The sequence below is a fragment of the Rhinopithecus roxellana genome, chromosome 10 (assembly GCF_007565055.1).
Source record: "Rhinopithecus roxellana isolate Shanxi Qingling chromosome 10, ASM756505v1, whole genome shotgun sequence".
NCBI classification, from domain to species: Eukaryota; Metazoa; Chordata; class Mammalia; order Primates; family Cercopithecidae; genus Rhinopithecus; species Rhinopithecus roxellana.
In genome coordinates, this window is record NC_044558.1 from 96,135,944 (window position 1) to 96,279,251 (window position 143,308).

At 50.5% G+C, this 143,308-nt stretch overlaps 1 protein-coding gene across 1 annotated transcript; it reads right to left on the reverse strand.

The window, feature by feature from the left end:
* Positions 1–13,328: 13,328 nt before the first annotated feature.
* FAM222A (family with sequence similarity 222 member A) lies at positions 13,329–69,196 on the reverse strand. The gene is made up of 3 exons (XM_010379447.2): positions 68,146–69,196; positions 38,897–39,024; positions 13,329–15,827 (listed from the first exon to the last, which is right to left on the reverse strand). The coding sequence occupies exons 2-3, from the start codon at positions 38,976–38,978 to the stop codon at positions 14,551–14,553; spliced, it is 1,359 nt and encodes a 452-aa protein (XP_010377749.1). The 5' UTR covers positions 38,979–39,024; positions 68,146–69,196; the 3' UTR covers positions 13,329–14,550.
* Between the last annotated feature and the right edge of the window lie 74,112 nt (positions 69,197–143,308).

Genomic DNA, 143,308 nt, shown 5'->3' on the forward strand with positions numbered 1-143,308 from the left:
GGGGGCTCTGCTGCTCATCAGGGAACAGTCATGCTGGGAGTGCTGCAGGGAGGGCTGTCCTGCAAGTGGGGAGGACGGTTGCCAGGCAGCACAGAGCAGGCGTAGCAGTGGGCGAGCCCGGAGTGTCAGCAGGGGTACTGGGTGTGCACGTGGGTTGCTGTGGTGAGGACCATGGTGGCAGGGGCATATTGGCAGTGCTTGTGGAGCTAGGGTGGGTGGGGGTCATGGTGTTGCTGGCTGAGTGGGATGGTGCCTCCTTGAGGACTGCCTGCCTGTGACTGTCCACGGGATTGCATGCCACCTGGAGCTGTGAGCCATGAGCCAGAGGTGAGGCTGACCCTCTTCCCTTCTGTATTAGTCTGTTCTCACGCTGCTGATAAAGACATACTCGAGACTGGGTAATTTAAAAGAAAAAGAGGTTTAATGGATTCATAGTTCCATGTGGCTGGGGAGGCCTCACAATCATGGCAGAAGGTGAAAGGCACGTCTTACATGGCAGCAGGCAAGAGAGAAGAGAGCTTGTGCAGGGAAACTCCCCTTATAAAACCACCAGATCCTGTGATACTATCACGAGAACAGCACGTGAAGGACCCGCCCTCATGATTCAGTTACCTCCCACCAGGTCACTCCCACGACACGTGGGAATTGTGGGAGCTATAGTTCAAGAGATTTGGGTGGGGACACAGCCAAACCATATCACCTTACCAGGGCAGCCATCCGCCTGGGGTCACACCCAACACCAATGAAGTTCTGAGGCAGCTCCAGACCTCCTGGCATGAGGAGGGACCCCCACAAACACCCGCCCTGCTGCCCCCACCCCAAAGCCAAGGAAGCCACAGCCAGCTAGAGTTTCCCATGGTCTCCCAGCTTCAGGTCCAGCCTGGGGCTGGGCTCTCACATCCTTCTGAAGCTTCAGTCGAGAAGAGCTTGGTTCTGGGAGGAGACCAAGGCCAAGGGCAGCTGCAGTGGAAAATAGCATGGGGCTTGGGTTGAGCAGTCCTGGATTTGCATCGGCAATGGGTTATTTGGTTCAGGGAATGTTGGTTGAGTCACTTTACCTCTCTGGGCCTCCACCTCTTCATCTGTCAGAAGGGGAGAGTCAGTGGCAGGAGGGACATGAGTCTACCAAGCTCCATGAGCAGGAGGGAGGACTCAGATTATCACCAAGTCTGGCCAGGGGGCTCCAACCCCTGACCTCCTTCTACATTGCTCTCCAGGAGCAGATTGTACCCCTCGTGGTCCAGGGTAGCCCAGTTCTTCCCAGGGCTCCATGATTTTTTATCTGTTCCCACACCCAGACGGGGTCCTCAGCCAGCGCTCTCAACAGGCATCCCCAAAGCCATTCTGGTTAGATGGGTTGTGTCGAAGGCTGCGCCTGAGCCAGTCCCCATATCTGGGTGACAGGGTGCTTCCTGGTGAACCTCCCCAGAACCACAGGGAACCCCAGCTAAGAGTGGCAGTTCAGCTCTTCGGAGGCTGCAGGCAAACATCTTTCCCTTAGGCCAGGCTCTGGGAAGGAGTAGCCAAGTGACTGAGCCCCTGGGGCTCAACTCCGAGAAGGGCAGAAGGTCTGGGGCAGAGAGAGAAACACTTTTCCTTTTCCTCTACTCTGACTGAAGTGAAAACACTCTTACTTAAGTTGTTGCTGTTGGGCTCTTCCCCTGGGTTGGTCAGAAGACAAGATGGCCACCTGGATCTTCCCTTAAAGCTGGTTGTTTGGGACAAGGAGGGGGCCTATTTTGCCTCGGGTGCTCTTAAAAGGAGCAGGGATAGTGAGGGGGGGACGTTGGCATGTCGGGGAATGTCCTACAAAGCTCTGGATTTGGGACAGGTGCAGTGGGTCATGGCTGTAATCCCAGCATTTTGGGAGGCTGAGGAGTGCAGATTACCTGAGGTCAGGAGTTTGAGACCAGCCTGGCCAATATGGCAAAACCCCGTCTCTACTAAAAATACAAAAATTAGCCAGGTGTGGTGGTTGCCTGCCTGTAATCCCAGTTACTTGGGAGGCTGAGGCAGGAGAATCACTTGAACCTGGGAGGCAGAGGTTGCATTGAGCCAAGATTTTACCATTGTACCCCAGCCTGGGTGACAAGAGCAAAACTCTTTCTCAAAAAAAAAAAAAAAAAAAAAAAAAAAAACTCTGGATTTGGATTCAAGAGAACTGATTTGAGTCTTGCCTCAGGAACTCTTCTGGGTATTTGTGGGTAGATTAGAAATGCTCCAAGCCTCAGTTTCCTTATCTGTAAAATGGGCACAGGCTTTGTGATGATTGAGTGATTCCTGGGACCCTTTAAAACTCCTAGGCAGGCTGGGCATGGTGGCTCATACCTGTAATCCCAGCACTTTGGGAGTCCGAAGTGGGCAGATCGCTTGAGGTCAGGAGTTCCAGACCAGCCTGGCCAACGTGGTGAAACCCTGTCTCCACTAAAAATATGAAAATTAGCTGGGTGTGATGGGGCACCCCTGTAATTCCAGCTACTCAGGAGGCTGAGGTGAGAGAATTGCTTGAGCCCCATTGGGGGTAGTTGAGGGGACGGTGGTGGAGGTTGCAGAGAGCTGAGATTGCACCACTGCACTCCAGCCTGGGTGATAAGTGAGACTCTGCCTCAAAAAAAAAAAAAAAAAAAAAATTCCCCCAGGCAGCAGTTGAATCATAATCAATACCCAAATCAGTAAGGAAGAAGAGAGAATTGTGGTTGTAGTGTTCATGTATTTATGTGATTTGGACAGCAAGTAACAGAAAACTTCCACTGGCAGAAAAAAAAAAAAGGATATTTACTGTGTCAGATAGCAGGATGTCCCAAGTTAGGGAGGATATTAAGGCTGGTCTCTGTGATTCATTAAGGACCCAGTTCTGTCCCTCATGTATTCCTTCAGCATTTAAATATGGATTCCAACCATGCGTCAGGCGCTGTGCAAGGCAACGCATGCCTGGTGTGCTGGCTTTTTTGTCACGCCAGCTTTCCTCAAGGACACAAGATGGCGCCCTTGATCCAGACATCACATCCAGATTCAGCCTCATTCAGTAGAAGCGAAGACAGCTCTTTCTTTCTCTTTTTCCCTGAAGGGTCCTAGCTGGCCTCTCCTCTTGTATTGTTGACCAGAATTGTGTCATGTGTCCCACGCTTCGGCCAATCAGCAGGCAGGAAACAGCAATTGGCCTAAAGAAGCAGATGGCAATATGGAGGAAGGAAGTGACTCCAGTCAGGTCTGGGTTCTATGAGAAAGAGGATGTGGGAATTGATATTGCCTAGGCAACCAGCAGCATCTACTACAGTCCTTTTTGAAAATGTCCACCCTTCACCCCAACATTGTCACCAAGAATGGCTGTGGCTCATTCTGGGTCTGTGATGAGGTCACTTCTCTAGGGGCAGATGGGGTGGGCCTGCCAACAAAATCAAAACACCCTCCCAACTCAAAGAGACTCAGTAACTTCTAAGGTGAGTGTTTAATTAATTTACTTTCATTATTTTATTGTATGAGACAGGGTCTTACTCTGTCGCCCAGACTGGAGTGCAGTGGCACGATCTTGGCTCACTGCAACGTCCACCTCCCAAGCTCAAGCAATTCTCTTGCCTCAGCCTCCTGAGTAGCTGGGATTACAGGCGCGTGCCACTATCTCCCAGCTAATTATTTGTACTTTTTTATAATGAAATAATTTTGGCTATGAATTTTCCTATGAGTACACTTTTAGCCATGTAGTAAGTTTTTCCAACTGTGATTTTTCTAAATATTTGATGATTTGGATATTAACTATGACTCAATAGCTGTTTGGGGAAACTTAAAAATCTACAAGTCATTGGGATTTTGTTTGTTCCAGTAAAATCTTAAAGATGACCTTTCCCAGTGTTCTTAAAGTGTGGGACATGCACTGGTGGTATGCCAGAATATTCTCAGGTGATACAATGGACATAGGATCACACTTAAAAAACCCATATTCTCTTTTCAGTTCTCTGTATTCCCTGACTGTATCAAGGTCTCAGTATGGTGCTTCTGTATTTAAATGCCTTCCCAACATTCACTAATCTTTGTTTTCAAATAGAGAGAAGCCTTAGGCTCAGAACCTCTGGAAGGACATGGTATCTAGGAAGAACTTAAAAACATTTTTAGTGGCTGGGCATGGTGGCTCATGCCTGTAATCCTAGCGCTTTGGGAGGCCAAGGCAGGTGGATCAACCTGAGGTCAGGAGTTCAAGACCATAAGGACTTAGGAACTACAAAATAAAATAAAATAAAATAATCAGCTGGGTACGGTGGTGTGCACCTGTAATCCCAGGTACTCAAGAGGCTGAGGCAGGAGAATCACTTGAACCTAGGAGGTGGAGGTTGCAGTGAGCCGAGATCGCGCCACTGCCCTCCAGCCTAGGTGACAGAGTGAGACTCTGTCTCAAAAAAATAATAAAATAAAAAACATTTTAACTTCATCTTATTTTTAGAATAATAAAGCCTTCTCTTTATGGCAAACGATACAGTTTTCTAGATAAAGTAGTGGTCTCAAGTGTAGTTTACAATAAAATCATTTAATAATAAAAATGTAGCTTATAAAAAAGAATACTTAGATGATTTAAGGAACTATATTAAATGAATAAATGTTCATGGAGAAAATGATGACTATGTTCTAGAAATGACTGGTATTTGGGAATTATTAATTTATCCCAAATTGGATAAATTATCACCCTATATCCAAGCTTGATCCCTTTTTACCACCAAGCCCACACCTATTTGCATACTTCCTGTGACAGGAGGTTCATCGTCTCTGAAGACTGTAAAAAAGCAGCATCCTTAGTTTAGTGTCTGATGCCCTTCTCCCTTCCCCTGCCCTGTGCGCCCTTCTCCAAGACTGAGCACTTTGGTTCCTCTAGCCACTCTTCAGGTTATCATTGCAGCTACCAGTTGTGGAGTGCCTACTGTGTCTGACACTGCCATTCAGTCTCTCTAAGACTGAGGAGGTGCGGACACTGCAAAAGGTCACACAGCTGATAAGTAGATGAAGTGGGATTTGAACCTGAGGCAGTAGTTCCGAAACCCCAGGCCCTTTGCCCACATGATCTCATTTCATCTTCTGTGTAATCCCGGAAGGTAAAGAATAAGAGGGTTTTTTCCCTTCTTGAACAAGACACAGAGATGAAGTGACTTGTTCAAGGTCACCCAGCTACCTGATGAGTGTGGATTTGAATTCAGATGTCATCCCTCTCCAAAGATGCCAAGCTAACCTTCCTTTGCCATGAACTCTTACCATCTTCCCCACCCCAATTGCTCCGTTCTGCAGGAGGTCTCTTCTGTCTTTTTGAAGGTAAATACTTCCAACAAATGATAAAAATTCACCTGCATTCACTGAACCCTTCGAGTGTCCCAGGCTTGATCTTACTTCTTCTATATATAGCACCTCATTGAAGTCTCATGGGGATTCTATACAGTTGGCACTCTTAATTATCCTCTTAATTATCTTAAATATCCTGGCCCCATATTAGTCATGGTTTGGGGGGCACAGACTTGTGACAGCAAGTCTGAGTACACATTGGCTCATATTACTGAAGAAGACTAGGCATGTTTGGCTTCAGGTATGGCTGGATTCAGGGGTTTGAATGAGGTAATCAGGACTCAGTCTCTCTCTTATGTGCCTGTCTCTCAGCTCTTGTCTTCCTTTATGACAGCTTTCTTCTTAGGCTCCCCCAAGGTGTTAACCCCTGGAAGCTGCAAACTGACATCGTGCCAACTTAACAATCTTAGAGAAAAGAGCTTCTTGTTCCAATCATCCCAGTGAAGTCCCAGATCCCTGACTCTCACTGGACCAACTTGGGTCATGTGTCCACTCCTGAACCAATTACTGTGGCTTGGGAAGCAGAGTGCTCTCTGATTGGTCAGACTTGAGTTCTTTGGCCATCTCCAGAGCTAGGGGTAGTTAGCTTCTCCCAGACCCAGGGGGCTGAAAGTGGGGAACGGCAGTGCCCTGAGCTAAGTTAGAATGTTGAAACCTGTGCTAGATGGCGTCAGCGGCCCCAAGTCCCCACTCCTCCCTTTATCTGTGCCCTTTACAGTCTAACTTTGTGATGTCCTCCCACCGCGGGCAAAGCATAATTTCCCACACCTGGGCTTGACCGCGTGACTTGTCTTGACCAATGGGATGTTAGCAGACATGCCAGGGCCAGCCCTCAGGAATAGGATAAGAGACGCCCAGGCAACCTAGCTGAGATCAGAGGAGCCCCGCGGCGGCATGAGAAATGCATGTTTTTGGATACCATGAGGTTTTTATTTTGTGTGTGTGTGTGTGTAAGTGCAGGCAGCAATAGCTAATGGATACAGACACTAGAAGAGAGAGTAAATAGAACACGGGCAGGCCAAAAAAACTAAATGTCTACTGTATTCCGTATTATAGATGAGGAAACAGGTTCAGAGAGGTGAAGGCTCTTGCCCAGGGCACCTGGCTGCTAAGCGGTGGAGTTGGGACCTGAACCCAGGCATTTTGTCCTCAGAACGCGTGCTGGAGAGAAAGCACTCTGGTCCCTGGGCAGTGAGAGGTAAGGAGGCCAGACCACTTCTGCAGTGAAGGCCCTGGCTGTTGCCTGTCACTGTCACGGAGCTCTCAAGCCTGTCAGCATTCACTGAGAGCCTCATACCCCTAACTTTTTTCCCCGCAAGGACTTCTTATTGTGCGCATGTCTGTGTATTTAATAATGATAAGGCATTTGTATGTCATATTTGACAGGAGGGCTTTTTTCTTCCCAAGTTTAAAGCACTACTAGGAAAGAATTAGTGCCACTGGAGGCAAAAACAAAGGGACCCCATCAGAAAAGACAGTCTTTGAAACTCTGGGATCTTAATTGAACAATTACCTCTTATGCCTATGAATGGTTCATTATTACATGCCCTGTTATTATTAGTTGTTATTATTGTTTTAGATGAATGCTGGGAATTTTGTTTTAATCAAAAGCCATATTCAGCCACACTGTTCATCTCCCCACAAAATGCACGCTTCTGACATTTCCGAATGTGATAATGTCGTAGTCGGCAGTCAGTCCCTGCACCTCGCCCAGATAACGGTGTACTTGGATCATTTCAGTTGTCTGGATGGAGCAGTTAAATACTCCAGGCCTCTGTTCATGCTGTTATTAATTTTTGGCTCCCTGGTGAAAGCATTTATATAATAATCTAGCACCTCCTTTTATTCTTTAGGAATCCAGTGTCACTGGGGACAATGAAGTGATCTTTGTTCATCCCAAGCTTTTGAGATAGAAATAAGAGGGAGGGCAGTGATGGGCTGGAGGTCAGGATGGGAGAGGCACTGAGTGGTGGAGACCCAAGCCCCACGATTGAGGGGTGGAAGGCTGGCTCAGGAGAGGCCAGGCTGGGAGTCTTGTCTTCTTAGAGGGAATCAGAGAAACGGGGAAGCAATATGGGTAAGGCACCTGCCATGTATTAGATGCCGTGCTCACTGTTTGGCATTCATAATCTCAGGAACTGTGTGTGCGAGCTCATGAACCAGTGTTTGTACCATCCTAGAAATCATGCCTCCTCTTCCTTACAACGCCTAAGCCAGTCACCATGACTCTCCTTCCCTTGCCAGGTATTGGTATGGGAATAGTCATGTGACCCAGTTTTGCCCCATGAGACAAGTGGGGAGGTCTGCTGGGGGAGGGGGAATTCTGGGAAAAGTTTCTGGAAAGTAAGAGAAATCTAGGGAAAGACTAGCCTCTCTGTTGCTGGTCACTATTGCATCTGGATGTGATGCCTGGAACTGCAGCAGCCACTTTGTGCCCCTGAGGGGCCTTGACAGAACAGAAAGATGAAAAGGACATTGGTCCCTGATGACACCATTGAGCTGCTGCATTAACCAACCGTGGGGCCACCCTGCCTTAAGGCTTCTTATGATTATTCCAGATAATAAATGTTCTTTCTCATTTGAACCAGTTGAGTCAGGGGGATTTTGTTATTTGGCCCAAATCATGCAGATACAAGTACAAATTTGTATCCCCATTTTACAGATGAAGAAAGTGAGGCCCAATCAAGTAAACGCCCATAGCTAAGGACGCACAGCCTGGAGGTGGCGGAGTCCAACCTTTCTAGGGGTGGCAGAATTTTTTTTTAAAAACTACTTAGCGTTTTTGGCCTTTCCAAAAAGCAGGCCCACATTCCATTTCTCCATAGCAGCAGCTGTAATGGCTTCTAACAGGTAAGAGCAGGAGAGGTTGGGGTTTGGAGCAGGGACTTAACCCCAGGTCCACAGTTCTCAGCTTAGGGTCTTCTTAGCACCTCAAGATTCTTAGTGACATTAGAGAGTCCCCGTTGCTGTTGGCACCCCTTAGTTTTGGGGGTACGCTCCCTGGATCCCACAGATCTGCCCTTGGCCTGCACAGGGTGGGGCTGCTGAGGTCCTGGAGATTGGTCACCAGGGGCCGCTGTCGTCACACTCAGGGGCCTCCTCAGGGGGTTCAGAAGGAAGCTTGGAACCTGGGGACGTGGTCAGGAAGACCTGTGAGCGCCCTATTGGGTGTGCCCTGAGGTTTTGAGACAGGAAATATCCCATCCCCACCCTCGTACCCTCACCCCAAGAAGGAGAGAAGGTGGTCTTGACTGTCTCTGGAGAGTTCAGGACCAAATTGCTGTGTGCCCTCAGGCAAGTTGCCTCCCCTCTCTGAACCTCAGTTTCCTCTCTTGCAAAATAAGAGTACTCATCCCTACTTCTCAAATGTGGCTTCCTTCTCTTCCCTGAGGGCCTCACCCTTCTTTTGTGCCTAACCCAATACGATGGACAGGACCAGTTAGGGTGTACTAGAAACGAGACCCAGCGACTCCAGGTCAGGGTTGGGTTCCAGTCCTTGCTCTGCCACATACTCATTATGAGTCCTTGTGGTGTAATTGGGGAAACTGAGGTCCAGAGAGGAGAAAGGACTTACTCATTTTCCCCAATTGCAGTAAGAGGCAGGGCTCAGTATTTCCTGAAGTCCTGTTTGTTCCATAGGGTGCAAATAGATGGAAACAAAAACTTAGGTGGTCAAAAAAGTTAGGGAAATGCTGGGTTAAAGCTAAAAGGGGGCCAAGTGTGGTGGCTGATGCCTGTAATCCCACCACTTTGGGAGGCCAAGGCAGGCAGATCACTTGAGGTCAGGCGTTTGAGACCAGCCTGGTCAACATGGCAAAACCCATCTCTACTAAAAATACAAAAATTAGCCAGGCGTAGTGGCACATGCCTGTAATCCCAGCTACTCGAGAGGCTGAGGCAGGAGAACTGCTTGAACCTGGGAGGCGGAGGTTACAGTGAGCCGAGATTGTGCCACTGCAAAAAAGTTAAAAGGGAATCTTGCCTGCAGGATTTATTAGTGTCTTTAATATGTTAATACGATTTGTGTATCTCCAAGAGCCGGGATAGGCATCTGTTTCTCAAACTCTTTTGACTGGAAAACCCACTTTCCAAGGTGACTGGGAAGTCAGCTGCACTAGGCGAGGACGGGAATACTCCATCTAACTTTGTTGTATGTCTTTTACCTAACAGCTCTGTGCTACCCAGGGGATTTGACCACCCATCTCCTAAGTTAAACCTCACATGGTACGTACATTACAATAGTAGCCTCATTTTTTTTTTATTTTATGAGACAAGGTCTTGTTCTGTTGCCCAGGCTATAGTGCAGTGGTGCGATCATGGCTCACTGCAGCCTCGACCTCCTGGGCTCAAGTGATCCTCCCACCTCAGCCTCCTGAGTAGCTGGGACTACAGGCTCACACCACTACACCCAGCTAATCTTCAAATTGTTTGTACAGATGGGGTCTCATGATATTGCCCAAGCTGGTCTTGAACTCCTGGGCTCAAGTGATCCTCCAGCCTTTGCTTCCCAAAGTTCTGGGATTACAGGTGTGAGCCACAGCTCCCGTCAGAGCCTCAGAGTTGGGAGCCTCCCCGTCAGAGTTGGGAAATAGGTGACTCAGGAGTGATCCCTTGCCTGAGGCCACACACACCTGCACACAGCCTCAGGATGGAACCAGTTCTGTCTGACCCTCAGACAACTACATCCCACAGCACTCAGAGGGGTCCTCTTACAGGACAAATCTGCCCTATCATGCTGACCACACATCACCTGATGCCACCTCACTCCACTCCTCCAGGTTTCGCCACTTCCTTCAACAGATCTGGAAATTGAGGCTCAGAGAGGCACACAAGTCACCCAGGGTCACACGTGGAGTCACTGGGATACTAAGTTCAGTTTTCCTGCCTCTTCCCCTTCCCCTGCCACTTGCTGGAGAGCTGGTGATGGTGGCAATTTAAACAGAAAACCTTTAGTCCCTTGCTCTCACCTACCGCACTGGCCGGACCCCACCTTCTCTGGCAACGTTGGGGGCGGGACGGGGTGTGGGCCCTTTAAGAGCACTGGGCAGGCGCAGTGGTGCTGGGCATACGTGGAGCTGGGCGTGGAGTCCAGGCTGCAGCCGAGGGAGCCGAGTAGGGCAAAGTTAGGAGTCGCTGTTGGATGGCAAGTTCAGAAGTTGGAACTTATCTCAGTTTCCCCGCTCCAGAAATGGGGTTGTGATCTAAAGACAGGGGTATGAGTGAAGAAAACACAGAGCCACTCTGGAAAGGTGAGTGTCCACTAACATAGCTTCCTCTATCCAAATCTGCACCTGAGCCCCTGTGGCCTCCTGGGGCAGCTCTGATCTCTGTAAGGTCACCTGTCTCTGACCTGGGGTGGTCTTCTAATGGTCGCTATGACAGGAAGTGATAGCCGAGGTTTTCTGCACACCTGGCTACCATATTAGACAGCTCTGTGGTAAACGGTGTGAGCCCAGGACAGCTAAATAGAGAGAGAAGGATTCTAGTGTCAGAACAGAGACCTAGAGAAGGACTGCAGCTCCCACCTGGGGCCTGGATGAAATGGTGGCTTCTCCTCTCTGTCTCCCTCAGCCACCGGGACGTCTGGGCAGGTGGGGCTCTGGGACCCAATGCTGGGCCTGGGTTCTGGAGCCACTTTGGCCACATTTGGCGGTTGACAGTTGTTTTCTGTTCTCTGCAAAGGGTTGCAGCTGGGAACTCAGACTCAAAATCAGACAGGCCTGTGTTCTATCCGAGCCACTTCATCATTCTTTATCCTCAGCTGTGTGACTTTGGGCAAAGTGATTGCTCTATGGGTCTCACTAACCTTGTCTGTGAGTGCATGCACCTGTTGTGCTGAGTGGTTGTGAGAACCAAGTAATGTTTAGCCCTGAACCTGGTATCTGGTCTGCCTGTAGTAAGTGTGGGATCTCAGTAATTGTAGCAGTGATAGCAATGCTTTGGTCACCTGTCCTCCCCCATCAATGTGGTAATCAAAGGTGATTGATTGTATAAAGAAACCATGCTAGAATGGCCACCAGAGGGCACTTTGAGACCAGCCAGCCCAGTTCCTAGATGGGGAAACTGAGGCCCAAGGAGGCACAGGGAGTCAGGGCTAGAGCCCCAGCTGCCTTCCTGGGCCCAGACCTTGACTGTGCCATGCGCCCCCACATGCCATGCGCACAGACCCCATCCTGCGGCGGATGAGGAGGTTTTTCCAGGATAGCAGGTGCATCCTTTGCCCTGATGTCCAAATGTGAGAGACCCGGCATGGAGAGTGGCTCCAGCCTCTCCCGGTTCCCCTCTCCTGATGCCCAGTGTGGGTACGCCTGGCGGTTGACCAAGGACATGGGGACCTGGGTGACCAAGTTGGTGCTTGGGTGGCCCCAGTGGTGATGACTGGGAACAGCTAAGCCATAGGCCATCTCCCAATACAACACCTGGCCCTAGACCTTGGTTTCCTGCCCTGCTCCCTCCCGAGTGCTGACACTGCTTTTGCCTGCTCGAATTCCATCTCTGGTTCTGGTGCCGCCCCCTTGGGAAATGGATTGGTTAGGGTCACTCACGGTGCCATTGTCAGGACTGAAACCCAAGTCTAGCCCACTGCAGAGGCTAGGCCTGCTGGGCTTGCCCTGTCTGGGCTCCCCTGGGTTCTGGATGCCCCCAGGTGGGCTTTGATTATGAATGGGGGTGAGGGTGGGGCTTGCAGCCAGAACACCTCGCTCCCTCTCAACATCCTTGTGGCCGTTGGTCAGGTTGTGTCCTCATGTAAAATGGGCATGATTTTATCACCTACCTGATAGACTCGCGAGATCAGAAAGGCACTCTGTCGATTGCTATTTATACTGGTTGTGTCCTATTTGTGAAGATTCCCGGCAGCCTTTCACGCAGCTCGGCCTTTCCCAGCTCCTTACCCAGCTGGGCTCGGCTCCTGCTCCCCAGGGGCTGGGGTGATGTGCTTGGCTCATTGACCCAGTGCAGAAAGGCCCGGGTCCCCCCCTGGACATAGTCCCTTCCTCTCGGAGCCTCTGTTTCCTCTTCTGTGGACTGGGTAGTATGTGCTGCCCAACTTGGATGCCTGGTCTCAGGGAGGTGGACCACCCACCGCAGAGTCAAATCCAAGGCGTCCCCTCTGCCCCATCTCTGCCCTGGACTTCACCATTGCCAGCCACCCTAGCAGGGCTCTGTGAATGGGAGGGGAGGCCTGCCTTAGTTGGAGCTCTCCAGTTCTCCGGCCCTAATATTGGGTTAGGAGGCTGGGGGAGAAGAGATGGGAGGAGGCGAAGGCAGGAACGGGACACAGGGAAGAGTCCATGTTGTGAGGTTTGAACCCCAGCTTCCCACAGATTTGCTGTGTGACCTCGCACAGATTGCTTCAAGTCTTAGTTTTCTCCTCTAGAACGCCTCCCACCCTGCAAGGGTGTTGTGCGGCTCTGGCAAGATACAGTATGTAGGAAGATGCCTGGTCCACAGCCAGGGCCTAATAAATGCTGAGCTCCCTGGGGCAGGGGTGGTCTCCTGCAAATCCCCAGGCACCAGAGCAGGGGGTGGGTGGGCACTGGGGTGTCTGGCCTGGCTGAGATGCAGTTGGCCACGGAGATGGCTGCTGCCTAGCCACTGTGGTCTGTCCCCAGCCCCACTGCCACCATGGCCCCTTGGAGCATGCCAGGTACAGAGGAAGAGCTGGGAATAAATTGTGATGGAGGGGAGATGCCCCCTCGAGACCACCATAGAGGGAGTAAGGAAGAGGGCCCCCGTTTGGTTCTGTCTCTGCTGCTCTGGGGATCGACTGCTGGCCGTGACTAGTGGCCAGCAGCCAGTGTGCTAAATGACAATGTCCATCTTGAAAGAGCTGGAATAGGGGAAGCACTGGGTGCGGAATGCCCCACGCACAGGAGGTGCCCGGAGGTTCCTGGCCTGCTTCCCTCTTGGGCTGCAAGCCTGGTCAGCTGGGAGGAGACAGCCCCCTTCACTCCTAAGGGGAGGAAGAAAGAAAACGAAAACAGGAGCTACAAAAGCAACCCGACAGCTGAGACACCGTCTGTGTTTTCCTTTTTTTCTTTCTCTTCGTTTTTAAAACAATATAGTGCAGACTGCACTTCTCACAGTAGAATATAATGGTCAATTTTAGTATAAAAAAAAAACATTCTCAGAGATTTGTAAATGCACTTAGTGCTTGAACAGGCCTTGGAGAGAGATACAGTACCGCTTCCAGAGCGCCAGAGGGGCCAGGACTTGGGGACTTTATGAGGGGACTCCTGCCTATCTTTCCCCCACTTGATCGTGTGGGACAGGCTTTGGAGGGTGGTTTGCAGGAAAGGAGTTGGATTGGGCCTCCCAGTTAAAACCAGGACGGTCCCAAGAGACCCCTCAAAGGCAAGGAGGTTCTCTCTGAATGGGATCTAAGATTGCAGGCCCATCGTTAGCCCCTGTGGTGCCTTTGTGCGAACAGGAAAATGACGCCCCTTCCTCAAGATGCAGAAAATTGTAATAAATATACAAGTTTGGGTGAAAGTGGTGTCTCCTTGGACAAGGTGCCCTTGTGCAGTGCCCAGCTTGCACAACTGTACCCAGCAGCCCTATAAGATGTATTGGAGAGAAGGGGGAAGATGGTAGTCCAGGGTTTGGAGAATGGGGATGGGGTGCAGCTCTGTGTTAGCAAGGAATGGTGGGGGCAAGGGGAGGAGGAACAGGGGGACTGGTATAGTCGCTGGGGCCTTTGTCAGAGTAGCCTTCACCTGGCTGGTGGGGAGACATTCTGGGCCCAGTGACTTCCTATCGGCCTCCTGTGCCCTTTTCCAGAATACTGGGGAGTCAGTGTGGGGAGACATAGCTGCCTGACCCCTGGGGGCTGCTCTGCCCCCACCCTGACTCTGATGCGCCCGTTTCTTCCTGCACCCCACCTTACCCTGGGCCTCTGTCCCAGGAGGCCCAGAAAGAACCATTCTTGTTTTTGAGTGGTTTCTCTCTCCCTGCCTCTGCCAGCTTAAAGGCAGGCATGGGCATCAGTGGCTGCCCCCAGGCCCTCCCTGTGTCCTGGGGCAACTGACGGTGGGGAGGGGCCTTGGTATGTGAGGTTGCCCTGCCACCCTCCATCCGGCCACAGCAAGGCGGCAACCAGCCTGGCTTCCCTGTGGGCATCAGCAGGCACAGGGTGGGGCTGAACGCCCCCGTGAGCTGCCCACCCTGTTCTTCCACCTGCCTCCCTGCTCCACGCCCCGTCCGCGTGTCCGTGCATCCGCAGGGCAGGCCTTATCTGTAGACGGGTAGGCGGATGTGGGCATGCTGGTGGTCGAGTAGCCGGGGCACGGCCACCGTCTCATAGCCCTTGCCCAGCATCTGCTCCTTGATGCAGGGCGGCCGGATGTCATTGATGAGATACTCCAGCGACTGCAGGCTGCTGCTCAGCACCGATGTGTTGCACACACTCTTGCTGGGCAGGCCCGAGAGGGCATCTGCGGGAGGCCCAGCCAGCTCCCGGGCTGCCCCCGGCCCCAGCTCCGTGACCGCCACCGCCGCCGCCGGGTTGTAGCAGTCGCTGGTGGGGGTCACCAGCACACTGTTCCAGGGGGCTGCAAAGTACTGGCCCACGGTGAAGCTGGTGGGCAGCCCCACGCCACAGTTGAGGGGTGACCCGCTGGCCCGCTCATATGCCCGGCCCCCACAAGCCTCGGGGGACTTGCTGGCCACCGTGCTCCCACTGTAGGCACGTAGTGGCTGGGGCGGTGGTGGGGGTGGTTTCTGCGGCCACAGCAGGTAATCCAGGCCGCTGTCTGCGTACCCTGCAGGCTTGGTGGCCCCAGCCAACGTCAAGGCTTGGGTGGCTCCCTGGCCCAGCTCAGTGCCTTTCCGGCAGTCGGGCAGACCAGCTGCGGCCGAGTAGGCCATGCTGGGGAAGCTGGGCACTGGGCCGTGCTTGGCAGGGCTGGGATGGGGAACAGCCACGCCCTGGCAGGCAGGGGGTGCGGCGCCCGGGGCCTGGCACTGCTGGTTGAGCTGGTAGAGGAGGCTGTGGATGGAGGGCAGGTTGGAAGGTGGCAGGGGCAGGCCCCGGCCTGGCAGGGGGATGACGGAGGCGGCAGTGGCGGCTGCAGGCAGGCCGGGTGGTGGAGCAGGCGCCTCAGGTGGCTTGGGGTAGGCCAAGGGCCCCAGAGTGCTGGGCGCTGGGTAGGGCGCAATGCCCACCTGCACGGCGGCCGGTGACAGCTTGGTCCGCTTGCCCTCGGCACTCTTGAGCACACTTTTGGCGGGCCCAGCTGGTGCGGCCGTGCTGGAGGAGGAAACCGCGGCCTTGACGATGGCCAGAAGGCCCTGGTAGCCAGCGGTGTGCTGTGGGTAGGGGCTGTAGCGCTGGCCACTGGTGTCATAGCCATTGACTGTGCGGCTGAGGTGCTTGTGCTGGGGCACACGGATGTTGGTGGGGAAGATCTTGATGGACAGCGGGCTGTTGGCTACCTTCTCGGCATAGGCGTCCAGTTCTGCCGGGCTTGGGTAGCGGGAGGAATGCATGGCGCTGGCCACCGCCTCGCCTGCGGGAGGAAAGCGCGTGTGAGGGTCCATCAGGAGGCCACGCCCACCTTTCCCCACAGGGCTCACGAGTCCCTCCCCCTCCACTCATTTCCCATTCATTTCATTCCTTATTCCTTCTACATTTTTAAACTTTGAATTGAAGTGTAAAGTACAGGGAACTGCCTGCATCATAAGCCTGATGAACTTTCACAAAAGGAACACACTTGTTTTAGGACACCCAGGCCAAGAGACAGGACATTGCTAATCCCCTGCAGGGTCCCCGGGCCCCTCCCAGTCTCTAACCACACCACGCTAACCACTATCCTGACTTCTAACACGGACTGGTTGTGCCTGGTTTGTGTAAGTGGTAAGATGGAATTCTGCAGTATGTACTCATTTGCACCTGTCTTCTGTCACTTCATACTATGTGAGAGTCATCCAGGTGGCTGCGTGGGGAGTAGTTTGGCCTGTCTCATTGCTATATGGTATTTATTGTGTGACTATGCCTCAATCTGTTCATCCTTTCTGTTCTTTTAGAGACAGGGTCTTGCTCTGTCACCCAGGCTGGAGTGCAGTGGTGCAATCGTGGCTCACTACAGCCTTGACCTCCTAGGCTCAAGTGATCCTAGGTATGCACCACTATACCTGGCTAATTTTTGTATTTTTTGCAGAGACGGGGTTGCGCCACATTGGCCAGTCCAGTCTCAAACTCCTGAGCTCAAGTGATCCTCCTGCATCAGACTCCCAAAGTGCTGGGATTACAGGCACAAGCCACTGTGCCTGGCCCATCCTTTCTATTCTTGATGGCATTTGGGTTGTTTCTAGCTGATAGAAATAGTGCCACAGGCTGGGTAAGGTGGCTCACACCTGTAATCCCAGCACTTTGGGAAACTGTGGAAGGATCGCTTGAGCCCAGGAGTTCAACATCAGCCTGGGCAACACAGCAAGACCTCATCTCTATGGAAAAGGAGAGAGAGAGAGAAAAAAAAAAAGCCAAGCATCATGGTGCATGCCTGTAGTCCTAGCTACTCTGGAGGCTGAGGTGGGAGAATCACCTGAGCCCAGGAGTTGGAGGCTGCAGTGAGCTGTGACTGTGCCATTGCATTCCAGCCTGACTGACAGAGCAAGACCTTGTCTCAAAAAAATAAAAGTAAATAAATACAGTGCCATGGCCCCTAGCGCATGCAGAGTTCTGTTGGAAATATACCCAGGAATGGAATTTCTGGGTCACGGGGGAGATGCCCCTGCCCGGCTTCGGGAGAAAATGCCTGACCATTTACCTGTGAGACCATGCCCAGCTACACTCCCACCCGCAGAGCACAGGAGTTCCAGTGACCCCACAACCTGCCAGTGCTTGGTGTCATCTTTTATTCTGTCACCACTCTGGGGACATTCCTTCCTTCTAACCCTTTTATCCTCCCTGTGCCTCCCTTCCTCACCTGTGAAACGGGATGGTGACCCGCTGCCCACCTCATGGGCTGGTTAAGCGTGCTCCTATGCGAACAGGGCAGATGGGGCTTAGCGCCAGAGCGAGCTGCTGCCTCTTGCTTCCTGGCCCCTCCCTGAGTCTACTGGTCACCTGCAAGGCCAGCGTGGCTGCTGCTGCCTTTTTAGTGAGCCATCCACGTGGGGCTGAAGGGCATGCTGTGTGCTGCAGGCTGTACCCAGTAGTGCCACTGTAAGTGGACACAACTGGCCCTGCCATGGGGAAGGAGGGCCATGGCAGGCAGACTTCTGCCCCGATCCAAAGCCCCTCCCTGGTCCTGAGACATTCCCAAGGGCAGCCCACGGCTTTCCTGGGGCTGAGGGGTGGGGTGGAGAGTGGTGGTGGTGGAGTTCATGAGGCAGATGGAATGGTGCTGGGCATGTAGTTTGCCCAGCTGAGCCTCAGTTTTCCCCCTGTAGAAAGGGGATCATGATCATGCCAGGTCTGCAAGGTGGCCTCAAGGAATAGAGGCACCAGGGGGCTCAGTAGCGGGTGAGGTACATCACAGGTGCTTAGAGCTCATGACTCTCAGGGGGGCTTGGGAGAGGAGCTTCACCACTCAGCCTCTGCTTCCTCATCTGTGAAATGGGGTGATGCTGTTGCTAATACTACATCCCAAGGTGGCTGGGAGGGTTTGACAGGTCACGCACGGTAGATGGCATTAACAAAAGCTGGTGTTCCGTGAGCATCAGTATTAATACCCTCCCCGTCTGCCCAGAGAAAGGGCCCTCCCAGATAAGGAAGGGGCAGGGGGCTCATGCCACTCTTCCAACGGGCACAGGTGGGACTGGCATCGCAGCGGGGATAAATTGCGGACCATGCTACCTCCCCACTGATCAGAAGGCCACGGGCCACGTCCCATCCTTCTAAAGCATTGTCCCTGACACCCTCGGGGGCTCCTCCAAGTGAAACGGGATAGAGAGGAACAGGCAGTGGCGGGACACGGAGGTCCAGAGACAGCTTCCCAAAAGGAACTATATCCTGGTTAAGTCCTGGGCCACTGGTAGAAGGGGTGAAAAGGGAGGAGAGAAACAGATTTTAGGCAGAGTAAACAGCCCAGGCAATGGCCCTGGGAGCCTGGGGCAGGCTTGCAGAGAGAAGCCCAAGAGAGGTAGCTGGCCAGGAGGGCCTCGAGCCAGAGCAGGGAGAGCCTCTTCGCTGCAGGACAGCGGCTCTCGCTGCACGGGGCACTCTGGCTGTGTAGAGACATGTTTGGCTGTCACAGCTAGGGGTAGAGGTGCTACTGGCATTGGCTGGGTCATGGCCTGGGATGCCGCTAAACATCCTACAATGCACAGGACAGCTCTGCCACAGAGAAGGGTCCAATTCCAACTGTCAGCAGGACCAAGGGGGAGAAGCCCTGACCTGGGACACTGGGCAGCCATGGGAGGTTTTAAGCAGGGTAAGGCATGGGCAGGCCTAGGAGCCTAGGCAAATGAGCTTCAGTCGGCTTATTTGCCTCTGCCCTGGGGTGAACGGTGTGGTCTGACCTGGCCAGGGCAGCAGGGAGTGAAGAAGTAGGTGGCTCTCCATCCATCTGGCCTCACTGGGGCTGGGCAAGTAGACCCGGCCATGGCCCCCCATCCTGACTCTGCCCGGGGCAGCCTCCTCCTAAGTGGCCTAAAATAAACTCGGTGTGGAGAATGGAAATGTCACTTTGGCCAACGGGGGAATCTTTCTCCGAGATTGGATTTAAACTACATTATACAAGCAATTTCATGGGCACTTAGCGCCACTCGGAGAGTCCCGCAAAAAAGGGACCAGCTCTTCATTTACCAGCCATAAATCAGCAGTTGCTATAATGAGCACAAAAATGTCACTTTTATGCAATTTTACAGATGAACAAAACTGGTGAAATTAACTGTGGTAACCTACTGGAGTCAGCAAAAGCAGCTGCCGGGGAAAAAAATTGTATCTGTATGTATTTTTGTTCCTCTTAAACTCTCTTCCCAAGCAAGTTTCTGCCATTGTGGTGTGAAAACTCATTTGTCCTCACCATTATACTTTCATTTGGAGTTTATCTTGAGTATCCAATGAGCCACCAACTGTGAAAATGATTAAATCTACAAAATATATCTAATGGATGGAATAAATTAGGTGTTTAAAACCTTAAGAAGAAGAAGAAGAAAAATGCCTGTTCCTAGTCCCCATTCACTGAAAGAAGCGGCATTTTGCCCCCATGTGGTCAACAGGGCTCACTGAGGGTGACCTAGTCCCTCTGCCATTCCACAGAAAGTGCCATAATACAGAAGCTCATTTTGGTGACTGTCTAGTATGTGTTAGGCTCCATGGCCATGGCTTTTCTTCTTCTTCTTTTTTTTTTTTTTTAAGACAGGGTCTCATTCAGGGTAGAATGCAGTGGCACAGTCATAGCTCACTGCAGCCTCGACCTCCCAGGATCAAATGATCCTGCTGCCTCAGTCTCCCAAGTAGCTGGGACTACAAGGGTGTGCCACTACACCTGGCTGATTTTTATATTTTTTGTAGAGATGGGGTCTCACTATGTTGCCCAGGCTGGTCTCAAACTCCTGGGCTCAAGTGACCCTCCCACCTTGGTGTCTCAAAGTGCTGGGATTACAGGTCAGCACTTTGAGATGCCACGGCATCCAGCCTCCATGGCTTTTCTTGACGACTCTTGTTTGGAGGCCCCAACAACCTAGAGGTGGGAGATAGTCCCCGTTTTACTGATGAGGAAACAGACAAATTATGACATTTGGCAGCTGGCCTCCATGCCACTCACACCAATGATTTTTATACCTCCTGGTATTCATGCCCTGTCCAGTCCCTGAGACCCACACTAAACAGGACTGACCTGTATAACTAGTATGATACTCTGGAAGTGACAGAATATGACTTCCAGGGCTCAGTCATGAAAGTAGTTATGGCTTCCTCCTCACTCACTCTCTCAGACCACTTGTTCTGGGGGAAGCCACTGCTGTGTCTGGACACGGGAGCAGCCCATGGAGAAAGAGGCCCATGTGGCCATGAACTGCAGCCAAGAAGACCATGTGAGACTTCTTGGAAATAGATCCTCCAGCCCCAGTCAGACCTTCAGATGAGAGTGCAACCCTGGCCAATATCCTGACTGCAACCTCATGAGCGACCCTGAGCAGAAACACTCAGGCAAGCTGCTCCCGACTTCCTAAGCCACCAAAACCATGAGAGATATTAAGTGACTGTTGCTGCCTTAAGCCACTGAGTTTTGCTTGTCACACAGCAGCAGGCGACTCATGCAGGTCCCGCTGTACAGAGCAGGAAGTGGAAACTCAAGAGTTTCCCAAAAGCATGCAATCAGCAAAGGGTGGGGATTTCTTCCACGTTGGAAGGTTCTGAGCCAAGAAGACAGAGATCTGACTGGGGTCTTCCAAAGACCCCTCAGGCTGCTGGCTGGAGACAGGCCAAAGGAAGCCCTAGGAGCAGCCCAACTGCCGGCTCCAGGCAGAGTACCCACACCCAGGGGCCCTCAGAAGCCATGGGACTTGCTGGGCCCTAAACATGAGGTTCGAGAGGCCCTGGAGATGTGGGGGATATGGACGGGGCAGGCACATGGAAAGAGGCTGCTCCCACGTGCCTGTAGCTTACTACACCCTCACAGGCTGTCTCCTCTCTGGAAGGAGGTGGAACCAAGGCATGAAGAAACGAGCCCCAAATGCTGACAGCAGCTCACCCTGGGGGAAGAGGGCGCAGGTTATGGGATGGCAGGGAGATTTTATTTCTCTGTGCTTTTCTATAATTGCCAGTGGCCAGTGACTGAGTATTGATTTAGGATGTGGGGAGGGGTGCACAGCTCCCTGCCTTCCTCGGGTCCTGCCTGGAGCCTGGGGTAGTGCCCTTGGCAGCTGCATCAAAGCTCCTCTTACTCCTGTGGCCCCTTCTGGCTCCCCACCCACCTTGGTGAGGCAGTTCCTACTCCTGGGAAGACAGAGGCCTGGGGGGCAGGTGCCTTACAGCGCCTGGGGGTGGGGCTGCAGGTGGAACGTGGACTCTGAGCCATGGCTCTGGTTCAAATCCCAGCTCGGCCACACACTGGCTGTGTGGCCTTAGGCACACCACTGTCCCTCTCTGAGCTTTCATTATCCCTCATGTGAAATGGGTGAATACCGCTGCTGACCTGGGAGGTTCTGTGAGAGGTGTTAAGAGCTGGCCTAGCTCAGTGCCTACCCTCAGTGGGCACATGGTTGTAGGGTTGGTGATGACTTCGTCGGAGCCCCCTCCACTGCCTCCAAGCTCCCAGCTGCCTCATTCTGTAACGCCCTCCGCTGAGCTCCTGCTTGTGTGAGTCTGAGCTGCTCAGGGTGGCATTCAAGGCCCTGGCCACCTGGCCCAGGCCTCCTTCCCACAGGCCCCTGGAGCCACACACGGCGTCCCCAGCTTCCTCTCATATGCCACCCTCTGTTGACTATTCCCTCCAGGCCAGGCATTGTGCCAAACCCTCACGGCCTTGCCCTTGTGCAGTCCTCATGGCAGCCCTGTGCTTCAGAAGAGAAGGTCAGACGTTCAAGGAGTGTCAAGCGGGGGTCACAAACAAAGGCCTATAGAGGACAGATGGCAGGGACTGGGGTGGGCGGGGAGGGTGTGTCCTGTCCAGAGAAAATTCACATTTAAGCAGCGCTCAAATACCCAGCAGGGCCAACCACACACCAGGTGGGCGGGATGTGGCCCAGAGGCCACCAGTTTGAGACCTCTGGTGGCCGTGAGAGGATCTGTGAGCCAGGATTGGAGCCCAGGTCTTTCATCCCCCTGGCTCCTGCTCTCAGTCACTGGGCAGCGTCGGTACTGTGGCTTGGGCCCGTTCTCTCACACTGATGTGCCCTCTTCCCTCCATAACCGAAGCCTCACTGGTCCTTTAGGGTCTAACGGAAGCGCTGCCTCCCCGTGCTGACCACCTGAACGTGCTCTCCGGGTCTGCATCTGTTTCCCCTGCCTGATGCCCCTATGCGAAGGGCCTCATCTGTGGGGCACAGCACCTGATCCAAAGTGGTGAATGTGGGACTGTGGGGGGTGTTGTCTATGAGGCAGGGACCCAGCACTCCACCATGCACTGGTGCCCACTGGTGCGTGGTACTGGTGCGTTGTGTGCTAGGTAAATGCAGTAAGAGAAGTTGCCTACACACCCCTGGCCCACTGGCTCTCCTGACCCTCAGATCTCAGCCAAGGTGTCCCCCAGCCAGGCAGCCTCTGACGTGCCCTCGTAGGACCCCCATGCTGTAGCTGACGGTCGACTTTTCTCCTGGTCTAGATTTGGAGACCTTCTAGGGCAGATCCTGTTTTTTCTCACCACCCTGACATCTAAATAACTGTGGCTGCCACCACCGAGGGTGCTTGGGAAGCGTCCCATAGATGGCGGCTCCAAGGCCAAATAATCCCGTTCCCAGGCCTTTGAGAGGTTGCAGGGGCAGCCACCAGGCAGCATCTGGGCTCAAATGTGCAGAAACCAGGGTGCTCCCCACTGTGTACTGGGCCACTCCTTCCCCTGCTCTGCTTCTGCCTGCTGTGGCCCCCATTAAAGACTTGTCGGGAAATTTAAAAGGCTGGCTGGGCTGGAAGTGCTGGATGAGCTGCCGCTGCCATTAAGTTAATGGTATGGGCCTTTTACAGGTGTGTTAAATAGATGCGGTTATTAACGAGTATATTAAGCCAATTAAAACCAGCCCTTTGAGTGGGATTTAATGTTGCTATAGGGAGACAAGAGAGCAGGGCTCCAGAAGCTGAGGAGGGGGCAGGGCAGGTGGAGTGGGTTGGGGGTGTGCAGAGGGACCATGGAGCAGTGAGGAGCTTGCACTGCACCACAGGGCCTGTGATATGGGACCCCAAGCACCTACCGCAGAATGAGCCAGGCAGGGCCAGGCTGGGTCCAGGGAGAGGCGTGTCTGTTCTTCAGCCCTCATCACCCTGTGGGGTGCATTCTGGGGCTGCCTCCATTTGACAGATGAGCAGCTGAGGCTCAGAGAGGGCAAGTCACCTGTCCAAGGAGATGGGAGCGGCGGACAGGAGGCTTGGAGCTGAGTTCTGGCACCAGAGCTACCTCCTGGATCCCCCTGCGATCCTAGGTTCCTACTGCTTCACTGGGCATGCCTCTGGAGAAGGGGTTCCCTCGGTGGACTTCAGCTTTCTGCATGGTAGAATGGAGCAAATTCTCGCCTTCCCATAGGAGAGGGGAGAGTGAAAGGTGTGCAAGCACACAGTAGGTGTTCACCCACTGTCGTTTCTTTCTCAAGCTGTTGCATGCTTTGTCTACTGCCTCCTTTGTTAGGGCGCAGGGTATTATCTGTGTTGAAATGGGGCAGCAAGGGGCATCCAGGGCTTCTCTAGGATGGAAGGGATCCCTGGCACAGGGCCTGGCCCCAGCTCGTCAGGGGGAGCAGCTCCACATCTGCATTCCCCTTCGCTGCCACATTCTGCCCTTGGAGGTGGCAGCCTCCTGAATGCTCAATTAACGTGACACTAATTAGCTGGTGGCAGAGGCAGAATCCCTAATGAGGTCGCCCAGGAGGGGGGGCAGGGATGGCGGCTGGGCTAGGGCAGACACAGCTGTTCTCCAGCCTCTATGGGAGGGGCAGGAGTGGCTGCTCCATACCTTCCTGGCTGTCCCAGGGACCCTGCCCCAGCCCAGTGACTGGGGCGGTAGCCTGAGGGCTCCTGAGGTCAGCCACAGGTATGAATCCACGTGCCCTAGTGACCAGCCAGGGAACCTCAGGGAAGTGACTGCAGCTCTCCTGATGTCTGTTTCCCCTGAGGGCAGGGGAATGGAGATGAAATGACAGAATGCATGTCAGTCAGCCTGGTACAGGTGCTCAGAAAAGGCTGGCCACCTTCCTTCTAGCTCCTTCTGGGCCAGAAATGGCAGTGGAGGGTAGCAGGGAACAATGAGCCCTGTACAAAGGACCCTGCCTCTTGTTCTCTAACATGTGCACACATGCAAGCTACATACATGTGCTGAGGTGCTCACATGTGTGCCCAGACATTCAGGGACACCCTCAACATACAAAGACAGTCAGGTGCTCTAGGCACACGTTTATCCACACACAACTTCTATACCCCACAGCCCTGAAGCAGCCAAGGTAGCCCTGCAGGTGGGGCTGGGGACACTTTAATCCCTCTCTAGCCTGACTTTCTTGATACTCCCATGTTCCTCAGTTTCCCTTGCCCACTCCCTAGCAGGGCTCTGTCCTTGGGAGCCCACACCTTACTCTGCCTGCACCCAGGGCCCCAGATTTTTCTGTGTTTCCTGTCTTGTCCTGATGTTGCTGCCTGTCCTTTTGTCTTTAGCCTGGCCTCATCTCTACCTTCCTCCAGACATAGACCTACTCCTGTCTGTCTCCAACCATATACGTGTTGTTCTGACTCACCTACCTGTCCCGTTCCCTCCCCACCACTGGCTCTCTGCCTGTTCCCATCACTGTCTTTCTGCAGCCACATCCGTGGCTCTCTATTCTGGAAACTGGTTCATTATAAGTGTTGCAGACACCCACTCGCAATTTGTGGCTTGTCTTTTTTTTCTCTCATTTTGGAAATCCTTTTTATCCTAGGGATTATATTCTCCATCATTTTCATCGAAGAATGATATGGTTTCGCTTTCCAAAAGTTAGATTTCTAGTCTGCCTGGGATTCCTTTTTGGGTACGGTGTGAGGTAGGGCTCCTCTGTCACTTATTCCCTATGGATAACCACTTGTCCCAGCATGGCATTTGTCTCCCCAGTGATCTGCAATCCCTGCTTTGTCTCCTGGTCCTTCTGCTGATCCCACTGTCTCAACTTTAAGGACAAGCCCCTTCCCCAACCCTGATACTTCTTTCTCAAAAGTGCCTTGGCCATTTTTGATCCCTTTGTTTTTATCAATTAAGTCAGCTTTTGAGTTACACACACATAAATGCTCAAGATGTAGGGACTGGATTGAATTTCTTCCATTTGAATCTCTGTCTATATGCATGACATATTTCTAAGTTTATTTAGGTCTTTAAAAAATACCACTGAATAAACTTATCTTCTCCATAAAGGCCATTTGCCTCTTTTGTCAGAGTTTCATAATTTAAAGGAAATGGACAAATTCCTAGAAAGACATCAACTACCAAGACTAAGTTAAGAAATAGAAAATCTGAATAGACCTATAACAAGTAAAGAGATTGAATCAGCAATCAAAACACTACCCACAATGAAAAGCCCAGACCTAGAAGGCCTCATGGGTGAATTCTACCAAGCATTTAAATAAGAATTAATTATTCACAACCTCTTCCATTAAAAAAAGAGAGGACACTTCCAAATGAATTCTGTAAGACCAGTATTATCCTAATTCTAAAACCAAACAAAGATATTACACACAAAAAACTATAGACCTATAGCCATTATGAATATAGATGCAAAAACCAACAAAATACTAGCAAAACTAAATCCAGCCACTTAGAAAAAGGATTATAGGCCGGGCGCGGTGGCTCAAGCCTGTAATCCCAGCACTTTGGGAGGCCGAGACGGGCGGATCACAAGGTCAGGAGATCGAGACCATCCTGGCTAACACGGTGAAACCCCGTCTCTACTAAAAAATATATATAAAAAAAAAACTAGCCTGGCGAGGTGGTGGGCGCTTGTAGTCCCAGCTACTCGGGAGGCTGAGGCAGGAGAATGGCGTAAACCCGGGAGGCGGAGCTTGCAGTGAGCTGAGATCCGGCCACTGCACTCCAGCCTGGGCGATAGAGTGAGACTCCAAAAGAAAAAGGATTATATACTATGACCAAGTGGGACTTAACCCAGGAATGCAAGATTAGTTCAACATCCAAAAAATCAATTAATGTTAATACCATATTGACAGAAGGACAACTACCACATGTTCATCCCAATAGACACAGAGCATTTGCCAAATCAATATCCCTCATGATAAAATACTCAAAAAACTATGAAAACTACATAGTTAACATGACACTTCATGGTAAAAGACTGAATTCTTTCCCTCTACAATCAGGAATAAGACAAAGTATCTTTCCACTCCTATTCAACATTGTAATAAAAGTTTTTGTCAGAGCAATTAGACAAAAAAAGAGCATTCATATTAGAAAGAAGTAAAACCATCTCTAGTCACAGATGACATTATCTTGTATACAGGATAGCCGAAGAAATTCACTAAAAAACTATTAGAATAAAGAAGTTCGGCAAGGTTGCAGGATATAAGATCAATATACAAAAATCAACAGTTTCTATATACTCACAATGAACAATCCAAAAATAAAAAAAATTCCAATTACAACAGCATCAAAAAGAATACTGAGGAATAAATTTAATAAAAGAGCAAAACTCAAAATCTGAAAACTGTAAAACATTGTTGAAAGAAATAAATGGAAACACCCTATGTTCATGGATTGGAAGACAATAATAAGACAGAAATATTCTCTAAGTTGACCCATAAATCCAATGCAAATCTCTATCAAAACCTCAGCTGGCTTCTTTGCAGAACTTGACAAGCTGAGACTACACTTCATGGGACTCAGAATAGCCAAAACAATCTTGAAGGAGGAGGACAAAGTTGGAGAATTTACACTTTCTGATTTCAAAATTTAATACAAAGCTGCAGGAATCAAGACAGTGTGGTACTGGCATAAAGATGGACATATAGATCAATGGAATAGAAAATCCAAAAATAGGCCAGGCGTGGTGGCTCACGCCTATAATCCCAGCACTTTGGGAGGCCCAGGTGGGCAGATCTCCTGAGGTCAGGAGATCAAGACCATCCTGGCTAACATGGTGAAACTCCGTCTCTACTAAAAAAAATACAAAAAATTAGTCAGGCGTGATGGCAGTCGCCTGTAATCCCAGCTACCTGGGAGGCTGAGGCAGGAGAATGCATGAACCCGGGAGGTGGAGCTTTCAGTGAGCCGAGATGGTGCCACTGAACTCCAGCCTGGGTGACAGAGAGAGACTCCATCTCAAAAAAAAAAAAAAAAAAAAAAAGAAAATCCAGAAATAAACCCTTACATTTATGGTCAATTGATTTTCACAAGGGAGCCAAAACAACTCAGTAGGAGAAAGACTGGTCTCTTCAACAAATGGTGTTGGGACAGCTAGATATCGATATGCAAAAGAATGAAGTTGGATACTTTCCTCATGATGTACACAAAACTTAAAATGAATTACAGGCCGGGCACAGTGGCTCACACCTGTAATCCCAGCACTTTGGGAAGCCGAGGCGGGCAGATCACCTGAGGTCGGGAATTCGAGACCAGCCTGACCAACATGGAGAAACCCTCTCTAAAAATACAAAAGGCCGGGCGCGGTGGCTCAAGCCTGTAATCCCAGCACTTTGGGAGGCCGAGGCGGGCGGATCACAAGGTCAGGAGATCGAGACCATCCTGGCTAACACGGTGAAACCCCGTCTCTACTAAAAAATGCAAAAAACTAGCCGGGCGAGGTGGCGGGCGCCTGTAGTCCCAGCTACTCGGGAGGCTGAGGCAGCAGAATGGCGTGAACCCAGAAGGCGGAGCTTGCGGTGAGCTGAGATCTGGCCAGTGCACTCCAGCTTGGGTGACAGAGCGAGACTCCGTCTCAAAGAAAAAAAAAAAAAAAAAAAAACCACAAAATTAGCTGGGCATGGTGGCGCATGCCTGTAATCCCAGCTACTTGGGAGGCTGAGGTAGGAAGGTTGCGGTGAGCTGAGATTGCGCCATTCACTCCAGCCTGGGCAACAACACACACTGCATCTCAAAAAAACAAAACAAAAGAAAAGAATTACAGACATAAATGAAAGAGCTAAAATGACCCTGGGATATGCAAAGCCTTCTTACCAAAAATACAAGTGACCAAAGACATCCTGACATCATCAACATTCAAAACTTTTGTGCTTCAAAGGATACCATAAAGACAGTGCAGACAACTCCAGACTGGGAAAAAATATTTGCAGATCATGCGCCTGATATGGCACTTGTATCTAGAATATATGAAGAAGTTTTACAACTTCATAAAAAGACAAATTGCTGAATTATAAAATGGATAGGCTAAGCGCAGTGGTTCATACCTGTAATCCCAGTGCTTTGGGAGGCTGAGGCAGGAGGGTCACTTGAGGCAGGAGTTCAAGACCAGCCTGGGTAACATAGTGAGACCCCCCCCATCCCTACTAAACATTAAAAAATTATCTGAGCATGGTGGCATGAGCTTGTAGTCCCAGCTACTCAGGAAGCTGAGGTGGGAGAATCACTGGAGCCCAAGAGGTCGAGGCTGTAGCAAGCCATGACCACGCCACTGCCCACCAGTCAGGGTGACAGGGCAAGACCCTGTTTCAAAAAAAAAAAGAGTCCCAAACTACTGCCTTGTGGGCCAAATCTGGCCTGCTGCCTGCTTTTGTAAATAAAGTCTTATTGGAACACAGTTATACCCCTTCATTTATGTATGTCTGTGGCTGTATTCCTGCAAGAACTGGAGTGTTAATAAATTACAAAAGAAACTGTATGGCCCGCAAAGCTGAAAATATCTGCTCTTCACAGAAAATGTTTGCCAGCCTCTGCTGTCAAGGAGTACAGTTGTGTTAGTATGTTGATCTTATGTTGCTAAAGTCTTATTCTCTTGGGTTTTCTTTTTTTTTCTTTTTTTAGAGACAGGGTCTCAATATGTTGGCCACGCTGATCTCTTGAACTCCTCCTGAGTAGCTGGGACTACTGCAACTGGATTCTTGGGTTTTTCTATGCAGATAATTTTACTCCTTTCTAATCTTTATACTACCTTTTAATTTACTTGTCCTCGCTTATCTGTGCTGGCCACAGCCTCTGTGCAGTGTGTGGACAAGCAGTGATTTGGATCTTTGTCTCCCTCTGATTTTATCAAACCTCGAGTTTGTTTGTAGTGGATTGTGGTTGGACTCTGGTAAATGAAGGAGGGTGACTTCCTTCCTAGTTGGCTCAGAGCTTAGTTTTAGTTGTTAAATCCTAAACAGGGATGGGATCTATCTGGCCCGCTCCCGGCCCTTCATCTCCGAGCCTCTGTCCTCTCGCACGCTTGGTACCCGCGGCAGGGGGCGGCCCCAGACCTTCCTTCCATCCCTCAGGCTACACTCAGCAACAGCTACATAACTGAATCTGCTGTGCAGCCCTAGATTTATTTTTAATTTCATTGGAATTTTAAATTGCTTTGTTTCTTCCGTCTTTTATTAGCATGAGTGGAAGCAGTGGCACCTGCAGGAATGCTGGTGGACGGCGGTTCACTTGGGCAGTAGCTCCAGCCTGTCAGTGTCCTGAGGATCTGTAGGGTAGGGGTGGGGTGAGGGTGGGAATTGGGGAAGAGCTGCTCCCTGATCCTCTTGGATGACAAGCCCTTCAAAGCTCATCTATCATGAGCAATATGGGTGGCGGAGTTTCTTGCCCCCTTGTGGGCATGGATATTGTGGGAAAGAGGCTCCCGCCCCTGGGATGGAGGCAGGTGAGGTGTCTGGGTCAGCTGCTAGGCCCTGCAGGGTCCCTCCTTCCATTCCTGTCTCCGTATCACAGCAAAGGAAACTGAGGCACAGTCACTAACTTGTCCAAGACCACACATACACACCCCCATCAGGGCATAGCCCGTATTTGACCCCTAGACAGTCCCAAAGCTTGTGCCCTAGGGGTTCACGTGGATGGGGCAGCGTGGGCACGCTACCCTCAGCCACAGAAGAGCAGCCTGGGGCACAGAGAGGCCACATCACTTACCCAAGGTCCAGCTGAGGAGGGTGGGTACTCATGTCTGCCTCCTGGGACAGCTGCCTTGGCTCCACCTTCCTTGGGACCCTTGGACAGGGACGAGGCCCAATCCCTGAGTACCCCCATCTCGCCGCCAGCCCCCATGGTGCCTCTCTGGGGCTTCTGCACAGCCTGTATTTTTGGCAGCATGTGACTCAAAGTTTGCATATTAACTCCATAATGGGAAAGTCAAATATTTATTAATTAGTGGGGAAGAACCTGAGCAGTTGAGATCCACAGGCTGCTGGCCCAGGGGTAGGCAGGTTCCTTTGTTTTTCTGCAGGTCACTTTTTCCAGTCACCTAGGATAGGCCGCGACAGCCTGCTGCCCAAACTCCCGGACCCACAGCTCATTGCAACCCACCTCCTCTGGCCCATCTGACCTTGGATCCCAGATAAGTGAACTGTGGCTCTTTCTGGTTCCCTGGCCATTTCTCAGCATACAGCCAGACCTCATCACAAGCTACTCTGATCCCTGTTTTACAGGAAAAGGGAGACAGGGGTCTCAGACTGGACCACCTCATCCCCCTCAATCAAGCTTTTGACATTATCATTACAGACGGCCAGAGCTGGGTGGCTTCTTAGGTCCACCTCATCTGAGCCCTTGTTTTACAGAGGGAGAGGGCCGAACCCACTCATCCAAGATCATTTTGCCCATAGCCTGGTCGAGAACTTTCTCTCTTCGTTGAAAACACAGCATGGCCCCAGGTCTGGTCACAAAGCCCTTCCTGCCTTGGTTCTGCCCAGGGACAACAGGGACAAGAGGAGAGATCTGGGCCCTATCACCCAACAACCATGCCTAGGAGGAAAGGGCAGGAGCCTCCTTGGCTTAGCGTCCAGGCACTGATTGGCAGCAGCAGGGCACCCAATTCAATTAGCTGCTTATCTCTCTCCCTGCCTTCCTGTTTCCCGTGCTCTTCAATTACAGGCAGAGTCACTGTCTTTTCCAATAAGTGAAGAGATGTCAAAGGATCTGAATGGGCGGGGGAGGCCGGATGTCCTTGGTGATCATCCACACTCTCCTGTTCCGGTCTTGGAGCAGGAAGGAAGGGCCAGCACAGGTCATCAGGCCCAGCCCCTCCTCTAGCCATCTGGTAGCAGAGGGGAGTCTTGACAGCTGGACAGTAGCAATCAAAGGTTAAAAGGCACAGACCCTTTGAGACAGTCCAGCCTGGAATTTTTTTTTTGCACTGATGCACATGTACAAAGATGTTCATTACAGGAATGTTTAGAATAGTGAGAGACTAGAAACAACCTAAATGTTCATCAAGGAAGGGCTGGTTAAATGTTACCATTTTTTATTCCTGCAGTAGCTGCTAAACCTCTGAACAAAAAAGAACAGGCTGCCAATAGTAGCAGAGATCAAGTAGGGCTAAGAAGCAGAAAAAAGGGCCACACCTGCAGATTTCAAAGTCAGCAACGAACACTTTCCAAAAGTGAGGGGCATGCCCTGAGTACCAAATCTAAACTCCTTATTTGAAGCAGTGAAAGTAGGGGTTTGTCAGCTGGTGACAGGCTCTTCCCTTAGACCTACTTGGTTTAGAAGAGAAAAATAGGTGGGGTTACAAACCATATTTGCAGGAACCTGGGTCTGAGGAAAAAGAGGATAAATAAGCACACATACGGAAATTTTTAGTTAGCTCAAGACAGGGCCCTGGCTTTTCCCTAACCTGAAGTCCTGCAGATGGACTGGGAAAAATTCATTTCCGCCTATGTAATCTAAATAGAACCAGCATAGGGCCTAATAAAAATAATCTAAATTGAACCAGCATAGGACCTAATAAAAAATATACTAAAAAATGAAAGCAAGGAAAAGCATAAGTAAATTCATAGTTGGCCAAAAACACTTCTCATCAGAAGGATATAGTCACAGAAGAGATGAAGATCATAGATAAGTATTTTATCAAGAAGGAAAAAATTTAGTAAGCAGTTGTTTCTATAAAGCAGAAACACAAAGAAGATATACAAGAGCAGAAAAAAAAAAAAAAAAACAACTTACTGCCCAAGTAAAGGGGGAAGTAGAATGAGCACAGGAAAAAGAAAAAAAAAAAAAGGTGCAGAAAACATAGGGAAAAAAGTGAGCAACATAAAATGAGTCAGAAAGGTCTAATCAGAAAAAGCTACATAGGGAAGATAGGTGAAAGATAGCCAATATGTGCTTAACTGGAGTCCCCAAGGAAGGAAACTAAAATACAAGCCTCAGATCTGCATGCTGAAAGGGCACAATATGGTGTTCCAGGGAAAATAGACTCTCTATGGTCAACTCCAAGACACATCCTCGTCAAGTAACTGGACATGAAAGATATGGAAAGATCGAAATCAAATAGATGTGGGAAAATCAATCCTCAGCTTCTCCATGGCAACATGCAATATTAGAAGACAGTAGAACAAAACCTACAAAATCCTCAAGCAAACAAAGTGAACCAGGAACTTACTTTTTTTATAACCCACTCAAGTAGACCATTCTGAATGTGCAGAAACTCCAGGAGTATTGTTCACATGAGGCCTTCTTAAGGAATATACTTTCTTAAGGAATATACTAGAGGACCAACTTCAGACAATGGGTGAACCAAGGCAAAAGATTTGGTAGTGAGCACTATTCTTATTACAGAAACAAATGTGGGGATTGTGGTGACATACCAGATGCTCTACTATAAGCCCTGAGAATACAGTAATAGCATCGCTAATAACAAACGAGAAAGGAAGGAGGAAAGAAGGGGACAGGATTATAAGTAGACTGATATCCTAGTCTTTATGTAGAACTCCTGGCTTCAAGCGATCTGCCCACCTTGGCCTCCCAAAGTGCTGCGACTGCAGGTGTGAACCACTGTGCCCAGCCGGATATCCTCATCTTTAATAGCTGGAATCAAAAGATATCATTAAAACTGATGTTAGATAATAGAGGTTTGAAAATATGAAGTGAACTCTTTAAGAAAATGTTGTGGAGAGAAAAAGGAAATCTACCAATTTCATTATTTTATTCCACTTAGGGAAAATAATAGATACTATTCTAAAGAAATAGAGAATTAAAGAATAGTTATGCCACCAGAACAAAGCCACTAACCTTCCTTATGATTAGTAGGTACACAAAACAAAGCAGAGAACACAAATCACACAGTTAAAGAATTTTAGGACAATTTAAATAAAGCACAAATGACTGAACTAAGACCAGACATGTGTCATATCAATAAATGTAAATGGCCTAACTCTCCTATTAAAAGAAAAAAAGGGCATTCAGACTGGATCACAAAGCTTAATCCAACTCCATAGTATATGAGTCACATCTAAACAAAGTAATTCAGAAAGGTTGAAATAAAAGGATTGGCAAAGGTTTTAAGAAAAATGTGAATTTAAAAGGCAGAGATTACCATTTTAATAGATAAAACTGAATCCTGGACTTTTTGGCCTGGATTCAATTTTATCTCTTAGGATATAATTCACTATGAAGATTTAAGGTTATTAATATCTATGCATTAAATAACATTACATCGCCATTCAAAAAGCCAGAGATACAGGTGCTACAAGAAGACATAGACAGGAACATGTTAGCAGTAGGTGTCTAGTTCCTTTCTCTATCCATGACACTTCAGTAAGGCTATAGAAAACCTAATAGCCTAATTAATGGGAGATAAAATTGGTATACACCAAACTGAATCCTGAAAACAAAGTGACTTTTTAAGTCCCCATAAAAAAATCCACAAAGCTTACAACAATTACCATAGGTTATATCATGAAGAAAGTTTCAAAAAATTCCTAAAAAGTAGAAATAGTAGACAAGATTCTCTGATCATAAAAACACTACCACCACCCTAGAAGTAAAACACAAGGCTGGGCACGGTGGCTCACGCCCATAATCCCAGTACTTTGGGAGGCTGAGATGGGTGAATCACCTGAGGCCAGGAGTTCGAGACCAGAATGACCAACATGGAGAAACCCCATCTCTACTAAAAATACAAAATTAGCCGGGCATCGTGGCGGGCACCTGTAATCCCAGCTACTCGGGAGGCTGAGGCAGGAGAACCACTTGAACCCAGGAGGCGGAGGTTGCAGTGAGCCGAGATCATGCCATTGCACTCCAGCCTGGGCAACAAGAGCGAAACTCCATTTCAAACAAACAAAAAAACACACAAAACACCTACTATTTGAGTAGATGTGTGGGACTCAAATGAGTCTCACGTTAAAATTTAAAATATCTAGAAGATAATGAAAATACTACATACAGTTCAGTGCTCAGAGCCTTGTAGCCTGAATTTTTCCTTTTTTTAAAAAAATTAATGTAAAAATGTAACTCTCTAAGGGAAAAAAACTAAAAGCCGAAAGAAGGTTTTAATAAAGATAAAAGCATAAATTAATGAGTTAGAAACCAGAAAAGGATAATTACTAATAAATAAATCCTAAAGATGAATCTTTGGGGAAAGAGGATAGATAGTATCATTAGCTAACTAACCTAATGAAGAAAAACAGGAAAAAGAGCACAAAATATACAATATAAGAAATAAGAATGAACTCATCACTTAAGAGTTGTAAAAATTATTTAGTTCAAACTAACACAAGTCAATCTGAAGACCTGGATAAAATGGATACTTTTCTAGAGAAACATAATTTACTAAAGTCATTCAAAAAGCAGTAGAACAATCAAACTAATTATTAGTGAAGAAATAGCATTATCAAAGAGCTACCCACTCACCCCAAATAACTGCACTAGCCCAAACAGGTTCATGGAGGATCAACCAAACTTTTAAGAACAGATAATTCCATGTATATTTAAACTGTTCAAAGCAAAGAGAAGGAAAGCCTCTATTTTCTTCATGATGTGAGTGTAACATAGGAAAACCCAAACAAAATTGTTCCAAAAAAAAGAAAACCAAAGAACAATCTCTTTGACGAGACTGAGGCAAAAATCCTAAATAACAAATCCAATCCAGCAGTATATTATAAATATTTACCATGACCAACTGGGGTTTAATTTGGAATGCAAGGATAGTTCAATATTAAGAAATCTATTATTCATATTAATTCACAAATGGGAAAATATGTGATCATAAACACTGAAAAGTCTTTTGGCAAAGTTCACCTTCCATTCTTGATTTTTAAAATCCTCAACAAAACAGGAATAGATGGAGACTTATTTAACCTGATAAACTATCTGCCCCAAAGCCAGAATTTGCTTAATGGCGAAATCTAGAAGCTACAAAGCAAGAATGTCTATTATCACCACTATTATTGTTTCATTGTTCCAGAAATAGTAGCGAACTATTAAATAAAATAAAGAAATTAAGGTATAAAACAAAACAGGGGGTAAATTTATCATTTGTAAATCATATGATAGAATAACTGGAAAACCCAAGCACCTAAATTGAAAAACTGTTAGGAACAATAAAAGAATTCAGTAAGGTGGCAGAACTTAACAGCCTTCATATAAGCAACCTTCATTTGTGGAAGACAAGACTAGCTAAAAAAGCTAAACTATCCAGAAGTAAACTGAACCAAACAATGTGCAAGATTTCAACCAGGCAAATGTTAAAACATTCCTGAGAGACATGAAAGAGAAGTGTATCATGTTTTGGTGGGAAAGGCAGCATCATAAAAGTGTCATTTCTTCCTAAATTCATCTGTAAATGTAATGCAATCCCAGTGGAAACACAAATAAGATTTTTGTTTTGACCTAGATAAATTGATTCTATAGTTCAGACAGGAAAATAATAAAAGAGCCAAGGAAATTTGGGTAGAGGGTGAGAACAAGGAGCAACAACCTCTACCAAATACTAAAATGTACTACATGGCTGGGCATGGTGGCTCATGACTGTAATCCCACCACTTTGGGGGGCTAAGGTGGGCGGATCACCTGAAGTCAGGAGTTCAAGGCCAGCCTGGCCAACATGGTGAAACCCTGTCTCCACTAAAAAATACAAAAATTAGCCAAGTGTGGTGGTGCATGCCTGTAATCCCAGCTATTCAGGAGGCTGAGGCAGGAGAATCGCTTGAACCTGGGAGGCGGAGGCTGCAGTGAGCCAAGATTGTGCCACTGCACTCCAGTCTGGGAAACAGCGAGACTCTGTCTCAAAAAAAAAAAAAATTACAGGTTGAGCACCCCAAATCTAAAGTCCAAAGTGCTCCCAAATCTGCAACTTTTTGACTGCTGACATGGCATTCAAAGGAAATGCTCATTGGAGCATTTCGGATGCTCAACTGGTATAATGCAGATTTTCCAAAATTCAAAACACTTTGGTCTCAAGCATTTCCGATAAGGGCTACTCAACCTGGATATACACATGCTGCAACACAGATGAACTTATGTTATTCTAAGTGAAAGAAGCCAGTCACTAGTCCAGAATAGGGAAATTGTAGAGAAAGGGGAGGGGGTTGGTGGGGAGAGATGAAGTGACTACTGATGGGTGTCGGTTTTCTTCTCGAGGTGATGAAAATATTCTAAAATTGACTGTGGTGATGGCTGCATAACGCTGTGAATATACTAAAAATCATTGAATTGTACACTCCAAATTGGTGAATAGTATATGAATTATATTTCAATAAGGCTTTTTAAAACAACATAATAATTAAAAGAGTACTGCACTGATACATGAATGTATTTGGATTCATACCTCACACTTTGTACCCAATAAAATATAGGTCATACAGAGATCATACCTTTTTTTTTTTTTTTGAGACCGAGTCTCACTCTGTCACCGAGGTTGGAGTGCAGTGGCGCTATCTTGGCTTACTGCAACCTCTGCCTCCTGGGTTCAAGCAATTCTCCTGTCTCAGCCTCCTGAGTATCTGGGATTACAGGCGTGTGCCACCATGCCTGGCTAATTTTTGTATTTTTAGTAGAGATGGGGTTTCACTATGTTGGCCAGGCTGGTCTCAAACTCCTGACCTCAGGTGATCCGCCTGCCTTGGCCTCCCAAAGTTCTAGGATTACAGGTATAAGCCACCACGCCAGTCCTCATACATTTCTTAAAAACCATCAAAGATCTGTAAGAAACCTGGGGGAATTAAAAAATAATAATCTCAGCCTGAGGAAGGACTTTCTAAGTATGATCCAAATTTTGCTTTCTAAGTAAAATCCAAAGGCCATAAAAGGATAAATCTCACTTCCCCAACAAAATTTCTCCATGGCAGAATCAAAAACAACCAATTTGGGGAAAACATCTTCAACTCATAGCACAGACAGAGGTATGAGTCCATCACATGCAAATATACAAATAGCTCCTACAAATCAATAAGGACAAAACCCATTTCCACCCCCCCCCCCCAAAAAAAAGGAGCCAAGGAGATAAGTAGATGAGTCAAAGAAAAAACAAATGGCATAGACACAAAAAGATACTCAACCTCATTCATATAAAACTAAGTTAAAACTACACTGTAGCCAGGTGCAGTGGCTCACGCCTGTAATCCCAGCTGATCAGGAAGCAGAGGCTGGAGGATGGCGTGAGGCCAGGAGTTTGAGATTAGCCTGGGCAACACAGCTAGACTTTGTCTCCCTAAACAAAACAAAACAAAATAAAACCCACACTGTGATCCTATTTTCACTGCTCAGGTGAGCAAAACCTAAAAGTGTGATATGATGCTGTGATGGTGAGGGGTGAGGAACAGACCCTCACACCACAATGTGAGGTGTCCACAGATACACCATCTAAAGATGTCCATCAGACCACAGCTATCAAAATGCCTTTGACCTGGTATTTCCACTTCCAGAAATGTACCCTGCAGTTTTATCCACATCCTCGTGACACATCCAGGGTTTACCGCTGCACTGCTTTTAACAGCAACAGGTCAGTTACAGTCTAAATAGAGGACTGGCCAAATAAATTATGGGCCACCCCTGCTAGAGAAACCATGTGGCGAAAGAATGAGGAAGCTCTTTAGAAACTGACATACAGAATAGATGACAAAGGGAAACAGTGAGGTGCAGGATGGTGTGTAAAATATGCGTCTCCACACGTATTTGCTGGGACACCCATAAAACATCTAGAAGGACACCCAGGAAGCTGACGACATGAACTCCCTCTGCGAGGGAAGCGGGTGGCTGGCCCAGAGGGAGGCTTTTGTCTATATACCCCTTCCTTCCTCCAAGTGTTGGATAACATGAATGTGTTCCCTTGTCTAAAGATAAATATTTAAAAGAAAAAATATTTTCACATCATAAGCATCATGCTAAACGGCAACAGATCCTGGGCTATAGGACAGAAGCAATAGGGAGGGGTGGGGACTGCGGTGACCTGGAGACAGACATCCCTTTAAAAGAGGCAGTCATTCAGCGCTAGTCGTAGCTGCAGTACAGGCACACAGGCCTATGTTACCAGAGCCTCTGTTTTTGTTTTTTCAAGAGATACTAGAAATCCAGATTTTAATGCAAATCTCCATTTCTACATACTTCATTAAAAAAGAAATTATGATAGCTAAAAATAACCAAATCAGAATGTTTGGGATCCTGGTCCTAGATAGTGAGAACAGACCCCTGGTCACCAGGTCCAGCTCCCAGTGACAAAGCAATGCCAGAGAGGGAAGGAAACGCCCAAGACCACACAGCTGATGGGCCTCAAGCGGGAACCCCATTCTGTATTTTTTGTTTCCGTGTCATCCTACTTTAATGGTGGTAAGGGAGACAGACACGGCGAGATAATGGTGGTGAAGTTGCACAGGCCAGGTTGGGGCATGGTGATGGTGGTGGTCAGAAGAGGCTGCTGGGAAGGAGGTCAAGCCAGAGTTGAGAGTCTTGCTCCACAGGAGCTGGCCAAAGGAGTGGGTGTCATTTTGGAGAGCGAGACCAGGAAGGCAGCACAACCGGGGCCAAGGCCTGGGGGCCTAAGAGAGCATACCGACTTTCCGACAGGACCATGGTGGGTGAACGTCCTGGGGGGTAAATGGGTTCTCTGCCCGCGACCTGCCCTGCAAAGGCTGGGGAGGCATCCTACTCACACTTGCGCAGCTCCAGGCTCTTGCTCGGGCGGGCCAGGTGTTGGCCCGGGGGGTTCTGGGTCCTCTGCAGACAGGCCAGCATGGCTGAGCTGGGGGTCCCCAGTGGGGCACACTCTGCGGCAGGGTCCCTGCAGGAGGAAGATGGGGTGCTCTGTCACTTGGGGGCTGCTCCATGTTCGCCTCCCCCCATTCCCCACTGGGAGTCTCCCTGCAACCCTGAAGAACATCAGAGACTCTCAAAGCAGACACTCTTTTCCCTTATTTGACCAATGAGGGGACCAAGGCCTGAGGCATCAAGAGGCCCATCTGTGGCCTCACGGGAAGGGACAGAATCCAGGGCTCTTGAGTGGGGGGCTGGACTGATGGATCAGACATGCCCTGGCCCTGCTGGCATATGGGTCACCTGCTCTGGGGCCTGCCTTGATGCCCCCAACTGTGTCAGATCCTCACTCCCTCCATGCCCCGCAGTAGGCTCCCCTTCCGGCTGGTGGTGGCCCCCTGTAAGCAAGTCAGCCTGAAGACCCCACCTGGTCATCCTGGGCGTCTACACAGAGGGGTGCTCGGGAAATGCCAGTGGGTACGGGGGTGTCCCAGGTTACTGCAGTACTGGTCTGTCTCCCGCCCAGGGTATCCTCACAGCCCCCTGGAGGGGAGATGTCAGGATGGCATCACTGGGAGAACGAGGGCCTCTCGAACCTTGATCCACACTGCACCCTGAGCCCAGCCCCTATGGGCCACCAAGGCTGCTCTGACCCGAGATCCCTGTCGCTGCCTAAGTTCCTTACCCTGAATGGGAAGGGCAGAGGCCTGTGCCCCTCAGGGCAGCAGCTCAGATGTGGCTGCACACAGGCCCGTGTGGTACCTCCCCCCACAGCCAGAGCCTGACATTCACATGGACACTCGCCTTCAGCTTTCCCAAACCCACTCTCCTGCAGAGAACGTTTCAGGACGCCCAGGCACATTCCTGAGAGCCCGAAGCCCCTGAGTGGCAGGGTCAGAGTGGGTCTGCCTGTGAGGCCCCCATGGAAGCATGGTGGTGAGAGCTTACCTAGAGGTCCCTTCCTCCCTTCTTGCTAAGGAGAAGGCAGGTCTCAGGGTGAGCGCACCTTGGACACCCCAATGTCCATCCACTCAGGCACCCTGTCCCGGCCACCTGACCGCCCCCCCCCACCCCCAGTCCTGAGCAGCCAAGCTAGGTCACCTCAATCTTCATGTTGGTTTTAAAAAAGAAGAAAGCAGAGTGGGTGTGTGCTGAAGGGGAAGAAAGGGAAGTTATTTAATACTGAACAGGTGTCTGGAGTCCTAAATTCTGCCGCTTTCTTCTAATAATGAAGTATTCATGAGGAAAAGCCTTTTTTCACTACTTTCTTAAGATACTAATTTCACAACAAGCTCCTTGTTACGGTGCAATTATTCCAATCTTGTATTTCCCGGAGACGGCTGCAGCCTCCCGTCTGTCCTGGCCTCTCGGTAAATGAAAGACAATCGCGTAACCACCTTTCATTATGCCCTATTTTACTTTCAGCAAAGGTACCCTGAAAGAAATGATTTCCTCTGAAAGGGACTTTTATTCAGTTTCAAAACCAATTTTCTCCTATTACTGTCTCAAAAAAAAAAAAAAAAAAAAAAAAAAAAAAGCGAGAGACAGAGAGAAAGTGGGGGACAGAGGGGAGGGGAGGTGATTCTCACCGCCCCCTCCCCAATCGCCAGCCTTAACACAGAGATGCAATAAAAGCTGCAGTATCCACTTCCCGGCTTTGATTTCTGGTAATTTTAAAATAGGCCATTACAATCAGGCAGAAATTATACAGTTTAAAAAGGGAATGAAGTGGGGCTTATTGCAGGGATGAAAGTCCTTGACTGCAGGAAGGCAGTGCTGCTCCTCTCCTCGGGGATGTGGGATGTGAGCAGGTGGCGGGAGCAGGCCTGACTCAGGCCCGCCATCACCACAGCCTTGGACACCAGCCCTGGAGGACATGCTGTGCATGTGGACAGGGAGGGCTGGGTGTGCACACACACCCTGGTACACACTCACCTATGTACGTATGTGTTTGCTGCATGGCATGTTCCTCTGCACTTATAGGCACCCTCTCATGCACACACAGGTGGTCTATGGGGACTCACAATTGTGTGCAACCTGGAAGGTTAGAGGCCTGTGACAGCCTCCCTCACCCTTGCCCAGCCTCTTTCTGTGGCTCCTGCTCCAGTGCAGAGTCCATCTCTCGCCGCTGACATATGGGTTGGAGGAAAGGAGGGAGATCCGGAGAAAGCCAGTCCAAGACCTCTCCCTCCACAGATGGGAAACTCAAGCCACAGGGGGCAGTGGCCTGCTAGGGCTGCCAGGCAGGGAGTGGCTGGGTGCACTTACCCCCTCACCACTAAGCTTGGCTGCACCCAGGCCAGTAAGGAGGGAGATCAGAGGCTGGTGCCCTGTGGAAACCTGGATTGGAAGCCTGGAACCTCCCTGACTCCCAGCACATGCTGTGTGACCCCGGCTGGGCTAATGACCCTCTCTGGCCTGTAACAGTGGCTCTATGATCCCTATGGGTACTCCCAGGTCACTTTCTTCCAGAGTCCTGGCCACGCCCAGTCCTATCTCCAGCCTTTTACCGGGTGCCAGGGGTCCAGAAGTCCAGCCCTTCTCTGTGAGCCCCAGTGCTCCTTGGGCCATACATTCCACATGCTTTGCAGGTGAAAAAGGGTGGGCTGGGGGGTGCAATTGTTGGGGGAGGGGCAGGTCACCTATTCCAGAGCCTCCTGGGACCCCATCAGCTCCCTTCCCAGGGGGGCTTTGGTTGTCAGGTGCTCTTATGGTGGATGCCAGGCAGTTCTGGAGCTGAGAGAGGTCACCCAACCGAGCTCAGGGCGCGGGGGTTTCCAGGGTGCAATGGTGTCCAAGTGTAGGCCTCAGCTTTGGCTCAGCTTCGCCAGGCAGTTGCCTGCATCCTCCCATTCCTTGCTTCTGGAGGGCTACAGGCAGCCTGAGAGATGCTCTTCACTTGAAGAAGAGGGACTTTTTTCTCTCTGCACCCCCAGTTCCCCCAACTCACTGCCCATTCTTCCAGGAACCCTGTGTCCTGCCACTGGGGGCACGTGGCAGGGTAGTGGGGTGTCCTAGAAGGGAAGTGGAGAGGGGATCACCACCTCCAACTCCTATATCATTCCTATCATCTGCAACCAAGACAGTCAAATCCCTCTCCTTGGCCTTAAAACCTCTCTGGCTCCGGCGTGGAGCCCAGCCCTCTTTGCCCACCACACCTCATCTCTCTCACGGCTCCTCCTGGCCCTCCTTCCAGCCAGGCTGCCTCACACCTCCAGACTTCTGTCCCTGCTGGTTCTCCTGCCTATGGCATCATGACCCTGATCCATTCGAACTCAGATCTGTCTTCAGACCCTGGCTCACCCGTCCCTTCCTCTAGATATCCAGCATTTCTGCTCTAATCATACCGAGGCGTAACTGCCAACTTTCACATCTCTCTCCCTCCAGTGGACTGTGTTTCTTAGGGGTAGGGACCGTGTGTTATCTGTCTCTCTCTCCCCAGTGCCTGGCAAGATTAATTATTTAATAAATAGGTGTTGAATGAATGGCTGAATCAATGAATTGGTTATTGTCCAATAAAGTGACCTAGGCCTAGAGAAGCCAAGTATCCCAAACAAGGTCACACAGCAAGGCAGGGACAGGACTGGGGCATATGCCTAAGACACTCATGTTCTTTCTGTGACCCTACCTTGCCCCCTCCCTGCCTGGCATCATCCCATCTGCAGGAGGCCAGCCTCTCAGAGCCCCCACCTGGACTCATTACCCCCCTGGCCAAGCACCATCCAGGGAGTGCTGTTCATTTTGAAACCCTATCTGCAAATCAGACTGTTTATAAGCTCAAGGTCTTTTGTGACTTTAATAAAAAAGAGGGGGGCAGGGAGGGGAAAATGTCGCATGCCTCAATGATTAGAATGCTTGGCACCTTCCCTGACATGGGGGCTGATAAGACGCCTTATCTCGGAGACACCCGAGGAAAAGGTCCCCTCCACCAGATAACGCCCCCAGCTGTCGATGTGTCCTTTCATAGCTGAGGATTTAGATAAAGGAAATGTGACAGGGGAGGGGAAAGGAAGGAAGGAACTTTCCAGGTCCGAGGAGGAATTGAGTCTGTGATGCTCGCCTTAGCAGAACAATGAATAGGAGAAGGCTGTCTCTATTTTTATGGAAAGAATAGGGAATTGGGGCCTTGGGCCCTGCCTGCCTTTTGTCATCTTGCCCTAGCCTGTCTGGCTGCAGGGGGCATCGGGGAGCCCACGGGTCAGTGGGAGGGGAAGCTCTGAAACAGCAACATGCAATTTGGGCTCTTAACAGTGGTGAGCATGTATTGACTGACCTCTGTGCCGAGCCCATGCACCTCCTCCTTGTGGCCTCTGTGGCCCCATTTCACAGCTTAGGAAATGGCCAGAGAGAGGGGAAGCAATCTGTGCAAGGTCACACAGCTTTTAGATAGCAGAGCCCAAGGATGCCAATGCCAGTCAGACCCTCAGCCCCACACTGTCCAGCAGTTCCATCGTGGTTGGGTGCCCGTCAGCCCTCAGCTCCCAGTCAGCTGGGCAAGGAGGGATGGAAGCAAGGGTCTACTTCTCCCCAGGACCCAAATCCATTTTGATTTTACTGAGGGAGGGGCTGGGATCACAGAAGCAAGGGGTGAGAGGAGGGGAAGGGCTCCCAGAGTCCACTTATTCATCCCATAAACATTCAAGGAGCACAACTCATGAGGCCGGCATTGGGCAGAACAACAATGAGATGAGTAACGCCCAGTCCTTGCTTCTTACCCACCCATTCATTCATTTAGGCAGCAAACACTTCCCAAACATCTTTTGGGTGCCAGCCCTGTGCCACGTACTGGGAGGACGGAAATTACTCAGTGTCCTGCCAGAAAGGAACATCTAGCCAGAACTGACCTCCCACTAAAATGAATGATCTTGACCTCTCTCTGCCTCCAGCATTTTCCTGATGTGGCAAGCATCTGGAAGTTTCCCTCACGTGTCCGCAGGTCAGCAGTCTGCCCCTTGCCAGGCTGGACTGACCCCAAGGCAGAATAGGAGGACACACCTGGCTTCACAGCAGGGCCCTGAGGCTATGACCCCGGGAAAGCCATGGGCTGCGCCCCTCTGAGCCCCCATCTCCTCCTCCACCTCCAATCCCTAGAGCTACCTACCTGGCTTCCGTGGCTCCATTCAAGGCCAAAGCCTAGCTGTGACCTGGAGGGGAAGGTCATGCCAGGACCTTCCTGGTGTCCAACAGGACTAGTTCAGAGAAGAGAGCTGGCCCTAGAGGCCTTTGGGTTGTACCTGCCAGGCAGGGGCACAGTGAGAACTGGGGTTCTCACTGGCTGGGTGACCTGGAGAAGTCACAGCACCTCTCTGAGTCTGCTTCCCAAATGAACCTTTATGGGGAGTGGATCAGCTGATAGTACGAGGGCCATCTAGCTTGGACATAAGAGGATGCGACCATTTATTTTTCAAACTTAATCCAGCTGTGTGCAAGGTGTGGGGCGGTCCCTGACCTGTGGGCACACAAAGGGGCTCTAGATGTAGCCCTTGTCTTTGAGGGACTTAGAATCTCAAGCAGGGACAAGATAGGAAGCTGGCAAAACTCAGCAGTTCATGCAAGGAGTAGAGTAGTTGGTTCAGACTCTGAATTTCCTTTCAGGAAGTGAATGAGATGCCGGCCACTCCTCAGGACCTTGCAGCCTTCCTGGGGGTGGTGGCAGGATAGGTGGGTGGTGAGGGAGCCCTCTCAGAGTTCTCACCTCCATCCCTTTGGCTGTAATTTAAGTCTCTTCACGCTGCCTGGCCACACAGCCTGCCCCAAAGGCAGACAGGAGCCTGAAGTGGTGGTGGGACGCCCAGGGCCCGGGGAAGAGAATGAATGCTGGATTGGGAATACTGGGGTCAGACCCTGGCGATGTGGCCCTAAATGGGTCACTTCTCTGTGTGGGTCCCCAGCACTACGAGCTGAGCAAGAAGAAAGCCCCAGAAAGTCCAGTCCTCTCTAAATAGCGAGGGGCAGGAAACCTGCTTCTGGCCAGAAGAGTGGAGGGACCCTTGCCCAGCCCAGGAATGTCCTCAGGAATCCAGGTGCAAGCTTTCCCCAACCCCCTGTGGGGATCCCACGATAGGAAGATCCACTGTCTGTCTCTTTCCTCTCCTCTGTCTACATCCCTGTCCCTAGCTCCATCTGCCTCCTGTCCTGATGCCTCCCTTCTCCTTCCTGCTTTCTTTCTCCCTTCCTGACCCCTCTCTCCCTTGCTCCTTCCTCTCTCTCCCACCCCACTTGTCTCAGCAAGGCAGCCAGAGTGGAAGCCCATCCCCACCTCCCTCCTGCCGCTCCCTCCCCCATCTCTGTTCTGAGCCGGAGGCCTTCCAAGGGACCCTGTTAATAATTAAATGTTAATCTAAAAAGCAATTTGAGCTGTGGCTAGGCAGATCTGGTTAGAGATTACATTAGCATGGAGGAGGCGAGGGTAATTTTCTTTAACCCCTCTCCTGATCTCTCAAGCCGGGGATTCTTCAAGTCACACCGGCACTGCTGATTAAACTGGCACAGGGCTTGGCTGTGGATAAGGGGCCTGTGAAAAGTGATTATTTCCCACTGCCATTTGGGCCTCAGCACCAGAAGGGGATTTTTACTTTTTTTTTTTTTTTTTTTTTTAAGGTTGGGGGTTGGGGAAGGACTGTCCCCTTGAATAGGAGGCCTCATCTTCTGCCAGGATTACCACTGTATCCACCCCCACCCCAGAAGGCCAGGGGCTCTGTAAAATGCTGCAAATCTGGTCACAGAGCATACCTGGCTCTTTGGTTCCCAGGACAAAGATGCCAATCCCCTGCCTGGCTCCAACACCCCTCCATTGTGCCTGGTTCTGGGCTGGGCACTGGAGCCAGAGATGCTGGTAGTTCTGAGCCAAAGGGGAGACCAAAAAGTAAAGTGACAAGCACCAGTTTTGGCTGGCAGCCAGAATCCTGAGGCGGGCTTCCCTCTGCACAAGCCTCTCACCGGCACGCTTGCAGGCTTTTGCCCATGCAATCCCAAGAGCCAGAAAGGGCTTTTGAGCAGTTCTTCCTGGCTCTCTACCCCTTAAAACTCTACTCGACCTTCAATTGGAGTCCGGGTTCCTGAGGGCTTCTCCAAGACATACAAGGTGCATAATAAATGTTTGATGAATCATCAAATGACTGGAGTCCCATGTGGCTCTCCTTGATCCTTCCTCTATAGGTTCAAGGTGCTATAGCTGAGCACAGGGGTCCTCAGGAAAATGTCTCCTGAACAAAGGATGGGCAAGAGGCTGTCCTGGGGAGTTGGGAGAGGGCGGGCCTCAGGAAGTGTCCTACTGGGACACAGGGCTGGGGTCTGGGGGTGGGTGGCCATTCCTGGGCCTGTCAGCACCACGGCCAGCTCCCGGCGCAGGAGCCCTGGAGAAAGGGGTGGGGCACAGCCTGAGAGCATAGTGATGTCAGTCGCCATGGGAACTGACAACTGTGATGTGCCTCCGTCAGCATTCCAACCACTGGGGACGGCATGACAGATTAAACACCAACTATGTGCCAGGCCAGGCCCTGTGCTAGATGCTGGGGCAGTGACAGACCCTGAGTGGATGGGAGGCATCAGAGGGGTAATCACAAGGCAGGGAGACAAGCGGTGGCCATGATGGGGTCACCCTACCTGGCCTGGTGGGGGGGGGGGGGTCAAGATGGAAGGACACACCAGCTGCCTCAGTGTCTGTCCCCAACTTCACATCCGGATGTCTGAGCTTTATACCTTAACTCTGTGAGCTTGGGCAAATCCCTCCCTCCTCTCTGAGCCTCAGTTTCCACATCTGCAAAAGGGGTTAATTCCTTACAACAGAGTGCCAGGGTCCTTGTGGTAGCTGCCTAAGTGGTACCCGTTGTTAGCACTGTTTACAGTTGTTATCAACAGGTAAGTAGGAAAAAGCCAACGAAAGGGGAGGATCCCACAGAAGAGACTGCACAGGCCACCACATGGAGACTTGAGAGAGGAGCAAACAAAGAACATAAAGGAGCTCCAGGCTGCTGGAGAGCAAACCCTCCTGGTGAGTCATTGAGAGCACCTCATCTATGCAGGGCCAGGCAGGGACCCCCCACCAACCTCACGGCGGGGAGATCTATTTCCTCTGCACTAGTGCTGGTTCAGGACAGGGACTCAGAGAAGGTGCTGGGAGGAGGGGCAGTCATTGCCACTGGCAACAGGCCTGGCTGGCCCTCTCCCAGAGCCACAGACCTCTGAGGGGCAGTTTTACTCTTTCCGGAGAGCCAGAGATCCCAAGGTGCAAAGTTTGGAGCAGGGGCAGGCTGAGCCTCTGTTCTCCCAGTTCCAGCCTTGGCTCTTTAATTAAAATTGTCAGTCAAGTAAGACTCCATCGTCACCTTCCAGCAAAGAGGGAGTGGGGAGATCTGAGAATCGATACTGAACAGCTTCAGTACTACGATGCCATAATGGGGCTGGGAGCTCAGCCGAAAGCCCCCCACCCAGTTTTTTTTTTTAGAGGTGGTCCTAGAATCTCTCTGGAGAAACAACATGGAAATGGAGACCAAAAGAGGGAAGGAGGGATGCCACCAGATGACACTGGGATCCCGGAAAATGGAACACTGTGTGCAACGGGCAAAGGACCCACAGTGGAGATGGGAGGGACCCAGTATCTCCAACCTTCCTCCTACCTATTCCCCCAGTCCCTGCACCCACAGTTCAGGGTTAAAGCAGGCAACAGGGAAGGAGAAAAATCTAATAGTAAGAGCAATAATAAGAGCTAGCTTTTATTTTTAGTGTTCTCCATGGGCTCAGTACTTTACAGACATCACCTCACGTAACCTACGCCACAACCGGGAGAAAGACATGATTGGCGTTGCACCCACAAGGAAACAGGGAAAGGAGCTGTCCAGGGCCATGGGGCTGGTTGGTTGGTGGAGCAGGCAAGAAAGTCCCATGGAAGAGGTTGGCCTGGGCCAGACGGGGTTGAGGATTCAGGTCGCAAGGGACAGGGAGGAAGAAGACTGGGTCCGTGTGCAAGAATGGCCCAAGAGTGTTTAAAAGATGAGAGTGGCCCAGGTCAGGGGAGGAGAGTGGACAAAAGTGACAGGCAGGGGCTGGCCTTAGCTTTTAGCCCAATGCTAAGATCAGCAGATGCTTCTGGGGGTCAGGCTGGGGCAGAAATGAACAGAGCCTTCGAGGCAGGGGTTAGGAAACAGGACAGGACACTCGGCCCAAATGACAGCACCATCACTCCACATCCCAGAGTTCATGAGCTCTCTCAATATTTGTTTTATTTAAATCTCCAAGAGTCAAACGCCACTCACCACCTATATGTGGACTAGTCTCCAGCTTTCCACCTCTTCTGTGAGTGAGGGTAGAGGGGCGTCATGTCTCTAACTCCTCCTATGGTCAGGGAGCTCCCTCCATGTCATCTGGCCACAGGCACTCTGATTTAGAAAGTGCTGGAGCCAGACCGCCTGGGTTCAACCCCCTCCCCCATCATAGCCTAGCGGCTGATGGTTAACTCTGGGGAATTTTCTTTTTCTTCTTTGTGCTTCTCTGTATTCCTAATTTTTCTACAATGAACAAGCATCACTTCTTTTTTTCTTTTCTTTTTTTTAAAAGAACTTTTCAAAAGGGATTTCAACCTCTGACCACCTGGAGACAGGAGACCGGCGCTCATTGTAAATGCCCTGACATGACAGGGAACAGCTGCTGGGGAGGTGGAGACGGGTCGGGGGAGAGACAGGAAGCCCCAGTGGCTTGGAAATCCAGGAGCCACAGGAAGCAGTGAGCTTTCTGCGGAGCCAGATCCGGTGAAGCCAATTCACCAGCAGGTCCCGGCAGTGACTCTTCTACAACAGATTCCTGCCCATCCCTGTGCCCTATTGCCCCCCTGCCACCAATCTCCACCCCATGGGAGCCAGACCAAGCCTTTCTGTGTGTAGCACACATCTCTCCTGCTTAGAGCTCACTTCCGTGGCATTTTGTTTCTTTTTTAGAGACGGGGTCTTGCCCTGTCCCCCAGGCTGGGGTACGGTGGCATGATCATGGCTCACTGCAGCTCACTCCTGGGCTCAAGTGATCCTCCTGCCTCAGCCTCTCAAGCAGCTGGGACTACAGTCTTACACCACCCCACCCAGCTCATTATTATTTTTTGTAGACATGGGATCTCGTTATGTTGCCCAAGCTGGTCTCGAATTCCTGGCCTTAAGCAAGCTTCTTACCCCAGCCTCCCTAAGTGCTGGAATTATAGGTATGAGCCATTCTGCCAGTCTTCCGTGGCATTTCTAATAATATCCTTGAAGGGGCCGGGCGCGGTGGCTCAAGCCTGTAATCCCAGCACTTTGGGAGGCCGAGACAGGCGGATCACGAGGTCAGGAGATCGAGACCATCCTGGCGAACACGGTGAAACCCCCGTCTCTACTAAAAAATACAAAAAAACTAGCTGGGCGAGGTGGTGGGCACCTGTAGTCCCAGCTACTCGGGAGGCTGAGGCAGGAGAATGGCGTGAACCCGGGAGGCGGAGCTTGCAGTGAGCTGAGATCCAGCCACTGCATTCCAGCCTGGGCGACAGAGCGAGACTCCGTCTCAAAAAAAAAAAAAAAAAAAAAAAAAAAATCCTTGAAGGACCTGTGTGAATCCCTTTCCCAATATCTATCTGCACTGTCCCTGTCCCGTGCTGATCCTGCTCAGACACACTGGCTTTCTTTCTGGTCCTCTCACAGGCCAACACCGGCCCCACCCCAGGGCCTTTGCACTTACGGTTTTGCCTCTACCTAAATACCCTACACCACTGCTGTCTGACAGAAATATGTAATAACGGGAGCCTCATATGTACTTGTAAATTTTCTAGCAGTAACAGAGGAAATTAAATTTAATAATATATTTTATTTCACCCAATAGATCCAAAATAGTATCACTTCAGTGTGTAATCAACATTAAAATTAATTCCTGAGATATTTTATGTTCTTGTTTTTATTCTAAGTCTTTGAAACCTGGGATGGATTTTACACCAATAGGACATCTCAGTTCAGTTCAGACTTGCCTCACTGCAAACGCTCCATGCCACCTGTGGACAGTGCAACACCACACTGTCCCCAGTGCACACCCCTCCCCCACTCTCCATGCCAGCTCCATTTCCCATTCACACCTCAGCTCAAACATCACCTCCTCTGAGAGACCCTCCTTGACCACCTGGTCAAGCTGGCAACCTCCTGCCCCAGCCACTGTCCCATCACCACAGCAGTTCCTTCGCTGTCATGACTGCTCTGAAATTATCTTGATGAGTGGTGTCTGTCTCTTCCACCAGAGTGCAGGTTCTACTGTGTCTGCACGATGGGGCACACAGTAGGCACTCTGTGGCAGGTGGTCAGGGACAGAGGTGGGGATGACAGGCCTGGCCTGAGGCCCTTATCCATCTACCTTATTCCAAATTCTACTCTAGGTGATGAGATGTAGCAGTGGAATGTGTGTGTGTGTATGTGTGTATATACATGTGTGTGGGGAACGTGTCCTGCATACACACACACACACACACACACACACACACACACACACACACAGCTCCCCCCACCCACCTCCCCTCCTTCTGAAAAGTGGGCCCAGAGGATGGGTCTCCTTTCAAAATCAGCCCGGTGCAGAAAAACGGCTGTGACAGCACAAAGCCGAGATGCAATCAGCAATGGGCCCGATTGCCTGGTGACGGTTACAAATGATCTGATGTGGAAAAGACAGGATCAGATGTGTGCACAGAACAACGGCTGCTCCGCGCCCCCACATGCTAGACAATGGGCTGCTGGGCAGGCGGGCGGGCAGGTGACGCCCAGTAGCCCAGGACAGGCTTAGCACAGAGCGGCCCTTCCTGGGGCCAGACACTCCCCGAATGCCCAGCACCTGGGCAGAATGTTCCTACATGGGACCAAGTGTTAGTTCTGGGCAGTTAGATGTCGGCTGAATTTTATTTTCTTTGTCAGACTTATTTCCAAATACTAAAAGATGAACATGATTTTTGTAATGAGGGGGAAAGAAACTCCTCCCACCCGGCCCTCAGCCTCTGCGCTCAGAGCCTCAGAAGCGTAGGTGTGAGGGGGCTGTACACAGCTTCACGATGACCACTGGACGTGGCCCTTGCCCTACCCCCAGGGGTTGGTGGGGGGCTCTAGACCTGCACTCTCAACCATCGAGTAACAAACGTCCTCGTACTGTGATGTGACCACAGCCCTGCGTGAGAAGGCTGTGTCCACAGACTGCGTGGCTTGCCCGGGGTGTACAGCAGTGAGAAGGCCAGGCCTCAGGCCTCATAGACCCCCCTCTGGTCTCTTTCTGCTCCAAGGCCAGTAGATGCTCAATAAATCCCACCTGAACAGACAGAGAGGTGGGCTGGGACCTTTATTGCCCACACTCCCTGCAGGGTCCAGGTTCACATTTCAGGGTCTCTCCTCCCTCTTTTCCCTGCAGTTTGCCACCTCAACCCAACAAACCCCTCCACACACCCAGAACGCCCAGGCCTCAGAGACCAGAGGGGCAGGGCTAGCAGCGAGGGGGCAAGAGCCTCCTCTGGGCCCAGCGTCACCCACCAGGCAACACAAGCCCCACCCTCAGCCTGTGTCATGGAGGCTCCAGGGCTCCATGGATAAGGGAGAGGCCTCTCCTGCAGGAGGTCTGGGCAGGGGGTGGCTTCACTGAGCAGCAACTGTGTGCCAGGTGCCACGCCTCAGCTCACATGCAGCTGGAAGCCCTTCTCTTGAGTGTGAATACATCCACACCTCCCATTCTCCAGCAGGGGCAGAGGCTCCGAGAGGAACAGGATTTGCACCTAGTGGGGTCAGGATGCGAACTAGGTCTGCTGGACTCTAAAGCCCTTGGCATGGCTGTGCTGTGGGAGGGCTAGATTCTGAGTGGGCACCCAATGTCCCACAGGACCAGCTGCTCCTGGGATAGGCGCTGGGTCACCTCCCCAGCATGCCAAAGGGGTGATCACGCAGCCAGTTAAGCTACCCCTCCCGCCACCACCACAGCATCCTAGTAGCCCTCATTCTCCAGACCCACAAGGCACTGCCCCTCTGGCTCCTGACAGTGTCTAGGAAGGGCGAAACAGCACCTCAGCTAAGGCAAAAACCCAGAACTCAGTTTGAACCCTGGCTCTGCTATTCACTAGCAGGGCGGTCTTGAGTAAGCCACCAAGTCCCTTGGGGACTCAGTCTCTCCATACGAATCATGGAAGTAGAAACCACACTTTCCTCACCAGCCGTCATGAGGATGAAGCGGTGATGAACACGTGCAGTGTAGCACTCGTGAACTGCCCGCCCAGCTCTCACCCCAGGAGATGACAGTGACGGGCTCAGAGGGGTGAAGCGATTTGCCCGCGGTCACACAGCAGCAGGGGAGGTGGCCAGGGATCCTTGAACCCCAGGACCTAAACCCCAATTCCTTCCAGCAGTTTATCCTTTCATACCAGGGACAAGACCCCAAATGTGCCTTGAGAGTGAGAGGAGATGCTCCAAAGAGTGCAGTCACCAAACCCTGCCTGAGCACCTGTGGTGTGCCTGGCTGCAGGAGCCCAGAGAAAAACCAAACACGGCCAAGATGATCAGACACACGCCCACGCAACCCCAATCCCGGGTCAGAAGAGCTTCAGGGGGCCCAGAGAAGAGGTCCTTCCAAGGACAGGCTGCTTCCCAGAAAAAGGAGTATCTGAGTTCCTTGTCTGTGTGTCCCGAGGGCAAGTGCGGCGCCTGGCATGGAGCCCAAAGGCACCAACAGGGGTTCAGTGAGTCTGATGAGGTGGGCCTTGTGGCACTAAATGAATGGTGTGGGCTGGAGGAACCCTCCCACCCCCGGGCAGGTGCCAGAGGTATTACCTTGCAGGCACCACTCACCTGCAGAATCTTCCTCACCTCCTTGGTTATCCCATTTTAGTTGGGGGCGGGGGCGGCGGTGCTGAGGCACAGAGAAGCAAAGCTACATGCCCAAAGCCATCTGGTAAGAAACTGGTGGAGCAGGGATTTGAATCCACATTCACCTGGCTCCATAGTAATCATCATCACACCAACAGGCCCTCAGCCTGAGGAGAGCCAGCCTGTAGGGTAAGAGTGGGCTGTTTGGGTGGCGTGGGCAAGGGAAGAGTGGACGCAGGTTGGAGGGGTTAGGAGGGGCCTCAAAGGCAGACTTAGGCCTTGGCACACCACCCACAGGCAAGAAGGAGCCACAGAGAAGGCGCAGTGGTCATGGCAGGGACTTTGGACGTGGCCTATCTGGGTTCAATCCCCAGCTGGCTCCCCTACGTGCTAGCTGTGCAGTCTCAGGCAGGGCAACTAACCTCTCTGTGTTTCAGCTGTCCCATCTGTAGAAAGGGGCTCACAATATGCCGACCTCACAGATCGGTGCAGTGGAATTATGGCACACAATGAATTGAATGTGTTTACTAAATTGAAAAGATGAAAAACTGAAAGCTGGTAGAGGGAGTCAGTGCCCAGTCAGGTTTGGGGACAAGCTGGCCGCTAGGCCTGCTCCCGCATTTTGGTCCAGGTGGGTGTCAGGCCTAGGGAGCGGAGGTTGCAGCGGCGTCTCCCAGCCTTGCTGGGGCATGCGCCAGCATGTGCATGCGTGCGCGCGTCTGTGTGTGTTGCTGCAGCGGCTTCTATGCAAACATGTTAATTTGTTTTCATTTTGTGTTTTTTTCCCTCGCAGGATAATTGGGTGAGTTTGAAGTCTTGGCGAGGCTGCTGATTATAGCTATTTGGGTGGTGCCCTCGTGGGGCTCGTGCCCTGCCTCCTGCCTCTGGGAGCGAAGGCGGTGGCTGGGGGTGTCTTGAGGGGCTCGGGGAGATGCCACTGGGTTCCAGGGGCTCTTGCTGGCTGGGGATGGGGAAGGCAAGCCGTCCTGAGACCCCCCCCAGCATGCCCCTCACCCAGACAATACAGGGTCATTAAAGGGCGCAAATCTGCCCACACCTTTTCTCTTTGCCCTGTTCGCTGCATTAAAACACTTGTGATGTGTTTGCCAATGTCCAAAAGAAAAATAAAAACTAGAATTCTACCTAAAATTCTTATTGTCTGTGTTCTCTTGGGGGAAAATCCCAAACCTGGCAGTGCTGGAACCCCTGGCTGATGTGTCCTGAGGGTGGCTACAGCGGCTTTGCTCCTCACGTTACCTGCATGGTCCCCAGGTACCTAAGTTTTCCACCCTGGAGAAGGCGTGGGGCTTTGGAGTTGGAACGGCCAAGGTGCCCTGGGCAGCCATGCGACCTGTCAGCAGCTGGCTGTCTGCCCCTCTTTTTTCACCTGTAACCCCACTGCCTTGTCCTGGGAGGACTGAAAGGAGATGGCAGAGTTTTCAGGAGCGTAGTAGAGGTTTGGTTAGTCTTAGAGACGAGAAGGGAGCTCCCTGCTCTGTGGGCATCCCACACTTGACTCCATCCTTGGACGTGTAGCCCTGTCACTGACCTGTTTATGTCTGTCTCTCCTGCTAGGTGGGAACCAGGTCTCTGAGGGCTGGACTGGATCTTTGGTTCCGACTTCACCGAATGCCTACCATGTGCCACACTGTGCACGAAGAGGTGGGAGAGAGGTGAAAAGGGCTTGGGTGGGGCTCTGGAGGTGAGCAGGTACCAGACCCTTAGCCCTGCAGAGAAGGCACACATGTGGGTACGTGAACGTGTGTGTGCTGGGGCAAGGGATGGTGAGGGTACACCTGGCAGATGCCCCAGCCTGAGCAAAGGCACAGAGGAAGGCACCGCTTGGCAGGTGCAAGCTCATCCCAGGTGGCTGGAATATGCTGCAGGAGGCCAAGTGGCCTTCATCCTGTGTGGCTCTGCTCTCCCACAGGGCTGGGTTCATACAAAAGGGACTCCGTGTCTACAGTGGACTGCTACTGACTAGGCTAAGTGGGGATTAGGAAGAGACTAAGGGCTGGGCCTTACCAGAAGCCACAATCCCCGTGTGGTCTCTTTGGGACCCTGGGATCCCTGATGAGTCACCTTAGCTCTGATCCTCACATTGTTTACATGTAAAGTGGGCTGTGGCAGGGACCCTGTGGGACAGTCCCTGGTGCATGCTTATGCTCCTGAGAGGGACTTCAACACCCACCACCCACCCACTGCTGTAGCTCACATTCTCCCCATCCCAGGAGGCAGCAGGAATGCTGGGAAATCCCAGCCTACGCGTGTGCGGGCCGAGTGTGCTCAGGTACCAAGCTTAGCACTTTACCCAGGTCCTGGCACTACCTCCCCAAGTTCCCCTGGGGCGGGTTCTCTTTCATTTCCATTTCCCAGCTAAGGAGATCGAGGCTCGGAGCAGGTTGAACAGGTATGGTAGCCCTCAACAGGGCCCTGGGCTTGTTCATGAACGCCCTGCAGCCACCAGCCCAGAGTCCGGCCACGACTGAGGGACGGGACGGACATTCAGTGTCCACCCAGGGAACAGACACACCTGAAGACTTCCTGCTGGTTTCCACCCAGGACTTTGGTGGTGGGGTAGACCTGGAGGCCCTGTCCCCAGCACCTATCTCTGCTCTTCCGCCAGCCCACCCTGGGGAATGAGCACCCTGAGTTGCAAACCTGGACCCCCGGGGCATGACACAAAAGGCAACTCCACAGACAGACAGAGCTTTGGAGTCAGCCACATCCCCACCCCATGACCACGTGCCAGCGTGGCGAGTCACCTGTCCTCCCTGAACCTCAGTGTCTTCCTCTGAAACATGAGACTACTGCCCCTAGCGTGAAGGGTGGGTGGAGTGCCAGGCTCAGGGCTGGCACACAGCAGGCCCACAGCAATCCATGTTAATGGCTGCCTGTGGCTCCTCTAGCAGCCAAGGACCCCCAGGAAACAAGAGGAAGACACAAAATAGTGAGAGAAGGAGGCAGAGCTGATGATGACAGGCTCCCTGGCCAGTCCCCTGGAGGTGTCGGCCAAACCTCTGTGGAGGGCTCAGGCCTCCACAGTCACACGGGGTGGCAGCTGGCAGCACCCCCTCCCCCTCTGAGAGGCACACAAAGGGGCCTCTATTCCCACTCTGAGCATGTCCCTGGCCGGCCAGGCTGCACCGCCCTCTCCCCACTCTGCTGGCTGCTCGGCCCGGCTCAAGCTCACACAAAGGCCGGTGTGTCCCAGCCTGGCCTCAGAAGACCCTGACCATAGAGTTGGAGAGTTCAAAAGGGCCCTGAGGAGGGCGTGTAAGGTGTGGCAGGGCTGCATACAGTCTCTCCAGGGAGGGGGCTAAGAAGGCACAAGAGGCTTGGGATCGAGGAAACTGGGCAGGAGCCGTCTCCAGCATCACCACCTCCCAGCCCAGTCACCTTGGGTTAGCTTGGACCTCCACTTCCTCATCTGTACAATGGAGACCATGATGATAGCACACCCAACTTTCCGGTCTGTCAGAGGTCTCATGAGACAACATGGGGCCTGGTGCGCAACCACACCCAGCACCTCAGAGCCAGGAGCAAGGCAAGAGTAGATGGGGGTGGGCGGGAGTCCCCTGGGGCCTGGCCAGGCATGTTCTCAGCATCTCCCTCCTCAGTCCTGCCCTGGAAGCCAAGAGGACCCAGGCCCTGAGGGAAGGGGGAATGGCACCTGCTTCTAGACCACTCCATTCTCACCCTCCACCCAGCAAGGTCTACATCTGTTGATTCTGACCATCAGGCCAGGCCTGAGCCCCTCGCTGCTCCTGACCCACCTCCAGGCAGTGCGCAGACATCAGCCACTGTTTACCAAATACCTACTGTGTGCGGGGACCTGTAGACATTACATCTTTTTTCAGCCCCGCGGCTGCCCGGGGTGGGTGCGGGAGGATGATACAACAGTTACAGGCTCCACAGTCAGTGATCCAGGGCCAAATCCTGGTTCCACCACTTCCTGCTGTGGGACTCTGGCCTCACACTCTGCGTAGCAACCAAATGGGAAAACAAAACCAAACCATGATGCCCCCAGACCCCAGCAGCCTTGAAATCCTGACCGCTGGGCTGTCACCCTCAACTCACAGATGAGGAAAACTGAGGCCCCGTGCTTGGCAAGCAGGAGGTGGACCATAAACCTGATGAATCATTCTAGTAGAAGGAATAGGGATTTGAAATCAAGTCTGGTGGACTCTGAACCCCTTTTCTACTTGAAGGTTTTGCCAACTTTTTTTTTTTTTTTTTTTTAGCAATTTTTTCTTGTTTCCCAGCTCAGCTTGTGGGTCACGCGGCCTGCAGAGGACGGGGCAGGAGGCCCAGGCCAGCAGCCTGACCCATCTCTCTGGCTGACCCCCAGGAACCCTCGCCCTGCCACACAAAGTCCCCCTTTCTCCCTCCCACCAGCTCAGGGCGGCCAAGTGAACAGCAGAATACCAAGTAATTAAGCCGGCGCGCACCATCCGGGCGCCCGGGAACACTGTGGAGTTTCCCTTTTATGTTTATAGCAATTGTATGAAAATGTGCAACATGGAGCAGCACCAGCTGACAAATGAGACGAAACAGACAGGATTCCGGGCCGGCTTTTTTCCGGGCCTGATTGGCATTAATTGTGAGCGTTTACAAAGCATAACTCGGCGCCTGACATTTGCTTCAAGCGAACGTTTCCTTCTAATAGTTTTAATGATTACAATGGGAGCTGGTGATCACTACAGGCAGGGAATGGGCTGCCTGGTGCCTGGCCTGGTCTCACCTAGGTCCCAGGAAAGGGGGATGTTTCCTGGGTCCCACTTTCCCCTGCTACCTGCTGCAAGAGGGCTGTGCAAGGTGCCCAGCCTTGGGCACTGGAACCCCCGCTCCGGGCCTGGCTGCCGGCACACACAGTTGGTAAGGCACACGGGGAACCCACAGGGTGCAGACCCAGGGGAGGGAGAGAAGGAAAGAGCAAGCAGGACTTGGCTGGCCTGGCTCTAAGGCTGGAGTACCTCGGTTTCCTCATCTGTAAAATGGGGGTAGGAAGTGCCCCACAAATGCTGGCTGCTATTTTCTTGCTGTGTAACCTCGGCTAAGCTCTGGGCCAGACTCTCCTCACTTGAGGGACAGGGATTTGGCCAGCTGGAGTTGCTCAGCCCAGGGTTCCAGTCCCAGCTCTGGCCTCTTTTCAGCTGCCTTGGGAGAGTCCCTCAATCTCTCTGAGCCTCAGTTTCCCCCACCTGTAGAATGGAGTTCATCATTCCCATAGATCACAGGGTGGTTTCCAGATGCCAACGAGAAAGGGAATACAAATACTGAATTCCTGGCAAGCCAAGTGTCTGTGTCTCATTTCCTCTCTGGAAAGTCCTCCAAATACCTCCCTCATGCATTCCTTCACTCACTCGTTCATTCATTCAACATTGGGTGTCCCGATTAGAAACTTGGGAAGACATTAGTGTGCAAAGCAAAGGATCCCTACCCCCATCTCATAAGGGAAGAGAGATAACAAGCAGAGAAGCACTTTACATCCAGCACCCCCATTTTACAGAGGGAGAAACTGAGGCACAGAGAGGGAGGACCGACAGTGTGAAGTGACCCAGCTGGGATGGGGTGGCATAGGAATCGAACCCTGGCAGGTTGCTTCAGGTGAGTCCTCTCAGAAGCTCACACAGGCCCTGGGGGAAGCCTCATCTGAGGGCCTGAGGAGGCGGGCTGCTGGCGCCCAATGTCCTTTCCATCTTGGGTGGCATTCATCTGCAGAGCCAGGCTGGGCACCAGGGCAAGAGGCACCTCTGGGAAGAAGGGAGTCTGTGAGGCCTGGTCAGCCCCATCCTCCTGGAGTTGCGTTTCTTGGGTAGAAAGGGGACAGGAGGTGCCTCGTCCTTGGGGTCCCGTGACATGGCTCTTTCACATGTTTCCATGAACACTGTGCAGTGCCCATTGCACACCAAGCCCTGTCTCACAGGCCATGCATACAGCGTCAGCCAGGTAGCTGGAAAAGGCCAGGACCTGGTACTTGAACCGTGGCACGGCACGTGCCAAGGCCCAGAGCTGCGAGAGATCTCAGTGGGTTCAGGAGCTGCCAGCAGTTTGCTGAGGCTGTCCCAGCCTCTCTGCAGTCAGATCTCAACTTCTAGGTGGGTCCCCTGGGATCCTCTCATCTCTGCCCTATCTGGCCTTGCCAGGACCACCCTGCAGGAAGCCCCTGGGGATGGGTCGCAGCTCTGTACTTGGTTCCAGCCAGAAAAACCTTGGCAATTGTTTCTTTTGGAGTTAGTTTGTGGGGTGGGGAGAAAAAAAAAGGGGAATTTTTTTTCTCTTTTGCATATGGTGGCACAGATGGGCCCATGATCCATAAAAACTGTTTGCAATTAAACTCCCACTTTGCATGGCTGGATTTGTCAGTTGTCTGAACCGGGAGTGGGGAGCTCCACACTGACAGGAAGACAGGACGCGGGATAGGGCGGGGCAAGAATTCAGCAGGAGGGGCGGAGGCCCAGGACCCTGCCTGGGCTTGGGGCCCGGGCTGATGGGGCGTCACAGCAGCCCTGCCAGCTCCCTCTCCGGGCATCCCCCAGCCTTCGCCAGGAGTGGGAGCACAGCCAGGCAGCTGGGGTGGGGTTTGGCAGGGCTTCCCTGCCCAGTAGGGACTTGGCCAGTGCTGGGTGCCCTGACTGCAGGGGTAATGATGGTGGAGAAAAAGGAGCTAATCACCAGTATGCCCCCGCCAGGGACTGGGCCTGGGACCCAGGACAGGAGGAGGGTGGCTGGGTGGGGCAAGCCATAATGGGGGTTTGGTGGGCAAAGTGCAATGGCAGATTCAAGACTGAGGTGCCAGAACCTCTGGTCTAGTTGGCAGAAAGAATCTACAGTGGTGCCAAGAAGTGCTGCCAAGGGCCAAAACTGGCTCCTTCCTCATCCCCAGGGAAACTGACCTGGCCTCCTTATGACCCTTTGAAAGCAGGTAGGGAAATCAAGGCAGGTACTAAGAATATCTCAAGGGCCTGTGCTTCTCCTGCCCAACCCATGGGCTGTCTGCATTTGGGAACGTTTTCAGAGGGCTTCCAGAATGGAGGCTAGGGGACTGCACTCCCACCCACCCACCCCAGGCTCAAAATGCCAGCTTGCCACCCCTGCTGCTACCCTGGGATGCCTGCATGTTTGGGTTAACAAATGCATCATTTGGCTTTGGGAAATCCTGAGATTGCTAATAATTGTTCCCTGATGAAAAGAAATAAGGCCCTGATACCCCCTTCCCCCGCTCCCTCCAAGCTGGGAAAGAAAAGTCATAAAAATAGCTTGTTATCTCACCTATTGAGGCTCCGACTGGATGTTACTGCTAATTGGGTATAACATCCTTGTCTTGTTCTCTCAGAAGCTAAATCAAGAAAGCGCCACTGCTGTGAACTAATTATATCTCCGGCCTGCAGCCTGCAGCTTGTCTCTCCCTTTATTGAGTTAAAAAATGGTCACGAGCCTTCATCTTTCATGCCCCCAGCGCTGGGCCCACACTGCCTGCCAGGCCTGGCTCGAAAGGTGCAGACAGCCCAGCAGGAAGGTCTAGGAGGGTCCTGGGGACAGGCAGCATGGTAGGAGAGTGGTGAAAGGGAAGCCCTGTCCCAGGTACCTGCCTGGCCCCCTCTTCTGCCCCTCACTGCCAGGCCTGGTGTTCAACTCTGCCTGGAGAGGGGGACTCTGGTCTCTCCCCACCCTGCAGCTGGGCCCCTGGAGAGGTCAGGAGCATTTCAGTCCGTGGAGTATTCATTCATTTATTCATTCAATCAATACTTCTTGGATGCCTACCTACTGTGCACTAGGCACTGTTCTAGGCCAACGCTTCTAGTAGACTGAAGGTAGCCCCCTCAAGCAACCTCACCCGGGGTTCACAGAGCTGTTGAATAAGTACTCTTACATGGGACCTCACTGTTACTCTGCTCAAAAAGCTGCCAGAGCTCCCTACTATGGGAAGGCAAAGTCCAAACATCAAGGCCAGCCCTGGCTCCTTCCACAGTCCTCTCTCTCCACATTCTGGCCACATCTGCGTACACACTGCTCGCTTAGTAAACACTCTCTCCTGTCTGCCTCTGAGCTGCCTCTCATGCTGTTCCCTCCACCCTGAAGTTCACCCTTTCTGGCTCTGCCTGTCAGAAGCCCACCAGCCTTTAAAGCCTCCAAATAAATGACATCTTTTCTGGGAGGGCTTCCCTGTCTGCCTGCCACCCACAGTCCTGTCCCAGGCTGTGAACTTTGAGACCTGGGTCTGAATGCCAGCTCGACTACCCAACAAGTGTATGACCCTACTCTGCTTAGCTGAGCCAAGCCTCAGTTCCCTCATCTCTAAAATGGGTTAAGAATTTTCCCTGGAGATGCGGGGAGGCTTGCTGCAGGTGTTCTGCAGAATGATGAATGAGAGAGTGCCCAGGAAGGACTTAGCTCTCAGGAGGAACTCAATATATGCTGTTATCATCCAGACTGTCAGTGCTCAGAATCTGCACGGATGAACACAAGTGGGAGTTAGAAGAGGGTAACAGACCCTCCCACCTAAAAGGCTCTTGGGGCTTAAGAACAACCTGAATACACAGAGATCCCCCAGAATCCCTCGCTGTCCCCCTGGTCCTCTGAGCCACATGGAGATGGACCAGAGGCACCCTGAGCTCATTGAGGCCAGGCAGGCAACTGGTTTCAGCTCACAGGCCCTGCTGATTGATTGGCGCTGCCTGCCCAGAGCCCTGGAAGGAACCCAAGGTCAGGGGAAGAACTCAGCAGGGGAAGAGGGCAGCAATTGATTGGCAATGTCTGCCAAGGGCACAGCGGTGTAAGGCAAGCCAGGCCTGCCACAGATTTGCCATCCTTGACATTTATGAAGGACGCGGCTGAGTCTGGGTTGGGAGAGGTGGGGGAAGGTGACCTGCTGAAGGTTATAAAGCTCATAAAGGAGACAGCTGGCCCAGAACAGGGTCCCCTCAGCCCCTGCCCAAGGATCCTACCATGCCCAATACCCTTACAGGCAGTGAAGAGGCAAAAGCTTGTGTGGATAATGAAGGGGGTTCTGTGGGCCTGCCATGTGGCCCAGGGCTGCTGCTTTACATCGTCAAGGCTAAGTTTCTTCATTCACATGACAGGGATAAAAACACCTTTCAGAGAGGGATATGAGGATTAAATGAGAGAACAAAATGCCAAAGCAGGAAGCTCAGTCTGGCACACAGCAGATACCAGTGTCCTGTGATTCTCATAATAGGCAAAAGTGTTCAATTACAAGTGCCACCTCCTCCAGGGAGCCCTCCCTGGCTACTCCAGCCAGAAGTAATTGTTTCCACCCCTGATTTCCTTTAAGAGACTGGAGGTGGCCCAGGGCAGGGCCCACGTCTGGCTTGTTCACTGCTGTGCCCCCCTGCCCCTGGCACAGTGCCCACACACTGTGAATTCCTCCATTGTGGCGATTAACCCGCATGCACTTGTTGGGTGGCTGAGCTAGTGTGCTTGAGCCTCTCCCTTGGTACACGCCACCTTTCAGGGCAACTGGGACTTGTTCATCTTCACGTCCCCAGCACCTGGCAGGGAGCCTGGCCTGGAGCAGTGAAGCTCTCTGAATGAACGGATGGATAAAGAGCAAAAATAGCAGTTCCTGTTTACTGCCCATTGGCTATCAGTTACTGCCAAGTATCACAGCTGCCCTCTAAGGTGGTCCCTTGGCCCATCACAGATGAAGAGACGGAGATCTGCAGATGTCGAAGGGCAGGGCCAAGCTCTGCATTCAGGCCTGGGGACTTCATGCCGGGAGGCCCTGCCACCTCTGCCTCCCCCAGTGCCAAGCTCAGGCCTGGACTCTGTGAGGCAGCTGCCCATGCCCTGGCAGCGAATCCTGGAGCAGACAGCTGGTGGCTGGACCTCCCTCCTCCTCCAAGGGAGGCCCCCCTCCCCACAGACTCTGGGTCATTAAGTTCTGCATCATTAAGTCCCCATCCCCGGGAGCCTGTTCACAGCCAGTCTCAGCCTCACCCCCTGACCTCCCAGGCCTTTGTCCCCTGTGCCCTGTGCACAATAGCAGGGGCTCCCAGGGCCCCAAACAGCTGCTGTGGCTGGGACGCTGGCTTGCTGTGGGGCCAGGACTGGCCCCGGCCTATACTCAAGCCCAGCCCACCCAGCTCTGAGGGGCTCAGCTAAACCCCGGCAAGCACTCTGCACATGCAAGCTCACCCCACCCACAAGCCCATGAGAAAGCTGTTGTGACTCTCCTGAACAAAAGAGGAAACTGAGGCCCAGAGGGGTAAAATGATTTCTCTGAGGACACAGCCAGTGGGAGTGCAGGAGCTCTCTCTCACCGGGTTTCAGCCCAGGTCTGCAACTCCCAAGCTCTCTGCTGGCCTCTAAGGCACCAGGATCTTACCTGGCCCCTGCCTCTCAGATGCCTTCACTGGCCTCCCTCTTTCTCTGGGCCTCATGGCACCCTTAGCCTAGCACCCAATGCCCCTGCACACCCTCCTAGTTTATCTTCCTTTCACCTCCACCATCTCATAAGCTCCCCCTGCCATTCCTGCTCATGCTCCCGGGTCTCCAAACTCCATCTGCCGGAGACACCCCCATTTACTGAATGCTAGGCAGAGCCACTCAGTCCTTAGGGCACAGAGCACAGCCCCCTTTGTCAGGAAGCCCTCCAGGACCAGCTGCAGGTTTTCCCTCCTCCAGCCCTGCTCTGGGCCTGTCTAGAATTCAAGTTAACTGCAGACTCATCTTACTCCCTCTAGAGGCTGTGGGCCGTCTGATTCCTTATCACTTAGCCACTGGGACGGGGGCTACAGAGTGTCCTGGCTCAGTCTTTACCTAATGCCTGGCTTTACCGAATGGAACCACGAGGGGGTGGGAAGAGGAGGGAAGCTGGAACCCCGCCTCTGCCTTCCCATCTCTGGCTGCCAAGGAACCTCATACTTCTGCCACTCCCTGGCTGTGTGATCTCGGGCAGCAAAGTATAATACCTTCTCTGGGCCCCTGCTTCTCTGCAACATGGGGATGGTATCAGCACGTGCATTTCTTAGGGTTAGGATGTAGACTCTAGAAGGTACTAGACTGGTGACCTGTATCCAGGCATGATTACATGATTCCTGACTGTGGCCACTGGAGTGGCCAGGGCATGAGTTTGGGGTCAGAGAGACCCAGATGGCGGTTGCATATTGGCTGTGTGGTCTGGGCAGGTCGCCCCTTCCCCAGGGCCTCCGTTTCCCTAACTCTGAAGTGGCACTAACTCTGCCCACAGGAATGCAAGTCCCCCATCACAGAGACCCCATCTTTTGTTTGACGCATGCAGTAGGTACTCAGATATTTCTCAACTAAGCAATCAGGGGTCCAGGTGGAAGGAATCCATCCCTCTTCCCAGCCTCCACCCTCTCCAGAATCCCCCTCCAGAATCCCCCTCCCCACATCCAGCCCGTGCAGACTAAAATAGTCATTAGGCAGATTTCAAAAGATGTCAGTAGCTTATAATTATAGTCGACATCCTTCTGAGATAAAAGTGATTACCTTGGATGCAAATCACTTAGCAACCAATCAGGGCGGCGGGCGGCGCCCGCGGAGGTGACCGGCCGGCACCGCAGCCCTCCTCCCGCGGCCCGCAACGCACAGGCAGAGAAAGCGCACAATAGCTCTTGACACGCAAATGGGTTAACACAATAAAGGCGGCTCCGGCCGCTGCTGGGGGAGAGCAGCAATTCCCGGCCCGCGGGAGGTAATAAAGCGGCCCTTTTGTGAGCGCCTCCTCGTTCTCACCCCCGCCCCAGCCCAGAGGAATCGCCGCCTGATTGAATTACGGTTCATGAATATGAGCTGCTTCGCTGGCTTCCTCCGGTTTGTGAGGGATGGGAAGGCAGAGGGGGCCGGAGGGAGGTTGGGGAGGGACCCCTGGCCAAGTCCCAGCCCCCGCAGAAGCTCAGAAAGGAGCCACGAGTGCTCACCGGGTGGATGGGTGGGGGCTTCAGTGGACAGAGGAGCCCCTGGCAGACGCAGCTGGTAGGGTTCCGGCCTCTCCCTGCAAATGGGGTCTTCAACCCTTGGCTCCAAGGGACTGAGTCATTCAAGGCTCCCTTCTGAGGAGGAGGTTAACAGTAGCCATGACAACTTGCGTTTATTGAGTGCTTACTGTATACTGAGTGCTGTGCTAGGCCCTCCCTGAATCCTCACCAGACCCTGCGCAGTGAGTGCTATGGTCGCTCCTTCTCACAGATGAGTAAACTGAGGCTCAGAGAGGCAAAGGTACTCACCCGAGGTCACACAGCCTGCAAGCGGTGGGCTGAGAGTACGATCCAGGCCCAACCCACGCCAGAGCCTGGCACCTAATCAGGAGCCACTGCCCAACACCAGGGCGCCTCAAGTTTCTCATCAAGGGGGTTCAGCAGCCCAGCCCAGTTCTGGTTTAGTCCAGAGCAGCCCTAAGGCTCAGAAGGGACAAGGGATGGACGGCTTACAGGAATTAGACAAGTGAGAAGGATTAGTGGGGGTGGGGGTAGGGCCAACCTTGAGAGAGGAGACTGCTCCTAGAACTGAGGTGACCTCTTCCACGCTTACAGGAAGGGATGTCCGGGGTTACTGTCCTTGTCAAGGGAGATCACTGGATCCTCTGCCCTGCTTAAACCTTCCCCATCCACCTAAGGCTCCTCTTTCCCCATCAGGCACGAGGGCCCACACACATCACTGGCTGCTCTGGGGCCACTCCTGCCACCCAGAACAGTCTTCTCACTCGTGTCTGGCACATTCCTATTTGTCCTCTTCGCGACTCATGTGGCACCTCTCCTCTAGGGCTTCCTGACCCTCAGGCTGGGTCAGGAACCTCATCTACTAAAATCTGCCCTTGCCCCGTCTACATCCCAAGAAGGTCCCTGGGGTGGCCAGGGGCAGCCTCACCATCTCCCTCCTAGCAAGCCCAGAAGGGCAGATGACAAGGAGTGAGTTTCAAGCCACACCTTCCTTCCCCTAGTGCTGGAGAAAGGAGTCCTGGAGGTGAGGGAAGCAGATAGACCACAAGGCCGGGCGGAAGTTGTTACTCTGCTCAATGCTGACCTGTAGGTCATAGGAAAAGAGGATTCAAATCTGCCTTTCAGTGTGGACAAAGCATCTTGGTGGGGCCAGACTCCCCCTCCATGGCTGATAGCCTCTGATGCCTGCAGGGACCCCTGTCCAATAAGTAGGGGTGTCCCCCAGCCCCCATGGGAGGAGGTGGTAAGACCCAAAGACTCTGGAGCCAGGAGAGCAATTCAGGGCCGAACCTCTGCAGCTGCCTGGCTGATCACCTGTAGCCCATCACTTCCTCTGTTTAAGCCTCAGTTTATTTATCTATAAAATGGGCCACAGCATATGAGCCACTCCAAGGAGTAACTGAGATCGTGTAAAACGCCTGGCATATAGGGAGATGCTGAGAAAGCTGGCACTCCCTCCTGCTCATCGTCTGGCACGCTGATTGCCAAGCCCAGGGAGATGAGGGAAGGGAACAGAAGGAATTGCCCAATTCTGACAGCCTTTCCCTCTGCCTTGGCTGTGGAAGTGTAAATACTCGGCGGAGGGCCTCCAACTGCCTGTGTTTGTGAATCTCTGGCGCGCACTCCGAGTTTGTTTCTAAACTGGGAAGCTTCGAGAGGCAGCGCAAACAGCCCTTCTGCCCACCTCTCCCGGCTCTCCCCCAATCTGCTGTTGCTCCTCTGTCCTTGGAAGCTTGTGTGTTTAACGACACCATTTCAGCTGGAAATACCATCTCCCTGCCAAGCCCCCAAAAGCAGCTCCACCGATATTTATTGACCTGTTAATCTAGCTAGAGAGCCTGGTAGAAGAGCAGGGAAAATGCTCGCTGCAGAGACTGGGGCCTGGCTTCTCCTAATGATCCGAACACACACTTTCTCTGCTCTTACCCCGCCCCACGCTGCTGAAGCAACGACACAGTTTTCGAACCTTTTCCTAGAAATGTGATCACAGCAGTTTCACCAGCATCCGACACTGGCAGTAATTGCGGGAAGGGACCTAGACGAATCCCAGAACCAGCAGCAGGATGCTGGCTGGGAGTTCTCTGGGCCTTTGCAGGGAACAGGGCCAGTACTGGGGTGTGTGTCGCTTGGGGGGTGCCCTGGCAGAGACACAGTTTATTCAGACCTTGGTACTGATGGGCCTCACTTGCCCGCCATTCACTTAAGCAGCCTCACAATATGCTTGTTGAAATCCTCTCAAATACCAGAAGGAGCAGTGGGCAGTCAGGAGTTCCAGGTTGGCCAAGGCCCCTCACCTTGGGATAGAACAGCATGAGGAGCCCCTGGACTAGAGGATGCAGCAGGCAGCAGCTCCTCTGCACCTTCCCTGGCTCGGGAAGGGGCACCCACATTTTCCCGAGCAGAAGTAGCCTGTTGGAGGGCCGGAGACCCACACCTCTCTGGGGACCCTGGGAACTTCAGCCTGCCGGCTGGGTACACGGTGGGGTTCAGGGAGGTCTCTTCTACAGCATCTCTTTTCAAAACAGAAAGTTGCTCTGTCTGGGAGGCCTGAGCCCCCAGGCACTGCCAGGCTACATGGGCAAAGCTCTGAACACCTGTCCTTGGGGGGAGGAGCATCAACAGGGACAGCTGGCACTGCCTCCCTCCCCCACCTCATGGGGCGCTAAGGATTTAGGTCAGAGGACTGCAGTGATGGGGGTGGGGGGAGTCTGCCTTCACCCCTCCATTACGCAAAGGCATCCCCTGGTTACCACGACCCTGGCCCCTGTGGCCTTGGGTCAAGGCAAGTGGTGTTGCCATGGCAACCCCGGTGACATCAGAAACTGAGCCTTGACGTCACGTCACGTCGTGCCCCTACTGGGGAACCTACCGTCCCTGCGAGTTATTTGTGGGAACGTAATTTGAGCAAGTGCTCTGCTAAGGTCTAGCCCCATGGGGCACAAGCCTCAAACGTGGCCACCTGCGTTTCTGGAACCCCCAAACCCCCCTCTGAGGTGTTTTCCCTTGAAGATCTCAGACGCTGCTCGGGAGACCCTCAACGTTTTCCCATCCGGGGTGCCCCCCACCCCCCAGCCCTTCCAAGACACTGGAGTTCCCGGGGAATTTTCGGATGACAGAGCCGCTATCTTTGTTAGCTTTACGGGTGGGGTGACCTTTCCTCTCTGGCAACCAACCCGCCCAGGGCCCCGCGGAATCCGAACGGGTCCCCAACCTCCACTCCCGTCGGCTGGCCGGTCTGAACAAGTTGTGTTTGGAGGGAGAAACGGGGCAGGGAAGGGTTATCGCTGCTTCAGGACCCCCAACAGCCTAGGACCCCTTCTGTCCAATCCCGGCTGCCCGGACGCCAGAGGGTGCCCCCAGCTCCAGCGCAGAACCCCGCCCCGCACAACTCACCGGATCAGCCAGGCCGTCGAAGGGCACCAGGTCTCAGCTACCACGACGCTCCGCTCGGCGGGTCGCAGCCATGCAGGAGTGGCAGAGGCTGCCTGAGGAAGCCCCCCTTGGGGGCCGATGCCTCTCTCCGGGTGGGAAGGGGCGCTGTCGGTGAGGGCTATCCGGGCGCCAGCCCCGGCCGTCCGAAGTCGGGTGGGGGGAGAGGGGCTCCGCTCAGCAGGGGTCACGCCCGCCCCGGACGGGGGCCGCGCGGGCTCTCAGGCGACGCATCCTCGCCGGGGCCCGTAATCGCCGCGTCCGGCGGGCGGCGCTGCGCCTCCCCTCGGGGCCCCGCTCAAGGCTGCAGCTCGGCCCGCGCCGCTCCCAGGGCGCCCTCTCCGCCCGCGCTGGCAGCCCGGCGGCCGCGGCCCCTTTCGCCAGCCCCAGCTGCAGCCTCTCTTTGTTGCTTCCTCTCGCTCGCCCGCCCGCCCGCGGCTTGCAGCCCCCGTTCGCCCCGAGGTGGGGGGAATGTCTCCTCCAGGGGTTGCACGCACCCGCAGCGGCCCCGGCTCCTCGCCGGACATACACCGGCCCCCGCAGGTTGCAAAGAGCAGCGGCGAGAATGCACCGGCCCCTCCTCCTCCTGCACTGAGCCCCGGGTGTTGGGGGAGGGGAAGCCGGCGAGCAGCGGCGGCGGCAGCGGGCGACGCAAGCTCGGATGCAGCCTCGGGGGCCTCGGCGCTGAGAAACAGCCGATCCCAGTGGCGCAGGGCGGACACGGGGACGGCCCGGGGGGCTGTGCACCGGGTGTGCGAGCTCGCGAGCCGCAGCAGGGGCCGCGCGCGCTGGGCTCTCACGCGCCCATGGCCCCGGGCGGCGCGCGGGGGCTCCCGGGGCCGCAGCCTCGCGCCGCCTGGCGCGCGCCGGCGCCTCGCCTCGTCTCAGGCCCGGGTGCCGCGCGCCGCGTCCCACAGGCGGGCCCGGTTGTCTGCCTCCCCCGGCCGGCGCGCGCAGCCTCTCCGCGGAGCCGCCGGCCCAGCAGTCCTGCCCGCTGCTCTGCTCCGGCCCGACTGACAGGCGCGAGAGCCGGCTGCAGCCCCCGCGTCTCGCCCCCCGCCCGCCCCCCGCGGCCCAGCCCAATCAGCGGCGGCTGAGAGGCGGTTACCAGGGTGACGCGGCGCCGCGTCCTGCGGGGGGCGGAGCCGGGGGCCGCCACGCGCGCTTTTCGCGGCAAAATTCAAAGACCGGTAGGGCGGCTCTCCAACCTCCTCCCCCAAGCAGGGACGCGGCGGAATCTGCCTCGCGAGGACTGCAACTCCCGGCACGCTGCGCGCCGGCGCCGGGTGGAGGGGCTCCGACTGGGGGCGCAGGGCATGCTGGTTTTTGTAGTCTCTGTGTCGAGGAACTAGGGGTGGCAAAACCAGTGTCATTTATTGATCACGTATTTGGGACAAGGCACTGTATAAGTGCATTATCGGCATTATTTCATTTAGTCTTGGCAACAATCAACGCCATGAGGAATTTGTTAAAAATAACAAGAATTGTAGTTAATACTTATGTAGCAAAGTACCTAACCCTCACAACACCGTGTGAGTGGGTATTATTACCACCCCCATTTTACAGATGAGAAAAGTGATGTGGTAGGTACTATTATTATACTTCCAACTTACGGAGGAAACTGAGGTTAGGAGATGTGAAGTGACACAGTCCTGGATGTTTTTGTCCTAAGGCATATTTTTGGCAGCGATGTGTTTTTGGCATCACAGTTGTGATCTGTGGAGCGCTAACTATATAACCCAGCACGTCGCTGAGCAATTTGCAAGCTACACCTTCTCAGCTACACAGCGCTGAGCAATTTGCAAGACGTACCACAGGAGACAGGCACTAGCCTACTCCCCCACTTAATATATAAGGAAACTGAGGCAGAGTTTCACATCAACCTGGGGTTCACATATGAATCTATCAAACTATAGTGTGCTTTGCCTTTCACTTTTAAAGAAGTTTCCTGGGTTCTCACAGTCCATGGGGCGGCCGGTCTAGCAGTCTCATTTACAGATGGGGAAATTGAGTCCTGGGTGGGGCAGTTCCCTCAGTTGCCATGTGTCCATCACACAGCAATGTAGGAAGCTAGCTTTCTGGGATGATAACAAAGATCCCCACAGAAATGCAGAGCAGCAGCCAGATCCCTCATCCCTCAGGCTATGCCTGTGTGATACCTGGAGTCCCACAGAAACTGGGTGGGATTCCAGCCCTGCCCTTGCTGCTTGTTGGTCTTGGCCATTTACCTTCACGGGTATGCGCTTCAGTTTCTTGTCTGTGAAATGGGGGGCATCATAATTCCTACCTTACAGGTAGTTTTGAGGGCAAAATGAATTCTTGCGTGTAAAGGACTCAAAACACACATTAAGTGCTCAATAAATGCCCGCTGTACTCACCCTTTGGAGACCCTGGGGTGTGTATCCAGCGGACGGGCTGATTATAGACGGGCCCTACCCTACTTCCAGGAGCCAACCCACCCCGCCGGGAGAGGCGCCGGCGGCAGACCTCCAGGGCCGGCCCAACTAGGCCACCCGCCGCCTTATCTAGGGCAGGAGCTCGCCCTGTTTCAGGCCGCTGAGCGGCTGCTCCGCGCGCCGTTCCCAGCAGCTCCGCTCTATTTCTCCGCGGCCGCCCCCATCTCCTCCCCTTCCCTCCCCAGGTTGAAGGTGGGGGTGGGGATTTACCTGGAAATGTGATACGCCGCCAGCTGCTTCCCGCTCGGGCCAGCAGCCAGGGCTGCGGGGACGTCAGGGAGGGCGGCCGGGGCGACTGGATGGGTGGACCCAGGGTGTGGACAGGTGGGGAGACCAGACTTCAGCTGAGGACAGGGCGAGGGACAGTAACAACCAAACCCTGGGACGTGAGAGAGATCGCGAAGAGGAGGAGAAGGCAAGCAGGTCGCACCACAGCCTGTCCAAATTTGGTATTTTTTTCATTGTAGGTCACCATGACTTCACACCTACTGTGTATCAGGCTTGTGCTCATTGCTATTTATGTCATATAACTCCTTTTACCCTCGCAGAAACCCTATACGGTATAGACAATCACTGTGCACATCCTACAGCAGAGGAAGGCCACGTGACTTACCCAAGGTCACACAAATGACAGAACCAAAGTCCAAAGCCCTGACCTTGATTTATTGCACCTTGTGGCAGCCACTGTTTGACCGTGAGGGGAGTTTCTTCTCTTCTCTGGACCTCAGTTTCCTCTGCCATGAAATGCAGGGTAGGACCCAAACCCCAGCCCTATCAATCAGACTCTCCTCGGTAGGACAGCAGTTTCCAAAGTTCCTGTGTGATTCCTGATACAGCCAGGGCTGACAACCCCAGGTAGAGAAGATCTCAAAAGACCCCTCCCTCTCTGAAGCTCTGTGAGTCCCTGATGTGTTCATGGTGGAATTTCCGACAGCAGCAAGCTCCAAGGCAGCTGTCCAGCTGGAGAGGTCAGAGACTTCCAGGTGCCTGTCACTCCCCTCTAGGCAGGTGAATGCCCGGTAAGATGCTCTGCCCCGCTCCCCACACTCCCAGTGCCCCCCTCCCCCATATGCCCATCTCCCTGAGGTCAGACCCTCGTGCCTTTGCTCTTGGTCGACTCCAATAACTGCGTTATGTGATTGGAGACAGTGTCAAGATGGATTTGCCACGGTCCATAAAACCACCAGGCAGGCCAGCCCCGGAACACTGGCTCTGGCCAGGGGTCCAAGAGGCCCTGAGGGGACAGGGCGCAGAGGGCATCTCATCCCTCACTGTTCTTGTTTGCCTCCGGCACACCAACCTTTCTGAAATACCTGCATATCCTTGCACGTGCCTCTGTCACCTCCAGGTCATTGCTTATGCTGTCCCTTCTACCTAGAATGCCCTCCCTCCAGGTAGCTAACTCTTGCTCCTCCTTCAGAGTTCAGCCAGAGTGCTGCCTCCTCCAGGAAGCCTTCCCTGACTACCCTGCTCCAGGCTGGCGCACTTCCCTCTTCACAGATGTGTCCAGTGTGTGTTATAATGGCCCACTTCTTTGTCAGGCTTCCCACTGGCCTGGGGGCTTTTCCAGGGCAAAGGCTGCATTCAGACCGTTTTATTCCTAGCACAGGCCTGACAGAGAGTCAACACTCAATGAAGGTCTGTTGACTTAATCTCTGAATCACTGAATGAATGTGACCCAAGTTTTTGTTTTGTTTTGTTTTCATGTACAGGGATAGAATGAAGAGGAGAAGGGAGTGGAGTCAGGCTGACTGGGCTACTAACCATATGACTCAGCCGCTCTGTGCCTCAGTTTCCCCCATCTTTGAAGTGGGATTTATTGCCATTTCAATTAATCAAGGCATCACTCAAGGGGCCCAGAGCCTGGAACTTTTGTTCCCACCCTCCCGTGTATGTAAGGTTAGTTTTGCTCTTCTCTGTTTTGTTTTGTTTTGTTTGTTTGTTTGTTTGTTTAGAGACAGTCTCACTCTGTCACCAGGCTGGAGTGCAGTGGCACCATCATAGTTCACTGCAACCTTGAACTCCTGGGCTCAAGCGATCCTCCCACCTTAGCTTCCTGAGTATCTAGGACTGCAAGGTGCACGCCCCCATGCCCAATTAATTTTTAAATTTGTTGAAGAGATGGGCTCTTGCTATTTTGCCCAGAATGGTCTCAAACTCCTGGGCTCAAGTGATCCTCCCACCTCAGCCTCCAAAAGTGCTGGGATTATAGACATGAGCAACCCGGCCCGTCCTTGCCTTGCCCTTCTCTGGTCTCACGCACTGAAGCCTGAGCGTTCCCCCTTTAAGTCTGCTGATTCCCTCTTTCATTCAACATTTTCTAAGTACCTGCCCTGTCCTTGACACTGGGAATTCAGCAGTGACTCAGACCAAGACATAGGCCTCTTGGAGCTCAGGTTTCATGGGGCCCAGAGAAGGCAACTAACAGGCGTCATCAAGGGTACCAGTAGAGGGGACAACCCGGAGCAGGCACCTGACTCAGCGGAGTGCCAGTGATGGTAAAAAGGCAAGTCAGCTACCCTGGGAAAAATGGGTAGGAGGTAGCCAAGGGCAGAGGTGAGGGAAGAGCGTCGCCGGCAGAGGGAACAACCAATGCAAAGGCCTAGTGTTCCAGGTGAGGGAGCTGTGAGCACCCCAAGAGCAGAGGTGGGTGAGGGGTGAGCAGGCAGAGATGGGGCATTTATCCGGGCAGAGGGGGCAGGCCTGCTCCAGCCTCCCACCCCACCCCCAGTTGCCTTACCTGCCCTCATTGCTGTGATCTAGGCCAGAGCCCGGAGGGAGCCGAGCCCCCATTGGTGCATGCCACGTAGGTTTTTCAGAGATAATTTAATCAGAGCTATTAATAAGCAGAAAAGAAAGAGCTCTTTATGCTCCTCCTGGAGAAAAGGGGAAAGAAGAAACACGTGTAACCTTGTTATTCACCCAGCCCCGCCCCCCAGTACCTGCGTCTCTCTCTCTGGGGCAGGCCTAGTGGGGCAAGGAGGAGGGGGCGAGCCATGTGTAGGGCTGAGGAGGTCCAGGTGGCCTCAGGAACCGAATGCTGCCAAGCTCCCTGGCTACACCCCACCCTCAGTCCCTTCTGGCCACTTTAGTCTCCTCTTAGTTACTTGAAGGTGCCAAACTATTTCCCACTTCAAGGCCTTGACCCAAGCCATTCCTTCTGCCTGGAACATTCTTTCTTTTGCTCTCTGGTTTGTTCTCATACTTCCAGCCTCAGCTTAAATGTCACCTCCTCGGGTAAGCCCTCCCTGACTACCTGATCTGAAGTTATTTTTCCCAGAACACCTCCCTTTTGTTTTGCTTTCCCTCTCCCCAGTTCTTACTGCTGTTGGCAGCTCTCTGAGCACTTGCAGGATGATGTTTATTTTCTTATTTTTTATTTTATTTTTGAGGCAGACTCTGTTGCACAGGCTGAAGTGCAGTGGTATGATCTTGGCTCACTGAAACCTCTGCCTCCCAGGTTCAAGCGATTCTCCTGCCTCAGCCTCCTGAGTAGCTGCAATTATAGGCGTGAGCCACCATACCTGGCTAATTTTTGTATTTTCTTATTTTTCCAGGAGAGACAGGGTTTCACCACGTTAGACAGGCTGGTCTTGAACTCCTGACCTCAAGTGATCCGCCTGCCTCGGCCTCCCTAAGTGCTGGGATTACAGGCATGAGCCACCACGCCCAGCCTGGTTGATGTTTTTTTTCTGTTTCCCTATCTAGACTCAGCTCTGGGAGGGGAGAGACTGTCATTTCTTCACCACTGTGTCCTCAGCACCTTGCATAGTCACTGGCACATAGTAGGATCTAGGTCATTATTTGTGGACGGAGTTGGAGAAGGTTCAGAGGGATTGGTTGCAGGGGAATTGGGATAGGAACCAGGAGGTGGTAGGGGGTCCCTTCCACCTGGGAGACCCCCTCAGAGGATCAAGAACCATTAAATGTCCCCCTTGTTTCACCAATGGGGACCAGGGGGCCCAGAGAGGGGAGGGCACTTGCCCAAAGTCATGCAAGTTTGGGCCAGAGGTGGGATTTGAACCCAGAGCCCTTTCAGGGCATCTGGTTCCACATGAGTCTCATCTCAAACACTTGCTCTGTGTTGAGGAGGGGTCTGAGGTCTCGCCCAGGCTCAAAAGGGAAAGATTGCGGTGCTGCCGTGGATTAGTGATGTCTGCCATGAGTCTGGGGCTGGATGTTGGGCTATTCCTGATAGCATGGGGGCTATTCCCGCGTTTGTGCTTTTAAGTTTGAAAGAGCACTGAGCTGGGAGTTAAGAGACTTGGTTCCTTCAGTCGGCACCGCCATCTTATCACGTGACCCCTCAGATAAGAGAGCCAACTTCCCTGGGCCTCGGTGTCCTTATCTAAAAGATTACCCCAGCCCTGCCTGAATCAAGGACTGTAATGATGGAAGGGTGCGGTGGTTCACGTCTGTAAACCCAGCACTTTGGGAGGCTGAGGCAGGCGGATCACTTGAGGCCAGGAGTTCTAGACCAGCCTGACCAACATGGCAAAACCCCATCTCTGCTAAAACTACAAAAATTAGCCAGGTATGCAATGAGAAAATGGATATAACATTTCCTCGAGCCTAATGTGTTCTACAAATATAATCAATGATTATTATTTTAAAATATATTGACAACAATAATCTATGAAGGCCCCATTGTGGACCAGGCATTACCCCAGGTGCTTTGCATACATGATCTGTTAACTTTGCAACACGCCCATGAAGAGGAACTGATGGCTTGTGTTACAGATGCAGATTCTGAGGCTGAGGTCACTGGCCTTGCTGAAGGTCACGCAGAGCTCCTAAGTGGGTGGAGCCAATATCTGAACCCTGGTCGGTTTGTTCACCATAGAGGGTTTCTGACTTAGCTGCGGTCCTTACCAGACGGGAAATAGTGATTGGAGGCAAGGTTGGCCCCCGCCATTCCCCTCCAAGGCTCTTTCTGTCCTCTGGCCAGCCGGGCTTGGTTCTCCCAGGCTCTGAGTGGCAGGGAGATTTCCAGGGGATTAAACCCAGCCAGCCCCGCCTCCCCTCCAACCTGGAAAGGCCAGTAGGCTCTCCCAGGTCCTCCTAAGCCCTCCTGGCAGATTTCCTTTTGTACAAAAAGTTATTGACTTATCAAGGTTAAAATACATTCAGCACAGGCCAATAAAACAGGGATACCGCCGCATCCCGGCTGCCATGTGCAGCCTGGTTTTCATGGCAACAGGCCCTCTTCTGCACATTAAACGGTTCAGTTGTGCAAAGTTCAGGCGTTACATAAACAGGGAGTTAACAACAGCAGTAGAAATCAATGTCTGGCAAGGCATGGCCCAGAGAGATAGCATTGATTGGACCCTTCGTCATCAATAGGCTGGGCCCCAGCTTCTTGCCCAGCTGCACTGGGCTCCCTCCCGCAGCCCCAGACCTGGGCTCAGACCCAGGGAGCTCCAGGAAGGTTCTCCCGCCCTTGCCACAGAGCCCCTTTCTGGCTGGGATCCAGGAGTTAGAGGATCTACTAAACTGCCTGGAGTTGTTCTGTAAACCATTGTCGCTCAGAGATGCCACTCCATGTCCTTAAAATATGTTCTCGCCATTGTTAATGGAGCCAGTGTCTCATTGCCTTTTAAACCATCTTTGTAACAAGGAACAATCCTGCTGCCTTTATGTTCAGTATAAAAACCAGTGATACATCAAGATGTGCCCCAGGTCAAATAGGCTGAAATATGAAACCAAACTGGCTGTGTGACCTCAGGTAAGTTGCTTCACCTCTCTGATCCTCAGCTTCCTATTCTCTAAAAAGGCAAGAATGACAGCACCAACCTCGTGGGGCTGTAAGGGAGGAGAAGATGAAGAGATGCATATGGAGTCCCTAGCTTGGGCCTGAGGAATGGCTTTTGTCAGGAAACCTACCCTCTGTGTGTCTTCACCCTGGTTCCAGCAGACACCCTGATGATGCAGAAAAAAGCAAGGAACTAGGAAGTGATATTTGGGTTCAAATCCAGCGCCATCACTAGCTGTGTGACCTTAGGCAAGTTACTTCACCACTCTGAACCTTGGCATCCATTCCCTGATCTATCTATATGTTGTTGCTTATTCTTTTTTTTATCTCAACATTCTCTCATATAAAATGGGGAAAATTCTCTTGCAAGAGTGAAGGAAAAAATTCAATGAGTTCAACCACATGAACATGCTGGGCGCATGGAAAATGCCCAGTAAAGATTTACTGAATCAAATCCTTCCTTCAGTGTTCCAATGTCAGATCCACCCACCCTTGCAAAATGGAAAATCTCATGGGCTTTCTCTCAGGAAAGGGCTGGCTAAGGGGAAATAATTATCTGTTTCACTTATTGGAAGGCTCTAAAGTCAGGGACTTGGTCTTTTTCATCTCTGTATTAATGAACTATGTATCTATGCATGATACATACATACGTACTATCATCTATGTATGAACTGTGAGCAAGTGTGATATAAGAATTGGTTGTGACGCCAGGTGCGGTGGCTCACACCTGTTATCCCAGCAGTTTGGGAGGCTGAGGCAGGAGGATCGCTTGAGCCCAGGAATTGGACGTAAGCCTGGGCAATGTGGTGAAACCCTGTGTCTACAAAGAATACAAAAATTAGTCAGGCATGGCAGGCATGGTGGTGCGCACCTGGAGTCCCATCTACTCTGGAGGCTGAGGCAGGAGAATTGCTTCAGCCTGGGAAGTGGAAGCTGCAGTGAGCCAAGATTGTGCCACTGCACCCCAGGCTAATCAATAGAGCAAGACCCAGTGTCCAAAAAGAAAAAAAAAAAAAGTGATTTTGCCCCTTTTCCACCAACTTTCTCTTGTGCCCCGTGGCAGAAGATCGACTCTTCCAAAGGAGGGCAGGGCTAAAAGATGGATGGAGCCTGGATCCCTGAATCACTTGTGGATGAAAGCTGCCCACCTGTTGATCAATGACAATGACATAAGCTTTGAAACTGTTGCATAATATAGACTGCTTACATGCCTGTGTCTGTTGCAGCCGCTGGTGTTGCCATCACGAAGTCACAGGGTTTCCCAAAAAGAACTCAAACTCCTCACTATAGCCCTCTCTGAGTCATGAAATCTTGCAGGGCTGGGAGGGTGCCCTTATTTGATAAATCAAATACAGTAAAATATTAGTGGTAGACACCAGGTGGTAGATATTAAAGTGTTCATGGTAAATGTCTTTCAACTTTGCTGTATGTTTGAATTTTTTCATAATAAAATGCTTGAAAAAAATCTGATCTTGTATTTTCAAAACACTTCTAGGAGTCTTAGGGTTTTAGGAAGATGACTCAGGGACCTCTAGTTGGTGAAAGTGGTAGGCAGAGGTGGTGGAAAAGATAAAGCTCTGGAATCTGCACTCCAGCCTCTACACTGCCAACTTCAACTAGAGCATGTTCAATTTTAATCTGAAGTCAGAGACCTGGTCTTTTTCATCTTTGTATGGTCAAGGCTTGGCACAGAGCCCAGGTATACAGCAAGAGCTCAATATGTGCTTGTTGAACAAAGTTGAACTCTTCTGGAGAGATGGCTAGGTCCCCTCTGACCTGGCATGGGTGGCATGAAGACAGGGGGATAAATCCCTTTTCAAATTGGGGTTCAGTGTTTTTACAGTTTCAACAATAAAGGTTTGAAAACTTCTAGTTCAATCCTCTCATGTCATCACTGGGGAAACTGAGGCTCAGAGAGGGGAAGAGATTAGCCACAGTGGTCCAGTGGCTGCTCATCAAACTCAAACTCAGGTTTCCTGGTCCATGGGACAGTTTCTTTCTCGAAGTTTCCGGGGAGACTCCACCCTGGGGGCTACTGAGAGTGAAGGAACGAGGGTTGGGCACAAGTTTGAACTCCCCTAACCCATGCCTACCAGTCAGAGCCCTCTGCTTTTGGCTGTCTTATACATTGGGTATCATGGTATTTGACCAAAGGGACCTGTGGTTGGGGAGTGGCTATTTTTTTTTTTTTTCAGAGGGAGTCTTACTCTGTTGCCCAGGCTGGAGTGCAATGGTGTGATCTTGACTCGCTGTAACCTCTGCCTCCCGGGTTCAAGTAATTCTCCTGCCTCAGCCTCCTGAGTAGCTGGGATTACAGGCACCTGCCACCATGCCCAGCTGATTTTTGTGTTTTTAGTAGAGACGAGGTTTCACCAGGTTGTCCAGGCTGGTCTTGAACTCCTGACCTCAGGTGATCTGCCCACCTTAGCCTCCCAAAGTACTGGGATTACAGGCATGAGCCACCGCTCCTGGCCCTGGGGAGTGGCTATTTGAGAGGTGATGGGAGGACAATGGAGAGGACTCAGTGAGCCAACAGTATCCTCGGGTGGGACCCTTCCCCCCTCCTCCATCCCAGCACCATCCCCTCCTCTGGAGCTGCAGTGGGAAGATGAATGGGAGGAGGCAGGACTGGGACAGACCATGCAGGAATGATGGATTTGGACCCCAACCAGAAGCCCCCAGGGTCATCTGGGACCATGAACAGAGGTGAGAGCTCACCCATGCAGGGCAAGTGGTTCAGCAAAGGACAGGAACGAGGAGTCAGCTCAGGGTTCTGAGAGTTAGTGATGGTCTTAGGGTTGGCATGTACCCTAAGCCTGGCACTCCTCTAATACTAGCTGCATCCTTCCTTCATTCAGCAACTCTAGTGTGCCAGGTGCTAGACTGGAGATTCTAGGATAAACGGGCACTGCTCCTGCACCCAGGGGCTCAAAGTGCAGGCAGGGAGAGAGCAGATGGGAAAAGAAGAGTAGCGCCACCCCCACCCCTTGAAAATAACCAGCCATGTGACCTTGGGCAGGTCCCGTCACCCTTCTGAGCCTCAGTTTCCCCATCTAGAAGATGAGAATAATTACAGTTCCAAACTGATCATGTGCGTGATGAATTTGGCACAGAGCTTAGCATGGAGAAAGGATGGCTTTCTTCCCCTAACTTCCAATTACAAGAGAAGGGAAGGGTCTCTTTACCCCATCTGGACTGTTTCAGGTGAGGCAGAGGTATGGATTTTTTTTCTTTCCTTAAGACAGGGTCTGGCTCTGTCACCCAGGCTGGAGTGCAGCAGTGTGATCTCGGCTCACTGTGACCTCCACCTCTCGGGCTCAAGAGATCCTCCCATTTTAGCATCCTGAGTAGCTGGGGTTATAGGTGTGCACCACCATGTCCAGCTAATTTTTGTATTTTTAGTAGAGACGGGGTTTCACCATGTTGGCCAGTCTGGTCTCCAACTCCCAAACTCAAGTGATCCGCCCACCTTGGCTTTCCAAAGTGCTAGGATTACAGGCATGAGCCACCACACCTGGCCTTAGAGACATGGATTTGAATCCTTGCCCCACTTATTAGCTGTGTGACCTTCCTCTCTCTGGGCCTTGGATCTGAATAATAATAAGAAGAAGAACTGCTTTGTCCAATGGTTATGATGCTGTAGTAAGTTAAAATATGAACGTGCTTAGAATAGTGCCTGGCCCACAGCTAACACTCAGTGAATGTTAACCTTTGTTGTTAGTGCTACAATGGACACTGAGCCTGCAATAGCAATAATAACACCTACAATAGCAATAATAACAACATCAGTATTGGCCTAGTGCTAGATGAGGACTTGTAGACCATCTAAACTGGTCTGGTGCCTGGGTGCCAACTCTGACCCATCAGGAGGGAATACCTGGAGCATTGGCTTGGGTTGTTTTGCTATTTCATCTGGGCTCAGTGAGAATGGTGCTGCAACTGATTAGCAATGTCTGCTGTGGGCAAGGAAGGGGAAAGTTAGGGAAGCCATGCTATTGATTAGCCATTCCTGATGCTGGTCCAAGCCCTCTCCTTTTACAGATGAGGAAACTCAGAGAAGGAAGAGGGCAGCTCAGAGGAAGCTCAGAGAAGGACGAAGGCCTGCTTAAGGCCACACAGGCAGTTAGAGACAAGGCTCTTGAGACCGCCTCTGCAATTCCTTGCTGGGCCCTGGTCTATGTCATTTAATCCTGCAGAGAAGAGTCATTATTTCTCCATTACATTTCCCAGTCTGTTTTCTGGAAGGAAGTTAATTGATTTAAACTTTTCCAGGATGATTCTCCCTCCTCCTGCCCTCCCCTGGGCCCCCGATTCTATTATTGCTCTGCCTCACGGAAATAAGGAGGTGGCATCTGGGAGAGCAAGCACGGTCTCCAGGCAGGGCCTCCACATGGGCATGGAGTGGCGAATGTGGGCTCTGCCTGAGGCTGGGTCTTCTGGGCACCTTCATGTATAATGACAATAACTACCAGGACTCAAGTGTATGGAGTTGGGTTACCATCAAGAGTAGCTACCATAGCCTGGAGGGTTCACTGGCTCTTCGCATCCCCCCAGTTTGCAGAAGGGGAAACAGAAGCATAGAAAGAGTTCCAGAGCTGGTATTCAAAGCCAAGACTGGCTGGCTCCAACTTTCTCATGCTTTTATTTATTTTTAAATTTTATTTTATAAAGACAGAGTCTTGCTATGTTGCCCAGGCTGGTTTCAAACTCTTGGATTCAAGCAATCCTCCCACCTTGGCCTCCCAAAGCACAGGGATTACAGGTGTGAGCCACTAGGCCCAGCCCAAATTCCAGATTCTTTACTATTCATAATCACTGCCTCCTTGGCTCTGTCAAAATCTGATCGCCCCAAATGCTGTATTCACATTCTCACCCCAGACCCGCAAAGCTGGCTGAATGGTGATCTTTGGCACTGTTTGACAATGAAGAAACTGAGGTCCAAAGTAGGGGAGTGATGGATCCTGAGTCCCACCACAAGTGGAACCAAGGCCCTGTCCTTTGGCACCACGAGGAAGAAGAAGGGCAAGAGGGGCTCAGAGCAGGGCTGGACGCAGCAGCTCCGGCAGCCCTATTCATCTTCTGAGCCGAAATATTTATTTACGCACCCCATTTAATCAGGATATGCCGTAATTAGCAGAGATTTGTGCCTCCTGCCCATGGTGTTATTTATTTCGGGTTCCAGGCACTTTCCTGGCTGAGTGTGTGCTGGGCCTGGATTTCAATCAGATGGGGCCACGGCAGAGCTGTCCCTGGGGACCCCACAGCAGCAGTGCCCGCCTCTGAATGACAAATGAGCCCACAGACAGCAGAAATGCTGCCCAGCTGCTCTGGGGGGCTGGTGTGCATGGGGTGTGGAAGGGGGTATACTCACCAATCCCAGGACCTTGTCACAGAGAAACTCCCCCTCTCCCAGTGCCAGACAATAGCCTGGCATTTCCCAGCCCCAGGGAGAAACATGCAAGAGAGATGGCACCACACAGACCACACTGAAGTCCTGCTTTTAGAATCTAAGAGTGGAAGGGACTTAGGAAGGACCCCTGTTCCGATTTCTGTCCCAGGATTGGTTTATATTTCCTCATCTCTCATTGGGGGACATGTTCTTCTGTTCACGCTCCCCACGGGGCTGGGAAGTTCCTTTTGTGTCTAACTTTAGTTAAGGTAAAAGCTTTGCAACTCTGGTCCCCAGGTGATCCCACGAATGACACCTCTGTTGTTGTCCAGAGAAGGCAGAGGAAACTGGAAGGGTGGTGATGGTGGGAAAGGGCTTGGCTTGATATCGGAGGGAATGAAGGAGAAATGAGTGTTAACCTTTGTGGAGGCCTATTCTGTGCTAAGCCCTTTATACGTGTTTGGGGGAGTTTCTTCTCAGCCTCTTGGTGCCTCTGTTTGCTCAGGTGTAAAATGAGGATAATAGGAAGCCCTATCTCCTAAGATTGCTGTGAGGACTAAAAGAGTTAATGCATGCAGAACCCCTGAAAAGCAGCCAGCATGTAGTAAGTGCTCAATAATCGTGCACTATTGGCTTGGCCCGGTGGCTCACGCCTGTAATCCCAGAACTTTGGGTAGGCCAAGACGGGTGGATCACCTGAGGTCAGGAGTTCGAGACCAGTCTGGACAACATGGGGAAACCCCATCTCTACTAAAAGTACAAAAATAAGCCGGGCGTGGTGACGTGTGCCTGTAATCCCAGCTACTTGAGGCTGAGGCAGGAGAATTGCTTGAACCTGGGAGGCGGAGGCTGCAGTGATCCAAGATCACTCCACTGCACTCCATCCTGGGCAACAGAGCAAGACTCCATCTCAATAATAATAATAATAAGAAGAATAAGAATAAGAATAATTGTGCAGTATTGTTATTATTTGGTGGTAAATTCTTACACTATCCTGGCAAGTCAGATTCATACCATTTTACAGATGAGGAAACTGAGGCTCAGGAAGGGCTAGTATTGCCCATGAGGTGGGCTTCATCATTCTTATCTCCCAGAAGGAAGAACTGAGGCAGTCCTCCCTCTCTCTGGGATGTCTTGTCTGGAAAGGGGGCACATAGGTACTGACCTCACAAGGTAACTTGGGAATTGGGGAGAGCAACTATGAGTGGCATCCAGTGTGGGTTGGCAGGTAGAGGTGCCCAGTCTGGTGTTAGAAGCCCATCCTTTGGCCACAGAGGAGCTAGCTCCCAATGTGCATTTCCTGAGTCATGAAATGATCCTAAGGAAGGAGAATAAAGCAGCCACAGTTTGCTGGGGTCTGCTGGCAATTAGGCCAGAAGCCTTTGGGGAGATCTCATTGTCCCTGCCCTAGTTGGAACAGGGTTTGTAGCTGTGCCTCCCCCAGGGACCACTGCTTCCAGGCCACCTGCCCTAATGAGGTCAGTGGGAGCAGTGGCTATAACAGGTGTGGGGTGGGGACTGTCCAGGGGAGTCAGCCACTTGGGTCTCATTTTGCAGATGAGAAAACTAAGGCTTAACGAGGGGCGATGACTTGCCCAGGTGCAGACTGTAAGCCCCGGAGGCTCTGAGAGAGCCCCAGATAATCAGCTCCTGGGCCAGGTGCAGTGGCTCACACCTGTCATCCCAGCACTTTGGGAAACCAAAGCAGGAAGATTGCTTGAGCCCAGGAGTTCAAGACCAGCATGGACCATCTAGCAAACCCCGTCTCTACAAAAATTATAAAAAAAAATTTAGCTGGGGGCTGGGCACGGTGGCTCACGCCTGTAATTGCAGCACTTTGGGAGACCAAGGTGGGCAGATCACCTGAGCTCAGGAGTTTGAGGCCAGCCTGGCCAACATGGTGAAACCTCGTCTCTGCTAAAAACATAAAATTGGCTGGGTCTGGTGGTGGGCACCTGTAGTTACAGCTACTTGGGAGGGTGAGACAGCAGAACTGCTTGAACCTGGGAGGCGAAGGTTGCAGTGAGCCGAGATCGCGGCACTGCACTCCAGCCTGGGCGACAGAACAAGACTCCATCACAAAACAAAACAAAATAAAACAAAACAAAACAGGAAACAGCTCCTGACAGCTGCATCTCTCAGGCTGGTCTGGATCCTGTGTGGCCTTGAGCAAATTATCAGCCTCTCTGAGCCTCCCTTGTCTCAGGTGCCATAAAGGGAATAATATCTACCTGGGCATGGGGGTGGAGGACAAGGTGGATATGAGCATCACAGAATACCAGTCACTCAGAGTTGGATTTTTTATTTTTTATTTTTTATTTTTTTTTTTTTTTATAGCATCTCCTCTGGTCGCCCAAGCTGGAGTGCAATAGTGTAATCCCAGCTTACTGCAGCCTTGACCTGCTGAGCTCAGGTGATTCTCCAGCCTCAGCCTCCCGGGTAGCTGGGACTGCAGGCTCCTACCACCACATCCAGATAACTTTTGTATTTTTTGTAGAGATGGGGTTTTGCCATGTTACCCAGGCTGCTCTCAAACTCCTGGGCTCAAGCCATCTTCCTGCCTCAGCCTCCCAAAGCACTGTGATTACCAGCATGAGCCACTGCACCTGGCCAGAGGATGTTTGAAACAGGACAGGCGTGTTTGGGGGAAGGGGCCCTTCTATGTCTATACTGTGTGCCTTCCCACCTTGGCCCGGGCTGTTCCTTTGGCCTGGACGCCTTTCCTGGTCTCCTTTCCCAGGCTACCTTCTCCTGAGTTTGGTCCCAGCTCAATAGTCACCTCCACTGGGAAGTTCTCACTGATTCTCCTCCATGAGGGGCCAAGCAACACCTCTACACGCCCCAGCCTCAACTTCATCACACTACCCCTATCATCTACTCACGTGCTGTGAGCTCCTGGGACTGGGGAGGTTAGAGAAGGCACCACACTTACCTGGTTTGCACTATAGCCCTGGCGTCCTGCATGGGCCTGGCACGTGGAAGGCGCTAACAAGCATTTGTTCAGTGACTGACCACGCACTGAATGAGTCAGTAGCTGGACCAATGAACAGCACTCACTGGCACGCCTGCCTCTCCTGGCTTCCTGGCCCTCGACCTCCTTTGCAGAGAACCAGGATGCTGGCAGCTGGGGTGGATGCAGCTAAAATTGAATCCCCTGTAACAGGAGATGGCTGGATGTGAAGCCAGTCCTGGACGCTAATTTGCTTTCTCTGGAATAACCTGGTCAGCTAGATGCTGCCGAGGAGAAGCCAGGGAGAAGCCGGCTCTGGGCTGCCCACCTTTAGCACCTGTATAGGAGCTGCAGAAAAGGCTAATCTGGAATCAGCCAGGTCTGGGTTTGAATTCTAGCCTAGATGCCTTCACCACCTTGGACTATAGTTTTTCTCATCTATGAAATGAACTTACTGATATCCTGAAGCTACTGTCTGCAATTAGAAAAGGCTCTTTTGGCTGGGCATGGTGGCTCATGCCTGTAATCTCAGCACTTTGGGAGGCCAAAGCAGGTGCATCACTTGAGGTCAGGAGTTCGACACCAGCCTGGCCAACATGACAAAACCCTGTCTCTACTAAAAAAAAATACAAAAATTAGCCAGGTGTGGTGGTGTATGCTTGTAGTCCCAGCTACTCTGGAGGTTGAGGCAGAAGAATTGCTTGAACCCAGGAGGCAGAGATTGGGCCGAGATCATGCCACTGCACTCCAGCCTGGGCAACAAAGTGAGACTCCATCTCACAAAAGAAAAAAAGAGGAAAAATAAAAAAAGAAAAGGCTCTTTGATGAGGTGAGGGCAACACACTGGTACAGTCTGTCCTACTTCCTGGCCTCCTCATCCAAGGGAGGTCCCAGGCCGCAGCTTCCAACATGCTGAGCTTCAGGGACCCCCATCATCTTCGAATCCCCTCCACACGGATGCTGACCTCTCTCTTGGAAATTCCCACTGGGAGAAGGGCTAAAAAAGCGTCCACAGCCACTTACTGAGCACCTACTATGCACCAGGCACTGGATATTCCTACCCTCACTGGATCCTCCCCCACTGCCCTCATTTTACAGATGAGGAAATTGGGGCTTAGAGAGGGAGGACAGGGGCCCCCAAGGGCACACAGCTGGAAAGTGCTGGGCAGGGGACTAGAATCGATGACCCCCTGGCTCTGAAACAGCCTTTTCTTGGGTGATGACTCTTGGCCTCTGTGACTCACAGAAAACACAAACCAAAACCCACCTCCCAGTGAGGCCCTGCAGAAGGGGAAGTTATTTGGGAGAGACTGAGAGCCAGGCAAAACAACAAAAACAACCTGTAGAGACCACCTTTGATGACTACTATTGCTGTCTCATTCATGGTAATAATAACCCACGTTTTGAATGTTTCCCACCTGCCATGCCCACTGAAGTTCCTCAAGAGCTCTCTTAGGACAGGTTCAAAATGTATCACCATTTTAAAGGTGAGGAAACTGAGGCTCAGAGAGATTAAGTAATTTGCTGAAGGTCACCCAGTTGGGAGAGGCAGTGCTATGATTTGAACCCCAGTGACCCCAAAGTGCATGTTCCTTGGCCAGAGGTCTTTTACAGGGATGGGATCAGGAAATGTTTGTTGATTGACTGATTGACTGAAAGAATGAATGAGTGAAAGAATGATTTAATAAATGAATGGCCAGATCTAGGATGTCTATCGGGGTGGCAGAGAAGCCTCCAAGTCCAACCCAGGCCACCCCCAGACCTTCCTCCTGACCTCCCACAGGGCCTTCTATCTCTTGGCTCATCCGGGAGTGTTGGTGCATGGCCATCTGGTAGGGCAGAGCAAGGGTAGGGACTGGACTTCCCCAGCCTCTCTCCTACTCCGAAAGGCTCACACTCTTTGTGACTTATTGTTTGACTTTACAAGCCCCTTGGCTTTTATGAGGGTTATTTATCAAGCTCTGAGCTTTGATCCTCAGCATGAAAAAAGCCAACTCCTGTGTCTGAAAATGTCACAGGGATTAGGGGAGCCTTTGAAGTCCCCTCCTGGCAGTCAGCGCCTGCCCAGCTTCCCCTCCAAAGGGCCTCCAAGCCTGGAAGCCCTGACCAGGGCCTAGGGGCCCTCCTCTGGGTGGAAGCATCCCCAGTCCAGGTGAGTGACAGATGGGGGCCTCCTACCCTTGCAACACTCCTCCCAGATGGGCACATTTCCCAGCCCCAGGCACAAACAGGACCTCCCTTGTCTCCAGATGTTGACAACATCTGTCTCTCGTGTTTATGGACAGCCAGAGGCTGCTATCTCGTGTCCCTGAGCCCAGCAGTAGGGACTTTGGGGGTGCTAAAAATGGATTATTATTACCATTTTATTGGTAGAGAAAGCGACAGGAAATATAAATAGGAAGGTAGGAGGAGCAGCACTTAGCGAGGCAGGTGGCTGGTTCTCCTGAGTCTGTCTACTTCCTTCCGTCTTCCCAGTCCTGGGGTCCAACATTCCACCCTGCAGGTAGGGAGGGACTCCTTCATTCCTCCTCCTGTAGTCAGGTCACAGCTGGAGGGGTTTGGGCTAACTCATGGCGGTGGGCTGGGGGCAGCGGAGAGATGGATCCAAGTAGATAGTCCAGAGAAGCAGTGGTGTTTCCTGCAACCTGCAATGCCCCAGTGGTGTGAGACCAGAGGGGGTGACAGGATGACCTTGTCCATCTCCTCCTCCTTTTTTTTTTCTTCGAGACAGTGTCTCACTCTGTCGCCCAGGCTGGAGTGCAGTGGCATGATCTTGGCTCACTGCACCTCCACCTCCCGTGTTCAAGTGATCCTCCCGCCTCAGCCTCCCAAGTAACTGGGACTACAAGAGTGAGACACCATGCCTGGCTAATTTTTGTATTTTTATTTTATTTTATTTATTTTTTGAGACAGAGTCTTGCTCTGTCACCCAGGCTGGAGTGCAGTGGTGTGATCTCGGCTCACTACAAGCTCCACCTCCCGGGTTCATGCCATTCTCCTGCCTCAGCCTCCCGAGTAGCTAGGACTACAGGTTCCCGCCACCACATCCAGCTAATTTTCTGTATTTTTAGTGGAGACGGGGTTTCACTATGTTAGCCAGGATGGTCTTGATCTCCTGACCTCGTGATCCACCTGCCTTGGCCTCCCAAAGTGCTGGGATTACAGGTGTGAGTAACCGTGTCCGGGTAATTTTTGTATTTTTGGTAGAGACAGGGTTTCACGATATTGGCCAGGCTGGTCTCAAACTCACGACCTCAAGTGATCCGCCCACCTTGGCCTCTTAAAATGCTGGGATTACAAGTGTGAGCCATCACGCCTGCCTCCCTTTTTTTTGAGACAGGGGCTTGCTTTGTTGTCCAGGCTGGAGTACAGTGGCACAATCACTGCTCACTGCAGCCTTGACCTCCTGGGTTCAAGCGATCCTCCCACCTCGGCCTCCTGAGTAGCTGGGACCACAGGCACACACCACTATGCCCAGAGAATTAAGAAAATCTTTTTTTGTAGAGACGGGGGCAGGGAGGGTCTCACTATGTTGCCCAAAGTGGTCTTGAACATCTGGCCTCAAGTGATCCTCCTGCCTTGGCCTCCCAAAGTGCTGGGATTACAAGTGTGAGCCAGCATACCCGGCCTCCATTTCCATTTTTACATAAACAGTGGTCCAAGTGCTTCTAGGATGTTTTCTCCCTCACCCCTTGATCTTGGAGGGCTTCCAGCATCTCAGTAGCCAAATACAGGGGAGGAGGTGAATTCTCAGTTTATCCCCCTCTGAGTTTCCTTCCCCTCCAAAACAGGGAGCCTCATACGATGCCAGGCTGTGTGGGGATTAAACGAGGAAATTCCCTTAGAGGAGCCTGAGGTCCCTCCTGCCCTCCTCTCTGGGCTCAACTTTCTTTCTCAGGACCAAGGCAATAAAGGAGGCAAAGCTGGGGCCCCAGCAGAGAGGAAAATTTGGGGAAATGTTTTACATAGTGATTGTGTTGTTGTTTATATGACTGTTTGCGTTTGTGAAAACTCATCAAACTATACACTTAAAATCAGTGAATTTTGTTGTATGTAAATTATACTTCAAAAGCCAAAATTATAAAAGAAAATATGCAAATAGAAAACAATTAGTCACAGGGAAGCATAGAAGATAAAAAAGTAAAACTCCCTTCGACCTTCATTTCTACTCCCCAGAAGCAACAAGGCATTCATTCATTCATTCAGTCAGTCATTTATTCATTCAGTCATTAGTCAGTTGGTCACTCAGCTATTTATTGACTGTTTACTATGTGTCATACACCATGGTAGCTGCTTTTAACGATTGCGTGCATGTGTGTTAACTCTCTGTCAACGTTTTCTGGATACACCCTGTTTCTCAGTGGATGTGAGCATACAACAATCTAATTTGTGTGTTTTTTTCCTGCACCCGGCAGCTCAGCCTAGAGGGAGTTCTGTGTGAGCGCGTCCACGTCTCCCTCATGCTTTTTAAAGGTATTAGAGGATCCGATGAATGAATAGCCAAATGTATTAAACCTGTCCTCTCTTGGCAGACATGCAGGTTGCTTCTCTGTTTCCTTTTCTATCACACACACCACCACAGTGAACATCCTTGTTCACGCAGTCACCTTGTTCATTGGGTGGGCTGATTCATATGGTTAATTCCTGTGACTTGAAGACCTTTTATATTTCAAAATTGGATAAATTTCAAAATGTAAATCTCTTGCCATGCTAGGTGTGTTTCCAGTCCTGTCAGAACATGGACCCTGATCCCCACTCAGGCTGACAAGCCACACAGTCTTATTTCTGCCAATTCCTCCACCTTCATCTCATTCTGCATTCCAGGCCACACCCACCCCCCTCTCTCTCTCCTACCACAGGACCTTGGCACCTGCTAGGTCACCTGCCTGCAAAGCTTCTCAGCTCCTTAACCTGGCTAAACTCCCCCTCATCCTTCAGAGTTCATCCTATAAGAAGCACCCCTTCCTCAAGGGAGCCTTCCATAGTTGCTCTGACTGGGCAGGTCTGAGCTACAGCTTTCAGAGACCCTGTTCTTGCTCCTTCAGAGCACTGATCTTCATTTGTAAAGAAATGTGGGGTTTTCTTTTTCTTGGCTGGGGGTTTCCCACTGGACTGTGAGCTCCACAGAGCAGAGATGGTTTGGACCCTGAGACAAGAATTGGTGTACAAATGATGGTTTAAGCCAGTGATCCCAAGGGAGATGAGGAAGGGTGTGGGGAAAACAGGATAGGGAAGGGAAGGAAGCCAGGCAGGGTACAACCTCAGGACAAGACTCATGGTCCTACATGGGAGCTCTGGAGTGTGAGTTGCACGGCAGGGTTATCTTGCTCTGAGGCAAGGAAGCTGGACTTTCATGCTCACTGTCAGTCATTGACTAAGAACTGTCCTAGCAGAGAGGCGAAGGGAGAGACCCCTTGGGTCTCTGTACATGGCAGAAGAGTGGCTCCAGAAGGCCAGAGATAGTCCTTTGAGGAAGAGTCGCAAGTGTAGGCAGATGAAGGACAGCACACGGAAGCTGGCAGAGTGGTGCAGAGCAATAGACAAAAGGATCCCACAGGACCTGAGTGGGTCGTTGATAGCACCCACTGCAGATGACGTCTATCTTCTTCACTTTTCCAAGCTCCTAGCATAGTGCTTGATGCAGAGCATGCATTCAAGAAAGATTTTGAATAACTCAGTCAATAAAGAATGAAGCTGAGCGTAACGAGGGCATTCCAGGAGGAGGAATGGCATAGGCGAAGGCTCAGAGGTAGTACCAGGCAGTGGTGCTTGTGCCACCTCAGTGAAACCCAATTGCTATGATTTCAGGAATTTTATGAGCCAGTTGTTAAACACAGTATCTGATACCTGCTGGTGTACTGCAATTCAATCCAATTTGGATGCTGACCACCCAGAGTTAGCATCTGAGTCCTAACAATACTGCCCTCCTTTCAGATGTCAGCTGCAAGATCAGGGATCCCCAGGCCACCTGCACATATGACCAATCAGCCACAAATTCAGGAGTTTCCATGGCCCCCCTCATATTTGATATCTTACTAAACTGGCTCACAGAACTCAGAAAAGCACTATATTTACAATTACAGTTTTATTATAAAGGATAAAATTGGGACCAGCCAAATAAAGAGACACATACGGTGAGGTCTGGGAGCTTCCTGACCTCAGAGCTTCTCTCCCTGTGGGATCATGGCACATCACCCTACCAGCACATCAGTGTGCTCACCAGCCAGGATGCTCTACTGAGCTTTGGTGTCAAGAGTTTTTATTGTGGGTGCATTATGTAGGCATGATTGAATAATGGCCATATGACTGAAGTCAATCTACAGATGTCTGCCCTGCCTGGAGGTTAGGAGACTCAGAGAGCTTCTAATCACATGGTTCGTTTTTCTGGTGGCCAGCCCCATCCTGAGTCATTTCAGCTCTTAGTATAAACTCAGGTGTGATTCAAAGGGCTTATAGGCCAGGTGCAGTGGCTCATGCCTATAATCCCAGCACTTTGGGAAGCCAAGGTGAGAGGATTGCTTGAGCCCAGGAGTTTGACACCAAAACCTGGGCAAAATAGTGAGACCCTGTCTCAAGAGATAATAAAAAAAATTACCTGGGTGTGGTGGTGTGTGTCTGTAGTCCTAGCTACTCAGGAGGCTGAGGCAGAGGATCACTTGAGTCTGGGACATTGAGGCTGCAGCAAGTCGTGATCATGTCGCTGCACCCCAGTCTGGGTGACAGAGCAAGAACCCATCTCAAAACAAACAGGCCAGGCATGGTGGCTCACATCTGTAATCCCAGCACTTTGGGAGGCCGAGGCAGGCAGATCACTTGAGGTCAGGAGATCAAGACCATCCTGTCTAACACAGTGAAACCCTGTTTCTACTAAAAATACAAAAAATTAGCTGAGTGTGGTGGCAGGTGCCTGTAGTCTCAGCTACTTGGGAGCCAAGATGGCACCACTGCACTCCAACCTGGGCGACGGAGCAAGACTCTGTCTCAAAAAAAAAAAAAAAAATTATCTGGGCATGGTGGTGGGCGCCTGTAATCCCAGCTACTTGGGAGGCTGAGGCAGGAAAATTGCTTGAACCTGGGAGGCAGAGGTTGCAGTGAGCCAAGATCGCACCACTGCACTCTAGTCTGAGTGGCAGAGCAAAACTCCATCTCAAACAGACAAGCCACAGGCCTCATAAATAACAAAGTCACTCCTATTACTCTGAGAAATTCCAAGGATTTAGAGTCTCCCTCCCAGGAATAAGAGACAAAAGTCAGTCAAATTCTTCCTTACACAACATTTGGTGATCATTAAAATTTAAATTATATAAATGTAAACTAAATCCATTCATATTAAAACAGTAATAAATACTCAAAACTCACCAATCCTTAGTGCTTTACTACATCTTGCTATTATCTGTATAATATATATTCAGTAGATGCAAATAATTTTTTGAGGTCATTTCCACCTATTGAATCTATACGGTGGAGATAACCATATAATGGTATTTGCCCATCTCTCCCCCTCTCTGCATTTACTAACATCATGTTCATAGTTTGAAATTAGAGTATTTACACCACAGAAATTGGCAAGTGATACAAATGAGGGCTTAGCTTTTTGTTTTGTTGACAGTCCAAACTTAGAAAGTAATGCAGAAAATGAGCAGGCGCAGTGGCTCACACCTGTAATCCCAGAACTTTGGGAGGCCAAGGTGGGCAGATTGCCTGAGGTCAGGAGTTTGAGACCAGCCTGGCCAATATGGTGAAACCCTGTCTCTACTAAAAATACAAAAATTAGCTGGGCATGGTGGCGCATGCCGGTAGTCCCAGCTACTTGGGAGGCTGAGGCAGGAGAATCGCTTAAACTTGGGAGACAGAGACAGAGATTGCAGTGAACTGAGATCGCACTACTGCACTCCAGCTTGGGCAACAGAGCAAGACTCTGTCTCAAATGAAAACAAAAAGGCTGGGCATGGTGGCTCACACCTGTAATCCCAGCACTTTGGGAGGCCTGAGGCAGGGGGATCACCAGGTCAGGAGATCGAGACGATCCTGGCTAACACAGTGAAACCCTGTCTCTACTAAAAATACAAAAAATTAGCTGGGCGTGGTGGCACGTGCCCGTAGTCCCAGCTACTTGGTAGGCTGAGGTAGGAGAATTGCTTGAACCTGGGAGGCGGAGGTTGCAGTGAGCTGAGATCGCACCACTGCACTCCAGACTAGGCAACAAAGTGAGACTCTGTCTCAAAAAAAAAAAAAAAAAAAAAAAAGAACAAAGAAAAAAAGAAATGCAGAATATGTTAATAACACAGATTAAACTTATATGTGCTTGTAGACTGTTTGCTTTAGAGATAGGATCTTAATCTGTCTCCCAGATTGGAATGCAGTGGCGTGATCATAGTTCACTGCAGCCTCCGACTCCTGGGCTCAAACGATCCTCCCTCCTCAGTCTTCCAAGTAGCTAGGACTTACAGGCATGTACCGCCATGCCTGGTTAATTTTTAAAATATTTTTTGTAGAGATGGGGTCTTGCTACATTGCCCAGGCTGAGCAGGAACTCCTGGCCTCAAGTGATCCCCGCCTCCCAAAGTGCTGGTATTACAGGTATGAGCCACTGCACCCGGCCTGTACATTGTGTTTATAGTCATTGCAAGTGAATAGCATAAAAATTTGAGAAAATGTTCTTCCTGTACTCAAAAATTATCATGCAATTCAACAAAAAAGTTGCTCACATCATTGTTGAATGAGTGAAGTTCTGAAATGCAATTTCATTGTTTCACTTTCAGCTTACCCTTTAACATGTAAATGAAAATACCAACCAATATTCATGCCTGAACTACATTTACTCATCAATTTTAACCATAGATTGGCTACTAATACCAGAATTTGGCAAAAATCCATGAAAGCATTTTATGAGAATCAATTGACTCTATGGAATCTACAATAAAAGGCTATCGTGCATTTTACTATTGTTTTAAAATTGTGTGCTAGGACAGGCACAGTGGCTCACGCTGTAATCCCAGCACTTTGGGAGGCTGAGGCAGGAGGATCGTGTGAGGCCAAGAGTTTGAGACCAGCCTGGGCAACATAGTGAGACCCTGTCTCTGCAAAAAAAACAAAAATAAAAAATTGGCCAGGTGTGGTGGCACATGCCTGTGGTCCCAGCTACTCAGGAGGCTGAAGTGGGAGGATCACTTGAGCCCAGAAGGTCGAGGCTGCAGTGAGCCCTGATTGTACCACTGCACTCTAGCCTAGGCAACAGAGGGAGACCTTGTCTCAAAAAAAAAAAAAAAAAAAATCGTGTGCTACACATCTGTTATATCAATAAAGTTTATAATAAACTTATGCACACATGCACACATATCATGCACACACCTTTTTCCCCCAGAGTGCTGAGACTAGACCACGGTCACTGGGTGGTTTGGATGGAGCAGAAGAAGCAGGGTACCTGAGGAGCTAAAACTGGAGATGAAGCTCAGAGTCTGAATGCCAGGCTCAGAGAGGGAGATAATTTGCTCTGAGACACACAGACAGGAAGTGGCAGACCTGAGTTACTCAGAGGGTTGCTAAGGGGCCCTCCCTCTGTCCTGGGTCCTCTGCTTCCCCTTTCTGCTAGGGCTCCAGCCCACCTGTCTTAGAGGCAAGCTGGGGGTTGCTTGGGTGTGGAAAGTTAGCCCAGCCCAGCACTGGAATCCCACAGCAGAGTCATTTGTCAGGTCTCTGAGTGCCAATTAGTAGGGCATGAGCCTGATTACTCATTGTGGCATGGCAGATTTCAGGGAATTAATCAGGCCAGAGGCAGTGGCAGGGAGGGGGAGGATGAGAAGAGGAGGAGAGAGGACAGGATGGGTGCTGAGTGGTGGGGGTCCCGGGCAATCAGTCCTTATAAGTGATCATAGGGCTGGCCTGGGGAGGATGCTCCTGGGAGATGCCAGTCACGGGAGGGATTTTCTAGGGACCAGGAGGGCCTGCCCACCCTTTCCTGAAAAGATGCCACTGGTTTGTAGATTATTACCGTGGCTAGGAAAATGACCATAGGCCTGAAGTCTCTGTTTCTCTGCTAGGGGCTCTGCCTCCCATGCCTGAGGGTCATGTGTTAGCAGGGGGTTGGGAGATGGGGGCCAGGTAGGGTGGGAGGGGGCACTCTAGGAACACCTGAGCAGAGTAAATGATGTCCCAAGCCCTGCCCCTCCTCCTTGGCCCTGGCTTACTTTGGAGAGTGTCAGGAACTGTCTTCCGCCTGTTGAGGCTGGGCTGGCTCCTCAGGGTAGGTAGGTCCCAGGACCCCATCTTGAAAGTGTCATTGTAGAAGCTGGGCAGAGAGTCTCAGCTCATGCCAATATGCTCACCTTTTAAAGATGTGTTTCATGGCCGGGTGTAGTGGTTCATGCCTGTAATCCCAGCACTTTGGGAGGCTAAGGCAGGAGGATCATTTGAGCTCAGTAGTTCAAGACCAGCCTGGGCAACATAGTGAGACCTCCATTTCTACAAAAGATTTTAAAAATTAGCTGGGTGTGGTGGTGCATGCCTATAGTCCCATTTACTTAGGATGAAGTGGGAGGATTACTTGAGCCTGGAAGGTCAAAGCTGCAGTCAGCTATGATCATACCACAGCACTCCAGCCTGGGCAACAGAGCGAGACCCTGTCTCAAAACAAACCAACCAACCAACCAACCCAAAAAATGTGTTTCCACCAGAATTGCAAGGAGCCTTTCTGGGGGCTTTATTGAAATTATAAAAAATGGTACTCACTCTGGGCTGACCCGTTAGGAAAAAGCCCCATTCTGGGGACAATAATTTGTCCCCAGAAAAGAAAGGCAACTCTTTCTCTAGGCTGTTGAAGGCCCTTAGGACAAGCCTAGGCTAGTGGGCCTCGAGCTAAATTTCAGACGCATTTCAGTCCCAATGCCACTTCCTCAACCACGTGTCCCTGGGCAGGGCACAACCTAAACAACGGTACCTTGCAGGCCTGTTCCCATCTTCAGACCCCCACGGATTTCCTGGGCCCGCTGTGGCACTATGGAAAGAGCACGTGCTCTGGAATCAACCAGCACTGGGCCCAAATCCCAGCACTGCCTCTAGCTCTAAGTGAGTCCTCCCATTCCCCTCTCTGGGCCTCAGTTTCCTCAGCTTTAGAATGGGGATAATCATCCCAGGATTCAGGGCCAATGAAAGAAGATCACAGGTGCAGGTACTTACAGCTCCTCATAAGTTCTCAATACACTATTTGGAGTTTGTTTGTTTTGAGACAGGGTCTCACTCTGTCACCCAGGCTGCAGTGCCATGGTGCGGTCATAGCTCACTGCAGCCTCAAACTCCTGGGCTCAAGCAATCCTCCTGCCTCAGTCTCCTGAGAAGCTGGGACTACAGGCACACACCACTATGTCCAGCTAAGTTTTTATTTTGTGTAGAGATGAGGTCTTGCTTTGTTGTCCAGACTGGTCTTGAACTCTTGGCCTTAAGTGATCCTCCCACCTCAGCCTCCCAAAGCAGTGAGATTACAGGCGTGAGCCACTGCGCCTGACCTCAATACACTCTTGGACCTTTATTTCCTGATACCAGCCCAGATCAAGGCTACACCCTTCTAAGAACCAGGTCTGCTCATCTCCCTTGCTGTGGCAAAGGAAGAACCCAGCCAGGTTGGGACCTGATGACGCTTGAGGCTGGCAGATGACCTGAGGACTGGGCCCGGAGTCTGGGGTTAGGGCAGCACAGGACAGGAGGGTCAGACCCACCCCTCAGGGCAGTGACTGCTGGCTTCTTGGGGTCCTGGGTCCCTTTGGGTACTTGAGAGAAGCTATGGACTCTCTACCTAGAAAAATGCATCTATACACTTAATATTGCCTATTGTTTCAGGGGTTCATGAGCACAGTAAAATCTAGCCATGGGCCCCCAAGAATGTCACTCTAGAAGCATCAGGCTCTGCTCTCCCACATGGGGGCCATTAGCACTCTGGATTGTTCCAAGACAAGGAGAGAAAACAAAGGCAGAAAGGAGACTGGCAACTATACTACTAATCTGACTTTACATGCATTACCTCATCTAAGGCTCTCAGCAACGTCATGGAGCCGTGACTATTTCCACATTCCAGATGAGGACATGGAGAACCAGAGAGGCCTGGAGACTTGTTCAAGGTCACACAGCTAACCAGCGACAAGCCAGGACTTGAGTCTTGATGATCTGATTTCAAAGCTCATTCTACTAGGTTTGGCTGAGGTCTTTTCCTGGTGTGCAGATGACCTGGTTAGGCCTTTCCAGGGAGGAAGAAGGGAGTGAAAGACTTGGTTTCTCTGGTCCTGTCCTGGATACTAGGAACGTTAACTGCCCTGTGTCCATTGCCTCCCACACCCTCCTGTTGCTCCCAGGGCTGCTAGAGTCTTATTTGCCGCTGCTGCTGCCACCTGAAGACACCCATCCTCCACCCCCCAGATGATCCAAGCATGGTCCCTGGATCAAGTCAGATCAAATTATTCCTTCCCCAGGAGAACTGCCCACCCAGTGCCACAAACTGATGGAGCCCTTGCTGGTTGTTGAGGGTTGACATGAGGAAGAACCACATGTAGAATGCAAAACAGCAATAAAGAAACTGAACCATGATGTTGTTCAGGGTCATTCTATGTCACATGGAGGCTCAAATGGCCCAGGGGACGTATCCCTCTCAGGATTCAGCATGCAGAAAAGTCTTTCTCTCTAGAAAACCTAGACTTTATTATACTTTCCTTAAACGTTGCTTTTGGAAGACCATGAGAACTAAGAAAACAAACTCATTTGCCTTTTTGCCATGGCTGCTAGGATGTTCAGGACCAGGTTTAGATTTGAATTGCCATTATTGCCTTAACCTAGATTTTCTGATATAATTTGACTTTGTCTATACTGATAGGAAAAAAACATTCTTTTTTTAATGTGGCTTTTAAACAATTTTTTTTTTTTTTTTTTTTTTTTTTTTTTTTTTTTTTTTTTTGAGACGGAGTCTTGCTCTGCCGCCCAGGCTGGAGTGCAGTGGCCGGATCTCAGCTCACTGCAAGCTCCGCCTCCCGGGTTCACGCCATTCTCCTGTCTCAGCCTCCCGAGTAGCTGGGACCACAGGCGCCCGCCTCGTCGCCCGGCTAGTTTTTTGTATTTTTTAGTAGAGACGGGGTTTCACCGTGTTAGCCAGGATGGTCTCGATCTCCTGACCTCGTGATCCGCCCGTCTCGGCCTCCCAAAGTGCTGGGATTACAGGCTTGAGCCACCGCGCCCGGCCGGCTTTTAAACAATTTTAAGGGAATATGTTGACCTTGCAAGACTATGAAAAACAAAGACAGGGCGGTCAGAGGATAGAGTCTTTTTCTGCATATTCCCCATTCCTCCATCTAATAGTATACCTCATTGCCTCTGATGTGAGAGCCTGGATACCGCTCTGCTCCCAACTCTTTATACTTAACTCTCTTGTATTTTATTTCTAATTTTTTTTTTTTCAGACGGAGTCCGCTCTGTCACCCAGGTTGGAGTGCAGTGGCGTGATCTCGGTTCACTGCAAACTCTGCCTCCCGCCATTCTCTTGCCTCAGTCTCCCGAGCAGCTGGGACTACCTCAGCTGCTCCTGCCTAATGCCATTCTCCTGCCTCAGCCTCCTGAGCAGCTGGGACTACAGGTGCCCGCCACCAACGCCAGGCTACTTTTTTTGTATTTTTAGAAGAGACGGGGTTTCACTGTGTTAGCCAGGATAGTCTCGATCTCCTTACCTTGTGATCCTTCCACCTCGGCCTCCCAAAGTGCTGGGATTACAAGTGTGAGCCACCGCGCCTGGCCTTTTATTTCTCATTTTAATGGCATAACTAGGCAGGGATTTTTTAAATGTCAACTACTTCAAATCATATTTTTGGAAGCAACACAGGTAGCTATATAAAACACTATAAACTGGGTGCGGTGGCTTATGCCTATAATCCCAGAACTTTGGGAGGCTGAGGTGGGCAGATCAGTTGAGGTCAGGAGTTTGAGACCAGCCTGGCCAACATGTTGAAACTAAATATACAAAATTACTCTGCTAAAAATACAAAATTAGCCAGGCCTGGTAGTGCATGCCTGTAAATCCCAGCTACTCGGGAGGCTGAGACACGAGAATCACTTGAGCCTGAGAGGTGGAGGTTGCAGTGAGCCGAGATCGTGCAACTACACCCCAGCCTGGGCAACAGAGCAAGACTCCATCTCAAAAAGAAAAGAAAAAAAAAAAAAAAAGAAAAAAGAAAAAACCAGCATAGATTTTTAAATGCACACACATACACATGCGCATCTGGTCTGAACACCCCTTGGCTCTTTGTTTCCAGGGACTCTGTTCTATTTCAGCTGGGAGCATTCTGCAGCCTGGTGCTGGATGAAAAGATATACCAAGTCCTATAATGTTGCCTCTCTCTTCCCCAGGTCACTGAAGATCTTTGTCATCTTCCCACTGACCTGGTGGGGCCCAGCAAAGGGAATGAGAAGTGATGATAAGCCATTGTGAGGAATCTGGGGAGTAAAGAGACTTAGATCTTAGCTCCAATTCCAGCTCCATCATTTTTTCCTGCTGGGGGACTTTGTCCAAGTTTCTTGACTTCTCTGGTCTTCAGTTTCTTCCTTTGAATAATGGGGAGAAATAATAATGCCTACCACATAGACTGTTGTGAGGATGGCAGAGCATGCACAGTGCCTGCCATGAGTTAGGGTATAATAAATGGTCATTACTTTCACTGCCTCTGTCAGCAGTGACCAATTATCTCAAGCCCTAACTCTGGAAGCTTGTGGGTAATAGAAGCGTGGGATATTATTAGTACTAAAAAAGAAAACTATCAAAACCAGAAGTCAGGGGCCAGGCACAGTGGCTCACGCCTGTAACCCCAGCACTTTGGGAGGCCAAGGCGGGCAGATCACCTGAGGTCAGGAGTTCGAGACCAGCCTGGCCAACATGGCAAAACCCCATCTCTACTAAAAATACAAAAATGAGCCAGGCCTGATGGCACACACCTGTAGTCCCAGATACTCAGGAGGCTGAGGTAGGAGAATTGCTTGAACCTGGAAGATGGAGGTTGCAGTGAGCCGAGATCACACAACTACATTCCATTCTGGGTGACAGAGCAAGACTCCATCTCAAAACAACAACAACAAAAACCTGGAAGTCAACATCTACCAACCCATTCACCTTCCAATCTACCAGTTCATCCATCCATCCTTCCATCCATCCATCCATCCATCCATCCATCCATCCTTCCATCCATCCATCCATCCATCCATCCATCCATCCATCCATCCATCCTTCCATCCTTCCATCCATCCATCCATCCATCCATCCATCCATCCATCCATCCTTCCATCCATCCATCCATCCTTCCATCCATCCATCCATCCATCCATCCATCCATCCATCCATCCATCCATTTATCTACCTGTAAACCCATCTATGTATCCAGTCATCCGCCTATCAACTCATTTATCCATCCATTCATTCACCTACCAACCCAACTATTTATCCATTCGTCCACCTGCCAACTCACCCATTCATCCATCCATCTACCAACCACACAGAACAGACACCTTCTGTCTGTTCATCTTTCCATGTTTCTATCTATCCATTTACATAACCATCCACTTACCCATCCATTCATCCATCCATCCATCCATCCATCCATCCATCCATCCATTCACCCTTTCACTCACCCGTCCATCCATCTATCTATCCTTCCACCTATCCAACTACTTTTCCTTGGCACCTTCTCTGTACTAATTTCTAGACAGGAAGAGGAGGATAAAACATGATCTTTGCCCTTAAGAGCTCCTGGTTTGATGATTTTCTCATATGTGTCCTTTACCTGCCCCTCCTCCCCTGCCCCCAGACCAGGGTTCCAGGAAAAAAAAAATGTGGGAAATGTTGCCTATTAGACCTTCCTCTAAGTGATTCACTACTCACATTATTAGCACATTAAAAGATTTGGGCCAGGCATGGTGGCTCACACCTATAATTTCAACTCTTTGGGAGGCCAAGACTGGACGATCATTTGAGGCCAGGAGTTCAAGACCAACAAGACCACCCCCTCATCTCTGGAAAAAAAAAAAAAAAAAATTAGCTGGGCATGGTGATGCATGCCTGTAGTCTTAGCTACTTGAGAGCTGAGGCAAGAGGATTCCTTGAGCCTGAGAGGTCAGTGCTGCAGTGAGCTCTGATTGCACAACAGCACTCAGCCTGGGCAACAGAGCAAGACGCTATCTTCCAAAAAAAAAAAAAAGTCTGACCAGTCAGTGCAGTCAAGATCTCTTTCCAATCCTTTTCCACCATTACCCAAATGACTTGCCTCCAAAATCTATTTTGAGGGGATTGCCTATTAAAATACCATGGAATAAGATTGCCTCAGAACAGATTTTTGGTAATTACTGGTGAACCAAGGAAGAAAGAGCCAAGTGTCATTTAAAAAGCACACAGTGGCACTGGATCATGACTCAAAGTATGAAACAAATATCCATGAGTCCACACTAATAAAAATAAATGATTGAATAAACAAAGAAGAGAACATACAAATTTCCTTTGCAGAATAATTCTGAATAATTTATGTAAATACTCTGCCCTCAAGGAGGTGCTGCGTAACTTCCCACTCCTGAAGTTTGGGATGCATTTAGTGACTTCCTTCTGAAGAGTACAATATGGAAAGGAGGAAACACGAAAGTAACATTACAGGCTTATACCTGTAATCTCAGCACTTTGGGAGGCTGAGGTGGGGGGACTGCTTGAGCCCAGGGGGTTGAGGCTGCCATGAGTTGTGATCATGCCACTGCTCTCCAGAGTAATATGACAGTGGAAAAGACTGACAAACACTAGCTCAGCCTCATGATAAAGGTTAAGATCAACAGTGATAGGTCATTTTTTTTTTATCTTGGAAGTCTGCCGAGAGTGGGGTTATTGGCACCAAACTCTGAAGAACTGGTAGAATGTGGATGGGGTTGGGAGCAGGGGATCAGCTTCCTCCAAAGCAGGTAGGTTTCTCCTTCTATCCTTTTTCTTCTTCTTTTTTTTTTTTTTTTTCCAGACAGAATCTTGCTCTGTCTCCCAAGCCGGAGTACAGTGATATAGTCTCAGGTCACTACAATCTCCACCTCCTGGGTTTGAGCGATCCTGGTGCCTCAGCCTCCCGAGTAGCTGGGACCACAGGTGTGCGCCACCACACCCAGCTAATTTTTATAGTTTTAGTAGAGACGTGGTTTTGCCATGTTGGCCAGGCTGATCTCAAACTCCTGGGGTCAAGGGATCCTCCCACCTCAGTCTCCCAAAGTGCTGAGATTACAGGTGTGAGCAACTGCACGCGGCCCCTCATTCTATCCTTGACTCTTACCTATCCTTTGGTTCCAGATCAGGATAAAGGTCTGGGAGGAGATAGAGACCTCACAGACAGGTTCCTGGCTTCCCACCACAGCTATGGTCCAGGCTTGCTCTCTATCTGCCAGGGTCTCTGGGCTAAGTAATCGCTAATTCCTTCCTGGTGAAGCACCTGTATCTGTAAGCAAATGAGCTGGCAGGTGGTGGCCTGGATAAAATATGACCTGCTCAGTGGGGGATTTGTTTACCAGTCGGGAAGCAGCCCATCCTGCTGCCTGCAGCCTGGAGGCCTCCCAGATAAAGCATAAATCACTGGTGTCCACTGGGCAGGTGGGAGGGCAGGAAGCACCGGGAAGAATGAATGCTCTCCTGCTCAGTCTCCAGACACAGCCCTATGGACACTTTTCTCCATGGCTTGTGGAAAAAAGCCAGGACTGAAAATTAGGACACAAAGGGAATTCATCCTGGCTCCACCACAGACTTACTGTGGAACTTTGAGGAAGTTCCTTTCCCCCTCTGGGCCTTAGTTTTCAACTCTCTCAAATAGGGTTACTTGTTCCTTTTTCTTCACAGGTTTGTTACAAAGAATCATAGGATAAACTGTATGGAAACATTTAACAATTGTTATTATCTCAATTATTACCATATCGTTACTATGTTGCTCCCATGAAAACCCCATTAAGTAGAGCTCAGGGGCTGGTAACTTTCCGGTGGGCTGGCAGCTTTAGAGAATTACCTTCAAGGCTATAAATTCTATTGTCAGAAAACTGATCAAAGAATTTTCCAAAGAAGCAACATGATATATGGAAAAGCCCAGGTTCTGAAGGCATCAGACCTTGGTTTGAATCCTACATCTGCCACTTATTAGCTGAAGGGACTTGGACAAGCGACCTTTCCCCTCTGAACCTCAGTAAAGCAAGGTGAATATAATTGTTTAGCTGTTGTTACGAGGTTTAAATAAGATTACATTCTAGAGCACCTGGCACATAAGTAGCTGCCTGATAAAGGTTAGTTTGTCCCTCACAGAAAGTTTGCTGCTGAACTAGGTTTATAAATCAGATTTCCTAACTTTTTACTCAGTTCTTTGCTGAGACCTCAGAAAGCCTTGGAGAATCGCCAGGTCTCCGTGAGTTGAATCATTTCCCCCACCCCTAGTCCCCCACCAGGAGGCTTATGCAACCTGGACCTGGAAGAAGACCCCTTGGGAAGTGCTCTATCCCGGGGGCTGCGGGGACTGCATGATGAAGACAGAGCCATTTGCTAATACCATGTGGCTGCTGTGACAGTCTGTTAATGCCATTTACAACGTGCTGTAATTATGTCTCACACATGCTGGCCGCCCAGCCAGCAGGAACGTTCCCTAGGAGGGGCCTAGGAAAGATTCCTTTAGCAGGATTGGGGGCTGGGCTTCCATAGGAGTGTGAGGACTGGGGGGCTGGCGGCCACTGTGAAGGAGAAAAAAATCTTCCCCTTGATCTAGCAGAACCCGGAGAGGAAGGTGTCACGCATATCACTGTCTTCATGAAGGCCTCCTGGGGCTGTGCACTGTACAGCCTGCCCCGCCCTACTTGGCTGCTCTAGGCATTTGTGAAAGAGTTCACCCCTGCTTGGACCTGGGGTTTCCACCCTGAATTGCTATGAAACTTTGGACAAGCCATGGCCCCTACCTGGGCCTCAGTATTCCCTTCTATAAAATAGGGATATGGGGAAAGATGAGAGAAATGTACTAGAGCAGTAGTTCTCAGCATTTTCTGTAGCATCTTCCTAGAAAAATGCCCATACATCCGATCAAAATGTAGCCTGATTTTCAGGGGCCTCATGGGCCACCAAAGTCTATCATGAAGCTCCAAGGACCCCAGGTCAAGAATCTTAGTCTAGATAATTTTATGGCATTATTACCAATATGTTTCAGCCTATTTCTTCATCTGGATTCTGAGGTTGCTGTCTGCCAGATGTTGCTGCCATGTTGTTGGGGGCATAGGTATTCACGACAGTTATCTGCTCATCCTGGATTGGGCTCCTTATCATAAAGTGTCCAGGTTTGTCTCTTAATGCTTTTTGCCCTAGATTTTATGGGCCAGCTAATTTCTGGCCCATTAAACTGGGCTGTCCAAACTCTGGCATTCCAGGATCCTTGATAATTGGTGATGGTCAAGATTCTTGAGGTCTGGTCAAAACAGCCCAGCTTGGGAATCAGAGAGGTCTAAGGAAGACTCTCTCTATAATTCCTTGTGGGCAAACCATTCAGCTTCCCTAAGCCTCAGTTTTCCCCTTCTAGGAAATGTGTTGCCATTAGGGTTAAATGCATGGATGTCCCTCAGGTGCCTAGCACAGAGTAAGCACTCAATACATGCTAATTTTTCTGCCACCTTCACCACCCTCCTTCACCCCCCTCCACACTGAGCTCACATTTTTCTTTCCCTTTCCTGGAGGGAGCTGAAAAGGAGTCTTGGGGAAAAGCTCTCAGGAATGGGGAAGCCTATTTCCAAGTCATTAGTCCCCCAGTGTCGGGCTGCAGGATGGATTTTGATCAAGAGCGGGGTGACATTTGGCAAAAGTTGCTGATGAGGGATTGAATGATTAATTGTCATGACAACCGGGCTGGAGTAATGACAGGGATGCAATGGCGCCCGAGTTAAACACAAAGCGGCCCTGCGAGCCGGGGCGGTAAATTACTAGGCATGTCACTGCTGTGCTTTTGGAGAAAGCGGCCGTGCGTTCCTAATGAGAGGTTAACTGTGTCCCCAAAGTAATTACAGCCGATTGAAGAGGTGGCTGGTAATTAGAGGATTAGCGGTGATGAGGCTCACCTGCATGGTTGCCATAGTGATGCAGAGTGGGTGGGGTGGGGAGGCAAGGAGGGTCCAGACCCTTCCCCAAGGCAGGTGGCAGAGGCCTCTCTGATTGCGTCAGCCTTGGTATCTGCCACTGATGGGACAGGCCCTGGAGAACTAGTGGGCAAACTCTAAGGCTCTGCCTCTATGGCTGGGCCTCAGTCTCCCAATCTGTAAAAAAGGGCTTGAACCCATTCAAGAAGATGGAATATCAAAGCTGGAAATCTGGAATGCGCCGGCAGAGTCCACATAGTCTTAATTTGCTATCCTCCCCCAAGCCTGACATTGCCAGAACCCAGGAAATCACATACAAATTCCACGTCTTGGTAAGTGACTCAGGTCAAGGATCCGGGTGTGAGTTCAGTTTCTTCACCTCTAAAATGGGGATAATAATGGTTCCCACTTCAAAGCGTTGTTTGGAGAATAAAATGAAATCACAAGTGCAGAGCACCTAGGACAGCACTTACCCCACTGCAAAAGCTCCGGAAATATGAGTGGCTACAATCACCTGTGCAATGACCTCCCTCTCTTCTCCACTGACCTGCGGTAGCTGGGAGCAGGGAGGGGATGGGAACTCAGCCTTTTCTTGGGGAATGAGCTGAGCCCTATACCATGCATGATAGATGACAGGGAACTCCAGGGGAAGGAAGTAGGCACCCACTTTTTGCTCACTTGCTGTGCTTCCTCAGTTGAGTCTCATTGCCTCTCTGAGCCTTCTAGTCCTGAGAACTCTGTTGGGAGAAAGAAATGACATGCTGGATTTGTAGAGCAATTACAATATGCCTGATCCTCACTAGGCACTTCATAGCTATGATTTAACTCGATCCTCCATATAACTCATAAAACACTATTTTGCCTATTTTTTTTTTTTTTTTTTTTTTTTAAGACACAGGGTTACACTCTGTCTGCCAGGCTGGAGTGCAGTGGTGCAATCATAGCTCACTATATCACTGTAACCTAGAACTCCTGGGCTCAAGCGATCCTCCTGCCTCAGCCTCCAGAGTAGCTGGGACTATAGGTGTGCACCACCACACCGGCTACTTTTTAAATGTTTTTTGTAGAGATGAAGTCTCACTGTGTTGCCCAGGCTGGTCTCAAATGCTTGGCCTAGAGCAATCCTATCTCCTCCCAAAATACAATGATTACCTGCATGAGCCACTTTGCCTGGTCTATTTTGCCGATTTTTGAGAGGTGGCTCAGAGAGGTGAAGTCACTGGCCCAGAGGCACACAGCTGGAGCATGAGAGAGCTAAGACTTGAACCCAGGTCGGTCTAAATGCTTCACACTTTCTACCATACCGGGGGCCTCTTTTTCTTCCAGGAAGCCAGGTCCACCACTTCTATCTAAGGAGGTAGGTAGCCCCTCCATGGGCAGAGTTTGAGAGAGGGGTCTCCCTGGGATTGTTCAGGGTTTTTATGACCTCACAAAGCCTGGGTGGTCTGTACTGACTGAGTAGGTGGCTGTCCTGGCCGCTGGTGGAGTCTCCTCAGGGTCTGGTGTGAGATGGTTGGGTTTGGGGGGATGACAGTGAAATCCCCCAACCAGTCCCTGACTTGGTTGCTGGCGATGCCTGGAGTCCAGGCACAGCCCTCAGCGAAGCCGCCAAAAGCAGTGGCTTAATTATTCCATCCATAAATGATAAGCCCTGTTCATTTCCAGTCTTCATGACAAATTTATGGCCTTATTTAATGTGCTCACTGCCCGACCTTCCCTGGCATCGCAAGAAAATGGGGGCCCCTTTCTGGAGGGCGCAGTGGGCGGTTCTTGCTACGGCAGCCTCTAGGCTGGGCACCTCTTCCTACTCCCCCACCCGCCAAACCCAGGAGCAATCAAGGCCTCTGATCCCAGGTCGGCCCTGCCTGTTGCAGTTTGCAAACCCATTTTCTCTGCTTGACTTCACTGACGAGACACAGGAGCATCAAAGTTAAGGGCAGAGACTCTGGAGTCAAGAGGACCCAGGTTCAAGTTCCAACTCTGTTATTTCTGACCTGTGTGTCCTTGAACACATTCGTTGCCTCAGCTTCCTACATATGAGGCTGAGATGAAACAGGTGGGAAGTGCTTCTACATAGTGAGTACTCAATACAGGGTAGTGCCTATTCCTGTTATGGGGTCTTCACATACAATGCATTTGATTTAATTTGTGTCTGTGTGTGTGGTGAGGAGCACTGCTTAGGACTTGGTGACCCTGAGATGGGTCACATCTTGAAGTAGGACACTCAGACTGAGCCAACATGCCCAGCTTCTGCTCTGTGCAGAAAAGGCTGCAAAAACACTGGCTGCAGGCCAGGCATGGTGGCTCACACCTGTAATCCCAGCAGTATGGGAGGCCGAGGCAGGTGGATCACCTGATGTCAGGAGATTGAGACCATCTTGGCCAACATGGTGAAACCCCATCTCTACTAAAAATACAAAAAAAAAAAAAAAAAAATGGCTGGGCATGGTGGCATGTGCCTGTAGTCCCAGCTACTCTGGAGGCTGAGGCAGGAGAATTGCTTGAACCCAGGAGGCAGAGGTTGCAGTGAGCTGAGATCACGCCACTGCACTCACTCTAGCCTGGGAGACAGAGTGAGACTCTGTCTGAAAAAAAAAACAAAAATTGCTGGCTGCAGAAGCCCAGCCCCAGGTACCCAGGAGTCTAGGTTCCAATGTCCGTCCCACCTCCAGCTCTGGGCTGGCCTTGATGACTCTTGCCTCACCCAGGGCCTCAATTTCCTCATCTGTCACTGGGTCCACCAGCACAACTCTTAGAGTTGCCACAGGCCGGAGATTCCAGCACAGGCAAAGAACAGCAGAATCAACTCTTGGGGGCCAGTTTCTGGAACCTACACAAGGGCCCCCCAGTCTAGATGACTGACAAACTCTAAGAGATTGGGGGATGAAAACCACAGCCTCACAGGACCTTGGAGTTGGTGGGGGTCTCAGAGAACACTCCTTCCAGCCTGAGACTTCACAAATGAAGAAGTTCATCACAGCTGCCATGTATTAACTGCTTACTGTATACTAGGCACCACGACCAGAATTACCAAACATTGTCTATTCAGTCCTCAACACAATTAAACATGGGCCACGTGCGGCTCGTCGTATTTTACAAAGAAGATGGAGGCTCAGAGAGGTAGGAGACTCAGGCAAGATCACATAGCACTGTCTCCTCCAAGTCCTGGCACTTCCCATGTGGCTGCATCACATGTGTTTGCATACGCATGCATGCATTCCCTTGTAGGCGCATGTTTGTGTGAAGGTGCCTGTGCACATGTGAGCATGTAATTTGCATCCTCATTTGCATGACAGTGCAGTCACTCCCGTCCACAAACAGCCCCCAGCAGGGCCCAGCCTGGCCAGGAAATATATATGCTCACCCCTACACTGTCTATGCCTCCACCAGTAGCTATCCATTGGCAGTTCAGTTTCTCAAGGTAATTTCTAACATTATCCCCATGGCCTAGGTCATGAAACTGAGTCCTAGAATTGCGGGGCCAGGGTCATGCTGCTGGCAAGTGGCAGAGCCATGGTCTGATTCTTAGTCTGGGGACTCCAACTCCAGTGCTCTTTCTATAGTTCCATCATCTGGCCTGAAGCCTTGAGGTAGACACAGAGGGGTGAATAGGCAGGAGGGGCTTCAGGAGAAGAGGCTGTGGAGCTTGACCTCAGAAGGGGTTGAAGAAATGAAGAAGCAGAAATGTGGAGGGAGGGACAGTGGGACTCTGTACATGAACTTGGAAGGGTGTGTTTAACTATCCTTTCAACAAAATGACTCAGAGTCTACTACGTTTCAGGAACATAAACAATAACATTAATAATGACATTGCAAATCCATATCCAGTGCTTACCACACATTAGGCAAGGCTGTTGCGTTAGCTCATTACTTCCTCATAACAATCTTATGAATAAGGTTATCATCCTCATTTTACATAGAGGGAAACAGAGCACAGAGAGGTGAAGTAACTTGCTTAAGATCACACAGCTGGTAAGTGGCAGAGTTGGGATTCAAATGCAAGTCATCTGGGCCCATGGTTCATGGACTCGACCATCACCACTCTTTGACTGGGAGACCGTGGAAAGCTGCTATGCTGTTCTCAGCATGGTCAGTGCATGTGATGGCATGTGTGCAGGCTGTACGTGTGTGTACATGTACACATGAGTGTTTGCATGCACATGCATATGCATTCCATGTATGTGCATGTTTGTGTGAAGGTGTTTATGGGTAGGTAAGGAGGTGGGTATGTATATACATAGGTGTGAGTGTGTGAGTATGCAATTACTGTGCCTGCCACATATGTATATCTGAGGGTGCGTGCACAGATCTGTAAGAGGTTGGGAAATTTCATCTCAGGTAGACTCATGCCAGTTGGTCCAAGAGAGCCCCATAAAGGTCAGGGTTACACAAGGAGGGGATGGACGGGGCTTGGATTAGGTAGGGCCTAAGAACTAGTATTCCCTGGATCGGGGGGAAGAGGGCTCCCCAGCTGCACCTACCCGTCACCCTGGCCTCCAGGAAACATTAATAATAGATCAGCAAATTCCAAATGTAAATAGGGCAATCAGGCCCGAAAACACAGACATTCATCACCCAGATACAAATTATGCTTCTGGCCTTGATGTAATTACCGGAGTTCAGCTCAATGCATTAAGCCACCCCCATCCTGCACTCCTGCATGTTGCTTTGTGCTGGTGTCCTCCCCTGAGGAGGCCCCACCATCTGACCCTAAAGGGTCTCTCTGGCCACAGTCAAGGGTCCCCAGCTGTCTTAAACAGCTACAAAGACAGAATACCCCTGAGATGCTTGTGCATTGATGACAGAGCTCCAAAGGTCACTGGGCAGACACCAGACAACGAGTCAGGTGCCTGGCTCTGACTCCAGCTTTGCAATGCCTTGCTGTGTGACCCTAAGCAAGTCACTCACCCTTTCTGAGTCTCAGTTTCCTCTTCTATGACAAGGACACAGCAAGACAGTGTGGTGTTAGAGTCTCTGGGCTTTGGATTCAGAAAGACCTGGGTTCGAATCACAACCTTACCATTTTTGAGTTCAGAGACCTTGGGCAAGTTTCTTTCCCATTCTGAGCCTCAATTTTTTTACCTGTAAAGTGGATATAATAATGTTTATCTCCTGGGGTTATAGTGAGAAAAGAATGAAATACTATTTTTTAATTGATGAATTTAACTCATTCACATTTATTGTGATTATATTGTTATCACATATAAAATATATATCAGGCCAGGCGCGGTGGCTCAAGCCTGTAATCCCAGCACTTTGAGAGGCCGAGACGGGCGGATCACGAGGTCAGGAGATCGAGACCATCCTGGCTAACACGGTGAAACCCCGTCTCTACTAACAATACAAAAACTAGCCAGGGAGGTGGCAGGCGCCTGTAGTCCCAACTACTCGGGAGGCTGAGGCAGGAGAATGGTGTAAACCCGGGAGGCGGAGCTTGCAGTGAGCTGAGATCCGGCCACTGCACTCCAGTCCGGGCGACAGAGCGAGACTCCGCCTCAAAAAAAAAAAAAAAAAAAAAAAAAAAATATATATATATATCAATATATCAAAATATCTGTATCCATATCTACATTCATATATATCTATAGCCATATCTATCTCTATCTATCTTTTTTAAAAATTTATTTTTAATAGAGATGAGGTCTAGCTATATTGCCCAGGCTGGTCTTGAACTCCTGGCCTCAACTGATCCTCCTGCCTTGGCCTCTCAAACTGTTGGGATTACAGGTATGAGCCACCGCACCTTGCCTCAATCTATCTTTTATATATATCTATTATATAATTATGTAACTATATGGCTGGACTCTTTCTTGCCATATTTATTTGTGTTTCCTACTTATCAGGCTTCCTTATATTTCCTTCTTTTCCATGGCTGTTGTATTAGTTACCTATTAGTCTAAAATGTTGTGAGTTAACACAATAAATATTTAGCATTCATAGTTTCTGTGAGTCAGGAACCTGGGAGTGGCTTACCTGGGTGGCTTTGGTTTGGTGTCCCTTGTGAAGCTGCAGTTAATGATGTTGGCCAGGACTGCAGCCATCCGCAGGCTTGACTGAGCTTGAGGATCCAATCCTCAAGGTGGCTCCTCAGTTCCTCCCCACGTGGATCTCCCCACAGGGTTGCCTGAGTGTCCTCATGATATGGTGGCCGGCTTCCCCTGGAGCAAATGATCTAAGAGAACAAGACAGAGGCTGCAGTGTCTGTAATGACTTAGCCTTGGAAGTCACGAGCTATCACTTCTGGACTTAGAGCTTGGCTACCCTACCTGTCTTCTATTGAATAATAATGTATGTAAATCACCTAGCCCAGGCACTAGGAGAAATTCATTAATCCCTGTGACCCCAGTGCCCAGCACAGTTCTGGCACAAAGAAGGCATCAACAATAATGAGTTAGCAAGAAGAGGAATGGTTGTAACAAAATCTGGTCTCTTCTCCCCAGTGCCATTTCCTAGAGCCCAGTGGGCCAGTAGCTACTTGCAAGCCTGCTTTACTCATTCTTGCTGCTACTCAGGCCTCAGCTCAGGAGCTCTTGCCTTCTTGGAGGCAGAGAGGAAAGTCTAGACCAGAGGCATTTTCCGAGCCTGTCTCTTCCTAACTTTACATTGATCAGTAATTAAACGCAGCCTCCAATTACTATAACGTTTGGCGAGGCACCAAGCTTGTGTAAAACCTTGCAGTAAACATCTGCTTTATAAATTGCCTCTCGGTGCAGTGCACCAGCGGAGTTCTGGGGGTTGGGGAGAGAGAGAAGCAGAGAGCTGGGAAAGGGAGGAGAGAGACAAAGGAGAGGTGAGGGGAGAAGGAGGGTGGGGCGCAGGGCGGGGGAGGCTGTCCTTCCCAGAAGTCGAGAGATGTGAAGAACCTGTTCATTCCTCACTGAGCCCTCCCCACCCTCCAAGGTGGAGGCCCAGAATGGAACTTAGGGCTGGGGAGTCCTTGTCTCTTTGGGGCTTTGTCAAGAGCTGCACACAAATCGAACACAAATTACTTTTGTGTTGCTTTTTATTTTTCCAAAACCCATAACATCCCACTCACCTGCCATTTACATTTAGAAGGAGAAATGTGAAGATTAATTGGCTAGAGCAGCAGCCCCTGTAGGAAGTGAGATTTTCCCCAGGCTGCAGAGAGAGGTGGGGGGCTATGCCTTTCTATGATGGGCCTGGAGCCTTCTCCTGCTACCACACACACTGCCCCCTGAGCCAGAAATGAGCCTGTGTACCACACTCTGTCTCCTTGAGGTTCTTGCTCACGGAGGCCCAGGTGAGGGGAAGCCCCAGGACTGGAGGTCAGATGGAACTGGGCTGAGGGCCAGTTCAGCTCTTGTGGGTCTTTGGGCAAGTGACTTTGCCTCTCTGAACCTCTGTTTCTGTACCTGTGAAATGGGCATAAAAGCACCCTTGGAGGTTTCGGGAGGATTATGGGAGTCACAGAATGCTGGGTAGCAGAGTGGGGAGGGCAGGGGCTTTGAAGCCAGGCAGGCCTGCTAATTGGAAGAGACATTCTGCCTCTCTGAGCCCCAGGTTTCTTATCTGAAATAAAAAGAGGGTCACCTCGATCGCCTCACAGAAGTTCTATGAGGCTTAAACCGGATGTGGACTGAATACATGCCAGCTCTTATTGTCATTACTATCAGACACACAGAAAATGCTCAATAAATAGAGATGTTCTTCTGTTCCAGGGAGCTAGGACCTTCCAGGGCCTACTGGACACTCCTTGAAGGCCAACGTTCTACCCCTTGATGGATGCTTTCTTTCCAGGCACCTGACCTAGGCTTTCTGGTGAAGACAATTTGATTGATCTGCTGTTCCTGCTGCTGGTGCCACTGTCTGCTCTCCAACCTGCCTGTTTGTTCACCCAGGGATAGAGGAGGTTGAGGTCTTCTGGTGTGGAGGGGAGGTGTTGGTGAGTGAGTGAGTAGGGGAGGGCGATCTGCTTCCAAACTGCCTGCCTGTCCCCACCTTCCCACCCAAGCCCTCTCCCTAACCCAGGGCAGCTGAGAGGAAATGAGGTCACATGTGTTACATGCTTAGCTTGTCACTTTTTTTTTTTTTTTTTTTTTGAGACAGAGTGTCACTCTGTTGCTCAGGCTGGAGTGCAGTGGCATGATCTCGACTCACTGCAACCTCCACCTTCCAGGTTCAAGTGATTCTCCTGTCTCAGCCTACTGAGTAGCTGGGACTACAGGCACCCACCATGCCTGGCTAATTTTTGTATTTTTAGTAGATATGGGGTTTCACCATGTTGACTGGGCTGGTCTCAAACTCCTGACCTCAAGTGATCCACCCGCTTGGGCCTCCTAAATGCTGGGATTACAGGTGTGAGCCACGGCACCTGGCTTAGCTGTTCACTTTTAATACTGATGTTATGATCTGAAATCCTACCTTGGTGGGAGGTGTTGGGGGTGTGTCTTTCTCCCTTGTTCTGTTCACATTGGCAGGTAAGATGTGTAGCAAGGCAGGTGGGGCTGCCTCCCCGCTCTACTCCCAGGTAAGCGGCAACGGTGCCTGAGGGGCCACCATTAGAAACCCACTCCTTAGCATGAAGCATGCACGGTTGATCCTCTTTAAAAATGAAAACAGCCCACAGAAGCAGGTGGAAGGAATCTTTCTCTTTTTCTTTCTTTTTTTGAGACGGAGTCTCACTCTGTCACCCAGGTTGGAGTTCAGGGGTGTGATCTCGGTTCATTGCCACTTCTGCCTCCCAGGCTTAAGAGAACCTTCTACCTCAGCCTTCCAAGTAGCTGGTACTACAGGTGTGGACCACCATGCCAGGCTAAATTTTAAAATTTCTGTAGAGACCGGGTCTCACTATGTTGCACAGGCTGGTCTTGAACTCCTGGGTTCAGGTGACCCTCCTGCCTCAGCCTCCTGAGTAGCTGAGACCACAAGCATGTGCCACCAGGCTCAGCTAATTTTTAAAATGCCACCATGCCCAGCTAATTATTATTATTATTATTATTATTATTATTATTTGTATTTTTGGTAGAGACAGGGTTTCACCATGTTGCCCAGGCTGGTCTCAAACTCCTGAGCTCAGGTGATCCACCTGCCTCGGCGTCCAAAAGTGCTGGGATTACAGGTGTGAGCCACTGCGCCCGGCTGAATCTTTCTTACCTCAGCAAGAAATTATTTGTGAAATGACCTAATCTGAGAGTTAGAGAGGACGTTCAGCCTAGTGCCTGCCTCCTTGTAAGAACTCTGGAGGCTGGGCATGGTGGCTCATACCTGTAATCCAGCACTTTGCGGGGCTGAGGTAGGAGGATAGCTTGAAGCCAGGAGTTCAAGACCAGCCTGGGCAATAAAGTGAGACCCTGTCTCTACAGAAAATTCAAAAACTAGCTGGGTGTGGTGGCATGCACCTGTTGTTGGGAGGATCCCTTGAGCCCAGCAGATGGAGGCTGCAGTGAGCTATGAAGGCACCACTACACTCCCGGATGACAGAGTGAGTGAGACCTTGACTCTTAAAAAAAGAACTCAGTAAACATTTGACGAATGAATGAATGCGCGAATGAAGTCTTCCTTCCTTCTGGTGCTGGCATCCCTATTATGATGCTCACGGCACGACAATCAGCTAATTGTGAACACTTTCTCGACACAGGAAGCTCTTACCTGGAGGGCAGCCTGGTCCACTCTAGACAGTCTCATGCACTGGAACATGTCCTACACGTTGAGCTCAAAATCACTTTCCTAAAATGTCTCTAGAGGTTCCTTTGCTCCCCACAGCATGGCTCTAAGGTCACTATCCAGAAAATCCTAAATCACAGAGAAGCAGTTGCAAATAAGTTTTATAAAAGCATGCCCTGCCATCTCAGGATGTTTGCCAATGAAACCAACATAGCAGGTGAAGTTTTATTCCGGTAAACCTGTCAGCCTGAGGCAGCACACAGGTGCTCCGATGAGTTAGAATGTGGCAGAATAAGAACACGAGTTCACCCAAACCAGGTGTCAGGCACTGTCTAAATGCTTTCACGTGTATCGTGTATTCACTCATCTCCTATTCCCAACCCTCCTGTGAGGTGGGTGCTAGTACACTGAGACTCAGAGAGGTCAAGTGGCTTGCCCCAGACCCCACAGCTGGGGAGTATTTGAACTCTGACTGTCTTGCTCCAGCGTTTGGGCACCCAAGTCCCACATTAAACCACAAACAATTTGCAACCTCTTACTTGTGAATCCAAATTTCCCTGATAGTGGAACCATCAGGCAACCAAAACCAAATACAGAAATAAGTTGCATGTAAAATGAGAAATGTTTCAGATGATGGATATGCTAATAACCCTGATATCTGATCACTATACATTATATGTATAGAAACATCACGATATGTACAATTATTATGTGTCAATTGAAAAACTAAACTAAAATACAAAATAAGTTAATACTAAAAAAAAGAAGAAATTGAATGCAAAGGTGATAAAAGACAGCAGCTGTCATCCCTAACTCCTGATTTCAAATGTTAATGTCTATCAAAGCACCTTCATTGTTTTTTCCTAACTGGCTTTATGAATAAATGTATTATATCATTTAGCTCTTCTTTGGTTGCAAGTGACAGAAAACCCAGTTGACTAGAGCATAATGGCTCCTGCAAGAAAAACTCCAGAGGGTGGTGCTGGCCTCAGCCACAGTGCGATTCAGGGGCTTTCCTCCGTATCACCAGAGCCCGTTTTTCTCCGTCTCCCTGGTTCACCTTTCCCAGTATTGGCCTCATTCGTAGGCTCTGAGGGTGGCCTCTGGCAGCTCTAGGCTTATCCCACCCCCATCCCAGGCTCAAATCCAGGAAGAAATCAAATCCAGGAACTTCCCGGCTGGGCGCGGTGGCTCACGTCTGTAATCCCAGCACTTTGGAAGGCCAAGGCAGGCAGATCACGAGGTCAGGAGTTGGAGACCAGCCTGGTCAATATGGTGAAACCGGATCTCCACTAAAAAAATTTAAAAAGTTGCCAGGCGTGGTGGCGTGCACCTGTAGTCCCAGCTACTCAATAGGCTGAGGCAGGAGAATCGCTTGAACCCAGGAGGCACAGGTTGCAGTAAGCCAAGATCACACCACTGCACTCCAGCCCAGGTGACAGGGTGACAGAGCAAGACTCCGTCTCAAAAAAAAAAAAAGAAAAAAGGAAAAGGCCTTCCCTTTCTTCACACTTTGCATGGAAGTGACAAGACTGACTGGCCCCCACTGGTCATTCTGGTCCCTGACCTTTCTTTCCCTGTGTCCAGAGGATGCTTTAGGCATTGGGTCCATGTCCACTTCTGATGCTGTGGAGGGGCTTGAGAGTTGGGAGAGGGATAATTCCCCCGAAAGGAAGCCCAGAGTATTGTCACCAAAAGAAGGGGACAGGATACAGGACAGAAGGCTGCAAATATCCACTCAGTATGGGTGTCACACTTTGAATGCCGACACAATCTTCTCGTTCCTGTGTTACACATTCTGGGCTTCCCCCTAAGATTTCATTTGTAACTGAATTACATTCCTGAAAACAGTTTGTGAGCCACTGGTCTACAACATTTTAAGCAGCTTTATAGAGCCTGTCGCAGGGATGGGCATTAACTCACCAACTGGGATGGTGTACAAGAGCTTGCTATCTCCCTTGATGGGGTATAATAATCATAATGATAAAGCTGACATTTACTGCAATGCATGCTTGCTCCATACATTCTCTCTCTCTCTCTCTCTCTCTCTCTCTCTCTCTTGAAATGAAGTTTTCTCAGTTGCCTAGGCTGGAATGCAGTGGTGTGATCAGAACTCACTACAGCCTTGAACTTCTGGGCTCAAGTGATCCTCTCACCTCAGCCTTCCAAGTAGCTAGCACTACAGGCATGCACTACCATGCCTGGCTAATTCTTTCTTTGTTTATTTGTTTTGTAGAGATGAGATCTCACTATGTTGCCCAGGCTGGTCTTGAACTCCTGGCCTCGAGGGATCTTTCCACCTTGGCCTCCCAAAGTGCCGAGATAATAGGCATGAGTCACAGCACCTGGCCTGTACATTCTATTAATACCCAATTTTGCTGCAGAGGAAATTGATACTTAGAGGGGCTGAATCAACCAGGTGGTAAAGGAAAGGTTGAGAACAAGAACAAGGTCTGCTTGACATCAAAGCCAATATATTTTTGTTAAAAAAGAAATTGTATTATATGGCAGGGCTCAGTGACTCATGCCTGTAATCCCAGCACTTTGGGAGGCTGAGGCAGGTGGATTACCTGAGGTCAGAAGTTCAAGACCAGCTTGGCCAACATGGTGAAACCCCGTCTCTACTAAAAATACAAAAAAATTAGCCGGGCGTGGTGGCGGGTGCCTGTAGCCCCAGCTAGTCGGGAGGCTGAGGCAGGAGAATGGCGTGAACCCGGGAGGCGGAGCTTGCAGTGAGCCGAGATTGCGCCACTGCACTCCAGAATGGGCAACAGAGCGAGACTCCATCTCAAAAAAAAAAAAAAAAAGAGGCTGGGCGCGGTGGCTCAAGCCTGTAATCCCAGCACTTTGGGAGGCCGAGACGGGCGGATCACGAGGTCAGGAGATCGAGACCATCCTGGCTAACACGGTGAAACCCCGTCTCTACTAAAAAATACAAAAAGCTAGCCAGGCGAGGTGGCTGGCGCCTGTAGTCCCAGCCACTTGGGAGGCTGAGGCAGGAGAATGGCATAAACCCGGGAGGCGGAGCTTGCAGTGAGCTGAGATCCGGCCACTGCACTCCAGCCTGGGGGACAAAGCCAGACTCCCTCTCAAAAAAAAAAAAAAAAAAAAAAAAAAAAAAAAAAAAAAAAAAAAAAAAAAAAAAGAAAGAAAGAAAGAAAACCACAAAAATTAGCCGGGCTTAGTGGCATGCGCCTGTAATCCCAGCTACTCAGGAGGCTAAGACAGGAGAATTGCTTGAACCCAGGAGGCAGAGGTTGCAGTGAGCCGAGATCGTGCCACTGTGCTCCAGCCTGGGTGACAGAGCAAGACTCCATCTCAAAACCAATTGTATTATATTTTCATATTTATAGACATAATGGTTGTAAAAAAATTCAAACAATAGAGAAGGATATAAAGGAAAAAATTAAAGCACTCCCTCCCCTCAAGTTAACATTTTAAAAGATTGAAGCTTCTAAGTTACAAAAGTAATATTGAGCCTGGGAAACACAGGGAGACCCCATCGTCACAAAAAATAAATAAATTAGCTGGACGTGGTGACAAGTGCCTGGAGCTCCTACTACGTGGGAGGCTGAGGCTGGAGGATTGCTTGAATCCTGGAGGTTGAGGCTGCAGTGAGCTATGATGGTGCCACTGCACTCCAGCCTGGGTGGCAAAGTGAGACCCTGTCTTTAAAAAAAAAAAGTATAAAAACAAACAAAAAGAATGAAAATAAGTAATACTGTACACAGTAAAAACGAACACAAAAGTAAATGAAACGAAGGTCAAAAGTTGTTCCCCATCCTCAGTTCTGCCATCTCACTCCCCAGAGAGTAGCCGTGTGAATAGATTTTTGTGTAACTCTCTCCACATACTTCTATGTGCATATCAACCACATACATGCTTCCTTTTACATAAATGGTACCATGCTATAAATGGTCTATAATTTGCTTGTTCCACTTAGTCATATTTCATGCACATACTTCTCTACTGGTTGACATGGAAACACTGTGAAACTGTATTCTTTTTCCTCATGTATAGTACTCCATTCAAACGCCATGTTATCATTTACACTTAGGCACCCCCTATTGATGGATACTTAGGGTGCTTCCAGTTTTGTGCTTTTTTTTTCTTCTAAAGGTTGCCATGACCAACCCTGTACTTTTCTCTTTGCTGTTTGGATGTGTGGAGCCAGCTGTACCCACCTTATTCCCCTGCTAGGTTTGACTTTCCTGCCAGTCTCTGCTTTGGGAATGACCCTGAGGCCTGACCACTTGTTGGGAGGGGCATGAAAGGGGCTCCCCTCCTCACGTTCTAGCCTCTGTTCTGTCTCCTTGAAGGCCTGGCTCAGAGCTCTCAGCATCTCCGCATGATGAAATAACTTACATTTTCTGTTATCATTTTTTTCTCTTTTTCAGTAGAAAGGGGCACTTAAAGTGAAATATCTCTTGCCGCACAGTTAACAAGGATTCATAAAAGTGAACTGTTCACCTTGGCTGTTGGCAGGTGGTTGTGAGAAATCAATAGCACACAGAGGTCTCCTGCTCTTCACATCTGGTGGTGTCTGTGGGGTGGCATGGACAGGGCAGGAGCCGCCTGGCTTCCTCAAACATGCTGCTGGGAGCCTAGAGGGTTTGCAAACGCTCTGGGCCCAGGTGACAGCCCCGGTCAAAGTCTGGTGCAGGAAAAGCCGCCTGGCCCTATGTCTGGACTAGTTTCTTCCCCACCTTTGAGAGCTTGGCTTGAATGCCACCTCTTCTAAGAAGCCCTTCCAGACTGAGGCATTCACTTCTTCATTCAATGAGCATGTATGGAGACCCATGTTCTGTGGCAGACCTGTGACAGGCATACAGAGGTGGCCCAGTCATGACCCCTGCTTTCTACAGTTGGGGAGACAGACAGGGACACAGGGACTTATCACACAGGGTGAAATGGGCTTCAACTGGGGATACTTGGGGACTGTGGGGGTCCAGCAAGGGCCCCAGACCCAGCTTAAAGGGTGTGGGTCCTCAGAGAAGGCTCCCTAGGGGCCTGGTGTCTATGCTCAGAGCCCAGGGAGCATGGAAAGGTGTGGGGGGTAGGGGGATAGCCAGATGACGTCCAAGAGGAAGGCGATGCCATGCAGACCGAACAGCATATGCAAAGGCCCAGAGGCAAGGGGACAGCGGGCAGGTGCTTCTGGGAGCATTAGAGACTCAGTCCAGCTGGAGCCCACGGTCAGAGAGGAGATACGGCGCGAAGGTGGCCAGCGGCTGGCCATGGAGCGCCTGAGACTCCACCCAGGACTGGGGATCTAATGTGGGCTGACACCTCTGGACGGTGGTACGGGGGTGAGTTTTACTTTCTTCTTTGAAATTATCTCTGATTTCTTGGGTGTGAGGGCGACCTGGCTGTGAAGTCTGTCACCCCATCGATCGCCAGGGCTGATTCGGCTGATCTGGCTGGCTGGGTAGGTGTCCCCTTCCTCCCTCACTGCTCCACGTGTGTCCCTCCTGAAGCTGCACACTTGGTCAAAGAGACAGCAATCCCCGAGAGACGAGGACCAGTCTTCAGTCAAGGGTATACGAGTAGCTGCACTCCCCTGCTAGAACCTCCAAACAAGCTCTCAAATTATCTCTAATTTCTCAATTTTTCTATAGTGAATTATGTGTTACCTTTGTAGTAAAAAATTGTAAATAACAATAAAGATTACTGCAGAAGAATAAAGGAGAAGGCAAATTAGTAGTAGTAATGATAGTGGCAGCAATAGTAACAGTGGTATTGATAGTAGTGGCAATAGTAATAGCGGTAGTAATCAGTAATAGCAGTAATAGTAGCAATAGTGGTGATAGTAACAGTAGTAACTGTAGTAGAAACAGCAATTGTGGGAGTAATAGTAGTAATTGTGGGAGCAATAACAATAGTGGTAGTAATAGTGGTGGTAGCAATGGTGGTAACAGGAATAGTGGTGGTAGTAATAATTGTAATTGTAGTAGTAACAGCAATTGTGACAGTAATAGTTGTAACTGGGGAAGCAATAGCAATAGTGGTAGTAATAGTGGCAGTTGTAATTGTGGTAACAGTGGTGGTAGCAATAGTATTAGTGGTATTGATAGTATGGTAATAATAGTGGTAGTAATTAGTAATAGCAGTAATAGTGGTGGCAGTAAAGGTAGCAATAATGGTGGTAATAATAGTAATAGTGGGGATAGTAATAGTAATTGTAGTAGTAACAGCAAGCATGGGAGTATAGTGGTAATTGTAGGAGCGATAGCAATAGTAGTAGTAATGGGGTGGTAGGAATGGTGGTAATATTAATAGTGGTGTTAGGAATATTGGTAATAGTAATAGTGGTGTAGGAATGGTGGTAATGGTAATAGTGGTGGTAGGAATGGTAGTGGTAGGAATGGTAGTAATAGTAATAGTGGTGCTAGGAATGGTGGTAATAGTAACAGTGGTGGTAGTAATAGTGGTGATAGGAATGGTAGTGATAGAAATGATGGTAATAGTAATAATGGTGGTAGGAATGGTGGCAATGGTAATAGTGGTGGTAGGAATGGTGGTAATAGTAATAGGGGTGGTAGGAATGGTGGTCATAGTAATGGGGGTGGTAGGAATGGTGGTGATAGTAATAGTGGCAGTAGGAATGGTGGTACTAGTAATAGTGGTGGTAGGAATAGTGGTGGTAGGAATGGTAGTAATAGTTTGGACTCCACCTTGTAGGTGGCAAGAGACTCAAGGGCAGGGAAGGATCAGAGTTTGAGTTGAAGGTGGATTGAGTTAAGGAAGATGCAGGCAGGTAACTAGCGTGGCGGCACGGTCGAGGGTAAACCATCCTGGCTCTGTGTGGTGTGGGCCCCCATGCTAGAGACCATCTCCTCTTAGATGACTCACCAGAGGGAAGTGGTCTATTTCTAGAATGCTCTACCATCCCGTTGGGAGCTGGACTCTGCAGCAGATGAGCTTCAGTCATGGCTGCTGAGTGGCTAGGGTGAGGGTCTGGCGAGCCAGGTCTCTTACCACCACCTTTCCAACATCCACAGAACCTTAGCTGTCCCTTTCCTCAACTCTTAAAATCCTCAACAGTTACAATTTTTTTTTTTTTTTTTGAAATGGAGTCTTACTCTGTCACCCAGGCTGGAGTGCGGTGGCACCATCTCAGCTCACTGGAACCTCTGCTCCCAGGTTCAAGCGATTCTCCTGCCCCAGCCTCCTGAGTAGCTGGGATTACAGGCAAGCTCCCATAATGCCCAGCTAATTTTTTTGGTATTTTTTAGTGGAGACAGGGTTTTGCCATGTTGGCCAGGATGGTCTCGAACTCCTGACCTCAAGTGATCCGCCTGCCTTGGCCTCCCAAATTTTCTTTTCTTTTTTCTCTCCATCAACTCAGTCACCACCCTCATACTTACCCATTCATCCTTCTGCTCGTCACTCATTCATCCATTCACCCTTCGATTTTTAATTTGGTTGCAGAAGAATTAACCAAATGTTCATTTCTAGGTGGTGGAATTCTGATTTTTTTTTTCTCCAATCTTTATACTTTCCATACTGTTGGAATTTTTTTATTTTTTTTATTTTATTTTTTATTTTTTATTTTTTTTGAGAGTCTTGCTCTTGTCATCCAGGCTGGAGTGCAATGGCGCGATTTTGGCTCACGGTAACCTCCGCCTCCCGGGTTCAAGCGATTCTTCTGCCTCAGGCTCCCAAGTAGCTGGATCACAGGCAGTTGTGGTAGGAATGGTGGTAATGGTAATAGTGATGGTAGGAATGGTAGTGGTAGGAATGGTGATAATAGTAATAGGGCCCGTCACCACGCCCAGCTAATTTTTTGTATTTTTAGTAGAGGTGGGGGTTTCACCATGTTGGCCAGGCTGGTCTCAAACTCCTGACCTCAGGTGATCCACCCCCCTTGACCCCCCTTGGCCTCCCAAAGTGCTGAGATTACAGGCGTGAGCCACTGCGCCCGGCCTACTGTTTGAATTTTTACACCACACACTCATCATTTGTGTTTTTACAAAAACGGTGTATTCACAGAAACAAACAAGCATACCAAAAGAGAAAACAGCCACGATTTCAGAATGTTTTCTCTGGTGGAAGCCTGCTGCCACATAAGAAGTCTAACTACTCTGAGACCGCCATATTGTGAGGAAGTCCAAAGGTGGCTAAGTGGAGAGGCTGGGTGGAGAGGAGGGACATGTTCAGCCAGCTCTAGATGTCCTTGCCATTGATTCCGGGAGCCAGATATGTGAGTGAAAGAACAACTGTGGGCATTTCAGCCCCAGAATATTCAACTTGGAGAAAAATCAAGAAAACCCATTTGACTGGAACACTTTTTTCTTTTCATTTCATTTTTTCTTTTTTTTTTTTTGACCAAGTCTTGCTGTCACCCACACTGGAGTGCAGTGGTGCAATCGTGGCTCACTGCAGCCTCAACCTCCCAAGTTCAAATGATCCTCCTCCCTCAGCCTCCCAAGTAGTTGGGACTACAGGTGTGTACTACCATGCCTGTCTAACTTTTGTATATTTTGTAGAGACAGAGTTTTGCCATGTCGGCCAGGCTGGTCTTGAACTCCTGGACTCAAGCCATCTGCCCATCTTGGTCTCCCAAAGTGCTGGGATTACAGGTGAGAGCCACCACACCCGGCAGAACTGGGACATATTTCTAGTCATTCAAGCCACCCCAGATGAGGGCCCAGTCATCATGGAGAAAATACAAGCTGTCCCTGCTGTGCCCTGACTGAATTCCCAGTCTACAAAGCAGTGACTGTAACAAAAGAGTAAGACCTGGATTTGAATTCAAGCTTTGCATGGTTCTGTGCGTGGCCATAGGTGAATCCCCTCACTTTTCTGGTCTCAGTTTCTCTCTCATTGGAACAGGAGCTGAAGAGTAGCAGGTGGGCACACTGATGGTTTCTCCCAGTTTTTTTCTTTCTCCTCATGATCAGGAAGCCAGAATGATGAGGTGGCACTAACCAGGGCCGTGAAGCCTGAGTCCCAAGTTCAAGTCTTGGCTCTGGCATGTATGAGCATGTGCCCTTGATTCTGCTGGGCTTTTTTTTTTTTTTTTTTTTCACTTTTGCTTTTCTATCTTGCTGAAAAATGTGTGATGTTAGATGTCACTGCAAACAGAACTGTGGCTAATGCTGCACAATTTATATTGCTGGTTTTAAGTACTTTGGATAGCTCAAGACACATTTTGGTAATATTTTTTAAAATTGCGCTGCAAGCTTGTTGAGGGGAGCAAATGCCCTCCTTCCAGATCTTAAGTCTGGTTTCCCCCGACTACCTCTTGAGGAATCCCCAGGGTGAGCCCCTAGGGTCAGGTGACGTTTTCAGCTGTCTATGTCCTAACCATCAGCCCTGACCAGGGTGGGCTGAAGATTCTGGCAGGGGCATCCCCCTGTAGCCTGTGGACACATACACACACACAGATACACACGCACACAGAGCCACTTGCAGACCCGGCCTGATTAGAGTCAAAAGGGTGAATAAGAGCCAGATTAAATATGGGTTGATTATGCGAGCTTGTGCTCCTGTTTATTCCTCATAAATAAGACATGAGCTCTGTTTTCCAATCCCTGATGCATGCGTGTGTGTGCACGCACACACACACACATCACACATATACACGCTTCCTGGGGGTGATATTTATTATATGCAAATCAGAAACTGCACTGAGGGGAGAAGTAATCACCTGTTTATCCTATGGTGCGTGGATCAGGCAGAAAATAATAACCCAGAGTAATGGGGCCATATCTATTTGGAGGGAGGTGACGCTGACCTTTGGGCTGGGACAGCCTGGAGCTGGGACTTGCTGACCCCTGCCCAGTCAGGTCAGATAGCGAGGCGGACCCCTCCCTCTGCTCTGCCCAGTGGCCTTTGCTGTGTTACTGGGAGAGGATGACGCAGTCATCGCAAAGCAGCAGAGTAAAGGTGAGCTGTTACTTGCCACCTGCCTGAGCTCGGGCAGCTGTTCACAGTAAAGATGGTGGCAGGCAGACCTGGTTCAAATGCAGGACCTGCTGCTCCTAGCGGTGTGACCTTGAGCACACACCTGCATGTCTCTGGGACTCCATTTCTTCATCTGTAAAATGCAGACAACCCATAATTCCAGTCTTAGAGGCTGTTGGGAGCATGAAAGGACTCCGGGGTGGGTGGCGCGAGGAACCCGGAACCCTCTAGACGCTTTACTCTTCCTTACAACCCACATGCGATGGGGCAATAAGACTTGCCATTTCTGCCTCCTAAACTCGTAAGTGTGAATCCTGCCTGGCACCCGGGAAGCACCCGGAACATGCTGCATCCTGATGAAGCCATTGTTTGGGTCCTGCTGTCCTTTGTAATTGACCATATCGCAGCCAGTCTGTTCCTTGCTCTGCATAGAGAGACCTTCCTAACGTGAAAATCCCTTCACTACATCGCTCCCCTGCTCCAAAGCCTTCTGTGGCTCCTCAGTGCCCTCCAGACAAGAATTTCACGCTCCTCCACATGCTCCCTGAGGACCCCTGGTCTGGGCCCAGCCGACCCCGCCAGCCTGGTGGCTGCCTCCTTCACCACGCTCCAGCCTTGCGGATCTTTCTTCAGCTCCTTAAGCATGCCAAACTCGCTCCTGCCCCAGGGCCTTTGTCCTTGCTGTGTCCTCTGCCTGAAACCTTCTGCCCCGGCCCCTTTTTCACGATTCCACTTAAATGTCACCTCCCCGAGGGAACCGCTTCATCTAAATTAGGTCCCCTGCCCGCTGTTTGCCGTCTCCTTGAAGCTTGTCAGTTTCCTTCATGACACAGATCACAATTTGTCGTCATGTTGTTGATGTGGGTTTACTGGATTGTGGCTGTCTCTCCATTGTGACTGTGAGCTCTGGAGAGCAGGGCTGGGGCTGCTTTTCTTCCCAAAGTGGCCCCAGTGAACTGGTGCCTGAGTAGCCTCCTCAGGGACCTTTCTTAAAGGACCAGATGGCTGGCTGCTGTAGCCACTGCCAGGGAGGCACTGGGGGCTGGGGCGGCCGCGGCAGAGGTGTGCACTGGGCTGGGGGCTGCAAGGCTCACAGGGGAGAGGGCTGGACAGCTGGTTTCATGTCCTCCTTCCCGGCTCCCTGCCAACTCCAGGTCTCCCAAGGGATGTTTTCCTGACTCTCCCTAATGGCCTGACATACAAGATCCCGATGACAAACCTCCCCCTGATAAAAGATGCAAAACTAACATCTGGCGGTTAATTAATAAAGAGCAGCGGTGTCTGGCTGGGGCATGTGGTGTGCTGACGCTGGCATTTTCTTCGCCCGCCCCAAGAGATGCTGACGTTGTCTGCAAAACTGGGGGGGAAAAGATCGATTTGGAGCGGGCCCTGCTGACGAGGCTCCTGAGGGGCAGGATAGCCACTTGTCCCCATTTTGGGGGGGGTGTGCTGATGCTTGGTCCTCCACCAAAGGGGCATGGGCGGGTGGAAGGGGGAATATCATTTCCTGGGTACTTTTTTTTTTCTTTTTTTGAGACAGACTCTCACTCTGTCACCCAGGCTGGAGTGCAGTGGCGCATTCTCGGCTCACTGCAACCTCCACCTCCTGGGTTCAAGCGATTCTCCTGCCTCAGCCTCCCAAGTAGCTGGGATTACAAGTGCCCACCATCAAGCCCACCTAATTTTTATATTTTTAGTAGAGACGGGGTTTCACCATGTTGGTCAGTCTGGTCTTGAACTCCTGACCTCAATAGATTCACTCACCTCGGCCTCCCAAAGTGCTGGGATGACAAGCTTGAGCCACAGCACCTGGCCTATTTTCTGGGTACTTACTACGGGTCATGCCTGGTATCTCATTCTTTCCTCCTCAAAGCCCCAAGAGGGGAATATTTCTGTTCTCACAGACATGTAAGCAAACTGAGGCTCAGTTGCCTGCCCCAAAACCTAAGCTCCTCCTACCTCAGCAGGAAACAGGGGTGCTGGGCAGTGCCAGCTGGGGTCACTGGGGGTGCTTGTCACAAATGCAGACTCCAAGACCCCAGAACCTGCTGTTCCGGGTGGGGCCCAGGAGTTCGCATTTGTAACAAGCACCTCACATGACGCTGGGCAGGTAGAACAGCTGTCTCACCTTGGAAAACATTGTTCTAGTGAATCCCATCAAGCATTTATTTAGCACACACTGTATGTCAGGCCCCAGGCTAATCTCAGTCATGGGATGAGGCGGGAAGGATGGATGTATCCATTTTGTAATACAAAGGCCCAGAGAGGGGAAGGGACTTGATGAAGGCTGCACAGCGATGCAGGGTCCAACCCAGATCCTCTGGCTGGCCCAGGTCCCAGTCCCTCTCGGCTCTCTCTGTGTGGCCCCAGGGGAAAGGAGAGGGCCCTGCCTCACAGCTAGAGGAGCTGCCTGTCAGCACAGAGCCACTGACATATTCATAGAGCTAATATTTCCATTACTACTTAGGGCACCTTGGCAGGCCTGGCCCCCAACCTAGGCTGAGTGTGAGTACCAGCGTGACCTTCAGCAAGCAGGGGGCCCATGCAGGGGCTTGTGGCTGGTTCCCCAGGCTTCTTGGGCCCGAAGAGTGGCCCCCTGAAGTGCCATTTGAACAAATGGTAGAAGTAACACCCAGGCAGCTCTCCTAGGTGATCAGGAGGCCACAGGGTAGGATGCTGGTGGGGTGGGTGGAGGTTGGCAAGGTGAGATGGAACAAGGTGAGGTCTGAGGCTCCAGAGTCAGATGGGAAGCCAGGCACAGTGGCTCATGCCTGTGATTCCAGTACTTTGGGAGGCCAAGGCAGGTGGATCATCTGAGGTCAGGAGTTCGAGACCACCTGGCCAACACGGTGAAAACCCCGTCTCCATTAAAAATAAAAAATTCAGGCTGGGCGTGGTGGCTCAATTCTGTAATCCCAACACTTTGGGAGGCCGAGACGGGCAGATCACGAGGTCAGGAGATCGAGACCATCCTGGCTAACACGGTGAAACCCCATCTCTACTGAAAAATACAAAAAACTAGCCGGGCGAGGTGGCAGGCACCTGTAGTCCTAGCTACTCGGGAGGCTGAGGCAGGAGAATGGCGTAAACCCGGGAGGCGGAGCTTGCAGTGAGCTGAGATCTGGCCACTGCACTCCAGCCTGGGCAACACAGCGAGACTCCATCTCAAAAAATAAATAAATAAATAAATAAATAAATAAATAATAAAATAAAATAAAAAATTCAGCTGGGCGTGGCGGTGGATTCCTGTAATCCCAGCTACTTGGGAGGCTGAGGCAGAAGAATTGCTTGAACCCAGGAGGTGGAGGTGGTAGTGAGCCAAGATCTCACTGCTGCACTCCAGCCTGAGACTAGAGCTCAAGAAAAAGAAAAGAAAAGAAAAGAAAGTCAGACGGGGGGTGCATAACAATGAGACAACAGAGCAACCTATGCCTGAATCCCAGCTCCTTCTCCACCTCTCTACGGGACTGTACAGAGTCTCACCTGCAAACAGGGTGCCTAAGGGACCTCCCAGAGCCATGGTGAAGAGGAAGTAAGGCGTTGGCCAAGGACTGAGGCTTGGGTGCTGCCCCGAGTTACACGGAGAGTCTTGGGTTTTAGGCAGACTTAGGCGCAAACCTTTGTTTCACATCTCTGAGGCTACATGAACTAGTGACCTCAAGTCTCTGGGCCTCAGTTTCCTCGTCGTCACCGCTCATGGAGTTGTTATAACACCTAGATGGTGTAGAATGCTTAGCATAGGTCCTGGCATAGGATAAAAGCCAGCAGATGCTGTCGCGCTCACACATGTGCGACTGTCTTATTACTGCTATCACCATCCTTAGAGTGAGAGCTCATATGCACGTGTTGCTTGCTTGGTTTGGGGTTTCCTGTCCCAACTGAGCCCAGCCAGTGCTCCCTGCTCCAGGACCTCACTGGCTTGTGTCCGAGGGGCAGCCTGGCCATCTGCCGTGGGAAGGGGCGCCAGCCAGCCTGGAGTCCTTCGCATAATCAAATTGTTACTGATTTGCCCTTGTGACTCTTGTCCACAGACGATAACGCTCCCAGGGGACTGAGCGGGCCCACCCCGGAGGGCAGCCAGGTCAGGTGGGAGTTGGGGGATTACAGGATGCACGGGTACTTGGGGTCCCTGGCTCTGCCACCGGCTTACTGTGCCATCTTGGCCAAGTACCTTAGGGTCTCTGGGACCCAGTATCTACCTCTGAAGTCAGCTCCTATGGCTGTGACTGGGGAAGAGAGGGGAGGAATGAGGAGGGAGAAAGGGGTTCATCTTGGAGCCCATCGGAGATTTCTCTCCCACCTCCCCCAGACTCAGCTATCTCCTTCCTCCACCCTTTCTCAGTCTCGCCCAAGATCCTATCCCATTAATAGCAGATAACACTCATTGCCTATGAAGTAATAAAACCGTCCCCACCGGGTTGACAAGAAGGACATGCTGGGTTCTGGACAGAAATATAGTTATAATTAAGCATTAATCAGGCTGCACTTGGCCCATTTCCTTGTTGCAAAAAGTCACGTAGCACTAGACACTGACTATTGCGTCCCCACTATTTCTACAGATCGGATTCATAAGAATTGACTTGCCTTCCCGTTGTTGTTATAGATGGGATCTCCGACGTTAGAATCATAAGGGTTTTGTTGACTTGCCTTCCCGTTGTTGTTATAGATGGGATCTCCGATGTTAGAATCATAAGGGTTTTGTTTAAGGATTGCTTAAGGTATTTTTCAGACCTGGAATTCCAGCAACGCTCACAGAGGAACGGGATCAGCGTGAGAATACAGCTGCTTCCTCTTCCTGCCCCATGACTTTGCCCTGCCCTCTTCCACTAATCAACCATTTCCACACTTCAGCCCACTCCAAAACCCTTAAAAATGCCACCCTCAGACTCCTCTGGGAGATGGATTTGCGGTTTCCTCCCGCCCCCTTGTTCAGTGACCCTACAATTAAACCTCTTTCTCTGCTGCAACCTCATGTCTTGGTGTCTTGACTTGCTGCAGGCCTTGAGTATTGAACCTATGAAGGTTACAGTACATCCTTGTATTAACCCCATTTTTCAGCTGGGCAAACTAAGGCTCAGAGAGGTAAGATAACATGCCCCTGGGCCACTGCCAGGAAGTACTAGATCCTGGACTTGAACCCAAGTCTCTCTGGCTTTTGAAGCCACTTTCCCATCTGTTGTATCTCATCTTACCCCTGGCATGGACCAGAGGTTGGGGAGACTCTCCCCTGATTTCCTGCTCCTCCAGCCACCTCCCTCTTCCTCCACCACCTCCTCAGCCCTGCCCTGGGCAATCAGTTTCTTTAGCTATGATTTGGGATTCTAATGAACAGAATGATTTGGCATTTAAATAATTATCCACTCTCTAACTGTTAGTGCTGCTGAGTCGGGAGAAATTTCTGCATCTTATTTATGAATATGGTTATTCCCTCTTGTTGGGTGGAGGTTTCTCAGCTCACCCCCACCCCCTGCGCCTCCTCTCTTAAATGTCTTTTCAGTGCATGTTTCCAGTGGTGCATCCTCCCCCCAACACCAGCCCCTAAGTGCCTATTAACAACTTTTCCTTCCGCTATCAGCGCCTGTTCACGCCCCTTTTTATCTTTACATTTCAATATCATTACAAATCCTAGTGTTATTCAAATTGCATCAATTATTCAATTTCTCCTCCCCGAGTGGAGGCGGCGGCTTCCCAGTGGCTGAGCAGGAAAAAGCGAAGGCCTTTCAAGGAGGGTTTGAAATTCACAGGGGATTCGGCTCTATTCCATTAACCTGGGCTTTTTGGCTCCCACAAACCCTGGAACTGATTAAAACACACACACACACACACACACACACACACACACACACACACACACACACACACACACACCACACACCCAGAGTTTCAATTTGGTTTGGGAAGAAAGCCTGCTGCCAAGAAGCATAGAAGGGACGGTTTGGGGGATAAGATGCCCTGTGATATTCATTCATTGAACATTTATTGAGTTCCTCCTGTAAGAGCCACCATTTATTGAGCACTTACTGTGTACCAGACTTCATTCCAAACTCTTTATGGAAGATAACTCCTAGAATCTTTGAGGCAACCCGGTGAGAATTTATCATTATAAATTCTCCCTCCCCATTTTACAGGTGAGAAAACTGAGGCTCAGAGGGGAAGACACTAGCCCAAGTCTGCACAGGAATGGAGTCTGGTTTTGTCTTCAAGACCTCAGCTCTTAGCCATGATACCATCTGCTGAAGTTGTAAGGTTTGGGTGACCCTAATGAGTAGTTAGAGAAGGGCTGAGAGTGTGTAAAGGAAACATAATTAACACAACTTTTTACAGTGTTCATTTTTGAAGACTCATATGAGATATTTCTCACATCTCATTACTACAAAAAAACCAGTTTTTTTCTCCCGTAAGCAACTAGTAGTTTCTCAGCTTATGGATTCTAGGAGTCAAGTAATGGCTGTGTATCTCTCTTTGCTTTGGCTGCCAGGAAACTCTGAGCCCATGTTTAGCCCATTGCTTGACATATGGAACCTTATTCCACTATCCATCATGTTCCCCTCATCAGGGCATTTCCTGCTTTGGCATCCTGGTATATATTTCTAAGTCACTTCTAAGTCCTTTTGAAATGAAGCCAGGTATAAGTACCTTTAAAAAAACAAAAAGACTTACGCATCCATTATGAACTGGACATTTTACACAAATTCTCACTTAACTTTGGCAAAGGGTTTATTCCCACTTTACAGATGATGAACTGGAGGCCCAGAAAGGCTAAGCAACTTGCCTGAGGACACCCAGTAAGTGGCAGAACCAGGATGGAAACACAGCCTGTAAGGCTCCAGTGCCATCCTCTTTCTACGACCCAGGGGATACGGAAGTTCAGGGCATATGATGCCTCAGTTCCGATATCCCTGCTCTAGACTTTGTTCTGGAAGAAAGGTGTCATGAATCTCTTTTTTTTTTTTTTCTTTTGTGTTTTTGAGATGGAGTTTCATTCTGTCTTCCAGGCTGGACAGGTTGGAGTGCAGTGGTGTGATCTCGGCTCACTGTAACCTCCGCCTCCCAGGTTCAAGCGATTTTCCCACATCAGCCTCCTGAACAGCTGGGGCTACAGGCATGCTTCACCACGCTCGGCTAATTTTTTATATTTTTTAGTAGAGATGGGCTTTTACCATGTTGGCCAGGCTGGTCTCGAACTCCTGACCTCAGGTGATCCATCTGCCTTGGCCTCCCAAAGTGCTGGGATTACAGGCGTGAGCCACCACGCCGACCCAGGTGTCGTGAATCTCTTCTAGTCAGCACACCTGGGTCCCAGCACCTTGCTACGTGACCTTCCATTACCTAGGCCTCAGTTTCCCCACTGAACACTGTTGGGCTGACCTCCAAGGCCCCCTCTGGCCCTGACCTCATGTCATTTCTTTTCTGCCTGTTTCACTGGAACATTTACCATGAACTGAACCTGGTCGCACCTCTGAGTCAGTCACCATCCCTGAAGCAGGTGCAGACCCTGGAGAATTCTGTCACCTGGCTCCTAGGGTTTTCTGAAGCCACAGACAGGGGAGGGTGCAGCGGCAGCAGTGGTGACAAGGCTGGTAACATGTGCCTCCCACACCAGCCACCTGTGTGCTTCGCAATCCTGGGTCCCCAGGCAGGAGGAGGAGGGATGGGGATTGGGGGTGCACTTAGATTTGGGTGAGGCTCGGCTTCTTCTTGAACTGGAGGGATCTAGGTCTCAGGTCCCAGGGTCCCAGCCTGGCCTAGGAAGGTCTGAACTCCAAGCAGGGAGGCAGAGGCAGAGACAGAGGAGGGAGTGGCTCTGGAGATGGGAGGTGGAGAGAGACTTCCCAAGGGAAAGGGGCCTCATTTATTAAACACCTACTGAGCGCATGACCTTCCACAGGTCAAATTTAGGCCATAAACATGCTTTCTTTAACTCACCTTGTGCTTTCGTTGTTGTTGTTGTTGTTTGTTTGTTTGTTTGAGACAGGGTCTCACTTTGTCGCCTAGGCTAGAGTGCAGTGGTACCATCATGGCTCACTGCAGCCTCTAATGCTGGGGCTCAAGCGATCCTCCCACCTCAGCCTCCCAAGTATCTGGGACTACAGATGTGCACCACCACACCTAGCTAATTTTTAAAACGTTTGTAGAGACCAGGTTTTGCCATGTTGCCCAGGTTGGTCTCAAACTCCTAAACTCAAGCCATCTGCCCTCCTCAGCCTCTCAAAGTGCTGGGATTACAAACATGAGCCACTGCACCTGGCCTTGTGCTGGAAATTTTAAACACAGTCTCACCTAACCCTCACAGCCTAGAAGGAAATAGGTTCTACTATTATGCCCATTTAACAGATTAAGAAACTGAGGCTTGGGGATTTGCGCAGCCCCTCTGGCTTCCTTTTAGCTGTTGGATGGTGTCTTGCCCCTTCCTGCCTAAGGGCCTTTGTGCCATCTCTTTTGGCTGGAATACTTTACACCCTCCCCCATGCAAGCTTTAATCAGGTCTTTCCTGGCTCTCTAAACGAAGCCTGGCTCTCCCTGGTATTGCTTATCAGAGCGTCATAGCATTAATAATGACAATAACACCAGCTAAGACTTACCGAGCACTTTCCATGAGCCAGGCACTGCGCATTCGCTCCCTGAATCCTTCCACGACCCGGTAGAGCAGCTATGATTATTACCCTCATTTTACAGATGAGGAAACTGGGGCTCAGAGAGGTTCAGTCACTTGCCCCAGGTCACACAGCCAGTGGTGAAATGCTTACTTTAGGTTATGTCTTCTTTCTTTCTTCTTTCTGTCTTTCTTTCTTTCCTTCCTTCCTTCTTTCTTTCTTCCTTTCCTTTTCTTTCTTTCTTTCTTTCTTTTTCTTTCTTTCTTTCTTTCTTTTTTTCCTTTCCTTTCCTTCCCTTTCCCTCTTTCTTTCTTTCTTTCTTTCTTTCTTTCTTTCTTTCTTTCTTTCTTTCTTTCTTTCTTTCTTTCTTTTCTTTCTTTCTTTCTTTCTTTTTCTTTCTTTCTTTCTTTTTTCCTTTCCTTTCCTCCTTTCCCTTTTCTTCTTTCTTTCTTTCTTTCTTTCTTTCTTTCTTTCTTTCTTTCTTTCTTTCTTCGTTTCTGTTATCTGTCTGTATTAATTTCCTTTTATTGCTTTTTTCTTTTTCAATTTAACTTTTCCCTTCTCAGTTCTTTCACTCCCTCCCTACCTCCCTCCCTCCCTTCTCTCTCTCTCTTCTATCTCTCTCTATCTCTCTCTCTCTCTACCTCTATCTATTCTTCTTTCTTTTTTGAGACAGGCTCTCGCTCTTTCACCCAGGCTGGAGGGCAGTGGCATGATCTCGCCTCATTGGAATCTCCACCTCCTGGGCTTAAACTATCGTCCTGGCTCAGCCTCCCAAGTAGCTGGGACTACATGCATGCACCACTATGCCTAGCTAATTTTTTGTATTTTTGGTAGAGATGGGGTCTCGCCATGTTGGACAGGCTGGTCTCCAATTCCTGAGCTCAAGCAACCCATCCATCTTGGCCTCCCAAAGTGCTGGGATTAGAGGTGTGAGCCACTGTGCCCAGCCATATTCTTTATTTTTATTTTTATTTTTTTGAGACGGAGTCTTGCTCTGTCGCCCAGGCTGGAGTGCAGTGGTGCGATCTTGGCTCACTGTAACCTCCGCCTCCCAGGTTCAAGTGATTCTCTTGCCTCCACCTCCCAAGTAACTGGGATTACAGGCGTGCGCCACTACACCTGGCTAATTTTTGTATTTTTAGTAGAGACGGGGTTTTGCCATGTTGCCAGGCTGGTCTCTCAAACTCCTGACCTCAAGTGATCCACCCGCCTTGGCCTCCCAAAGCGCTGGGGTTAGAGGTGTGAGCCACCGCACCCGGCCCATATTATTTAAATGAAATAAGACAACAGGATCATGGCTCCAAAGTCCAAATTCCATGCCCATAACCATGAGGGTCTACGACAGGCACCTCCTCCCCCACCAGAGTGTCTCTCCATGGGAGCTGGTCCCAACTCTCACCTGACTTCCAGGTGAGCACTGAGTTCACCTCTACCTCTGCCCCAAGTGTCTCCAGTGAGAAAGAAGGTGGCATTTGCCACCATGGACAGTGTTGCTCCATCTCCCCGTGGCAGCCTTGTCACTGCCCTGCCTGCTCCCCTCACCAAGGTTGTGACTGTGGACTGGCCTCTGGGAAATTCCCAAGGACCCCCTCCTCTCCCCACTTGGTCCCCAGTTCCCTCCCTCCTCACCACCCTCCCCCGCGCCAGTTTACTGCCAATGACATTCAGATAAATGGCTGCTGTCAGCCCGGCTGGTCCCATGGAAAGGCGTGTCGAGTGATGTATGGCACCATCTTCTAGAACCACAGGACTCGCTGCTCAGGAGCTACAAGGGGGTGCTCCCCACCCCCCGTCAGCCTCTGACCCTGGGCCACATCTGGGCTTTGGGATCCCCCTCCTGTCCAGCCCTGGGGATGAGTCCCAGTCAGACACAATTACTGAGGTCTTTAATCACGAGCCGTAAAGAGCCTGGCCCACTCCCCTACTCTCTGGGCCGCTACGCAACCCCAAACCCAATCTCCATCCCTGTCTGCTGTAGGTGTGCTTTTCTGGTTTATTTGAGTGGACGGTGGCCACCTGACTCTCAGCTTCTGGGCCCAGAGGGAGGAGACCCAGCCCAGCACGGCTGTCCACAGGGCAGCAGATAAAGCCCTGGCTTACAATCGTGTTTTTCCTTCCCTTGACTCAATCAACTGGCTGATTGAGATCAGGGCAGGTAATGAAGCTCCTGCCCCTCTGGATCAGCCAATAGCCCCTGGGTTGGGCTGAAATGTCTAAATCCACCCCTGTCCTCAGGCCTCGAGGCCACCAAAATGCCCTCTCCTGCCCGTGGGCTTCTGCCAACTGCCAGCTCGGACACGGTTTGTCATCTTTAAAATGAGATTAACAATAATTACAGCTGCCACTGACATAGCACTGTTCAAGGGGCTTCGATGCAGTAAAAACCCTGCCGCAACATCAAAGATGGAGTACAAAGTATTCAATTCCACGCAGAACAAAGTCACGTGTGATGTTAACCAGGAATTCTGGGGAACCAATTCTAATTGGGTTCAGACTCATACTATCACGTTTTACTTTTGGCCCTTGTAACAACTGTCTGAAATAGTTACCATGACCTATTTCACAGACTAAAGTAGACTGAGGCCCAGAGAGCTTCATATACTTCGCTGAAGACACACAGCCCTCAAGTTGTGGGGCTGGGATTTGAACCCAGGAGATAGAGCTCTGGAGTTTCCACTTTAACCACCACCCCAGGCTGCCTCACAGAGCTGGGGTGAAGATCCAGTGAGCTCATGCTAAAAAGAGCTTAATGTGGATCCTGGAACTAGCAGGATCAGAGATCTCCTTCCTCCCTTACCAGGGCACTGATGTCACCACCCCTCACTGCTTCTGGCATCAACAAAATCTCCCTGGTTTTCACTGTGGTCCTCAGTGACTCTGAAATAATCTGATGATTCTTTCTTTTCCCCTTACTCCTCGGGTGGGATCCAACTGCCTTTTGTGCTTTCTGGTCCTGAATGGCAGGGTACTGTGCTTCCTGGCCCCAGGCACTCAGCTGGTGACCTCCTCCTGGCAGATGTGGAGAGGGGAAAATCTATCAGTTTAAAGCATATCCATAGCTTTGAACTTTCTAGCTGAAAAACAAAGGAAACCCCACCAGGCCCATAGATGAATAAAGACAGCACCCACAGGCCCAGAGAGCTTCATATACTTCGCTGAAGACACACAGCCCTCAAGTTGTGGGGCTGGGATTTGAACCCAGGAGATAGAGCTCTGGAGTTTCCACTTTAACCACCACCCCAGGTGGTTAAAACACCACAGCACCCTGTGGGTGCTGTCCCCACAGACCTTGTTCTTCCTTTTCAACAATTTATTGAGCACCTACTATGTGCCTGTACTGGGCTGAAGGGAAGGAGGAAATGCAAACAGCTTTGAAACACTCTCAAGAGCTGGCTGCATGGGGAGCTGGGTGGTCAGCCTCCACTCCTGAACTCATGTTGACTCTCCCCAAATTTGCTGATCCCTACACTATAAAAAGGCACCATTCTGGGCACTGAGGTCAAAGTAATGAACAAGACAGACAAGGCTTCAGCTATCACAAACCTGCATTTCAGTGGAGGGAGATGACAGTAAACAAACAAGTAAGGCAGGGCCAATGCAGTGCACAAAGAAAATACAATAGGCTAAGGTGAAAAAGAAGGGTAAAGGGGTAAGGGAGGACCTCTGCACAGAGAGGACCGGTGAGCAGAGACAGGAAGAATGAAGACGTGAAGATCTGGGGTAATAGTATTCTAGGTGGAGGGAACAGCAAAGGCCAAGATCTTGAGGCAGAAGAGGACTGGGGAAGCTTGGGGTATCCAGACAGGGTGGTGGTGGCTGGTTCGAGAGCAGAACTTGACTTTTAGCCAGTAAAGAGGGTGAATGGCCAGGAATGAGAGAAAGGAGGGATTGGCAGTGCCTGTGTTCATTGCTCAGGCTGCCATAACAAAATGCTCCAGCCTGGGTGGCTTCCTCAACATAAGCTGACTTTCTCACAGTTCTGGAGGCTAGAAGTCTAAACTCAAGTATCAGAGGTGCTAATTTCTTGTGAGGTCTCTCCTTAGCTTGTAGCTGGCTACCTCCTGGTATCTGCACCCAGGCTTTTCCCTTTGTGTGTCTGTGTCCTAATCGCCTCTTCTTGTGATGATACCAGTCATATTGGATTAGGGCTCACCCTCAATGACCTCATTTTACCTTAATTACCTGTATAAGGCCCCTGTCTCCAAGTATAGTCACATTCTGAGGTAGTTGGGGCTGGGATTTTCATATATGAATTTGGTGGCATACAATTCGGCCCCTAATAGCACCCTACCCATATCCCAGACCCTTACCACGTGGGTGCACGCAAGTCCAGCCTCTAGTTACCAGCACCCACGTTTCACTGCCTGAGGCATTCTCCCAAGGCTGTTTTGCCACCTATACACCAAGCGGAAGTGTTCAGGAATGAATGTCCCCTGGAGCAGTCCCCATGGTAATGGGAGATGATCGATCAGCCCCCAGCCCCTTGAAGTGTGTATCTCACACTGTGGCCCAGGGGACAACACCCGGGTGGCCCACAGTGATTGTCCAGCTTTATCATACAGCCTTTCTCAACTGCCCTTCCTCCTGCCTCCCTTTCCCCATCTCCAACTGGTATGAGCTTTGTCTCCAAAATAAATGACTTGCTTTCCAGTCCTTGTGTCAGGCTCTGCTTCTGGGGATGCAGCAGTCAGGGGCAGGTGAGAATTGTCCCTCCATGCCCGCAGGAGCCTGGAGATAACGAAGATCATTGTCTTTCTAAAGGCTGTCCCTGGAAAGGGGCAGGCCGCAGCCAATGGGGCCCTGGTAATAGTATGGTAGGTATTGCTACCATTTATCTGATATCTTCTCTTCCCTGGGCATCGTGCCTGACACTTTGCCAGCCTCCTGTCTCAAGCTCCGCAAGCAGCCCTGTGTGATGCAAGTCCTATTCCTAACCCCCTTTGACAAGTGGGGGAAAGAGGCTCAGAAAGGTTAAGGTGCTTCTCGGAGGAGGCAGACCCAGGCTGTCCACCAGCATCCAATCTACGGCCCTATGAGGCTGGAACCTCAGACATCCCATGTCCCGACTGCCTGGGGTGGCAGCTGCCCAAGGCCCCCTAGCTGCTCACTGTGACAACTCCCCACCCCACGTCACCCTGCACAGCCGGGCCCTGTTATCTGTTTTGTGCACGGCCTGCACCCGTCAGGGTAATGGACTGTGCTTGTCTTAGCAGAGGTGGCCTCTGGCAGGGATGATGTATGAGGCGCTATTGTTTGATATGAATGCATTAGGCGACATTCCCGATAAAGACTTTACCAGCAAAGCCGTGCTCGCTGGCAGCAGCCCCCATGTAGGAAGGGGGGCAGACGCAGGGGCCCAAGTCCCCATCAAGCAGGGCACCTTCAGGACACAGACACCAGGCCACTCTTGATTTCAAAACTCCTGAGTCCTGAGCCTCCCGTCTCAGACCCTTACACGCAGCAGGGTGCAGACCCAGGAGTCTCCCAGCTCAGAAAGCATTAGGATCAGCTTGGTAGCTGGCTCAAAAGTTGGAGTCCCAGGCCCCTACCCAGATCCATGGAAACAGAACCTCCCAGTTGGGACCTGGGTGTCTACTTCACAAATCAGTTCCCTTGATGAGTCTAACATAGGTGTGCCAGGGCCTAAATGTGGCCCCCAAAATGGTGTGGGATGGAGACAGTGGGGTTTGAAGTCAGAGACCCTTGGGGTTGATTCTGGGCACCTTCAAGAAGTAGCAGCAGGGATCTCTGGCAAGTCACTCAGCTTGCAACCCTCCTTGACATATAAGCCCCAGTTTCCCAATCTGTAGCATGGGGACAAGGGCAATGCCTGCTGTGGCTGCCTCCTGGGGCTCCAGGGGACAAGAGCATGCCTGTGCTCTGCCCACCCACACACTTACAGCTCCAAGGGGCTGAACAAGGTGTTCCCTTCTCATTGTCCCCAGATGGGATGCTTCCGGGGACACCACACTTCCAGCAGGCTGGTGCTGTGGTGGATTCCAGGCACCGTAAGAGGGAAGAGAAGCCTCTTTAGGGCTGGAAGATCCTTCAAAGCATTCACTCCACACACTGTGGTGTGGTTAGGAGACAACTACCATACGCTGGCATGTTCAGGATGCAAAGGTGAACAGAATCCATGTGCTGCCCCTGAGGGGGCCTAACAGGGGCCTGTGAGATGGTCCTCCTGGAGATAACCAAGAGGGTCCCAACAGAGACAAAGTGACTTGGAGCTCTGGGAGGTTGGAGGAGAGAGAGGTGGGGTCCACCCAGGAGCTGAAGATGCAGGGAGGGTGCCCCAGAAGTGGGAGTGACTTTGTGTGGGTTTGAATAGAGGTTGGCTTCAGTCGTGCAGAGGGTGCTGGGATATAGGGGAGTCTCGTGAAAAGGTCACGCCTCTCCAACGCCATCATTCATTTATTCATTCATTTGTTCCACCAATATAGATTGAGTCCCTTCTCTGCATTAGGTGCTGTCTTGGGTGCAGAATATCAGTGAGCCCTCGGGTAACTGGTATTCTAGAGGGGAGGGGTAGACATGAGGATGATACAGATAGAAAATGCCACAGGTCAACAAGATGCACCTTTTATTTTATTTTAAAAATAAAGACAAGGTCTTGTTCTGTCACCCTGGTAGGAGTGCAGTGGTCTGACCATAGCTCATTGCAGCCTAGACCTCCCAGGTCCAACTGATCCTCCTGCCTCAGCTTCCTGAGTCACTAGGACTACAGGTACAACTACACCAGGCTAATTTTGTGTGTGTGTGTGTGTGTGTGTGTGTGTGTGTGTGTGTGTGGAGACAGGGTCTTGCTATGTTGCCCAGGCTGGTCTCAAACTCCTGGCCTCAAGTGTTGTCTCCATCTGGGCCTCCAAAAGCGATGGCATTACAGGTGTGAGCTACCACCCCTGGCTAACATGAATGAACCGTGAAAACATGATGCAAAGTGAAGAAGCCAGGTATTGACCACATATTGTCAGAATTCATTTATATAAATGGATAGAATAGGCATATCCATAGAGACAGAAAGTAGATGACTGGTTCCCTAGGACAGAGTGTGGAGAGAGGAATGGGAAGTGACCACTAAGGGGGCAGGGCTTCCTTCTGGGCTGATGAAAATCCTCTGGAATTAGAGTGGTGATGATTGTATAACTTCATGAATATACTAAAACTGTTGAATTATCCACATTAAGAGGGTGACTTTTATGGTATGTGAATTACATCTGAATTACAAAAAGCAAAAAAAGTTTTTTAAATAGAGATGGGGTCTCTCTATGTTGTCCAGGCTGGTCTTGAACTTCTAGCTTCAAGTGATCCTCCGACCTTGGCCTCCCAAAGTGCTGGGATTACAGGCATAAGCCATCACACCTGGCCTTTTTTTTTTTAAAGTTACAGGTTATAAGGGAACAAGCCAGAAGCTGAGGGAGAGTAAGGACAGAGGGATGGATATGTCTAGAGAGGGCCTGGGACCAGGGCCGGTGGACTCTCAGGGCCACTGGACAGTCTCTGGCTTTTCACAGAGGGAGCTGAGAGCCATGCTGGGTTGTCGAGCAGAGGAGTAACATGCTCCCCTATCTCTGTAAAGGTTCCATTTGGTAGTCATGAGAAGAATAGACTAAGGGGAGCAAAGATGGAGGTAGGAAGGCCAGTGGCCAGGCTTGGGAGGATGGAGGTGTGGTCCAGCTTGGGCAGTAGTGACGGAGGTGGTGAGAAGTGGTGGATTCCAGATGTAGATAGGAGGTAACACTGACAGGACTGGCTGATGGATCAGCCATTCAGGGTAAGCAAGAGAGGAGAGGTTTGGGCCTCACAGGATGAAGCTGCCACTAACTGAGAAGAGGAAGACTCAGGAGGAAACAGGTCAGGGCTGGGGAGTGTCCAGGGGTCGGTTTGGGACTTGGTGAGTGTGCAATGCCTGCTGGCGAGGCTGGGTGATCAGCTGGACACATGGTCCTTGAGCTTAGCGGTGAGGCCTGGGCTGGGGATAGAAACAGGGGCATCCCCAGCACACAGAAGGTGGTGAAGTGGTGAAGCCGTGCCATGAGATGAGATCCCGGGGACCTACCAAAGAAAGCAGGGCAGAGAGGGTGAGGTCCCAGGCCTGGGGGTTTCCATCATGGGGGGTGAGCATGGAATTCTTATACTGCTGGAAGAAAAGAACACTGGCTTTTTTAAAAAATGAAAACCTAGGCTGGATATGATGACTCATGCCTGTAATTCTAGCACTTTGGGAGACCCCAGGTAGGAAGATCGCTAGAGCCTCAGAGTTAGAGACCAGCCTGGGCAACACAGCCAGACCCTCATGTCTACAAAAAAATTTAAAATTAGCCCAGGCATGGTGGCACGTGCCTACTCAGGAGGCTGAGGCAAGAGGATTGCTTGAGCCTAGGAGTTTAAGGCAGCAGTGAGTTATGATCATGCCACTGCATTCCAGCTTAGGGGACAGAGCAAGACCCTATTTCTCAAAAAAAAAAAAATATATATATATATATGTAAAATAAATATAAATAATATATGTTTATTTATATATGAATTTATATGTTTATATATATAAATAAAACACATTTTTTTTTTTTTAGAGAAAAACCTGAGCTTGCCATTTATGTGAGTTTCTTATTATTGCCCTAACAAAAGACCACAGCCATAGTGACTGAACACAAATTTGTTCAGTTACAGTTCTTGTGGACCTTACAGTTCTGGAGGTCAGAAGTTCAAAATGGGGTTTCTGGGGCTAAAATCAAAGTGCAGAGTTCCATTCCATTCTGGAGGCTCCAAAGGAGAATCTATTTTCTTGCCATTTTCAGCTTCTAGAGGCCACCTGCATTCCCTGGCTCATGGCCCCAAATCACTCCCACCTCGGCTTCTGTCATTACTGACTCTCATCTACCTGCCTCCTTCTTAGAAGGACACTTGAAATTACATTGGTTCCATCTAGATATTCCAGAATAATCCCTCATCTCAAGATCCTTAATTTAACTATATCAGCAAAATCTCTTTTGCTAGATAAGGTAACATATTCACCGGTTTGGGGAATTAGGGTGTGGTAAGTTCAAGGGGCCATGATTTCACCTATTACACCATTTTTCAGTTTAACCACCCTCCCAACAGAATGTAAATTAGTACCACCTCTGTGGAAAACAGTTTGGAGATTCCCTGAAGAACTAAAACTTGAGCTGGGTGCAGTGGCTCACACCTGCAATCCCAGCACTTTGGGAGACTGAGGCAGGTGGATCACTTGAGATCAGGAGTTCGAGTCCAGCCTGGTCAACATGGTAAAACCCCATCTCTACTAAATATACAAAAATTTGCCAGGTGTGGTGGCTCATGTCTGTAGTCCCAGCTACTCAGAAGCCTGAGGCAGGAGAATTGCTTGAACCCAGGAGGTGGAGGTGGCAGTGAGCCAAAATCATGCCACTGCATTCCAGCCTGGGCAACAGAGTGAGACTCCATTTCAAAAAACAAACAAACAAAAAAAAAAAAATTAAAAGTAGATCCACCATTCAATCCAGCAGTCCCACTACTGGGTCTCTCCCCAAAGGAAAAGAAGTCATTCTATCAAAAAGGCACATGCACCCATAATGTTTATGGCAGCACAACTCACAATAGCAAAGATTTGTAATCAACCTAAGTGCCCATCAACTGATGAGTGGATAAAGAAAACGTGGTGTATATACACCATGGAATACTATTCAGCCATAAAAAAGAATGGAATCGTGTCTTTTGCAGCAACTTGGGTGGGATTAGAGGCCATTAACCCAAGTGAAATAACTCAGGAATGGAAAACCAAATATCGCATCTTCTCACTTGTAAGTGGGAGCTAAACTGTGGGTATGCAAAGGCATGCAGAATGGTCTAATGGACACTGGAGACTCCGAAGGGGAGGTCAGAAAGGGGATGAGGAATGAAAAACTACCTATTAGGTACAATGTACATCATTCGGGTGCTGGGTACACTACAATCCCAGACTTCACCACTACACAGTCATCCATGTAACCAAAAACCACTTGTACCCCATTTTAATTTTTAAAATCTTGAAATTTTAAAAATTAAAAAAAAACAAACAAACACAAAAAACCCCCAATAGCTAGCACTGCTCTCAAGCTGATGTCAAAGGCTCTCACATAGCCTCCAAGGCCCAGAGAGGCCTCCCCTGACTTCCCGGCCCCATTTCCTGCTTCTCCCGTCATCCCCAGCATGTGCGCACACATCCCACTGATCTTCAGCCAGTTCCCGGGATCTAAAGGCCACCTCTTGACAATTCCTCTGCCTGGAGCATTTATTCTCTTTGTGCACTAATTAGATCTTGGCCCAAGTCACCTCCTCCCAGAGCCT

Excerpts from the sequence above, each read along its gene's own strand:
- FAM222A (XM_010379447.2), bottom strand. The coding sequence starts at position 38,978 with ATGCTGGCCTGTCTGCAGAGGACCCAGAACCCCCCGGGCCAACACCTG. Across the intron at positions 15,828-38,896 it reads GAGCCTGGAGCTGCGCAAGT|GCGAGGCGGTGGCCAGCGCC; the intron begins GTGAGTAGGATG and ends TTCCTCCCGCAG.